Source organism: Patagioenas fasciata, chromosome 3 (assembly GCF_037038585.1).
Source record: "Patagioenas fasciata isolate bPatFas1 chromosome 3, bPatFas1.hap1, whole genome shotgun sequence".
NCBI classification, from domain to species: Eukaryota; Metazoa; Chordata; class Aves; order Columbiformes; family Columbidae; genus Patagioenas; species Patagioenas fasciata.
In genome coordinates, this window is record NC_092522.1 from 17,892,119 (window position 1) to 18,036,297 (window position 144,179).

At 40.1% G+C, this 144,179-nt stretch overlaps 1 protein-coding gene across 2 annotated transcripts; it reads left to right on the forward strand.

Annotated features, from left to right (window-relative positions):
• Positions 1–26,031: 26,031 nt before the first annotated feature.
• Positions 26,032–112,253, forward strand: FSHR (follicle stimulating hormone receptor). Of its 2 annotated transcripts, XM_065834611.2 has the most exons (10): positions 26,032–26,246; positions 57,058–57,129; positions 82,197–82,271; positions 82,663–82,737; positions 91,576–91,647; positions 93,625–93,702; positions 97,087–97,155; positions 97,268–97,342; positions 102,236–102,421; positions 108,382–112,253. In XM_065834611.2, exons 1-10 carry the CDS (start codon positions 26,062–26,064, stop codon positions 109,607–109,609), a joined length of 2,115 nt encoding a protein of 704 aa, XP_065690683.1. In that variant the 5' UTR covers positions 26,032–26,061; the 3' UTR covers positions 109,610–112,253. The 2 variants fall into 2 exon arrangements, with proteins under 2 accessions (XP_065690683.1, XP_071661990.1); XM_071805889.1 differs by lacking the exons at positions 82,197–82,271; positions 82,663–82,737.
• The last annotated feature ends 31,926 nt before the right edge of the window (positions 112,254–144,179 follow it).

Below are 144,179 nucleotides of genomic sequence, written 5' to 3' on the forward strand. Positions count from 1 at the left end.
GGTTTCCAAGATCCAGAGCAAAGTTAGGATGTATTTTCATTTTAATCTGAATCAGTCTGGCCATCTCTGATTCACCTATATGGTATTTCAGTCAGTAGAGACACAGACTATTTAATAAGCAGTCTGCCTGTGGGGAACAAGAGCATCTGTAGAGCATTTTTCAGGATGTGCTGTTCCACACCTTGCTAAAACTGCAAAGCACAGTAAAAAATGGGTGATGCACAGTAGATGAACTTTAAAAATAACATTCTTCAGATAATTCTTTATAGAGTCCTAACTCCATCTGAGGAGTACTGTAATATTTTTTTTTAAGTTAAGCAATCACTTTTTGTACCTTTGGTAGGTAAATTATGAGATTTTTGTACTATAGAAGTACTTATGTACTGTACCTTTGGAAAGCATTCATCACAGCATACTGTGTGTGTCTGAGAACATCTACTTGTAAGGATTGCGTGAATGGGATAGCTAGACAAGTTGTTACAAAAATCGCAATCCTACTCTTCATTGTAAAATTTCTAGAGATCAGATTTCAATATTCCTGTTATCATCATCTTAGTTTAACACCATAACATATTGAGTTAAAATGTGTATTTTTATATAGGTATTAACATTTTAAATGGCTTCAAAGTTCCCTATCAAAATTACTTTCACTATATGTGAGGACATCCTGTTACATGATAGTCTATGGTTCTCTCTGACTCAGAAAAAGTCATCTACAAAATCTCTGCAATTAAATAGTTATGTAAGCTCCATCCAAATCAATATTTATTTTTTAGTAAAACTGGCTCTGCATCTTTGCCATGTCTGTAAACTTTTCTATAGCAACCTTAATAATTGTTTCTGTTTCACTTCAATGCTGCTATAGAATTTTTGAGGGTGTTCTGATTTGTTAGTAGCACAAATATTGCAAGTTGTCCCTAAGTTTGCTTCCTAAAGTCCTTCTGGTCTTCGTCATGGCTGCAGGAAATGAAAAATGAAAGACTTGAGACCCCACAATTCTTGGCAAAGATATAACAAACCATGATTCAGTATTGCTGCATGTGCCTCAGAGAAGACCAGATAGATTTGGCTTATTAGGGCAACTGCAATTTGAAGGCGCGCTCGAAAATGGGGCGGGAGGAGCATGGTGTGGGGGGAGAAATCACCCACAAGCATCATCAGCAGATGGAGAGAGAATTTAAAAAAAAAAAAAAAAAAAAGGCAGTGGTCAGCCTCTGAAATGTAGCTAGAATCAGGTTCTGGTTTACATTTTATCTCCTGACAGGCCACTGCCACCATCTGAGCAGCAGTATGTGGAGTGACTTGTGACACACACGTCAGTCAGTGGTGCCAAAGGGCTCGGGCCAGCAAGAATTCTAGTTACTGAAGCATCCTCTGCTCCTCATAGGAAGGGCGTCTTCACGGACTAGGGCAGTGTCCAGTATAAGGGCAGTGAGGCAGGGAGGGGAAAGAGAGGTGAGACAGTAGGAGTACAAGCACATCCGATTTTTATAATTTTCACAAGTGCTTTTCCTTTGTCTTTGACACCTGCCATAGGGTGCACACAGCACACTGCTAAATAACATCTTGTCACAAAGACGAAAGCAATGATTACATTCTGACTAGATTATAAGGGTAATTGTATTTCACACTTGTCTATTAAGGTGTAGAAGCAAGTGCATAGAAAATATGATCTTCCAGGAAGAGAATGAGTGGTTCTTTCAATTGCCCTGGTTTTTTAATATCTTACCATTGAAACCACCAGAGTGCCACACTGCAGTCATATAATTTAAAAAAAAAAAAAGAACAAAGAAAAGTTATGAATGTGTTCTGTGTCACTGCTCACCAGCAGTTTATCAAACAGATTTTTCTATTTTGTCAGCTCAGCATATGGTGTTCAAAACCTGATTTATTTTTTTTTTAAGGGACAAGGTAGAAGAATATTAAGAGCTATTAAAAGCATTTTTCTCATTGTTTTGTTGTTTTAATTAAAAGGTAGAAGTCAGCCACTTTATTTCTTTGTAAGACCACCCCATTTGCCAATAATCTCAATTTATGGCTATATTTCTCCCATAAAAGGAACGTATTCAAGACTAGGAATTTGGTATATATTGAGAATATATTTGTATTTGAATTTCAAATCTGTAAATTGCAAAGATTTATGGAAAGTATCAGCAAGATTCAGTGCAAATTGATTATCAAGTGAAAATACAAGGATAAGCAAAGTAATATATGTACATACACACCCCATCTTGCAGAATGTCCTATAGAATAGCTTTTATATTAGATCTGTATCAGAATATCCCTGTTAATGGTTGTGAGACATCTCTGTGAAGTTTATTACATCCCATTCTTTGTGATGGTCTTGGCAGCTTGTCACCATTGACTTAGATGGGAAAAGGAGGAAGGAGAAGAGGTTACTTTTGGAATATACGGCAAGTGAGCGCTCTGAAAAGCATCCTCCAGCAAATGTAGCTGTATCTCTGCAAGATGCTCCTGGCATGCCTGAATTTTGTAGCCATGGTGCTAGGGCAGTGTGGCTTAGACATCTCAAAATTGCATTTCTTGCACTACTGGACAGCTTTAAGTTGGGACTTTAAAATCATCAGTAAGTTAATAAATCTGTGCTGCTGTGGTATAGACACACCTTGCTGAGCCATCCCTGCTTCTGGTTGGTCCCTTTTAATTAGGGGGACACTTGTGTGACACCTTGGGTGAGCAAGGTTCATGTATCAGAGCCTGGAGCCTGTCTTCACTCTGATTCAGCCCTAGGGAAAACAATTTCTGTGACAGAGCCTGATGAACAGTTGTTACCAGTGTGGATGCACCATGAGGATCTGCTTACAACCTGTGGTTACAGAAAGCATTTCACTGGTGTTAAAAAAAATCCCAAAATAAATGGACTGAAAAAATAGTTCTATCTTTTTATGTCACCTGGGAGAAAAATTTGATGCAGCAGGATTCCCTAGTGGTGGGGGAGATGATAGTTCAGTGGCTCTGTGTTGCCTTGTTACGTAGCTCTGTGGGAGATGGTGCCCCCTCAGTTGAAAAAGATGTTGCTTTCCACAGCCTAATGAAATAACTCCTCCTTAATGTGCTTACCCAGCACTTTGGGAAAAAGAAACCTCAAATTGAATATATTGTTAGAGTTCTTGAAGTGAAAGGGAATAAAACACTTTGGTTTTGAGATATAGGAGTTTATTTTTTTTATATCCTATTTTGCTGTCCCCAGGAAGGGATCTGATTTCTCTATTCAGAAAAAGGTTGTGATTGGTAGAAGGTTCTGCCAATATAGAGAAATGTATCAGAATATTCTCTGTCTTTGCATTGATCAGAAAACCAAAATATTTGGGTTTTCTTTTTTTTTCCTAACATCTGATTTTTCAGTGTTTTCTCCCTAAATAATCAGCATGAATTAAAGTTATTATTAATATGCCATTCATTGCATAACCTTGTCCAGTTAGAAAATCTACAAATCTTATAAAACACAGTGGACCATATACCAAATATTTATTTATACTAGGAGTCACATTATTTTATTTTTCACACCACACCAACATAGGGAGTAACAAACAGTCAAAGCAAAAGGCCTCAAAGTTTAAGCAGAAGTCCTCTTCTAATATATTTTCTTCCAAAGTACCTGAAAAATATTTGTAAACACATACAAGGACAATCAGACTTGCATCCAGTTGCATCCAGACCCTGACATTACATGGTTGTGGTTTAGGAAAGGCAATACAGATGCAGACCACATATCCGGGAGATTTGTATGAGAATCCAAACCTTTAGTACCTTACCTTTTAGAGATAATGAATTTCAGTAACACAAAGGAAGCCTGATTGTATTCCCTTTCACTCCATCTGATCCTGTTTGTATTTTTGTGATAAAAGACATCTTCAGATAACCACTTAAATGCATTCATGGCAGGAAAGAAATGTAACGGTTGAAAAAAGTCAAAGAGTTGTAGTTTGCTTTTTTTTTTTTTTTTTTTTTAATGGTTAACGTGTATTATTCTTTATCTGCTTTGTTGTGATGGTTAATGAGACATACCGAGTTCCTAGGAACAGTACGAGAGTAAATGCGTATGTCAATGGCATCCTTAGTGTTTATGAACCAGGAGAAGTCCATAGGTCTCCTTGCAGAAAAACCCCATGGATAGTAGGATACCAGTGTATATATATATATATATATATGTATGTTTAGGTTATATTGTTGTTTCATATATATTTGAACTCTACATTATGCTAATGCTCAGTCATTGGAGATCTCTGTGTTCAACTAGGAATGATAGCTCTTGGAAACTGAATTTTAAAGATGTTTCTGTTATAACTACTATAAACAAATTACTGCAGGGTAATGAGAACCACATCTTACACCACAAGGAGGAGTTCAAAGTCACTGCAGAGTGAAATAGATTTCTGTGGGAGTCTTGGTTTCACATGTTCACTGAAATCTCTCCTTTCAAGGAAAAAAGGGTGGCATGACACTTATCCAGCATTGCTTTATTGTGATGATGTAATGATTAAGTACAGGAGCCTGCAATTTAGTATGCAAACATGAAATGCGATGTAAAGCCAAAGTTAAAAGGATTTTAATTCAAACACATTAACAAAGAAAACTCATGAATGTTCTTATATGAAGGTGCTTAACTGGCTATCTTGAAAGATATCTACAAGTTTATGAACTATACTAATAGTGTCACCAGAATGGGTTGCTTCGGGAATTGTGAAGATCCTATAGCAAACTGATATCATCATTTATGCTTGTACTTACTGGACTATTGCCACACAATCAGTGAAGTATTTCACCATCCTCTTTTGATGACTCCATATTAGATCCCACATGCATTTGTGATTTAATTAATGAATCCCTTAATTGAGCTTTCTGTGAAAGTTCTGAAGTTAATTTTTTTTCTAATATATGCAGTCCCTATGGTTATTAAACAACAAAGAAACAAATCTGAAAATAATTAAAACAAAAAACCAAAAATTTCTGCATTTTTAATGCAAAAGTGAGGCAGTAATAGTAGAAGACACTTTGTTATGAATTGTCAATAAATATAACAATAAAACTTTGAAAGCTCTGAGATCATATTAAGATTACATCTTCTTCCATGGTAAGAAGGATTTAGTACCAGTGAAAGATACACTGCAAAATGATGCTGCCTTCATGCACGATGCATGTGCAGTACCAGCAGTGAGCACTCCCACACTATTTAGCTGTCAAATGGTCTGTAGGCTTTTAAAACTAAATGGGTTGTTTGTGAAGAAATCTGTTTGTAAAGGTGCCATAACTGTAGTAAGTCAGCCTTGGAATGGCTCTGATGCCTTTCCTGATGCCTCCAAGAAATTCTTCTGCAGCAAGCAGTTGGAACACTTTCCATTCTATGCTACTTTTTTTTTTTTCCCATAGCAATCTTTCTAAATTTTAGAGGAGTTGTTCCCTGCCTTTTCCTAATCGCTGACATGAAGATTACCGGTTCCTAGGCTACACTATGGACACAGACATTTTGGCACATGACCACATCCCAGTGTCCCTTAAACCAGTAATGGCAGCAGGCACTTCCATACAGTAAGTGGGCAGGGACACTGCTTAGTCCTTTGGCAGTGTCTTGTTGGTCCTCCGGATTGTTCAAATCCTTTTGTAGTAATTCTTCCTTCCAAATTAAAGCTCTTCCATATTTTCTTACCACTGGTGACATTCACTTAAGTATTTGGGTCAGGGATACTGCAGTCCTAAAGCCTCCACTGCTGGTTGGAGTCCGTAGCTGCCTCATATACACCAGTCCCACTGCGATTTCCCTTTTGCCCTTGGTTTGAGCAGCTACTTGGACCAGACCTGACATCTGCACACAGCATCTCCCAGTCATCGACACCTATGTAGCAAGCTGATTGCTCTACACAACACTTCTGTAAGCTAATGTAAACTCTAAACAAGATCATATTTCATTTTGTGCAGCATTTAGCCACATCCTGTTCCCGCCAGCTGGCCTCAGAAGACTTATTTTCCATCACCTGCAGTTGGTCACACTTGCCCAGTCTAAGATTGCAGCTCATCATTGTTTTTTTAATGACATTGCATCTGGCACCACAATCCAACTGGAATGAAAACAGTCATTCACGTAATAGTATAGCTGTAAATATGGCAGATGAATTATAGGTGACTGCCTTTGACTGTGCATACTCTTTGAGAGTCCTTGCTTTCACTGAAATTGCACTGCAGACACCATCCTCTGAACCAAAGCCCTCTGTGCCCTTGGTCTGTGTATGCTCTGCTCACTCCTTTCTTCCTGAAACAGCTGCAGCGCTGGGGATTGCAGATAGCTCCCATTTCACATCCTCCTTTCACCTCTCTCTCACCTCTCTTGTCCATGGTTGTCTTTAGCTTAAACCTATTTCTTTGCATAAGGTTTGGGTTTTGTGTGCTGTTTTGTTTTGTTCTGTTTTGTTTTCCCCTCATACTGTGGGTTTGCTGTTGGTCCAAATGGGATGTCAGTATTTGGAGGAGACTCTTCAAAGGGAAAGCTTTGCTCTCTCCACCAACTCTCCTGTAGCTGGTATTCTAGGTTGGTAACAAGTAATTTCCAAAACTACAGGTAAATGAAAAAGTTTTCACTTCTGAGGTTTAAAATCCCTGCTACTTATTTTTGTGTAAGTACACAGTAGGTCACTTCTGCCTTAGTCTATTGGGTTCACAATGCTTATTCAATGCTTCTATCAGATGTCTGTTGTTCCAGGTATTTTTCTTGGCAATTATGTTTATCTTTTTTTTCCTTCCCAATGTGATGGCTAACACTGCCCCCCCCCCCCCTTCATTCGTTTATCTTTTAGCAACTATCAGTAGTTCTGCACATAGATTTTGTTTTCCCTGAAATTGTGTTCCAGATTATTTGTTAGAAATTCAGCATGGCCAGTCACTTTATGCTAATCACCTTCCCTGCCTTGCTGTGTGTCTCACTAGACTGCCTCCACCACATTTCACATAACACATGTTGACTCATAAAACTGGAGTTTCATGCTGGTAAATCTAAGTTGCTCTTTATTTAACAGCTTACTTCAGACGTGCTGCAAATGCAGCATAGGCTCCACCTAAAATATATGGGTTGATCTTATGGTTCTTCCCTCAAATTCTTCCTTTTTGTGTTTTATTCACCTCGGGTCTTAACAGAGGGAATATCTCTGGATCAGAGACAGTAGTTTATAAGTTCTATTTTCTACAAGGGTTTAGTACTTTTGCAAACAGCATGCTTACACTTTCTAGGAAAGGGTGTTCACTATGCACCAGGAAAGCAGTCCGAGTTGATGCCAGACAGATCCTGATGAATATCACATCTCTGCAAGTGTGCCCCTAGAGTTGTGTGACTGTTATGTGTAATTTTTCTTTTCTGAGAAGATACTTCCTCTCTCTTCATACCCACTGTAAAAATACCCACCTTTTTAACAAGAATAGGATTTTAAAATCTGTTTGGTGAAAGGAAGTCTGGATGCTGGACTGAGCTGCTGTAGAATTTCGGTGACCTAGTCCAAGACATGAATCTCCACCACTCACTAGATCTCCTCTGTAAGGTGATTCCCAGACATTATTGTCCACCTTTTCTATTGTAAGTGGTTTGGATTAGCTGGTTGTAGTCTTTGGCTACAAGAGTAGCTAAGTCTCAATACTGGTCCCTCTGGCATTGTATAAAATGTGCATAGACTGAAAAAAGTCAACCTAGACTGAGGAGGGGCAGGTTTTCCAGATGAGGTTGGAGCTTCATACAATTCAGTGGACCAAGCCTGCTCCACAAGTTTTTCTGTACCCACAAGTTGTTGAAAAAAATTATGACAGCTCATTTGTCCTTGTTTATTTTGTGCATATCAGTACTGCTCTCTTCAACTTCAAAGATGGGAGCTGACTCTAAGACAGTATTTGTAAAATGTACTTTTTATATATTAGAGAATGTAACAAAGTTTGTGAGATCCACAAGCCCAAAAATGTCTGAAGAACTTTGAAGTATTGAGCCTTTAAGCCAGAAACTGTAATGTTCATGTTATGTATGCAATGCAATATTCAGTGATCTCAGGGCCTCAATAAATGAGTGCATACAAACAAACAAACAAACAAAAGGTTTTTGCACCTGTAAAGTAGAAGTACTTTTCTCCCCATCTAAAGGCATGGAAGATGGACATGAAGGTTATGCAGGTCTGTGGTAGATTATTATTCTAAGTCTTACTCAGAAACCTAAGCCAAACAGAAGGGAAAGAGAGAAACTAAAAAACACAATTATGAAGGCTTGAGTACTGTTAATAGAAACCAAATAATTAAGAATTTCAAACTTTTTTAAAAAAGAAATGGTGAATTTGGTTATACTGCACATGTACTTTTTAAATTATGAATGTAGATTTTATGTATGTTTTAAAATAAGAACTTTTTAAAAGGCTCAACAAAAAATGTCAGAGTTCAAGTTGACATTTTGACTACACTTGTATACATTTTGTGATCAATTAGGTTGCCTGTGCTTAGTTATTTGCAACTATTTGGTTGCCTGAAGAATTCTTGTGTCTTATTCAATCTTTTACTCCTTGGGTTTTATTTGTTGTTGTTCTGACTCTTAAAAACTTTTGATACTGTTATCACAGAAATAGATGTAATAGAGAAATTTAGAAAAATGTAAGTTGTTGTGCCAAAGTGACACAAACTGTCAGACCTGTTCCCAGGTCTGACAAAAAGCAGGAGGGTGGGTGTAGCCACATGTAGAGAGATGCTTGGGATTAATAATTTTCTAAAATTCTAATCATTATTCCTCATTGTGGATAATCAACAGGGAAAAAAATTAAATATGCAGTTTTATTTAACAGAAATGTTTTGAAGATATATGGAATTCTTTGTGAATAATTCATGCTCTTTAAGATGAGAAGTGTTGAAAGAAAAAAAGGTGGGGAATTCTGTTGGGATGTGCCAGTTTAGAAACAAAGCAGCACTCTTGCTACATGTAAATGCAGCTGAAACAGAATGGTCGTAACATCAGGGAAAAAAAATCTTCACTAAAAAGTCTGTACCAATATAGTTGATCTCTTCTTCAGATAGTAAATTATTCATTTTGTCCTTGATCAATTCCAGTTAACATGTATTTGTAGCTCACAACTGTTTCTCTAAAACATAAAAGTGACTCACTGGGGAAAAGAGAAGTCAGGCTTGGGAAAAAGATCGTCAAGAAAACCCTGCCACAATGTAGCCTTCTCTATCTCATTCCCCCAACAGGCATCTCTGATTGAATAACCCTTTCAATAAATTTGGCACTGACAAGTTATTTAAATTTTCCTTCCCTCTCTCAGTACATTGCTCTACTTATGTTTCTACCAGATTAGACACAAAACTGAAATGATAAAGGAACAAAAACAGGGAATGCAGCTTCAACTTGGGGCAGCTGATGAGCAGTGGGTGTAGCTGTGCACTGTAGGGTGAAGCCTGGGAGGGATGGGTCACCTCATGAAAACTTCCATATGCTCCTTTCTGTGAGCCTGCACCAGCAGAGTTATGTAGGTATTAATAGTTTTTGCCTCTCTCTGCAAATTGAGTCCATAGTGTTGCAGTCCAAACTGAAGTTGATGGGGATCTGTTGTTGATCAAAAATTGATTCTTCTTATTTGAACTGTGACCTTGTGGCACACACGGATTGTCTCCCAGTTGCTTACTGTAGAGTATGCTGAGAACCTTGTCACCACTGTGGAGCCCCCATCTATGGACAGAATTACAGTTTTCTTCCATCTGTCATGGTCTAGCAATACTTTATGTTCTCTTCATTACAGTGAATGCATGAAGCAAAGCATGCTCCAGAATGATATTTTTCTCTGGTTTACATTGTGCTTTGGTGGTTTCTGGGTCATCTGCAGATGCCTTTCAACTAACGTTTTTACCTTCTCTGAAAACTGGATGCAAACTCTTTATGTTCCACATACAGAAGCTGAAATACTTCTGTAAATGTTCCTATAAAAAGCAGAATAATTCTTCCTTTATGTTAGCTGGCTATTAGCATATGTCCTCTCATTTTCAAGGATGAACACCTTTGAACACCCAGGACAAGGGACCTTTGGCTACATAGGTGACTCATAGACATGGGGTACTAGAATGATGTGTCTAATTACATCCTAATGCCAGGACATTTGCACTGCCTAGGTTATAAAAAGATACTTGGCTGAGAAGCCAAATGGAACAGAAATGCATCAGTCTTTTAAAATATTGCATTACCAACTGTTTGTTGCTTTTTTCTAAACATATATAAATAAAAATATAGTTTGATGGTGAAGTTCATCCAAATCAAAGTGTCTGAACACTAAGCCATTTTTGGAACTGCTGCAGTGTGCAGCCATTTCTTTTCCATTTTACATGCATGTAGAGAAGGTCAAGCAATGAATTAGCAGACAACTTTGATGGTGCCAGAGACAACAACATTTCCCCTCCTAAATAGGATCACTAAATTCATTAGAAGCTGCTAACCCTGATGATGTATTTATTTTGAGGAGTCTGAACAATAACTTTTGCCACCATCATTCCTCTTCTTTCTGCCTATCAAATGTGTTCATTTGTTGATCACGTTCCTTCATTATGTGATTGTCCATCAAGCCCTGCATCCAGCATGCAGAAACTGTTTTGATTCATGCTCCATAATTGGACAGATGTCTAAGGCATCTCTGGGAGGGCATCCTATAAGAGCAAAAATGTTGTGTATGCAGAACTCAGAAGTAAAATGCCCCGAAAATGAACCTGCAAACACAGAGCTTTGATCTTATTTGTGCTGCTTGGATACAGACCTTCCATAAGCAGGTGACAGAGAGCTGACAAAGCCAGAGGCTGTGCACACATCTGTGTATTACCTCCTGAAACAGATAACCTGCAGCCTCTGGGCAATGGAAAACCCAGCTGGCCAGGGCTTTGAGCATCTGTAGTAGTGAGGATGTCTCAAAGGAGATGGAAACAACAATCAAAAAAATACGTAAAAGGCAGATTTTATTAGAAATTAAAGTATATTTAATAGAGAAACACCAAAGTAAATAGGACAGACAGAAAAGATGAAGTTTTATACATAGTTCTTCCATGTCCAATGCCCTTACACACTGATCTGTTTTTCTAGGCTTGGTTTCTGTTACTTTATAAATGACAGCAAGCTCTGCCCAGCCCCTGTGTGTGCTGCAGGCTTCTGACCTGAAGCTGTGCTGCTTTCCTGCAGCTGCTTCTGCCAGACCATGCATCGTTGCAGCTTTCACTCCTGGAACGTACCCAGGTCATCCCCAGGGAAGACATCATCTCTCCTCCCTCCAGAGGTCTCTTCAAGTCCTGTCTCCTTACAGGGTCATAAAACATAGTTGAAAATGACAAGACATGTTCACCAAAGGATGTACTATGTGGCATGCACCAGCTTTTTGCTGATGTCTCCCACCAGCAGTGACACTGCTTATGGTGTGTAGCATGCTTTAATGTGAGCCAGCTTGTGGCAGTGGGCATTACAGCCCTAGGAAAAATAAGTGTAGGCCTATGCAAAATAATTTAATGTTGTACACTTAGGAGGTTGTACAGCTGCATTGAACTGAAACTTTTTATTTCCAGTGGCAAGATTTGAGTACCTTGGCCTTACGGAGTAAAACCACCTAATTGGTAAGAGCTTGATATATCCAAGTTAAGAGAGTCTTCTAGAAGCTGCAGCACCCCTAGAAAGGGTAGGATTTTACAAGCACACTTGCTTTTACAGAGTTTCCCAGAGACTGCGGACAGATAGTGTTTTGCTCATGCAGTTGTTAGACACACAATGGCAAGGAGTGCCACATATGAAAAATACCATCAGCATTTATTTACAAAATAAATTAGGCTACAACAAAACAAAAGGAAACAAAAAAAAACAGGGTAAATATTAATGAAAAAATTCTATAGTCTAGCACAGTAGTTGGTCCCTGATTAGGCTTGGCAAATGGTATAAACATCAGGTACATAACAGGACTGAGTCAGATGCAGAGCTCTGTAGGAAAATGTAGAAGTTCACATAGTGTTTCTATACAGATTGCTATCAGTTCATTATCTTACAGAACTACTAAAATTCAGTGAATCATTATCAAATAAAAAGCATGAAGCAGAAGTACTGAATTGAGGCATTTGCCTCTAGTCATTCTACTTGCTATGCCTTTTTCTTTCAGGAAACTCTACAGTTCCTAAAAATATATCTCTCTTTTTCATGACCACATCCTGCTTTTAAGACAAACTAGTTCTGAAAAAAAAAAAAAAAAGCATATCTTTTTTGCATTTTATCTCAATATTTCACTGAACAGAAATGTGAAATTCATTTCTATACCAGTCTGAAAAGAGAAACCATCAAAAGACCATGACATGTCCTATGGCATTGTGTTTCTGTAAAAGAACCTAGAGCAGTGGACATATATAAAGATATGTTTCATAGATGAAGTTTGCTCTGATGATTTCTATGCTGGTGATAATTTGCTAGTAATAATGCTTAAGGCAGGGTTGTGGTTGTTCCACATCTTAATTCAGGCAGTCTAGCTTCCTTTTTCTACAAGCAAACTTGAAGTGAACAATCAGACAAACAACTTCCTTTTATTGTTTACCCTGTGCACCAAGAGACCAGAAGTGGTCCTTCAGTTTTAGGTGCTCAGAAGTAGATGAGCTTAACAAAGGAGAAGGAAAAAAACCACTTTGATTCATTTCTTCAAAACAGAGGAAGCTCTCCCTTGCCAGCGGAAGCCCCGAACTAAGGAATGTTGTCGAGCAAGTATCCAAGTTTAAGAATGAGTTGTCATTTCAATACACATAAAATTAGATATGTACTTGACAGGTAGTGATTTCACCTCTTAGTAATGAACCACTGTGTTTATGTGAATCTGGAGACAGTAGGCATCTATGACTCAAGAGATAACTACTAGAAAGTTTTTCCCATTCCTAGAGTTATCAGTACCAAAATATTTCAGTGTTATGACTTCTCTATAGGATAGTGAGTACGTCAGGGAGAAAACTTAGGAGATTAGCGTAAAGTATTCCAATTTACATGGTAGAAGGTCCTTGGCTATTGTAGAAAGCTAATTCTTTTTAAGTCAGGATTGGCCATTGTAGGGTTTCCCGTGTCTGAAATGGTCACAATGATCACACCAAAGATTTGCTATTCTGTCTCCAGAAGCGATCATAAACGCACACTTAAGAATTGGAAGAGTAGACAAACTTATGTCATACTTTCCCCCAATATTCTCTCAGCCTCCAACTTTACAGAGCTCTGGGGTTTCCCTAAGTCTCCTGTCGCTTGTCTGTTTAGCAACCATAAATCATCTCTCTTCCAAACAGTCATCCAGTCTTTCCGTGAATCAGTGTCCACTCTTGCACCTATAATATGCTTTAAGAAGGAATTACACAGGTCTGCTATCTGTTGGTCTTCTGGTTTAGCTTCTCTGGCTTCATTTGCTGACCCGTAGTTCTTGGAACAAAACATATGGTAAAAATTTGATTACCATCCATCACCTTCATGCCACTCCTTATTTTGTAGATTTGTAGATTTCTTTTAAATCCACTTGTTGTTTGTTTGTTTGCTTGTTTGTTTGCTTTTACCAGCCTCTTCACTTTGGTTCCTGTGTCCTAGCTAGTTTTTTGTCCAGGTCAGGATTGTCCCATTTCTCCCACAGCAATTTGGTTTCCTTTTATCCTTTGATGAAGGACTTTATCAAAAGCCTTTTGGAAACATAAATAGATTATATCAACTAGATCTTTCCTTGCTGTGAGGATCCATAAGGCAGGATTTCCCTTTGCAGTTCCTTACAAGCCTAACATTTTCCCATATTTTGTAGCTGCCTCTGATTCTGTATGTTAGTTTGCTCAGTGTTGCCATCATGATTACAGGCCTCTGATTCCCCAGGTCTCCCTGGGACCTTTTTTTAAGGCCTGATATGACACCCATTCTTTAGATTGGAGGATGTTTTAAGTGGCTAATATGGTTATGCATTAGTAACTGAACTACTTGACTTAGGAGTTCTCATAGACTTCCTGGGTGACCTTTTAGCTTTTGCAAGAGGCTACCACTCATCAGGAGCTCAGGTTAACTGGTGCACTCATATTTTCTGCCCTCACTGTGTCTCTGATTCCTCTGAGCACAGAGCAGTCACTCTCACTAGCCTCGTAGGGCAGTCAGTGACAGATATGCTTCCTAAGGGATATCCTTACCAAAAAGGGTCCATGGATGTGACCCAGTGTGATGATTTCATTCTCTGCCTTTTCTAACGATGTTTCTGGAGCTAATCATCCTCTAAAAGCCTCTCCCCATCCTCTTCCTGGGAAGAAGTATTTAAAACTAGATAGAAGAAAAGCTGAATGCTGAACCTTTCTCGATATCTGGCCTACCCCTATCCCACGCTGTGCCAGAGACGGTTCCCTTTAAAGGTTGCTTCTGGTTTCAGAATTAGGCTGAGCTGAGTAGTCAAGTACAGTTGGGACTGGGGGATCTATTGATTCAAGATTTTTGACAAATGGCATGGATTCAGAGTTTTGTATCTGATAAATGTTTGTGGTTTTTTAATGATTCTGACACTCTAGTCTCATCATGGGATCGGAAGACTAAGAAGGAGCAAACAGTGGTGTTGTCCTTCTGGTAGAAAGCTACCACATTGCCCTCTGACAGACCAGTTGGAAAAAAATAAGAAAAAAGATGAAACAGATGCAATGCTTAAATTTGGTGCTGTCACCTTCATACATGGCAGAAACGTCACCTTCTCCTACGCATGTTGGAGAATGCTCCCTGTGACAGCTGTGGACTGTCAGTGATGAAAGCCAGAGTTTGTAGTAGGATGTGAACGTGTGAATATTGGCCACAATCAGCCTTGAGAACTTTTTCCTGCTGGAGCTGGCATGCTTTTTTGCCCAGAAGCTGGATGACTTTTTGTTGCTTTGTCAGCTGGTGCTAGCTTTAGAAATGGCCAAGTATCCTGTCTGAAGGATACATTTTGGCTGGGTTTCTGTTTCCCCCCCAAAATTTGTACACCTTTATAGTCCCTCAGGTACTCAGGTTGTTATTGTTCCTTTTTCTTTAGGCATAGGCTTTTCCTCCTGTTGTAGCAGTATGGCAGGGTTGCATCACAACCATGTAGAGGCTAAAGATTTTCATTTCTTAAAGAGTTCTTTTCCCCAAGAGAAACTTTTTTAGTCATTTTTTTCTTTATTCAAAATTCAATCCTCTTCCCACAGTTCAGTGTCACTGCTAGCATTTGGTAAAATCACTCCTATAATGAATTTGAATTGAGATATATTAGGGTGACCAGTGGCTTAATGGCTCAACTGTAACTACTCCTTGAATCAGCTCCTGGGTAATAAGTGAGGTAAGAATAACTCCTCATCTTATGTGCTACACTGTCTGAGGTTCTTGCAGGCAATCATTATTATATGCTACTTCCATCCACTGTTTGGCCAGATAATGCCTTGCAATTAGGCCATAAGAGCAAGCAACAGAAAGCTCTCCATAAAAGCTGATTATATTAGAGCCAAGCAGCATATCCATATCACCATTCTCTAAGATTTGTTGCCTATTCGATGTCTGATCCAGAGGCTTAGCTGTTTATCCAGACTGTTGCAGGCCAAATCTGCAGCAGCAGTGCTCTGGCATAGCTGTACTGAAGTCAAGGGAAATATGGCCTGGCTCCTTATCACTTATATTCCTTCATATTCCACAATATTAGCTGTGCCTTATTGGTACTTCTCCATTTCTTTCATTGTCACATTCATCATCAACTGGAATAAATAATGTGTCTATATTAACTCAATGGATCCATTGATGGAATCAAGTTTGTTTCGTGGTTTCTGCATAGACAATGAAACATTTAAAGGGGTTGTGAGAGACAGCACAAAAATAGAAAACCTGGAGAGTTTGGTGAATGTCAGCACAGTTCGGGAATAAATCTTCACTGACCCTTATGGATATACTGTCATGGATGGAAGGGACGGATGGCTTAAACTGCTCCCAACAGTAACCCTACATTTTGAGCAGACAGAAACTGCTTTACTCATGCGAGTGGCGAACATAACTGGCTCCTTAGGACAGCACTGAAAGCCCAGGTTTAACAGATTATGCTGAGGTGGTGAATCTATGAGGAAATTTTCAGCCTTCCTGCATTCTGTAAGAGGACATCCATATGCGGTTCAGAGCCTTCTTTCTACTTCATAAAGCTGCTGTGGTTTGGGAGGGTGCAATTTAATTTTCTTTTACTTTGTATTAAAGCAAGCAACAGTGATCTCCCTGAGGGCTGGCAACCCGCCTCTCTTTCTCCAAGGGAACAACACACATCATTTTGTGAGGAGGGGCAATGTCACACTACACACATGCCAGGCAAATCACGAGTTATGTGAGTAAGACTGGTTAGCACTGAGCGTGAATTAATGAGTCCTAATGAGATAACTGCTCAGCTTGGAGCAGGCTTGTAAAATACCATGTAGATACTTTTTAAGAGACAGAGTACAAAACCTCACCTGTGAGAACTTTGGTCTCCAGACACTTTGAACTTCACCTGGCCTAGCAATAATCAGCCAAGGTTTGGTCTTCATCACTTGATTCGGCAGCATTTAACAGATTGTGCTTTGCCTTTGTGGTCCATCCTAAAAAAAGGCAAAGAAATGTGATTATGAAAGGTAAAATAGTCTTGCAGCCTCCCACAGGCAGTTTGGGTTGTTGTGCCTGTATTGTTGTCAGCTTAGCCCAAAAAGTACTTTTTTTTTTCATCTCAGACAGATGTAATACAATAGGATGTGTCATTTGTTGATAAATTGTATCATGCTAAACCATGTCATGTGAGTCAAAAGGAAAATTGTAGCAGAGGTAAGAAAAATGAAATATGTTGGTGGAATACGGCTTTTCTTTCTGCTTTGAGTTTACAGTGTTCAATAGATTTAATTCTCTTTTGGATATCTAACACTTTTCTTCCCTTACCCATCAGTGAACCATATCCCAGTACCATCGTAAGGGTGGCAGCAACAGAAGAGCCTTTCTGAGTGGAAGACATGTAATCAATCTGTCAGGGTGTGCAGGCAGGCAGGCTAACCCAAATCTGTTAGCACTTTTTTTTCATACACAGGTCAGGATTTTCTGGTACACTTGTCAGGTTTCAATTTGGGTAGATATACATCTGTTGTGTGGCTGTGAAGTTTGTTTGAATCCTTTGAATAGCAAGTAAATCCAATGTAAATGTCAGCTGTGATGACGTTTTAGAGACAAAGGGAAACTGAGGTGTTGTCTGGGATGCGAGGGGGAAACTTGGTGCATCTCTGTCCTTCCTCGGGCATCCCCCGAAGGCTGACAGTGAGTTGCCCAGGGTACAGGCAGCAGCATTGCTTCTCCATTGCCCTGTAAGAGTTGGATGTGCAGAGCAGCACAGTGCAGGTGCCAGAAGTGGCTGCAGGCGGGCCAGGCAGAGGTCAGGAGTCCTGTGTTTGGGTTTACAGTGCGAGGGCCCAAAGCACAGCTTCCTGGCTTGGGCACATCACAGTGGGGACATGCTTGTATTACGCACAACTGAACCTCCCCGGGACCTGCCTCTGGGGATCTCTGCTCTGCACCTTGGTGGATGCACACATTACCAATCTGTGGGTGTATCAGTATTTTTCCTGATGCTTAACCAACAGCATCTGTAAAATGATGCTAGGGGTCTTTCTGTGCTATGTAAGTGGGGACAAAAATGGCTATTAGACTTGGAAGGCGCTTTGACAACACAGTACTGAGGACTATGAAGTACCTGAGAGAGGTGGAGAACCTTCTTTTTCATCATCTGCAGAATTTCATTACTCTTCCTGCCTTTTCTTTATTTGCTTTAAGAGCAATGGCAGGACTTCTCCTTTTGCAGAGAGCTGTGGCTTACCTGATCCCTGCGTGCTGGGAACACTTGCAGGCAGGCCGAAAATCAGAGACTTCTCTTTGTCACTTTCCATGCAAAATAACCTGCTTCCTGGCAGAAAAAGTGTCAAAAAATAACTATTCCAAAGAGTAATATATCACTGGACAGTTCTATAGCACCAAATCAAGATTGCTGAAGCAACTGGCATCAGATCCTTTTTTATTTTGCCAGGACTCCAGCTACATAAACACTTAGACATGCCCAACCTTCATTTCAATGCTCATTTGATCACATTTAAGTCTATGTGCCATTCTTCATCATTTTTATATGCTAAGGGATAGATTCTGAATTTTTAGTCAGTTTTGACAAAACCTTGTTCCACAAATAATCTTATTAACTTTAGTGGATCTGTTTGTGGCAAACAGTACTGTTCCACAGCAGCAGTGATGTCCCAGCAGGAGAAGCAGGGAAGAGCAGGAGAGGAAAACGGATGTCAGATACGGCATCAATACTCAGGTTTTAATGCAGCTCCATATCAGTCACTAAATGCGGTAAAATATTTTTTTTTAATTTGCTGCAAAAGCTTCATCAAGAGTAGGAAAACCCTGGAATACCCTTGTAAGGATACTTCAAAACAAAGGTGAAATATTCATTCTCAATGTATAGTGTTAAAAAAAGACTCAGTGACTCTGGTTCCTAATTATCACCTCAGGCAGCTTATTTAGCCTACCTGTCATGAAGGTAAGAAGTACACAACACACTGTAACTCTTGCAAAGTAATTGAGCAACTTTTTTAGCCTTCTTCTATCAGTATTAATGACCTACACTACTTACATGATACTTTCTTTTTTTTCCTCCTTTTTCTTCAATCTGCTACAGGGACTAGTTAGTCATTTGCATCTTCTTTAGAGGTCTTAACAAAAATTAATTTGTAATTCTTACCTCTCCATTTTTTTTTTTTTTCATTAAATGTCAGAACAAAATTAATTTCCCGGAAGGATATTTAGTACCTTTCATGCATCAATCAGGGCTGAGCTCTTCCTTCTCTTATGTAGGGATGGTTTCTCCTCAGCTATATGAGGTCCAGAAAATAGAAGGTGTAGTTTTACGCATTGCAGAGTACCTTGAAAATAAAGACACAGAAGTAGAAAGTTAGGTGATCTGTGGTATGCTGTCAAGATATTTCCATTTCACATCTCCTTAATGCATTTCGGTGCCTGAAATGCTCTCCAATCTGAATGGATTTCAGCAAACTTAGTTGCTCTGGCCACAGAACAGGTCGTTATCTCTCTCTATGGGTAGGTTGTAAGTAAAAGAGGGGTTAAGCAAGTTTTTGCTTTACAGACATCTCTGTATTTCAGTCCTTGAAACTCCTCATGTATTCTCTACCAGACTGCTCTCTTTCTTTCATTGGAGACCAATGATGTGACATGTTGTGGAGGCATCACTAAAGTTTCTTTTATTCATGTTATTTCAAGATAAATTCGTAGTCTCCTGAATTTCAACGAATAAGAGGTAGAGCTTCCTGAATGGTGGACTCACGAATTTGGAACAGGAAGCATTGGACAGGAAGCACTGCCGATCTGTTTTTTCATGCTGACAATAATTTCTTCTTTATTTATGGATTAAAGACTAATATCTGAGTAATATATTGCAACCATGCTCAAAAGCAGCTGACGACAGTGTAGGTTTGGGAAAAGTGTGAATACTCAGTTTCTATTTTAAAAATTCTAGGGAGCTGTTGGGGTTTTTTTGTTGTTTTGTTTTGTTTTCTGAGCCATAAGTAGGATCACAGAATTCAGGTGGAAAGGGGACCTTGGGAGGTATCTGGTTGCCTCTCCTGCTCAAAGTGAGGTCGGCTGTGAGGTCAGATCTGGTTGCTCAGGGGTTTATTCAACCTGGTCTTTTGAACCTCTATGGAAGGAAACAGCATAACCTCTTTAAGCAACCTGTGCCACTTCTTGACTGTCCTCAAGGTGAAAATTATCTCTTTGTAGCCAGTCTGAATGTCAGCTTGTTTCGACCTGTTTCCTCTTGTTCTCCCATCCCACACCTCTGCAAGAAGACTGGGTCTACCTTTTGATTACCTCCTCAAAGGTGCTGTTGGGTCCCTCCAGGCCATGCCTTCCCCAGGCTGAAAAAGCCATGGTCTCACAGCTTCATCTCACAGGGCAAGAGGTCCTGCCCTGACCACCTTGGTGGCCTTCCCTGAACTTCCTCCAGCTACACAACGTCCCCCTTCTGTTGGGGCTCCCATACTGGGTGCAGTACTGTCGATGTAGTCGAACAAGTGCTGAGTAAAGGGAAATAATCACTTCTTTCAGTTCATTGGCAGGGCTGCTCCCTGGCCTGGCAGTGCACATCCTGTATCACTGCAGGGGGTTCCTCCTCCTTTGAGGGGGGCTTTGTATTTGTCACTGTTGGATTTCATGAGGCTCTCATCAGACTGTTCTTCCAGCGTGTCTAGGCTCCCTGGAAACTGGAAATCAGATTCTTAATTCTTGTGGGTTTTTAATGTGATTTGCATACACGAGTGTTCTGATGTCTTCCCATTTAACTATTGCTCTACTGGTGTTAAAATGACTAATGGATGGTTCTTGTTGTCCATAGGCAGGGGTCTACTTAACACTACAGTGAGGCAAGGCTTCTCTTGCCTTACATCTCTGGCCTTCAGATATGCTTTGCTGTCTGGGCAAAGCACTAGGGAAGAATGTATGAAGCAAAATGAGATTCTAGGTAGGCTTCAGTGTCTCTTGTGCATTATTTTGGTCTAGTCAAGCCCACTCACGGACAGTGCAAAGAAAAAGTACTTCTATAACTGTGCTTTTACAGACATGTGATAGAAACCTAGCAGATGGGCTGCGTCTTTTATTATCAACAGGGGATGAACAGACCTGAACCTGAGGAGCAGAACTAGATGGGGCGGCAAGGACTGTTCTCAGTGTTGCCTCTTGCATACATCTGTGGTCCTAAAATACGTGAGGTGCTTGTATCCTCAGACTGCCTCTGAAAAATCGTGTAGATAAAGGCCTGAGTGGGAGCTTGTCAGCCATCAAAGCCACAAAAGCACCGGGGCAGAGTGAAATAAAGAAAGTCATAACTCCCCTGCTCCTCCAGATCGTAACACAAGCAGATGCTCACAGCTGAGAAGAGTCAGCAAAAAATTTAGAAGGGTCCGAGGCCCTTCCGTGCTGTGCAGTGTCCTTCCCTAGTCAAACAAACAGGCAGACGCTAATAAGGTTTTAAGGGGAGGGGGATGGATAACAGGAGGGAAGCGGGAGACACTGGTCAGCTATTGCTGCATTCAACACAATACCGTGCGGCGTGCTGCTCTGCGGTCTGTAGAGGTGCTATTTAATACAGGGACTAATCACAGTCAAATTTTGAAGTCAAAAATCATTCACAGGAAATCTGCATGAGTGTAATTCCACACAATGTTTAAACCTTTCCTTATAGAACAGTGTGTTTTCTCGAGTGAGTGCACTCCCTCTGGTGGCTAATATACTCTCGCCATTTCACTTTTTTAGAGTTAAGGTTTCATGGGAGCAGCTGGCTAAAAGAACTGAGATAGCAATACGCCACTGCTTTTATTAGGCTGGTTTAATGTTTTCTGTTCTCAACAGTGAAGGCACACATAAAATCTGGCCATTCAATTGTATTTAAAAATAATCCCTGTTCATGGAAAATGATGAAGGTGGGGAAAAAAAAAATCTGTTCAGAAATAAAGACTATTTCTGGAAAGAAGCCTAAAACGCTGTATTTTCGTCAGGTAGATGCTCTGTTGGCATTAGTTCTGTGGCGTTTTAAAACCCAAGTTGGTCATTCATAAACGGTGAATAAATGATGTGTCAAACTCCCTAATTAATTTCCTCTTAGGCATCTGTCTGTTATGTCTCACACTGCATGCTTTTCTGGAAAAGAAAACACCTTTTTCTGATCGTAGCATGGTAGGACAATAGATACTATTGCTGCCTGTAAAGTCCTAGGAGAAACCTATGTGCTGGATATCACCAACAGAGAGAGAAAGGTCCACTCTTAGAAGGATGAATATTTTGGATGTGGTTTGTATGTCATCTGTGGATAAAGTCAATTTATTTGTCTACACATTTTTATAGAACCCTTTTGGTTAAGCAAAGCCAGTTTTACAGTGACATTCAGTAATTAAACATTAATTCTGAGCCTGAAAAACATCAGCAGAAACAATATTTACTTAATTAGCTGTCATGTTTTCTTCAAAAGAGACAAACACAAGCAGAAACTGCTGCAAACTTGTTTGTCCGTGGGTTGATACACTCCAACACCTGGTAAGTTTCCTATCTTACAGAAAAGAGCTGTTCCCACAGCTCCAACAGCCCAATTTAGATTCTGAGTCAACCAGATCTGCACCATGGTGGAAGGATTAGAGTCATTACAATATATTTGGAGCAAGTTTAATGGGGCAAGAGGCAGAGAGCTGGGGTGGTTCATTCCCCCTGTTCCCCAGAAATTGAAATGACAGTGTGGCCCATGACAGGCACTGCTGCTTGGTCAGAGAATGGGATCTGCAGAACACTTCAGTTCCTCTGGCTCAATACTTGCAGAATTAGACCACTGCTAATTTAAGAGGCCAGTTCTATCAACCAGACTCCTTTACTACTATCTTAAAATAGATCCCTCGGTGAACACATAACCTTGAATTAATTGTCTATCCCAGAAACCACTGAGTTACATAATCTATAATATCACTGTTGAGTTTCTGTCATAATTCACTTAATTGCATGTCTGCTGCTGCAGCGCTTCAATTTGGGGAAATTTCTGTTTCCTTACTCAGGAAAACAGTTAACACTCTCAAGACCAATTTGCCAGCTGGAAAATAGTGCTTTTGCAAAGGGATGCAAAGATAAGGTTCTTATAAATATCTGAAAGCACCATTATCTTTGCATTTATACTTTCAACAGTATGCATGTCCATGACAGTGCATCACAGTCAGCCATCTCCACAAGATAGGTCCTTACTCCTAGCACATGATGCTCTGAAGGTGGCAGAGCATGTAGCTGGTGGAGGTCTATGGAGGCATAAGTTTACCTCCTGTGTTGCTTTGAACAAGCTACTGAGGAAAAGTATGAAACCCTGTGATGGCAGGGGCAATCTGTGGGGCAGATTTATGACTAACTTTAAGTAGGTCTCATAGATCCCCTGCAACAGGTCCTCTGGGTTTTCAAACATGATAGTAGCTCTCCGACCTGGTTCTCAAGAAGGGCATGAGTGCAATCTCCCAGAAAGAGACCAGGAGACATCTTGGCATTTTTTCCCTTCCTTTACATGGATTTTCTTCCTGAGAGGAGACTCTTGTGTTCCTGAACTTATAACACAGTTGTTAAGACAAGATCATCAGTCGATTAATCCATCCAGGGGACTGTGGTGATGTGGCTGTGTCACTTGCCAGTCGTTAACAGAAATCAGGAGAAAGATTCACATTTCACAAAATTAATAGACACCAGAGTCTATTCCTCAAGACCTTAGATCACTTCCGCACAAGAACTTGAAAATCCTTTTGAATCTCCATTTATCCTGAGATAGTTTCAGCGTGGTCTTGAATTAGTGTTTGCTCTATTATTAATGAAATGCCAGTTCCATTTGAAATGCTATTCTGATTTTTTGAATTTAGCAGATTTAGCTGGATATTTCCTAGAAATATTATCTCTACAGTATTTCAAGAGAATCTTGGGATTTGATTTTTAAAAATTATTTGTTGTTTTTTTACTACTACTCAATAATCAGTATCTCACTAGTAATTATTGTAAATGAAAGCAGAAAAATGTGTACTGTACTGCTAAAATGGCCTCACCAAACAAAACCAGGAAGGAGTTAACCTCCCTTCAGTCTTTTTTCATTATGCTCATGATTTGCTCATTAGTCTGACCTGATGTTTTGAAAGATCTGTTTTACTAGTTGTAGTAAAATAAAGCATACTTGGCATAGGCTTGAAAGCCACTAATAATTGGAAAGACCTCTGGTAGCCCTACTGATATCTTTTAACCTCCAGACTTTTGCATGTAGGAAAACTGTTAGTACTACTGTTTGTAGTTTGATATATGGAACTCAAAGTTAATAAAGTTGAAATGTCTTCATATTAGAGAAAATTATCTTGACATTCAGAAAATGTTACCACTTTTTAAACTATGTCATAATTATTAATATCCATTTGATCAATATAACATGACAATTCACATTGATGTATTTCAGGATGAAGAGATATGGATTACGAGCATTTGTAATCAAATGTTATAGTGCCCTGCATATCCCTCAGGCTTCACCTTATGCTTTGGGAGGGTTTTCAGCGTACTTCAGTTACAGTTGTAGAAAGTAGAGACTTGCTATTGAAAAGACAAAATGGGAAAAGCCTCGAATGAGTTGTCTTCCCAACATTTGTTTAAATCCTGAAGTATATAGTTAGTCCAACATGCAGTAGACTATAGCAATTTTTTACTATGTGGGAATTTCTTTGACCATAGGACTTCTGCAGTTTTTGTCCTATTGAGTATGAAGAAAAGCAAAGGTGGAATTCAGAAGATTTTGTAGGTCTAAGGTATTTCAAAGGAAATAGGATATATAAAAAAGAAGAAAATATTAATATTCTAGAAAATCTTTTTTTTTGCAGTCACTGTCATTCTTATAAAACTCATTCAACACCTTAGCAAAACAGACTCTGTTTTATACATATAGCTAAAAAAATGCTCTTAAGATTCATTATAAGTCTGTCTTTGTTAGGAAGAGATTGTCATGATTTCTCTTTACCTTTTTAACATAAATAAGCATCACTGTTCTCATCTTGAGCAGGTTTATGTGAGTGGGGAAAAATAACAAATATTTGGTGAGATTGTTAAAATTAGGGTAACTCTTCAGGAAACTTAAAGAATCATTTGACTTAGTTTTGCAAATCCTAATTAGTTCTTTTCAGAAACGTCACCATTTTCGTGCTTATTTTAAAGGTGAGAATGGTAGAATCTTTCAGCCAGCAAACTTCAGAGAAAAGATGCTGTTATGTGTCTCATTACGTTCTCATATGCTTCTTGATTATGGCAGAATAAAAAATAAATAAATAAATAAATAAATAAATAAAACCAACCTAACAACTCCTTTTAACAAAATTAAAACCCTTCTGAGCAATGTGAAGGATTGAATGTGAGTTAAGTTCAGCAAAAGTACCCATGGCAATCCAGCTCCAATACTCACTTAAAATACATGTGACTTAAAAGCTTTATGTATCTGAAACACCTATTTACAGTTTAAAAGGAGAAAGAAAAAATAATCACTTTGTATCTCAAAATTCTCATTTTACCTGTCTTGTGGACAAGCCCTGGTTCCAGATAAGAACCTGTTGCAGCATGACTAAGAGTCCCTTCCACAAGAGTCCCATTCCCAAGAATTAATATTTGTAAAAAGAAAGATATTTTAGCAGAGTCAAAAAGTAAACAAAACAAATAAGATTCAATGTCCAGGCCTTATGATGATATTCTTGATGCTGTTTTCCTCCCATTGTGCCACAAATAGCCATTCTGTTTATTTCTGGGTTTTTTTCTAGACGACAAAATTATCTTACAAGTCCCTAGGGATCAGGGAACATTGGATTTGTGGCATTTTCTCCTGTTTGGATTCCTACAAAGGTGCCAAGGAAAAGAGATGAATCATGAAGTCCACGAAGAATAATTACATTTGAAAATAAAGGTGTGTTATTTAGCCCTGGCTTTAGGAGTTTATAGCTTTTAACCTATCAAATAGATTACATACCCTATAAAAAATAATACATTTCCTTTGCCTACAAGCAACACAAAAGCAAGGGTTCCTGGATCCATGAAGGGAAGCATAAATGGTGTTTCTCCTTCAGGGACAAAAGTGCCTGGGCTGTAGAATCTAAAAATGCTTTGCTGTCCCTTGGTCTTACCAAGCAAAGCATACAAAATAACACAGCTGAGAACAAAGGAACTTTTTCTGGTGCAGAAACCCAGTGTGTCAAAAGTGCCCTGATTAGTTCAGCTGAGGCCAGTGATTTCAACACCACTTTAAATATAAAATATTTATGTCGTGGAAACTCAGCACTGCTCATCTCCATCCCTACTCTAAGGTCATAAAGGAACTTGGGGCCATGAACTGCATCTTGCTGAGAATTCATCCTCCAAAAAGCCACGTGGTTCATCCCAGCCCATGGGGCGGATCTTCCATTCAGGGAGTTTGGCTAGGAGGTCTCTGCATTTCTCCCTTGGACATGAAGGAGACAGGCACAGATGTGAAGACAGAGATGTCTCTGTTCCTTGCATGTTTACTGGTGTTCCTGTCAGGAAGCTCGGGATGCCTGCACCACAGCTGCCACTGCATGGGCAGGGTCTTCATTTGTCAGGAGAGCAAGGTGGTCCAGGTTCCCCGGGACATCCCCACTAACACCACCGAACTGTAAGTAGGGAGAGGGGATGGTTGCGAGCAGCAGCCCTGTTGCTGGCTCTCAAAACAAACTGCTGCCTGGCAAGGCAAGGGTCGGGTTTGGAGCAAGTCGCTCAGGAGGCTTACGCCAGCTGTTTGGAAAGCACAGCCCTTCCTCTGACACTCGCTTAATTACTTCTTGAAGCTCCTCTCCATTACTCCGATCATGCTCATTTTAAGATCTCTGTTAAGAAAAGATATGTACATTATAATGCAAAGCGCAGACTAAATTTTAAACAAGCCTCCTTGATGCTGTGACAGTAATTTGAAGCATAAAGTCTAAGCTTCCTTTACAGCTTGCCTCAGCGCTGTCGAAACACGTAGCGCAACTTGTCTGCCCCAAACAACTTGATGATGGGCGTTTGTGTTTGTACTGCGGGAGATTTCTAAAGGTTTGTGTTTGTTTGCCAAGAAGAAACTTAATGTTTTCTTGCTGAAATCATGAAGGCTTTACAGAAAGGTCTCTGATAAACATTCAGACAGTGATCCTCCTTTATCAGAGGAGCAGCATAACTTCAGTTGGAGAGTGATCCATGTAAAGATACCAAACTGTCTTACTCCAGGAAGAGTTTTATCTATCTTAAAGCTTCTCTTGTTTTCCATAAAGCGATCTTAGCAATACCGAATGACAGCTGGTTTTTGTGTCAGTACCACAGGCAAGCAGAAGAGCTTACACATCGACGAGTATGTAACAATGCAAGTGGTTGTTACCATTTTAATTTTTTTTTTTTAAGAAAGTTATATCACCCCTTGCCCTTACGCACAGCTGTCTGACATTGTTATGAACTAAAGCAAAAATGAAAGGAGTAGTCCTGGATAAACCCTTTGATTAATAGCTGGAGTGGCAAGTTTGGAGGGAGGATACAAAGAAGAATAATTTATCACTAGTTGGGTAAATAGGTCCCTATCTTAATTTTACACATCACAATATATCTGTGGTTACAATCCTACAGTTTTCCTAGGGCAGAAGTTTTGTTTCATTCAGAAAGAGGAGTTATTATGCTCACTGAGCTAGAGGACTGTGGTGAAAACTTGACAAAAATGTCTGAATTAACCACAGAAGGTCAGCAAAAGTTTAAATCATTCTCACAACTAGAAGAAAAAATAATCCATCTGTGATTTAGGTCATCTAAATCCTGAGTGAACTGTGCCCCAGGCATCTAGTCCTAATTTTGTGTAATTTTGCTTTGATTGTTTCTTTAGATTACACAGTTAAGGTCTGCCTTCTAGGGATTAAGCAAAAGAAGTTTATAATTATTTCTGCAAAGAAATAGAGTTTTATATTGCCAAAAAACACCTGTTTGCAAAATTGTTTGCAGTAAATCCTTGTTAACTTCTCAAGGGTTTGTTGGCAATGCTAATTTGTGGGTTCCTCAGCATGAGTGTGTATTCCCTGAAAAAGGCTGACTGCAATGTTGATGTGATCAAAACGAGCAAGTGAATCCTTTCTTCTGGTGGCATCATACAAATACAGGTGTTAGAATCTTTCGACTTGAGTCTCCTCTCAGTTATGCCAGCTTTTGGTTCCTTGGAGGTAATTCTGGTCCTGTTAAATCAGTATAGACCTGGGACTGACTTCAGCACAGCTTGAGAATTTGTCCATGAAAACTCGGTAGAGTTGCTTTGAGCATACAGAATGTTAAAGTTACTAAAGCCAGATACATTAGCTGGAGAGCTCTTAAGTGATAGATAAACTTTAAGGTCAAAGCAGGCGGACTCTAGAAAGGTGTCTTCCTATGCATCACTCTGCTGAGTGCCTAGTGGGGTGATTCAGATGACTGCAATAGACTTTGCTGCTCCAGGTAACCAAATAAGCTTGCTTTATGTTTCTTAAAAAAGCCTCAATGAGTCAAAAGGGTTTTAAAATTGGTGTAGCAACTTGAACATAGATGGCCACCGTGTCTAAGGACCCTGTATAGGACATAAGCACAGCTCCTGCAAGGTACTTTTTTCATTTAAAAGCTCATTCCGGGAGTGCAGGATGTTGTCTCATTTTGTTTGACATAAAGGAGGGGGTTTTCTTCAGTACATTTGGAACTCTTCACCTCTCTTATGTGGCCTTGATAGGTCTCCTAAGCTATCCTAGTGTCCTTTCCTAGGGCCTTTTACATGTTGAATAACAGGCTAGTGAAAGCTTTGGAGGGAGAACAAAAGCCTCAAACACTTCTCCTGTTGCTGTGTTTCTGTTCCACTACAGCTGTTTCTTAAGTTGTGACACTGGCATGCGGCAGCCTGCTCTGTTACTTGGTAAAAAAATTCAGGATAAAGGTAAAAATATTGCCCTCAAGAACCATTATCTCTACTTTTGCCGTGGCTGATTTTGTAAATTATTGTTATTATCTTTTGTTTTTCAAGGGCTGACTGCTGACACTGCTGCCAATGATGGGTTTCTTTGTGGTTGGTTTCCCGACAGTGAGAGCTTATGCTCCACAGTGAACATGAGCTCTGTGGCACGGTACAAGAGCCAGGGTTTTGCTCCTGGTTGGATTCTCATCTGCTTTAGCAAGGGTGTTGCAAATGGGAGGGCTGACAGCCACTTATGGTGAAGGATCTCAGTTTATACTTGCCATGTAGAAACAGAGCGGGGATTAGAAACCATGGGTTTTCATTACTCTTTTTGCTACCACATCTACTTTCTCACTTACAGGCCAAAATCTTACAAGAGGACACTTACAGCTTGGTTTGTATGTTGCTTTCTGCAGATTTACAAGCGCTCTGCAGCTGGCATGTCTTGAGTGTTTGCTAACAAAACTGTGTTTATTAGCTGTTTCACATTATAATCTTTGCCTGGAAGAGGAGTTGGATAGAAGAATTATTGGCATTTTTTTTATAGATACCAAAATGCCTTTGAGAAATGTAGATGGCTCTAACTTAGAACTCTGGAGGTAATCCATGAGAAAGCAGAGGCCAGAATTTCAGATGGGAAACATACGATCATTTGTGTCAAAGTATTAACTATTAATTGCCTCACAGAGTATAAGAGCGGAGGCAACTCGGTAGTCCCTGAGTTGCAGTATACTTCTTGCAGATTTAAAATAGTTTTAAAATTCAGTGGTAAGTTTTGTGATCCATCCTTAATATTCACCAAGATTTAATTTAATCAGACACCTTGCTTTAAGAAAGTAATGCAAACAGAAATAACTTGCTCTCAGAATAGAAGGGATCCCTCTTAAGTTTTAGCAAACTGCTTTAAGCAGAAATGTATTAATATCAACTGGGAATACAGCTAGAAATGCCATTCACTTACAGCACCCTTCCTTGCTTTTGGGTTTCTTTTCTCGACAGTGCTTGAAATCACTCTTACAGTATCCCAGGGAAATAGAGAGCTCTACCCCTGCAGCGAGGCACAACCATTTGGGCAGTGGACTACACCTCTGATTTGACAAAGTAAAGCAAGAGTAAAAGGCAGCTTAAAAAGGGGGGTGGAAAAGGCTGTTTGATCCAATTCTGCTTGCAAATCTGCAGAATTATGTGAGAGAAATGTTAATATCAGTATTTTACCTACATACTGTAGCTAATACTGTGATAAAAAAGGTATCAGGAAATCAGATTGGGTCATATTGTATTTGTTATGAAGAGGAACTGCCTTCAACTCAGTTACTTTCCTGATTTTCTCCTCCTCCTAAACCTTCCCCCCTTACTGTTTAGCCCTCCGTATCTGGCATACACGCTGAAGCATGTTGACCGGTTGGTTCATTTTGCCTGACTGTTTCTACATCATGAAGACAATATAAGAAACATTTCCTGAGAATGGAAATTGCAAACTTGGATCTGTGACTCAGATAATTAAAAGGAATTATTTAATGTGTTAGCGTGCCAGAGGCTTCAGTGGGAGAGTGGTGCCGGTTTTAGAAAGGAGCAACTGAGATGACTGAAATAATTGACAACAGAGACGGTCCATTGTTTCCACCCATCTGTCAAGGTGTTATCTAAGAGAAAATTGCAGATAAAATAAATAAGGCCTAGAGCTGATCATGCAGTATTTTGTATGTTAAAAAACATTCTCTCACTTCATTAGCCAGTTTAGCCATTGTCAGAGCAGTTCAAAGGTACATTATATAGAGCGTTTTCTCCCAAGCATCTGCAAACTATAAACAGTGGGGGGTTTTCACTTGCTCTCTGCATAGGTGTTTTTGTACAATCGCTCAAGGTTATTTATTTTAGATTATCAAGTCAAGGTTGAGTAGATATCTAACCACTAAAACAGTTGCTGCCTTGAAATAGCAAGTCCTGTGTTAAGTACTGAGTGAGTCAGACGTGCTTCCCTGTGACAGAAGCTGCAAATGATGTGAACAGTAGCTGCAACACTGTTATTGACAGCTGCAATTAGGATTTTTTTATGCTTTCACACTTAAAGTTGAAACTACAGTGAAACCTGCAAACAATCACAGTTCTTGCTCAGGTGTTTGTACTGGTGGACTGACCTTCATCTAAGACAGACAACATGAAAAGGATAAAGGATAAAGTAGGCTAACAAAATGAAGACCCATGAAACTTTCAAGTCCATTTTTTACTGTCATTAATCATACAGTTAATCAATAAGCCCACATATTATCAGAAAGGGATGAGAATATTTGCGTAGCAGAGCATATTGAGAACCTATTACATGCTATCTAAAACATTTACTTTTTTAAACATTTTTTCTGCTATGGTAGAAAAAAGTCTGCAGTTAATGTTACATTCTTCTCTTCCTAGATTTATTATCAGTTCATACTTTGAAGCAGAAAGCTATAGAACCTGCTGTACAACCACTGTCTGGATTCTGCATTTGACATTTTCATTGGTAGGATGAAAAGAAATAGGCAGAGCATAAGACGGAAAAAAAGAAAAGGAAGAAGGTGGCAATAAAAGATAATAAACTCTGCAGAGTAGATACTCAGCTAGTATAAACTACCAAGTATATATCTCTATAGAAACACGCAGTTTCCAAAGCTTCAGGAGCTTTTCAACACAAGGAGGTCTGCTGCACACAATAGGACTTACTTTGCAGGACAGTACTCTCTGCTGACTTTCTCATGATACTGTGGCAATAAATATATAAGCATGACTTTCACTTGACTTATAATGACTACAGCTTGATGCATCTATGACAGATGTATCATCGAGTCTGAAGATGTATAAATGTGCCTATATATATCTAATGTATCTTTCAAATGAATGTGTATTCTCTTAAAATGTAATGGCAAATATATGACTTGTTAAATCACTAAGATTTCCAGGGAAACACAGTGAAAGGCAAGACTTGATTTTGTTTGCTGGTGGCATTGAGAAGGTATCAAGGTCCATGCTGGCTGATGGCCTTCACTGGAGTCAGCTGCAGAGAGATTCTCCGCATGTACAGGGTTTGGATTTTCTGGCAGCCTCTATCTCACAGACACACACACCATAAAAGCCCTGAGAGAACCTGGGTCATGTCCCCACACACCTGATACCAGGTGAAATGTGTTCCTGGGCCTGATCAGCTCTAGATCACAAAATAAAGCCTCTCTGTTAGACATTATAGGTACATCTTGCTTCACCTCCTACAGAAAATCAAAATTGCCTGTTGAATGAGATTATCATCAATGTTTTTCTAAAGTGTTTGGAAGATTAAACTAGTCATTTGTAGGTGTTACATTTTCTTATCTTGAATATTTTGCCTTCATCTTGGGTGCCTCTCCATTCAAATATTTTTTTCATATAAATATAACCTAGGAGAGTTTGACAGTAATGTTATTCATGGGATGCAAACTAGAAAATACCAAGGTTTTGTGTAGAGGGACAGCAAGAGAGAAAATCTCTGGTAAGGTCAAAAATAAGTAGTTCTAAACTAAAATGTGTTTAAAATGGAGAAGTTGGTAAGTCTAGGGGACATTAAATGTAGGATGAAGGTCTAGCTTTTACTTCTCCAACAAGAACATGTATCACAAAACAGATTTGAGGAATGATGAATTCACCAGTGTCATGCAGCAGTTAATTTCCTTTCCTCTGAATGGTATGTCACACTAAACCCTTCAACAGTGTGGATGATTTCCTAGCTTCATTTACTCGCCTTACTACAGCTTCTCACAACTCACCATTTTTCACCACACAGAACTAAAATTCTGGTTGTTTTCTCTTTTCTAATATTAAAATGTATTGACTTTATCCCTCATCTCACCCACTTTGGCCCAGGGAATCCCCTTGATACTCAGATGTGACTGTCGCTAGCTGGGAGAACAGAGCAGTCAGAGCTCTAGGAAGAACTTCTGAAGAGTGCTTTTATGAGTTTGAAAGACATTAAAGTGCTTACCTGTTTCTGTTATAGTTGTTCAACTTCACTGAGTTGGTCTCCCAGCCCTTCTAAAGGGAGCTCAGGGTATTTATGCATGAGGGGGATGCAGAAGTGTCTGTGTGTGCCCCTTATGCTTTGACCCAGCAGGGTACAAGCTGCTATACTGTAAGAGCCACAAAGCCAGGACAAGTCATCCATTATCCTTGTATCTGCATTTGTCCATGCCATATGCCTTCAGCTCCTCATTTCGGTTTATAAATGGTGGCTCAGGAATTTGAGTTAGTTGTTTTCTGCATCTGGCCCTTAGCAAAGTCATATTAGCATGGCAGTCCTGAAGAATAAAACTCATTATCTCCCACAAAATGCAGGCCATTCCTCTTAAATTTAAAATAATAATAATAATAATAATAATAATAATAATAATAATAATAATAATAATAATAATAATAATAATAATAGTTGCTGTTCCCAGCAGCATTTCTGAGATGTAATGGAGAAGAGACCTCCAGCAGAAGATGTTTTTAAAAGCTCCAAATTGAATTCTTCTAGAAGAATATCGCACACAAAATGTGTCGCCTGATAAGCCAGCAGAAGAAAGTCTGCTGTGCAGCTCAAAGGTTTCCTTCACAGGTGCCAGGGGTTCTCACAGGGCTGGTGTATCACTGCAAATACTGGGTGTGTGGAGACCTTAACAAGAATGAAAATGGAAGGTGGATGAGAAATGCCAGAAGAACAGAGAGAACAGTTGCACAGAAGAGTGATGCCAAGTGAATATACATCCCAAAGGGGACAGCTGCTCTAAGCGCCAGCAGTTTGTGTGCAGGAAGGGGTCCTGCAAAGCCAAACCAAATTATCCAGGTTAGAAAATAAAAATAAACAAACCTTTTAGACACTCAACTGAGGAGCAAAATAAATCCATGCAAAGTTCAACATGCCTCACTGTCTTCTAACTTAGTGGCTTTTTAGTTAGTTCTGCTTAACTTTACTGAGTGTCCTTGTGCAGGCAAGCTAAAAGATAATTGGAGTAGGTTCACAGCTAATTTAAATTGTCATAGCTTCATTAACTTCAGTGGAAAGAACCAGGTTCATTTTCACTGTCTGGCAATTGGGACCTCTGTCAGCCATGTGTTGTTCATTTTGTCAGCAGCTGATTGGTAATTAATATGTATGTGTGTTTGGTAAACAAGATAGTTTCAGCATAGACGACAGGTATTCTTTTTTAGAGTGGTCTGTTAGTTTTACACAGCAAGAGGTGAACACTTTTTGTAGGAAAAGCCACTTTTCTTTGTTTAAGACCTTGACCTTTTCAGACAAAACCTGTAAATTATTTCACACACTTTGCCTGTAGTTTGATTGGACTGATCTTATTAGCAGTGAAATTTAACTCATTAAAATGAAGCTTATTTCAAATTATAGGTCAGAGTCAAGTCTGGATTTCATGTAAGAGTACAGAAAATTATTTCTTCTAATTGTCTTGCATACAGTGCAATAATGAGCCCTATTTCTGGCTTTACTTATTTACAGCTTCCTTGATTTTGGGGGTCCAGGGTCAAGAAAGCTTGTGATTTTTTTGCTTTTGCTTAAGTTTTCCTTAGGTGTTCTGGAAGCTCAGCCTTGAAGCTATGGATGTTTCTTATCTCCCATTACCTTATCAAGCCACTCAGATGTATTTGCTCCTGGTTAGCTAAAGAATTTAGAGACTGCTATATGCAGAGCAATGTATATTTTGGAGTGAAATTAAAACAGCATTCAGCCAAATTCAGTGTGAAAGTCTTTGTTTTTCATAATTATATTTAGCTTCCTGACCCTCTGTCTTTGCTTGGATTAGCTAAATAATGCTATATCCTTGAACATAACATATTCAGCACTTGCTATAGACAGGGCAGCCTCAACTTTAAGCACGTACTAGCTGTTTGAGGCATGGACTGAAGCTTTAACCTCTGCCTGCTCCCTTCTCTACACCAGAATGCAGTTACTAGTCAGCATTTTAGTATATTCCTGGAAATCCCGTTTTCTGAACACTTGTGGAACATTGTTCTTGTAATGGTCATACTGACAGAAAGTTTCCCCATAGTACATAAGAGGATGTACTTTCCGATACGAATCCTTGTCCAAATACAGTCAGTTAATTGGAATTAATTTGTAAATATTTATTTGTAATAAATCTATGAATCTGTAGTCGTTTTCCAAAAAAACTATGTGTATAAACATTCAGTGGGGAAAACTTCCAAGTTTTCAATGTTTGTTTGATTCATCTTTTGTTTGAGATTGGAACAAGGAGGGAATACGCTTTCAAATGACAGTCAGCAAATTTTTTTGTTTTTTTCATTTGAAATAGTAGTGTGTAAAGAAGAACTGGATTGACTGCCTGAAGATTGGAAGAGAAAGTGGTGCTCGTTTTCTCAGGAGCCCTTCTGGTGTCCTAAATTTGTGATCTGAACATAGAACAGCGAGATGCACTGGGATGCCCATAAAGCAGCCTCCTCTCACCCTTACTCCAAAAAAGTGAAGGGAACAGCATGTGTGCACACACCTGCACATGTGCTTGGGTTGTCTGTGTGTTTAACCTCTTCCTCCACTGGTTCAGCTCCAGGCAACGAAGATGAGAATAAAAAGCAGAAACATGTATATGTAGCTGTGACTGATAAGAAGGACAAGGCTCAGATGGGAGAGAGTAGCAATGGAAGGAGGGACTGTCTGCCTGTCTCTTCCAAAGTCAGGAGCATGGGATAGGAAGTAGTTATTTGAGTTTGGTTTTCTTCACTGCAAGTGATTGTCATGTGGGCAGTCTGGGGATTATTATGGTTTTCTTTACAGACCTTCTGAAAGACTTTTAATGGCTTTTGTTTGTCCATTTGGGATTTTTTGGAGTTCTTTTTTTTATTCTGTGCCATGCTTTGTGCTTAGAAATGATCCCTGGTATAACATTCTTTCTACCCTTGGCTTTGAAAGGTTTGTATTTTAGTGCAAACATCAGGGTTAAGTTTTGATTTCTTTATTCACTTGTACCATCACTTGATACAAATATATTAGGCTATGGCCTTCAGTAGGCCAGTAAAGGTGTTCAAGGACTGTCAAAGGGCACCCTGTTCAATGGGAAGCACTTGTGTCTGTGACAGCCACGGACACTCACCGAGATCAGAAAGTAAATCTGACTCCAGCAGTGGAAATGCTGCTTTCTCTGGAGTTTGCAATCTCTTCACTCCGGAAAAAAAAAAAAAAAAAAAAAAAAACAGGAGCTCAGGGAAGTCAAATCCATTTTTTAATTCTTATTAACTACTGAGTATTTCCTCAGAGTCCAGTATCTCAGTAGAAATGGTTATAGACACAGAGGAATTTCTGTACAAGTAAGGTCTAAGATGAGAGGCTATAAACCACCCTGCTATGGGAAAGCAGTGGATTGATGCTAAAAAACCTGCCATATCCCCAAAGTTTTCTTTGGCCAACAGAGCTGCTATGGAAATTTTGGGGGTTTGTAGTTTTGGTTTTTTTTTTGGCAAGTGGAGAGTCACAAAAGAAGTACAGACTGTGTCAGAAAATGGTAACAAAACAAGAAATGCCTCAACTGAACAACTCTCTCTATGAGGAATTAGAGAGGTTTGAGGAAATGGTCAGTAGGAGCACTCATTGGAAGGTTTCACCCGTTTATAGGTTTAGCTACTATCTGTATATGTGTCCTTAGCTAAAGCCTTTCATAAGTATAAGAATGATGCGCCTATAGGATCTTTTTTTTATATATCCAGTATTCATGTAGCAAACAATATAACTCTGGATTCCTTCATTTCCTTATGTGTTATTGCTATGTTACACTGGTGCAGCTCAGCATGGGCCTACATCCCAGAAATCAGATTGTTTTTTTGAACACTTTACCCTAAAAGTTGGAGCCGTCCATCCAGGGTTTTACAGCAGCACTGCAAGGGCTGGACACGAAAATATGAATTTCCACAAAGCATCTGCCCAGTAGTGATTGCCCTTGGACCTACTGGTGTCCTGGTCCAGCGAGGACAGCCTTGTAGCTTCAGGGCTGTGAACCAGCAGCAGCTAGGGCTTGCCATTTTTCTGACTGTCAAAGGTGCAAATGCTGTCTGGAAGAAACGCTCCAGTGGTGCTAGGGAATGGGGACACTGGCTCTTTGTTCAAGGCCTTGAAAGACTTTTTTTTGCCCTCAGGCTGCCAAGAGGCGGCCTTGGTTCTGGGTATAGATTCATCTGTTTAATGTCCTCCAGGCTGAGCACGCATAGGGTTGGTTATCAGCTAAAATGGGGAATGAGGCAGTCAGTGCTTCAGAAGTTCCTGCTTGCGTCTCCTTGAAGATTTTCTGCATTCCACAGAAAGCTCATTAACGTCTGCTTTGGAGGGACGGCAGGTTGCTGTTTTGATTAGTGGTGCCAGATTTGTCGGCTAGAATACATCTTTACGATGTTCATCATATAAAGGAGGTCATACATTTCTGTAAAGCACCTTATGCTAGTATCCTAATTTATGAACAACAGCTTTGGGCATCAGCCTCTGTTGCATAGAAATACTTGTAGTTCTGTTAGTCTGAGCTCAACTGATTCACGTTGGCTCTCTATCCTAGAAGCCCACAAGTCCCAGAAGCCTTAATTTTGAATATGACGTCAACTGCGTTTCTTAAAACCTTCCAAAGAAGGAAGAAGGTGCACCTAGGCTACATGGAGGTCTAAATTTTGCCTTCACTTTCAAGCATAGTGTCACTGTAGGTGTTTCCATAATGTTGAGTTTCACCAGTTGGAAAGTCCTTTGCCAGCATCAGTATTGGTATTTCAGTAGCTTCTGTAACAGAACCCAACAGCCATGCTTCCTCTGCTAGCCTGCCTTACGGCGTGCTTCCAAGTCATACTTGGTTTGCAGGGTTATCCAAATGTTCTTCCCTTTTGTTGACCTTATTGAAGAGGTGACGATGGAAAATACTTTCTGGGGGAAAAAAAAAAAAAAAAGGTGTCAAACTGATCGCTAACCATTCCCTGCTATCTCAATGCTGAAATAGCAGTGCTCAGTATGTTAGAGGCTACTTCTGCCAAATTAAGGGATAATCAGCTGGAACATCTGTGTGTTTCATAGTTACCCTTGAAAGAAGGAGGCAGGAAAACCAAAAAGCATACACAAAGGCAGACAGTAAGTTGGTCGTGTCTTTCTATACTTTGCTTGCATATTATTTGCTTTTTTGCAACTCAATGCATGTGTCCTAAATATTGTTTTGGTGAACAATAATAACAGTAGTACTGTGATTTTTGCTAGAAGCAGCATAAAATAATCCCTTAAACACTGCAGTCTTATAAACAAAGCCCTAGGAAATAAACATCTTTTACAACTGTCAAACTTGGAGCAAGAGTTCATTTTCTCATTGCCAAAAGTGTGCCTTTATCTGAGAAAGTAAGACAGAATGGCCGGTATCGTGCCTCCTGTTTGAACAATCCATTTGCAAGAATAGATACAGATGTTATATTTACAAAGAGAAAGGAAAGAAAAAAAGTGGCTGCGTAGTGAGATGAAAAAATCAAAAGCGCTGAAATACCAAGCACTACATCTACCCTGTCCGCTCAAGGAACATGAAGTAGGGGCGCATTTTCTTGACCAGGTAATCAGCCACGAAATTCATTCATTCTCTCATTTTTTGGAAGGCATATTCATTTTTAAAACTTAAGAGACTTTTAACCATGTAAAACAGAGTAAAGAGTAGGAGATCTTGCAAGGAAGTTGCAATTAGAGGAGATCCTAAAGTAATGATGCAGACCTGTGAAATGAATCTGAAGAAAAACTAAATGATTCTGGAAGGATATGTGTGAAACTTCGCAATGATATTTCAGGTTCAGTGGTGACATGGACTGTCATTTTTACTGGCCCTAAAGCAAAACCAAACACGGTTAACCAAGCCTCTTGCAGCAAATTCTATCAGCTAGATAAGACGTGCAGCAGCTAATGTACAGTACTTTGGCTGATTGTGGATGTCGCCAGAAAAGAATGTGAGGCCAAATTTTTTTTTGTTGCAAATTGTGATTCAGATGATTCCATCTCCATATAAAGTGATTATCATTACGTCGCTGATTGGTTAACCTCTGTTCCCATTATTTAGGCCTACGCATGTGATAAAAGCTACATCCAATGTATGCTGAAAAGTCAGTGGAAGAATTCCTGTTGATTTTCTTTAGATTGTGCCATAATATTTGGCCCAGTCTTTTACTGCATTGCTTTAGCACTTGGTCATCCATACTGAAGTGTCAGCTATTAAAAGCCATGGAGCTGATGCAAAATTTATCTCGTATAACTCTTGAATAAATGTGTATATAAAATAAGAGCATTGGACAAAGATGAATTCTTATACAATTTATACCCCTTTAATTACCTTCTGTCACAGGAAGTTATCATTGTTTTTAATTAAGCAAATGTCCTTAGACTGGCAAGGTGTGCTGCTTCATACTTTACCCCTGCTAGAAATACTTATTTCTGTTTCAAAATTTTAATATGAAATATCAGGGAGGTGGAAGAACAGCAGAGTTTTCAACACCCTGACAACCGGTACTGTATATTATGTTTCCCTAACTCTGTCCTCAAGGTGAGCAGTCAAGATAAGCCAATGATCTGCAGCCCATCTAATTTGTTTTTGCATCATTTTCTTAAGTTGTCTTACGTGCAATAATCATTGCAGTGTAAGTGACACTGCTGGGAAAATCAATTCTTCCTCACTGAATAAAAAATAACTTACATTACACTTGAATCATAATTGGTATTTTGTTTCTTTTGTTGGACTTGCAGCTAACTGCTGACTTCTTCAGCCAAGATAGTTCTGAGTCTTCTGGCAAAGGCACTACTTGCTATAAAACATTGTGAAATCTAATTCCGATTGAAAAGTAATAAAAACCGCTTAGGGATCTATACTGAATTTTCTGTCAGATGTTCGATATTATGTCCTTGAAGATTAAAAAGTCTTTGTATATTTATTAGCGAGATGAAAGGCTATTCCGGATAGGTTGTGAACTATGCTCATCACTGGAGCGTGTGAATGACTTTCAGTAGTACATCTGCCATATATTCTGTTATTATGAGATTATTATTCCTCTTTTGCTGTTTATCTATAATTCAACCACAACAATGGAAAAGACTCTTATATGTGCTACATGTGGGCACAAAGCCCATATAACTGATGCCAGCTTTTCAACCTGAAAATGAATGGGAGTTAGCAGAGGTTATCAGCACTGTGCATTGTTCTCACACCTCTGGGGTGTTATGCGGTATGCCAAAAACCTCTTCAGTTCCACTGTATTTGATGAAATATATTCAGGGCTGGTAGTTTGTACTTGGCTTAATATTATAGAAGAAAGTTATATTGGAGGGGAGCGGGGGTAAAAGAGTTTTTCAGTGATTTATTTTCCTTTGCAGCAATTGTGCTCCAGAGCTCATGCTTGGGGTGTTTGGGATAAAACCCCTGGGATGAAAGAGGAGCTCATGGTGATGTCCTGGTGAAATGTTCAAGCATTCCACATACAGACCAGGGGCTAGTCACCTGGGGTCCAACTGAGACTTGAAAAGCTGTTTGGAGCTGCAATATGATTTTCCAGGGTTTCATTAATGGGGGAAGAGGACACTATTAATTGAAATGAGTAGGGTCATCCCCCTAATATCCCAAGTAAGAAGGCAGCTGGGCTTCTCCTTTTTCTCCTACCCTTGTAGGTGGTACGTAGATGAAGAGCCTGTGTTCTGTCCCTTACATTGCCATGACAGATCTGGAAACCATTTCTTGCTGTGAGTGCCCGTGCAGCTGTGTGCCCAGGGAAGGCACCTCATGCAGAGCAGGTATCCGCTCCTGGCCTCCTCTTAGAGCAGCCAGCCCTGCACTGAGACACTTCAGCTTTGCCAGAGCAAAGTCCTCCTGGAGAATAAATAAATAAATAAATAAATACATACATAAATAGATAAATAGGTAAGTAGACAAACAAATAAATAAATTGAACAAAAATAAGGAGGAAAACAAGATGCCTGTGTGCAAATGTCCCCTCCCATTGCCAAAAACCTGGTTGCAGTTAACACTGTTCCCCTTGCTGCCCTCCAGTGGATAATCCTTGGTTGACTGTTTCGAGTAGAGAGGACTCCTGAATGCTCTCCAACACCTCTTCCTAACCTAGTAAGTGGAAAGACACTTTTCAAGTGATTTGAACAAGAATCTCTTCACCTGAGCATTAAATCCCTTGTGTAACACATACTTTGTGCTTGTTTGTCTATTTTGTTCCATCATAGAATCATTGAATCCTCCCTGTAAATTCTTGCATCTTCAGGAAAAAAAAGGATAAATTTACGGATTTATTTTTATATATAGGTGGTTTTGGTTGTGTGGTTTGGTTGGTTGGTTGGTTGGTTGATTGGTTGGTTTTGTGTGTGTATGTGTGTGTTTTGTTTGTTTTTTCCCTCTGGGAAAAGGAAAAAAGAAAGAGGGAGACTGGATAACCAGAAGCGTTTACAGGCTCTGCATCCAACTCCACATACAGCTGTTCTGGGAGAGATACTTAAAAGCTTGCAAGTGGATTCTTGTGCCACCTTATCTTTTTCAGACAAGAGAAGACACCCCTTGGCTGATAATGATAAGCTACAGCCTTGATCGATGTGATCTGTGCTTTTGTCCTTCTCCATAATTTGAGCTATTGATTCTATTTATTAAAACTAATTTAAAAAACACAAGCCCTGAGTCCTCTGCTGTTCCAGATCAGGCTGCTCCAGGCAGTCTGATCTGAAGCTAATCCATTCACCACTGATTTATTTTCACTCTGTTTTCAAGCAGAGTTCTGTTCTGTGTTTCATTATTTTTTTTTTTTTTGTTCTCTGCTGCTCTCTGAGGAAAAAAAAAAAAAAAAAAGACATTTAATTTCTCACCTGCAGTGAGAGCGGGGGGGGTCTAGATTCATTTTTCTGATATATGAAGTCAGCTCAGGAAGGTTTACCTGGCTCATATTCATGCAGGTTTTTCCTTAGATGGTGGCCCGCTGTGTATTGTTCTCTATTGTCTTAAATCAAAGCACTACCTTTATGCTAGAAAACAAATCTGAGTATTTGCTTAAATGCACTTATCTTGCCATACTGAAGTTAACAGGACTTACCCTGTTCCCGAATTAAGGCCCAGCAGAGGAAATCCTTTCACCACTTCTTCCTGGGAAGCACAGGTTTGTCTAAGGGCTGGGGGATAGTTCTCAAAAAATAAATACCTTTTTTTTTTTTTCAGACTTAGAGAAATCAAATAAATCCCTTACTATTAAAAACAGATAAAAAATAATGCTTTAAAGAGCTAGGCACCTTTTAGCACCAAGCTGGATTTGAGTCTGACCTAGGATCAGCATTTAATGATTTAGTGGTATTTATTTAGTGTTCATGCATTTTGCTGGTGATCTCATGGTAGTCTTTTTTCCCTTAGTTTAACACAATTGTTTAAATCTTCAACCTTCAAATTTTTCAGCTGGTTAAAAGCTCTCTGTGTGTCTCGGTTACACAGGGACTGCATATTGTGTCTACTGCATCGCTCTGTGTTTGCCACTGTAATATATACTTTCCACAGTAAAAAAAAATTCGTCCGTTCCTAATTTATCCTGAGGTCTGCTTGGTCTTGCTGACAATCTAAAGTCTATGATTTCTTCTGCAATATGTCATAACTATCAGCTGGAATCAATCAGACAAAACATGAGGCTTGATATCATCATAAAGAAAACAGGTACAGGGTGAAAGCCTCCAAAGCCCTGGTCTGTTTTTAAAAGTGTTACGCTTTACTTCACAAACCATATGGACACTGAAAGATGGAGTCAGTATTACTGAATATTTATTTGTAGGTTAGAAATGCCTTCTGTAGTACAGTAGAAAGCTGTCTTTGTTTTGACTTGAGAACCACAGGTAGTGTATTGATTGGATACTTGCTACAAGCAACATTTAAGCAGAGCCTCCAGCTGTCCAAACACTGTAAGAAAGTGAAGCCTTTCAGCTTGCTTATAGTGTATCCTGCCCTGAGGCTTCACAGAGATGTTGTGTAGCCCAGCAAGGATCTTTTGTAAGTGGTCATCGGCTCAAATTTGGCCCACCAGTACCAACAAGGGCATGCTAGATCCTCTTTACATAATCCCCTGTCTTGCCCCCAGACCTTCAGGCAGGAGTATAGCTCAGCAGAGGCAGATGACGATCAGTTATCCCTCTCTAGGAAGGGAGCTGCTCCCTTGCCTTCTCTCTCCCTGCAATATAAGCCATGGCTATGGTAAGGCGGACCAAGTATCATGCATACAACAGGGATTCTTAAGAGCGGCTAAGGGTAGAGTAAGAATAGAGCAAACATTCACAATTTATTACCACAATACTCCTTCAGCTTCCAACTAATTCCAGCCCAGGGTTCTGCCTGAAATTCTTGTTGTGTGTTTAGTAACCCTAATTGATCTCTCCTCAAAGTAGTTGTGCGTTCTACCCATGAGCTCACATCAGCTTCTTGCACTCAGGCAGGCTGCATGAAGGAGTTCTGGTAGCCCATGTGCACCGTGTGAAGAGCCAGGTCCTCTTGTTTGCTTCGAAGCCTCTGTCTTCACCTTTAAGATTTGGTAATGGAAGAGCTGATAAAACGTCAGTCCTTGCCCACCTTCTCTGAGACATATTGTGGACCTCTAGCATCCCCTTAAGCTTTCCACAATGAAAGTCACAGACAAATTGGCTATTTCTCTTATGGAAGCCATATTGTGACTTTGATCAGCCTTATTGACCTCCCTTTTACCTTTCCCAATACTCATTTAGCTTTTTTGAGATGAAACGGATCAGAACTGCACTCGCTATTCAAAGGCTATGGGAACCACTGTGGTTTTTGTGCCATAGAGAGGGGGGAGTAAGGTTTTATAAAAAGAGGGCAGCGAACAAGTGACACAAAACCGTTAAGCATTTAGAGTATTATGAGCCTGAGTCTGCTTTGTAGTCCACATTCCAAAGTGGGGGTAGGGCAGACAGTAAGGGACAACTTGAGATTTTGCAGTGGCAGCACATTTCTCCTTATTTTACAAAGATTATCAAAATGACCTAGCAAAAGAATTTGTGAAGAGCCAAAACATTATGTTAATATTTTTATTGTTAAATAGGCCTGGAGACTTCTTGTCACATTTATGTTTGGAAATGTCTAGCAGAGCCAATTCTGTGCAGCGAAATAGGAGTCTGAATTCATCACTGAAAACATTATCCCTGTTTCAGTTTTACTCTTTCATTTTCTGGCAAAGGGAGGGGACTAATCTTTGAATTGTTTCAACCAAAGGAGCAGCCCCTTCTTCCACAATGTACAAAACCTTACACTAGCTGTAAATGTTGAGCGCTTCAACATTTCAATCAAGACAGAGATCAGTTGTTTCAAAGAGTGCCAAAATTGTTGGTGTTTGCTTGTGCTGATCTGAGTTTGTCTCCTCATTTTGGCAGAACGGTCGCAGGTTGGCTGCAGTGCAGGATCTTTGCTGCTCTGATGTCAGTCTCATCAGAGACCTGTACCTCTCCAGCTCTGTCTGGCTCAGGCACATCTTAAGTAATATCTCAGTAGTCAATCCTCTTCACATATTTTGCTTTCATGTGTTTGTCCATTCCTTCTAGAACGTCTACCATCCACAATGTCCTGTAGCAAGGAGTTGTGTTGTTGAACTACACGCTGCATGAAGACTGAACTCCTTCTGCTTTGCAAATCTTCTCATACAGCTCTTGTCTTACTAGCCTGTTCATGGTACATGTTTGTCACCTTATTCCTCACTCACCTTCCAGATTGCATAAGACTATGGTATGCAGGCCCTGTGCAGGTCTCTGTGGGATGCTGTTCATGACCTTTCTTCACTCAAAAGACTGGTATATCTATTCTTGTTTCTTCCTGTCACCTTTTATCCAATTTTGCACAAGAAGATGCCTATCATCACAGTAATTTAGACAGCTGATGACACAGTCAGCTCAAGGGAGCTGATGGAAGGGTGTGTAGGAAGGGGGTAGAAGTCCAAGGTTTCGTCCACTGAGGCTGGAGGTTGCAAAAGGTTTATTTGCCCAGGTGTAACCGCTGAGCTCTTTCATGACCTACAGTTGTGCCATGAGTAGGTCAAGTTTCTCCAGTCTCTCTTTCACTGTTCGGTCACCCTTTTTAAGAGGACTATGTGTATTATTTTTAAGTGGTCCATAGGGGGTTCACTTTTGAGAAGCACTCTGAAGGTTAAGGCATTAAGCACATCTTTATTCTGAACATAAGCTAGTGTTTCAGTTGTCACTGTGATCAAGCTAGCATCTTTCTGAAACAATAATATTCACTTTCAAATGCGTTAAGGATCCTTGCTTGACACGAGTGCAAGCTTTGTCCTGTGTGTTACTGGGAAGAGACCTGTTAATCTTAGAGGACAGTCAGGACAGTCAGTATTTTTAAGAATACTTGGTGCACTAGCTGTCTTGCTTTATTTATTCAGGAACATCACTGTAACACATGAAAGTAAATCCATGGTTAGTGGAAGGTAGACAGATAAACTAAGCATTTGGGGTGGCAAGCTAATTCTTGATAAAATACTAGGGATTTTTTTTTTTTTCTTTAGTGCAAGGATAAGTAATAAGGATTCCTTGCTTTGTCTTTTCCTTTCTGTCAAATTGGTTTTGTCTGTGGGGAAGAGATCTCAACAACAGAGAAATACTGTGAGGGAGAAGAGATGCTCTCAGGAGAGCACAGGATGAAATTGAGAGAGTCCATCCTCCTGAAATTCATATACCTGTGAATGTTTCCCTCAGCAATCACTAATAGATGAGCTGAGAAAATTCTTTATATGAAACTGTGTGGCTAGGAAGAGCATCAGTAACACAGAGATGCGTGGTAAGCAATGGCAGTAAACAGCAATGTTTACAGGACTTCAATACGATGCACAAGGTGCATTATATTGTGAGCCCTCTTACACACGTGGGAGCCTGTTGCTCACATTAATCTCATGGGTACTCCCATTCTCAGTGTGCTCTGTGATTCATTCTCTTGCACAGGCAGCATCAATTTCAGCAGCCAGCTCCTGTCCCCTTGGGAACCGTCAGTGGAGATATTCAGATTAGAGGAAGGTGTGACCAGAAGGGATAAACAGGACATTTTGCTTCTTTGCATGATTCTAGAGTAACAAAAAGTGGGGATTTTTCACCTTTGTCACTTTTACTGTTATTTCACAACATAAATATTTAAAATTTAAATGTGCACTTCAGTATGCAAAAGCAAGGAAATACTCCACTCACCACAATGAGAAAGTGGGACCATATGGCATAAGCCCAGCATTTTTCTGTATTTCAGCATAGTTATGTCAGCACTAGTCTAGCTGGTGCCTTCAGAACAGTGGGGTACATGATATTTGCATCCAAGACCCCCACTTTGGGAGATGCTGCTTTGCCTAGACTGCCAGCTGAGTTAGCTGCGTTTGGCACTCATGCTGCTCTTTGGAAAATACAGCAGGTATCAGATAGTGAAGATAATATTTAGTTTTACAAAGCACATACTCGGAGCTGGAGGGAAAAAAAATAGTATGATCAAGTCTCCAAGTGCTATTTCTTAAATGATTTCTGACCACTCTGGCATCAAGGAGCATAAGAGATCTCATTACAACTTCAAACAAGCCCTTGGATGTATCCAGATTAATCCAAATATTTAATGGGGACCCTGTTACTTATTAGTCTGTGTGCTAATTAGGGAATTAGTGAGTATCTTTTATTAATATTTTGTGATGTTTCAGTTGTGTCCCATTAAGCAATGTAGGTATAGTGCCTATGAGGATATGGATGAGAAAGGAGGTAAAAAGCATACTAGCTCTTTCTAATGAATTTGTCAAGCAAGTTAAAGTGACAGAGGGAAGTTATTTGGTGTTTCTGTTATTTCAACTATCAGTAGTGATGGTTCAGCAAGACATTTTGCAGGAAAGCTTTGACTTTCTCTTTTACCTTCACCAAGGCATCCAGCATAGAAATTAAGGAATTTTGTCCCTAGACAATTTGTCAGAGTCACTAAAAAAAGCACAAAGTATGGGGGGCCTGCCAACATGGAAAGTCCTGAGGTCCTAGGGGTAGAAACACTACACACAAAGAACACTTGTCACCTTTCTGATATGACCTCAGGCAGTGAAGAAACCACTGTTCTCTCCCTGCTGTGGAATAAGATCTTTTTTGATACATTCTTGAGACAGGAGAAGAATTGAAGTCACTGGCTGTGTGTGAGCAGGATGGCTATTCTTGCTCTGAATCAAAAGAGGGGAAGAAAGTTTTGAAGACAATATCTAAAAAGCCCCCTGTATGGTTGGACTGTGACCATTTTCCATAACGCTGTTTGTCTTGACAAGATGCCCATGGGAAAGAACACAAAGTAAAACGCTCTTTGTGCAAGAACAAAATACTTGTACAATACTCCTTTTGTTAGGAAAGTATGCAGAGATATTAATAAAAATAGATGCAATGCTGAGAGTGTGGTTGGAGCGAATGAACTTTTAATGGCTCCTGACCATAAAGATGGCTGCAGATATCAAGGTCAGATTTTAAGGAACCTGCACATTTGTCACATACTGTGCATTTCTCAATGGCCCGTCTGAGTAGCTGTGAGGAATGAGGATGTGCTCTTCTAAATGTAAGGTAGTGTCTTGCAGGATAATCTATACTAACAAAGAATAGCTACTTGTAAAAATAAAGCCATCACTATTTTCTAGCTTTCTGTAACCAAGACAGGATAACTTTGTTCACTTCTGTTATTTATCTTACACAAGACACTTTTCACAGCATGCCTTTGACATTAATAGAAGCAATTTTAACCATGCTTTCAAGCCTACCGCTGACCTTTTTTGGTAGGTAACTCATTCCTGGCAGTTAAACTCTTCCTGGATGTGAACATGATAACTATGATTCTGCTCATTGGGCTAAAGAGGACTTGTTTGTCATTGCAATTTGTGTTCAGCGGCAAACCTTTCTTTTCTGTGTACATGTGCTGCAGAGGAATCCAGAGCTCCAGCTTTGCTTGGCTTTGCTCAAGCTCTGGGCAAGCTTAAACAAAGGAGATCCTTCCTACATTGCTTTGCTGTCTGCTGCAAGGATACAGGATGCAAACTTTGCCCTTTGACTTGCAGCCACCTGGATCCACTGGAGGAACCAATATCCTTATGTCACAGGGTGCTTTGCAGCAGGTCTACTCAGGGCAGGTGTCTTTTGTATTTGTTACATATCTTGTGTGTTACTGCTACTTGCACCTAAATCTTCAACAAAATTGTTTGTCAGACACATTGCAAAATGAGTTAACACACACAGACAACTGGTCTGAATAGTCACAACTCCATTTGTCTGCAGTTTTATCTCAGCGTAGAGCAACCCAGACTAAGTACAGTGAAATAATTGCACTAAGTGTAGATCATTAAACACCTCAGGTAGAGTAAAAGTCCTGGTGTTTCATCTCTTTTTCTGACTGGGAATTTTGCAGTCTTATCTTTTTTTTCCCCCCCATCTTGGTGGTTTGTTGGGTTTTTTGTTGTCGTTTTTTTCTTTCTTTCCTTTTTACTCCCCTATCTCCAGATTCATCCCACCTTATTCAAGCCTCTGCTTGAAAAAAAGCATCTTGGACCTTTATTTTTAACTGCCTGCACATGACCTTGGAAAGAAGCAATCTGCAGCATCGTGGGGGGCGTGCAGTGTTACTGAGGACAGTATATGCTTTGTCCAGAAATGAAAATGTATCAATGCTGAGACTAAACATACTATCATTTTGGCAAACTAAGGCAGAGGGGAGGGAGAATAAGCTTTACAAGACTGTTGCTTGACCACTTTCGCAGTCTTTTAGATGCTTTTTTTTCCCCTCACAACACTTTTCTGTCCTTCCTTATCTCTCCTTATCAGCTGTTAGCTGCTGAGAGGTACTGTGTGCAACTTATTAGTTGACATAAGCAAGGTCCTGGGGGAAAAACAAACCCCACAGCAACTTTGCTGTGTGCCTGTATGAGCAACTTCACAGCTCTGCTGGGGAAATGGGCATTTTGTTATCCATGTTACGGTATTGCAAGCACTTTACAAGTGAAATGCCAGCAGGACATCAGCTGTGTGATCTTAAAATGCTTCCCTTCAGCTTTTCGTGGCTGGATGGCATTATTAAGCTGAGCAAGTATTCACTAAATTTAGAATAGGAATGCCATCAGTATTGTTCATTACCCTTTTAATCTAATTCAAATAAGAAAAGGAAATTAATTTTTAAGGGAGGCCACTGGTAAAGATTAAGGAGTGATTCTTCATGAGCTCCTGCGCATATTGCCTTCTAGATTCAGACCTGCAAAGAGGATGGGCATCGCTAATAACTTTATCATCACGGTTTTTATTGTATTTATTTTGTCTGTGAACTGCTTTTTTTTTTTTTTTAACAAGACACAAGCCAAAATATTTTCTTTCTCAGAGAAGTTGCTTACATCACTCCCAGACCTGAAGAAATCCCCAAGTAGCATACCTGAAAGAAGGACACTCTCCGTCCCAGAGTTATCCTGCATTTTTTAGTCAGATGGAATGGATTTTCCTTGTATTGCTGGGCATGACATTATATGGTATGGAATAATCTCCCTGGTTAGTTCAGGTCACCAGCCCAGTTGTGTCCCCACAGCCTATAGCCCACTCCTCAGTCTATTTGCCACTCAAAGTGAGAGATAGAGGTGGTCTTGATGCTGTACAAACACTGTTCAGTGAAAACTAGAAGACTGGAGTGTTACCATTATGGGTTTGGTCAAAAACTAAAACCACAGCACCATAGGAGCTGCCAAGAAGAAAATTAACACTCTCCTAGCCAGGCTCAGTATAGGAGGGGATCTTTGTTTTCTGTCTTACCCATAAAAAGTATATTGCCTAATTTTTCCTCAGAATACTCACCTTTACCTGCTTTTATTATCCCACAAAAAGAATAAACCAGCTGCGTAGCCTGGATAACATGTAATTTCACAAACATTTGAGGGGGATGAGCAGCTAATTTAAACATATTAGGTGAATACAGTGATTAGATGCTTCAAGCCAGATTGTGCATATTAGTAAGTGATTACGGACTCTCTAAGTCCATTTACACGCATGTAAAGTAGAGGCTCTCATACTGTCAAATGCACGGATCATATCTTGGTTGAAAAAATGAATTGCAAAGCTCTTCTTCTGTTATGCAAGCATGCCTGTGTCATCAGAGTACCCTTTTTGAAATGGATCTGTAGTTACAGAAATAGTTACTTTTGGAGAAATATTCTGCTTGGCTTTGGTTTACACTTAAGGTTTTGGCATAGATCTCTGAAAAGACAAGCCAGGAGGATGGTGGGAGTGGTGTTTCGGCGCTGCCAGTGCGATTCCTCATGATCCTGTCAGCCTTATGAAGTCCCAGCCTCAGCACCTCCTGGAATTGAGGCAATTAATATAAATCATTCTCTGTTTTTAAGTTAAAGCCTTTTGAGTGTTGAAAAATAGCTTTGCAGCATATGAATTCACTCTAAAGACTTTAAAACCAAAAAGCAAATAAATGCATTCTTTTTGCATTTATCTGGATGATTTTTGAAGCCTTATGCTTTAGCATCTGATTTATGAGTTTTGGACTCCTTTCCACCTGATGTTAGGAAAGGGAAACCATAGCTACGTCTGAAAGCAGCTACAAACTGCTTAATAGATTACAGAGATCTTCCACGTAGGCAGCTGATTAGGAAAAGTATTTTCATGTTCATGTATATCTGCATATGTCCCTTCCTAGTGAGATGTTTCCTAGAACAAGATTCTAGTCTATGGATGTCAAAGTCATTTTCACCTGAGGCCACATCAGCCTTGCGGTTGCCTTCAAAGGGCTGAATGGCGTTTTATCACTGTATAAATGTAACTACTCCTACGTTTATACAGTCATATAATGCCATATGACTGTTTGAAGGCAACCGCAAGGCTGATATGGCGTCAGGTTAAAATGACTTTGACACCCCAGCACTAGTCATAGTGAAGTCATGTGGCAATGTGAACCCGTTTCAATGACCTCAAGGCTTGCAAATGTCCTTCATAAATTTAAAATAAATTGCATTTAGCTCAAAGAAATCTCATGATTCATTCATTCCAGTGAGAATTAGGACAAAAGTTTAGGGCCAAAATGACACAGTTTGATTGAATTATACCAGCTAGGACACGCCTGCAATATCTTTTTGTCTCCTATTACAGCATGAAAAGCAAAATAGTCCTTCACTGTTGCATCAAAAAAAGTAAAAACAAAACAAAACAAAACAAACAGGGAGCAGGTTTGCATTTAATCAAGAGCACACTAAATAGGTCATGGCATCGCCTTGTGTTCTCCTGATGTAAAGCAAAGACTCATTTGTTTCTTGTTCTGGAACATCTAGCATACCTCCAAAGCAAGAAGCAAAAACAAAGAAACAACCAAAAAAATTACAAAGAGTAAATTAAATTTCACTGTAAATCTTTGATTGACAAAATACACTATACTACAGAGGATTAGAAGGTGATAGCATCAGTCTGTTAACTCTGAGATGAAAGTAAAATGTTCTTCAAAATCCTATCACATTTATGTCTTTGGAACTGAGTTTGGTTGATTTAGCATTACAGTTACCAAATCTTTTTTCCTTTTTTATTTTATTTTCTTTTGGTCCTTAAGTTATAAAGTTTATAGTATCTGCCTCATATAGTTCATTTTAACATCAAGAATTTGCAATTTACATGAGACTGGGAAGATAATTGTACAATGCACACACTTTCTGATTAACTGTGTGTGACTTAAGTAGATCTGAGAAATGAGCTTTAAAGACTGTTTTGAAAGATATAAATTCAGCCGTGCTTTATGAAGCAAAAATTACTTCTTTTCTCAACTAGTCTAATTTCTGATAGTCAGTGTAGTCCTTTATTGTGTAAGGTTATTGCTGGTGGCGGTGGGCATTTGCCAAAGAAGCGGTCTGGAAGGAGGGGGCATAGTGCAGGACTAAGTTCTGGTGAAGAATTTATGCCAAAGAGCATCTTCATAATTGTACATGAAAAAGCTTGTGGGACCAGGGTCTGAGAACTCATTTAATGAATATTCAAAATACATCATCTCACACATAAATGGCTAACCTCACAAACATGGTGTATTTACATTGGTTTTCTCAATGCGCACACTTCACGTGTTTCCTATGCACATTTCTTGAGAGATATTTAGCAGAAATTACCTGTGTGGGTCTACTCTTTTTTAATCTTGTAACTTACCAAGTCTTTTTAATCACCTGTACCTTGGGCACCAGATACCTGAATAACCCCATCCAGTCCTCCACCCCTTAGTGATCAAGTCTGTCTGATTTCTGTCACAGGATTCACATGGGGCTAGATGGAAGAATATTAATTTTTCTGGAGGGTTTTTCTTCCGTTCGTGTCTTATACTCTGTCTGTCTGAATTACAAAAAATAGCTGCAGAAGACTCAATTTTAGGAAAAGTTCAATAAATCTCTTCATAACTGGAAATGTTAGAGGTTTATTTAGGAACATTTTACCAGTAAATACTGATTTCTGTTGTTTGCTTCCTGTAATCTACAGGCTTTGAGATTAATTTGGCATTATGATATTTCTATTAGACACAGCCATACAGAAATAAGATGTATGGGGGTTGTTTGCTCTTCGTGGTGATAAAAAGTGGCTTCATATTAACTGAGACTGCACCATATTAAAGAACCAGGTTTAGATATATCTGTATAGACAACCAAATTAGTAGGAGACAGTTCTGCCCTAGTCCTGAGAGGTCTAAGCTTAACTAGCAACAGTTTTTTAGTAGTTTTGTAACAGAAGAGTTTATGCACACTCAAACATAAAACAAGCTAAAATAATATAATAAAAAGGCATAAAAATCACTTAAAATTGAAAAATAGAAATACCTATGGGAATTGTGCATGTTCAATCCAGTGAAATATAGTCTGAATGTAAGCTTACATGTACTTACAGACGTAAAGAGGTTTTATTGCACAGCAGAAAACAATTACTCTTACTGATCAGAAAAACAAAACTAGGTAAAAATGAGTTAAATATTAAGAAATAGTATGTATTTAAGTAAATATTTGTGTTATAATTCATAACACACACACATATAAATATATAAAGTATAAGTGTGATTGTACAATTCTATGAGACACCTTCAGTCCATAGCAATACACTCCCCAGGAATCACTTTCAACAGATGTGTTTAAATCAGGATTTAGAAACCATTCCTGGATATCAGAGTGTGTATAAGAGCAATGGGCCAGACTTAAATCTAGCTTACACTTCTGTACATATGATAGTAAATATTGCCATTCTTCTATTTCTAGCCATGTGTATTGCCTTCTCATGATGCAGTATAACCATGTCACTATGTGGGGCTTGTTTTCTTTCCTGTGCTTGTTTCTGCACCCCAACTTGTTCAGTTTTTCATTACGCCAACACTGGAGTACTTGTTAAGACTTCTGGGACCTACTGTAAACCAAATAACATCACTGTCACTCAACTTTGGACTTTAAAAAGTGTAATTATTTTTTTTTAATCTGTCCCACGAAAATCAGCTCTAACTGTAATGCCTCTAGAGAGGATAGTAGGGTTAAGGTCCCCCTTGTCCTCTTTGGTGGCACAAGGGGTCTAGCCCTGGCTGCGTGATGCTCGAGCCTGGACGGGGAGAGGTCCCTCGGCTGCTGAGCTTCCTCCTGGGGCATGAAATACGGGAGTTTGTACCACTCAGGGTGAGGGGCGAATTGAATCCAGGAGTCTTTTCCCTGTGTCTGTGCTTTGGCTGCCAGGGCTGCGTTGAAGAATCACAGAATCACAGAATATTAGGGCTTGGAAGGGACCTCAAGAGATCATCCAGTCCAATCCCTCTGCCGGAGCAGGAACACCTAGTTGAGGTCGCACAGGAACATGTTCAGACGGGTTTTGAATGTCTCCAGAGAAGGAGACTCCACAATGTCCCTGGGCAGCCTGTTCCAGTGTTCTGTTACCCTCACTGAGAAGAAGTTTTTTCTCAAATTCAAGTGGAACCTCTTGTGTTCCAGTTTGAACCCATTACCCCTTGTCCTAACATTGGTTGTCACTGAGAAGAGCCTGGCTCCATCCTCCTGACACTCACCCTTTACATATTTGTAAACATTAATAAGGTCACCCCTCTCAATCTTCTCTTCTCCAGGCTAAAGAGATCCAGCTCCCTCAGCCTGTCCTCATAAGGGAGATGCTCCACTCCGTTAATCATCTTCATTGTCCTCCACTGGACTCTCTCCAGCAGTTCCTTGTCCTTCTTGAACTGAGGGGCCCAGAACTGGACACAATATTCCAGATGTGGTCTCACCAGGTCAGAGTAGAGGGGAAGGAGGACCTCTCTCGACTTGCTGACCACCCCCCTTCTAATATACCCCAGGATGCCATTGGCCTTCCTGGCCACAAGGGCACAGTGTTGGCTCATGATCATCCTGCTGTCCACCAGGACCCTCAGGTCCCTTTCCCCTATGCTGCACTGTAATAGGTCATTCCCCAATTTATACTGGAACCTGGGGTTGTTCCTGCCCAGATGCAAGACTCTACACTTGCCCTTGTTGTATTTCATTAAATTTTTCCCCATCCAACTCTCCAGCCTGTCCAGGTCTCTGGATGGCAGCACAGCCTTCTGGTGTGTCAGCCACTCCTCCCAGCTTGAATGACAGTGGGCTGTATTCATCTCTTTGACTCTAAACTAGTGCCAGCAACAAAACAAAATAAATACTTTCCAATTATTTCTCCATGTGTCTCAGAAAGAATTGGTACTGAACAGCCAGTATCTCAGGTTAAGTACAGATTGGTTCTTGGAGCCTAATTGGTAAGATTTATTGACAATACAGCATTTGCCTAGTTATAATAGACTCCTATTCAATATGCAGTTGATAATTCAACAAGTAGCTGATTCTAATTTTCAGTGTTCGTTATACCATTAAAGCCGATTTTATTAGCCTACTCAGGGATGTTTAAAAACAGTTAACCTTAATTTTTTTAAAGTGAAATGTGAGATTTCAGCTATTAAACTTCAATTCTGCTTTAACTGCTCCTGGGCATTAGACATGTGGCTTCTGAATTCTGGTACCTAATTAGTGCAGGATAGCAAGATATTCAATAAAGGTTTGATTTTTACTTCCATGTACTTGTGGCTTTCCTCATACATGTAACATTAATTTTGAATGAGACTCCCTTCTTGTAATTAAGGATCAGGCTGTAAATACTTGTTGTGGTGAAGTGTGGCATAGGCCAGTGTTTAATTAAAGAATTGCAAACCTCTTCATGATCTTCACCTGCAGAGAGAGAATTCATTTTAGAACATTGCCGTAAAAAAAAATAATAAATTGTAGGTGGATTTTCAGACAGAGCCTGCTTTCTAGGGCTCCAAAATTAGGTTTGCATTTCTACAAAGGAGAGTTTAGGAAATGTTTCAAAGCAGATCAAAGTTAAAGGGTTTCCTGATGGTTCAGCTTTGTCATACTAAGCCTGCTGGGTGTTCTGCAAGGATTCATTGTACCTGTCTGCGTTCTGAAAGCACAGCCATGGTTTTGCATGCGTTACTCTGGCTGTGTTTTCAGTAGGATTTTACAAATCACCTAATCCAGGTTCAGCCTCTTCTGGAAGCTCTTTAATCCTTCTAACATTTGCATAATGATCTGAATACTGTAATTCTTGTATGACAGTGTGTTGAAGCTCTTTCTGGCTTACATTAATGACAGTCTAAGAATAATGAAATATCAAATTGACTTTATCATCTTTCAGGACTGATAATATCATAATTTTCAATGTTTAAAGAAGCATGGGGCCAAATTCAATGCGGGTGTAATCAGTGGTTTTATCTGTAGAGCTAGGTGAGGCACGCATTGACTATTTCCCACTTAAGTAAATATTAACTCATATTTGAGAATCTCAATGAGGTGGTATTTCTCCTAAAGACCTACAGTTAAAAAATAGGAACTTTTCACAGTCTTATTCTATCAGAATAATACTTTTTTCCCTATGACTTGAATTAGAACATGATAAACTCATGAAAATTCTAAACTGGTCAGCTATAATAAAAAATAGGTGAGGATTGTATGAACATTTCACGTGAATGGTAAGAAAGTAAGTCTCTAGTTTTGGGATAGTCACAGCAGGTAAAACCAGGCTGACTTACCATTTCTGTCTTCCTGCAGACCTTACAATAAGGCAGCACAGACATGAGTTGAAAGGCAACCACAAGCAACCATGCAACACCTTTTATGAGTGATAAAAATGAGGGATGCCCTAGCAGGCATGCTCACTTAAAAAAAAAAAAAAAAAAGACTTCCATAGTAATTCAGAAAACAATTCATTTTCATTGCCATGGGAAAATAGACTAAGAAACTGAACCACAGGGTGATATTCATGTATGTAACACAGGTGTTGTTTTTTTATAAAAAACAAACAAACTTTTATTTATAAGCTATTGTTCAATACAACCAGTATTATCTGATGTCTTGCTTATTTTATCTGCTTCATGTTTAATACTGAGGAGTTTAAATATTACCTTTATTCTCAGCCACAAATATAAAAATACAGTATCTCTCCCCACAAAATCTCCATGGGCTTTCTCATGTCTCAGTTCCACTTTCTTGACCTGGCATCTAATGATATCATATGAAGCATGTATCATGATCAGCAGGTCACATTAATACATGAAATTGTTTGTGCTCACTGCCTATGAATGATTAAATTTGTGAAAGAAAGTGATTACCCAGATAACACTTTATTTCTCCAAGGAGTAGTAGATATCCTCCCTTTGATCTTCTGAGTGCCATCAGTTGTTCTCTCATCCTCTTTGTTTATTGTAATAAAAGAAGATGAATCCAGGTTAACAAAAATATTTATATGATATTTTAAACATTTTTTTTTTCATAAAGCATATTCTGTGACCTTTAAAAATGATTACAATGTTGTCTTGTTGCGTGATCGAGTTGTGTATTCTGAAGTCCTAATTTATGGCACATTATGAAATAATTTGAAGAGAGACCGAGAAGCAATAAAAGGTATTAAAGTTGCACTGATGGGAGATAGTAACTGACTCCTTAAATTATCTGTGCAGCAGGTTAAGCCTTATCTCGCATGGGCATGCATGTGCCAGCTTACAGCCTTGTGTAAGCAGCTCACCCCAGTCTGGCTCCACAGGGCTGCTTCACCCTGTGCTTGAACATCTCTTAAAAGAGAGGTCGAGATGAGAAAGATGCTGTCTCCTCCCAGCATGCAGCAAAGCTGTGGTAACCGGGTCTGGATTTCTTATTGAAGCAAACAGGGAAATTGCAACTACTGACAGATGCTTTTTTCCCCTGAGCAGCTGCAGATGCTGAGCAGCCCAATGCTGTGCTGTAATTTCGGTCTGGGCAGGCAGTTGGAGTCCCATGAAGCCTTTGAACTTGACAGCTGTATTGAGATGCCAAAGCCTTCAGGCTGGAGACTATCCTTGTACCAGTGATAATGGCTTCTGTGCTGAAAAAGCTGCCACACAGTCCAGTGTTGTAAATAGTGAATAATCACCCCATTTTCTCTTTTTTTCAGGAGATTTGTCCTCACCAAGATAAGAGTCATTCCAAAAGGAGCCTTCACAGGACTGGGTGACCTAGAGAAAATGTACGTATTGTGTCAATATTTACTAGGAAGCAACTATTATATTTTACTCAAAACAGCAGTTTCTTATTGTAGCTCCTTTTACTGCCTGTGAGCAAGCCCCTATTTCTGAGCTTCGGCATATTTCTGTTTGAAAAACCATTTTTTAAGAACATGTTCCAAACCACTTTTGTCATAAACATATTTTTATATCTGCAAGCGGACAGTCCTTGATCAAAGGATGGAGTTCAGCATGGAGTCTTGTTGCAATTAATAAATAAAGTGCCATAACAAAAGATCACGGAAAAATAATTATTTTGAGAACTTCATAATAGATCTTAATAAGCCAGTGGAAGATCAGGGAGGAAAATGCTCCTGTTGGTAAAAGGGCAGCTAAATCTTTTTTCACTAATGAAGAAATAAGATTGTTTTTTGCATGTTCAGAGTCAGCTAGTGTGATGTACGACAGAAGTTTCTTAAGGGTGATAGGCCTGAAAATCTTAGCACATAAAGGGTGTAAGCATTTAATATCTGTGAATTTTAGCAATAAGCCCAGAGATGTAATTATGAGCACCTTTGATGAACAGATGTATCATGCATTCATTAGTACACTATTGTGAATGTATTGCAGCCCTCCATCACTAGAAGGAAAAATCCTTAGTAAAGTGTTTCCTACTATTCTTTAGTGACATAAAATTCATCGGTTAACTGGTGCTAGCACCAGAAATGATAAATGTCACTGTCCAACCTGAACTATTCAGGAGCATGTGCACTTCTTCTGAATTATTTTGTGTATAAGGAAATCACAGTATTTTGTTCAGAAGCACATCCAGGACTTGCACCGTGACAGGAGAGGGTCACTAACAGGCTGTTCATCCAAGACAATTCTGAGTGGGAAAAAATGTATTTTAACATCAGTGCCTTTTTTAGTGCTCTGAGTATAATGGCAAAACTAAAAAGGAATTGATTGCTGACATTTCTCTACATCATTTCTATCCTTTTCCTTCATACTCTTGCATAAGTAAAGAATTTAGCAATAAGGTGAATACACCAGAAGGTATGGTGAGGAAAGGACAAGGACTTTGAACCCAGAGAAGTACGAACGGATGAAGAACAAGCAGTGAACGTGCAAGAAGGATTGAAGAGCTGCTGATCAGCAGCAAGCAGTAAAGCTCCCATGGCACCTGACTTTTTCTGAAGCCTGAGATCCATTTCAGCACATCGGCGTAGGCTCAAGAGTCTTCTATTGGCACATCATACACACTAAAAAGCCTCTAGTTGCTGCATCCCCCTCATGGATCTGGACCCTCATAACCCCACCAAGTATCATTGTAAACAGTCATTTTTCTTGAGAAAACAAAGTTTGTTGGTTTTGTTTCGGTTTGGTTTGAATTTGGTTTTGTAGAGTTTTGGTTGGTTGGTTGGTTGGTTGGTTTGGGTTTTTGTTGTTATTGTTGGTTTGGTTCTTTTGGTTTGGTTTTGTTTGGTTTGGTTTTTTTGTGGCCAAGAGTTACCAGTGAGGAATAAGATCAGCAATTTGTCCACAAGTTTTGTTGACACTTGTTTCTCCCCAGTCCCATGGGTTTTCTTGTAGCCTAGTTCTTGTGGAAAATCATTGAGCTCTGTGGACTATGAAGTGGGTTGCAAAAGTGTGTTGTAAACTGCTCCCATTACCTTTAATTACTCAGAAACCATATGTCAGATACATATGAAGGTAGCAGTTGCAGTGAATAGGATGTCTCTAAGTGGTGATCTATTGTTAATCAAAAAAGTATTTATGGAAATTAGCTTGGTTTGAAAATGTATCTATGTACTATTAGTACATGGAGGAGAAATGGGGACATAGTTTATAGCAGAACATCCTTGAAAATACAAGTGTAATAAATATGTAAATGAGACCAATAAACATCAACAAAGTTTTGGTATTTGCAGATGACATGGCAAACAGATAAAATTTGAAATAGCTCACAAATCCTAAACCTAACCCATAAAACATTCATCAGAAATATTCATGATAATGTAGGGACAAAAATGTGTAATCAAATGATAGATTTGCATATAAAAACACAGCCTTTGTATTAAAGCCTTTTTACACTTGCAAGATCATGCTCAGAAAGAAGATTAAAGCAAACTGTAGTCTATTTAAGGAAAACATCTAATAATAATGTGATACCTCCATATGGTAAAATGTGGATAGCCTGAAGTATACAAATGAGACACTTCAATTTAAGTATACATATGTGCTCACCTAGAGCTAAATAGACTAAAGATTAAGAGAGTGACAAAATTTCCCAAGTGTATTACTGAAGAAAACCAGTACCTTATATAGTCCAACATATCTGTACACATTATTTTTATCATTACTAGATCATTTCTAACTGTGTTTCTGAGGAAGTGGTAGGTTTTAAAGCACAAAAGTTTCAGGGAATCATGGTCTTTGGCATCATCCATTTAGGATGAACTGTTTCAATATAAGTTAAACCAGAGATGAGTCCTCCATGAGAATCTCAGTTGTCTTGTATTTACATTAAAAGTGAAGGAAGACTTTTGAATACAGTGACCAAAAATTTCTAGTTTTGAAAGAAAAATAATTCAATAACATTTTTCAGTGTTTCTGCTTTCTGGATGCATTTTAGTTTCTTCTTAAGCACCTGAATAATCGAGAGCTTTGAACAAGTGTCCTTTGCCACAAAATGTCAAATACTTCTAGTCTGATACTTCCAGTCAAACTCAGTCATGGTAGTCAGGAAGGATCCTGTTTGTTTTCCACTTGGACTGTCAAAGCATTTTCCAAAATGCACAGTAGTGACCATGACTCATAATGGAAAACTGTAGTGTGACCTGGAAATGTCATCATGGACTACCTGATCTGTCCTCCCTTGTGAATGTCCAGTTTTAGGTATCAAGCCAAAATCTTTTGGTTTTCATCGATTTTGGCCAAATACACACATGGGGAGAAGAATAAAATTGTCACTGGAATACTTTAGCCATTCTGAATTTTTGAAAGAATGAGAGCCCATCTCTAGCTAGTCACCCATCTAAATTCTTTAAGTTACTGGGAAAACCATGGAATGTTCATTCTGCAGACTTTCATGTAGACAAACAACTTTCCTCACATATGTTCTAGTAGAAAGAACTTCTTTGCTTCTTAGATGGAATGTTTAAAGTTACAGTATAAACTGACAGGCTCTAGTCATCTGAGCTTTCTCTTACTAAAGGTGCAACTTGAATATTCTTATAGAAAACTACTTCAGAAACTCTGAGGAACAGCCTAACCAGCTTATTACTAGTTGGTCTCCAACTTTTTAACAGCTCTGACTTCATGTTAATTTAGCAAATAGTTATTCAGCAGATTAGTTATTCTGAAAACATGGTTAGCCTGCTTCTAAGTCTTATACAACTGGACCATGGCAGCTCATCTGGACTTCTGTTTAACCAACCTGTTTACATTCCCAGAACTAATTAATGCTTCAGTTAGCAAAGTAAAAAGCAGTGCCATGTGGGCACATACCAGGCAAAATTCAATTAAACATGCTCTACAGCTGCTCTGTCATCTTCACCCTGCACTAAAAGTGCTTAATTTGGAGGAGAGACAGTTTGAAGCAATATTATGCCTCTCTTTTTCTCTTGTTAAGTTTCCTCTTGTTACTACAAGGTAGTAAACTAGATCTGCAAATGTTGGTCTAATAAGACCTGATCAGGGGTCTGTATTTACAGGCAGTTTGGTCTGATTGTTTTACCCGATGCAAGCCAAAGAGGCTTCACATTTGTATCCTGAGGCACAGTCCCCTTGAAAATTCATCATCAGTTATTTATTCTCTTCAAGAGTTTAAACTAAATCATAATGCTTTGTTTCATCATTCACTCTCTAATCTGTGTGCGGCCCAAGGAAATTCAGCCATGTGGATGAAGCATTTCTTGAACTAGTAGATATCACGACAAAAAAATCCCACCATTATTGTCCTTGTTTTGTAATTTGGAGTAATAGGAGAAGGACATTTCTTTAACATATTTTGGCAAAGATACATTCTAAAAACATGAACCAGGCTGTGGTTAACAGAGCTTGGTGAGCTAAATCCTTGATAAGCTCTGAAAATCCTGGAAAGTTAGAACTTTTTGGGTTGAGGGAATCTGACAGAGTTGACACTCCTGGAAACTGAAGTCTTCTGTCTGTGGAAGACAGAAGGAATACACACACCAGCTGTCTACAGTTACCTCATGAATTTCTAGAGAAAATAGCTTTGAATCATGTATTTACTTAATCACTCAGTTCATTCAAGCTTTTATGTTTTTCTTGCTGAAAGTGTTGATCGAGTGATAGTTCACATGAAGAAAAGCTGCTGATCTGTGACCTAGATACATGAGCACCAACTTATTTCATATACAAGAGTCAACCTGATATATGATGCTAAAATCTATCCTGTTTGCCCCTGTATGTTAAAAATCAGGTCGCACTTTACTTTGACTTAGTTAGATCAGACTGACTTACATTTTATGTTTCATCTAGATTGAGTTGTGGTACTTTAAGGACATTGGAGAATGATCAATAGAATATTTTGAGGCATGTGCTAAAATACATTGCTAATTCAAGGCACATCTCTCTTCCTGTGAGTGGGGAAGGAGCAAGGTTCTTGGTTTGACTGTAAAAATCTTATCAGGAGAATTTGGCATAGTGGGAAGTCTCCACTTTATTTAGCAAGTTTTAGCAACCTGGCAAATTGGTAGATTCACCATCCAGACCTCTTCAGCAGTAGCCATCAAAGCTGCCTGGGCTAGCAAATGGCTAAGGGATGTCCATCATCCCATGTGCTCCAGAAAGCAGTTTCTTTCAGCCCCAGCATGTGATTCTTTAACACGTGGCAGCATACAGCCCAAAAATATGGGAAGAAATAGGGAGAAGTAGAAATCCTGTAATCATCTAAGGATGAGCAGTCTATGCCTTCTACTACCAAGAAAGCTGGTCAGAATTTTGCAGTTTCTCCAATTTTTCTTGCACATTGTATCATGTGATGCCTCATTTAGTATGAAAAGGATGTGATTAAATAAGATAATGAAAGTTATTTTGAGAAAATGGTTAGGATTCAGCGTAACCAAGACATTTGGAAAATGGTTCTAGGCAGGAGATACTTTCTATCTTTGGCTGTATCATTTGGATAAGTCTGCTATTTTTTTTTTTTTTTTTTTCAAGAAGCAAAATATGGATTTGCAGGATCTGCTGTCATAGATAAGTTAAATAATGCAGGTTTACAAAAATATTTATTTACATCCCTAAGGTGAAAGGGGGGCATGGTGCATTCTGTGTACAAAAATACATACTCTATCAGGTAAAAATCATACTTCGGTAATAAATACTCCAGGGCCTATTCTCAAGGTGCAACTCCATGGATATTAAATTCTAATTTACATTATAGGAAGTTATGTGTAACATTCTGCATCTTAAGGGCAGGACATGAAAATAAGTATGCTACTTAATGCATTTAAATTAGTCTAAGTATGCATTTTCTCTCAGGGAATAGAGGACTACAGTTCAAAAACATTCAGGCAAGTAACCAGCACTAGCAAAGAAATTCAAAGTTCAGGCTGACATAACAAAGAATAAATGTTTTAATGGAGCCACTGTTACAATACAGGACTTTCCTCACTCTCTGTCTGCCTGGTCTAACCCTATGCAAGCCAGCAGGCGCTAAAGGCTGCCCAGGCACTGCGGGCTGGTTGTTGGACACTGAGCAACCACAGGAGGCTTCTGGTTCCTTTGGGTGGACTCACCAGGTCCAAAATGCCCCTGTCCCACCTGACTGTCCACGTTTGATAGAGGTCAGTGAAAGTTCATCCTCTGCTATATGTGCCATACACATTCCTTAGCCCAACAGCATCCAGGGTGCCAGTCTTCATTTGCCCGTTGCTACACTCTGCCCTTTGAAATGGGTTGCCACAAATGGGATTTGAAACGCAAACAGCTATGTGAGCTTCTCCAAGGTGTCCCCTAAGACGCTGTCAGTGGAGGAGTTGGGCAAAGCAGTGCTTTGTGCTGCTGTATGTCCATATGGCCATAAGTAGCTTGGGTACATCTTTTTCTCAAAGGACTGGAATCACTTCAGATGACCCTTCTGCAACCTTTGCAAATATCATCCCTTGGATAGCAAGCTAAAGTGTTTGGTATGAATACATAGGAAGCCTGGTGTGTTCTTAATTCATTTCTTGCAAGTAGAAGCTATGCAGCATGTTCTAAATGTAATAAGTAATGAGCAAAGACTAAGTGGTTTTATTACAATCTATAAATGTTTTCCTGCATCATCATCTGGCATTCTCCTTTTGCCTGCCAAATCTTATCTGTGGAAGAGATCTTCAACTTGCAGTTACTGCTGTCATTCCTTGCACAATTACAACGATGTGAAGTAGACATTTATTATCCACGTCAGCAACTCACTGCTCATTACCTGAATTCATAAAAGATGAAAAGTGGGTAAATGCTTGTGTGAGTTCCCACCCTTCTTTAGGAAGAAACTTTGACCCACTATTCTTCTGCCTTCCTCTACACAAACAAACCAGATAAAATTAAGTGCAGGCTTAAATGAACATAGCGCTTTTGTGTATCTAAATGTGGGTTCTGAATTAGTCCCATTAATTCAAAATGAGATTTGAGGGCCAAATGAACATTTGGGGGAAAAAAAAAAAAAAAAAGGTCTTAACACCGTGATCAAAAAATGTCTCAAAATGGAAATGTTAGGAATTATTTTAAAAAGCATGGGGAAAAAAACAGGAAATATTCATCCAGATGAATACATTCATAGGTGCTTTCCACCAGAGGAATAATGGAGCAGGACAAGACTCCTCCATCTGGATGGAAGACCTTTGACAGGTGATATTGAAGTGGTCCGTACAGTCAGGTTTAGCACAGGGAAGGTGGACAGCAATGATTATTCATGCCCTTCCCAATGCTATTACCGCAGGACAGGATTTCAGATAAAACTAGTAAGTGACAAATCAAAAAAACCTGAAGGAGATATTTCTTCACACAATGCATGGTTCAGCAAGGGAACTCTACTTCAAGACTTTTTTGATATCAAGTGTCTTCCTAGTAAAATCTGGGGAAGAAAATGTGTCTCACCTACTTACATACTAAACACAAAGCTTTGAGTGGTAAATCGCCAAAAGATTGCCTGAGCATTTAGAGGAGCTTTACCAATAGGCCTGCCCTGCTCTTGTACTGGGCCTCCCCTACCACCGTCAGAGCACTTGGGCTGGATGGACTTCAGGTTTGGCATGCTGTGGCCTTTCATGCAGAGGTATTTACTTCCTCCAATTCATTCAGTTTTGGAAGGCAGCCTCACTCCAGGTCCTTGCATCAGAGGCATGAAGCTGATTATTGCAACTGACAAATGTAGCAGGGAGCCTCAGAATTGACAGTCATCCCGTGGTGCAGAATTAATACTATAATCTTTCTTCTTTTCTCCTGCGGGATACGTTTTATGCATACTGAAGAGGCTGATGTGTTTGCTAACTGGCCAAATTTCTGAGATTAATCTCAAGGGCTTTGCAGTGATTTTCTTGTTTCAAGAGGAGCCAGAACTGGTTTTGTAAAATATAAGATGGCTGCTGGCCCAGACAAATTTTTTTCCTTCACTTCTTCAGGTTCCATCTCTTCCTTCCAAAAGCTTCACTCTTGTTAGAAGTAAAGGAAGTTTTAAGTTGTGGTTTATTGTGAGATTCTTGTAATTTCAAAGTAGAATCAGTGACATTCTAAATGACTTTATAAATATAAAAATACACTTTTGCTAAGAAACATAAACCAGTTCTTATGCTGGGTGAACAATACATTTATTAAACTTATATAGGTATATCAGAAAAGGAAATCAGAACTCAGAACTGCTGATTCTAATTATGTTTTACTTTTTTCAAATGTAATTCATAGGTCACACATGGCAAAAGTTGTTTCTTCTCATGTGGTGTTTCAGAATATGACTCTGATTAAAATAATTACCTTTTTCTTATTAAAATAAGGATATTCAGTTCTAATATCCCTAAAAAAATGTAAAAAATAAAAATTGTATATTAATTAGGTATTAACACTGAAATTTCTGGAAAGAATGCAAAATAAAATGTATTGACTTGAAAATTCAGGGAATTGAAAACACAAGATTAAAACAAAATAAATTAAGTAACAGTAAAGTCAACAATTTTTTTTAAGAGTTGTAAGAGGATTATTTTGAAAGAGCTTCTTTCTAAAAAAAAAAAAAAAGTCTGCTTTCTTGTGTAAAATCGAATAACAAAGCAATTCTGAGAGGAAACACGCATTCAGAATTACAGTGGTTGCACTTCACTTGGTTGTTCAGCTCAAATATGTAGCACTTTCACCTCCACCACCTGCCAAGCAGGCTAGTTAGGGGTCTTGTCTCCTGATGCACTGTGGTGCTGTGCTGGTGTGAGTCTGTGGGAATTCAGGTGACAGCATATCCTGAGGGGCATTGGATACATCTATCTTCTGGCTTTGCTTTAATACGGAGGAAATAATAATAATAATTAGAAGGGAAAGGGTTTTTTTCATGAGAAAATGGGGTTTTATAGGATTTTTTTTTCTATTAATCTTCCGAGTATATCTATCTGTACCAGTGATTGAGTGCAAAATGTATGACCTATTTGAAATTGTGCCCGATTTGCTCTAAATGGGATTTTCTTCAATATTTATTGTTGTTGCTACTAAATGTTGTTTGTTAGAAGGAGGAAGGCTGGCAACAGATTGGAAATGGTAATTCAATTTCAGGAAGATTTCAGAAACACCTTCCCATATTAATTTTATTCAGCTTTTCTGTTTATTTTAGAAATAATGTTAGTGGAATTGGCATGTTGCAATGAAGAATTGTTTCTTGTCTCTATACAAATGCTAGTACAAACCTCAGCATTTATGGGAAACTAATGTTGAGATGAAGTCAAGACATTTATTTTCTAAGCAGGAGATGTTGATTCTCTGACATTATTACTGCATGGCCTTTATTTTTATTATGTGAAATGATTGATGTGGATTTAATCATTATTTTGATGGCTGCTTTGCTCAGTGGAGAGGCAGTTGAGCATTTTATCATTATTAGTGAGCTGCATTTTGATTTTTCTATCAAAGACACTGCTGGCCCCAATCCATCCCAGGTGTAAAACTAGAGATTTGTTGTGCCCATTGTTTGTTTTGTGACCAAGCCAAGAACAATTTGGTCACAAAATAATGTGAGTAATTGTTTTGATTTCTCAAGCAGGAACATGTTTTTGATGAAGATCTCTAGATACGTGCTTGATTCTTAGCAAATAAGAGTGGTATACCCTTTGTGAGCAAACTGCTTACTGCATGGTAGAATGTGTATGTGTATATACATACATGCATACATGCATATGTGTATATATACACATAGAGTAGTCTGGAAAAGATTTAAATTGCTTGAATTTAGAATGGAAGACAGATACTAAGCCATAAAACGTTTCAAATGCTTGGGGAGCCAACACCACAGATGGAAATAACAAATGATTGTGAGAGAAATGCAGACTGCTGAAAAACTGTTGGTGTCTGTGCATTTGCTAATGCAGTCAGCAAAGGATTAGAAGCTGAGAAGAGGGACAGGTTGGTGGCTCTCCTGGTCCAGGACCTCATCCATGAGAGCTGCTGATTCCAGTTGCTGAAGGAGGACATTCAAGTGAACATTTCTGGAACAGTTATGGAACAGCTAATCAATATGGAGAATTTATTTTGTCCATCTCATAGGGTGTTCTCCTCTGAGGAGGAGGAATGCACCTAATAAATAAGAGCCTGTTCAACACAAACTCTTAGAATGGTCTCTCCGTGTTGCCTTTGTGCTGTTAAGTTTCTTCACTAAAACAAGGAATAATGCAGAATTTCACTTGTGGACTGAATTAAACTAGTCTTTGTTATTTGGAAGCATCATTTTTTGTCTTGCTTGTCTGCTCAAGAACATAAAGATTTAAATCTTTATCTGGAAATGTTCATCCTTTCTACTGTAATTACAAAGTGAAGGTTCTCACTAGACATGCCTAATCCTTTCATCAATCTTATCTTTTGAATAAGATTTTATGATTAAATGTTTCCCATCTTTATGTTCCATGTTTTCAATACTTATGTGCTGGATTTTTAAGATTTTGGCTTTTCCCATCTGTGCTGTGAGAAGGGCCAAGCACAAAATGGTGAAAAGGATTTGCTTACTTATTACTTCTGTTGGCAATTAGCTAATGCTCTTTAGGAAAACTGGCAGCATTAGAGCTCCCTGGAGGAAGTGGGACTGGGTACTGCCTTTGTGGGCTAATGGGCATGTTCAGAGGGGAGCAACTTTGAGATACTACAAGTGGCAGGAGGTTTGCAGGCCAGAGAAGAATATATGCCACTCTGAGACTGTGTTGGGGAGCAGGCAGCAGCCCTGGAGGTGGTGAATGGGGTTTTGCAGGAGATCTGGTCAGAGCTTACTGAAACTCAAAATAAGTCATTGAGGAACTCCAAACCTTCTCCAAAGGCACTCAGTGTCAGGGAAGAGTGGGTATAAAGTCTTCTTCATTCCCTTCCATCTAACCAATTTCCTTTGCATTTTTTCTGCTTTATTTGTCCTAGTTTATATTCTGATAGAAAATGTCTTTTTTGAGCTTGAAATTAATTTTTTTCTTCTTTGGGGCATTCCGTACAGAGGAAGATCTAGACATATTGCCTGAAACCTCTAGGCTTGAAGTGCCATCGTACGGTACTATCCAGACTGTCTCATCATTACATTTTCCCTGTGTACTGTGTCATGATTCCTCCATTCCCCAAGCCCAGCCTGCTGCTTAGGCACCCGGTGCTGCAAGCTGGGATGAGCTGAGGCTGAAGGCACAGCTCTAGTGGAGACGTAAGCCCCGGCAGGGAACAGAGGAGAGAGACAAGCGGCAGCACATTTTTACAGAGGCAAGGAAATAGAACACAGTTCATCTGTGACACCCACATGCTTGGGCATAATTGACAACACACACTGTTTATTTTAAAATAAGCTTGGTTTTGCCTGAGTTACTTGGTAGCAGACTTAAATGTGCTAGCACGTGGCTTTTCATGAGCTTTCATCTGTCGGTACTGATGAGTACCAGAACCTGTTTTGTATTGCCAGGACCCAGAGTATCTCTGAACAGCACATTATGTCTTCAACCTACTGTGCTGTCATGCACTGTGCTTTCAGGGTAAGAAATAACAGGTTAATGGAACAGGCTGTAAAAATGAGGGCAAATTAGTGCCACCAATGGGCAATTGCTCAGGACTCTGGAGGGAGGACTTCCTAATGGGATCTCAGCTAAGCGCTGCACAGGCTTAAATACCAGGGAGCATCTTCCATGAACTGGCCAGTCTCACCTTATTCGAGGTTTCAGGGATCCTTCCCACACAGCAATATTGATTGTAGATGTAGCTACATTGATAAAAACTATAATATATTTATTCTTGATTGTGATGGTGTGCAGTCAACATCAGTCCCAGAAATGTGGGAGTAAGGTCTCTTTTTATATGCAGATCTAAGGATGCTTCTGTTCTCCACATTTTGTGAATTTGTTAGTAGGTTGAAAGCTTTCTGCAATTTGGGTGAGTGGCAAAGCTCTCATTTGCCATGGCCTCTTTTGTTCATAGAAGAGTGAGTAATTGCAGAACAGTTACCATCCTCTGGGGAAGATTGTCCAGGAGCCTGCTCCTCTTCTTCTTGCCATTATTGACTCTCAGGAGCCTTTTCAAACAAGCTATAGAGTTTACTCCAGCACTGACCTTGTCTGATCGTATTGATTGTTAGTAACTGTAGGCTAATTAGGAAGCAAGTTGCTATGGTAATTCTTGAGTCATACATATAAAGAGAAAACACTGCTAAAACCACTAGTGCACGGTGACTATTAGCATAGTTAAACAAATTAAAAAATATAATTCATTCAGATTTATTCTGGAATTCAAATGAAGATACAATATGTAGCAAAGGAGTTTTACCCTTGCTACCACATTTTCCTCTTTCATAGTCATTTTGTTCTTTTATTTCTCTGTTGGGTGAATTATGCATAATTTTAGGACTAAATGACAAAGTAGACTTTGGGTTGTTCTCCACATCCCCCACCACACAGCCCACACAAAATATGTCACAACAAGCTTCATGTGGCAGAAGAATGACTGAGGAGGAGGGTTGAAACCCCCCAAATTTCTAGGTCACTTGTTCATACTCCGTCCACACGTGTGTGTTGAAAGGTTTATTTTCACACGGGTAGGTTGATGGCTTGCATATCATGAGACTGTGATCTCAGCCTGTGTCCTCAGGAGATGGTGATTCATTGCAAGCTAGAGCTACTACAGCTGGCTTTTGGCAGCAGCCTCTTTTCGCCAGACTTTAAAATGGCTCTGCAATGGAGTCGATGTCTAAGTAGGTGACCATGCTCAATTGTGGGGCACTATAGGAAGGCTGGATGGCTTTGGCTTTGTTGTGCCTCACAGAATTACAGAATCACAGGATGGTTTGGGTTGGAAGAACCTCTTGTGATCATCTAGTACAACCCCACTGCTAAAGCAGGTTCACCTAGATCACACAGGAACACATCCAGGAGGGTTTTGAATGTCTCCAGAGAAGGAGACTCCACATCTCTGGGCAGCCTGTTCCAGTGTTCTGGAACCCTCAAAATAAATAATTTTCTCTTCATATTCAGATGGAACCTCTTATGCTTCAGTCTGTACCTGTTGCCTCTCATCTTATCGTTGAGCACCACTAAAAAGAGTTTGGTCCCATCCTCTTGCCACCTGCCCTTGAGACATTTGTAAGCATAAACAAGATCCCCTCTCAGCCCTCTCTTCTCAGACTCAGCTCTCTCAGTCTTTCCTCATAAGAAAGATACGCCAGACCCCTAATCATCCTCATAGCTCTCCACTGGACTCTCTCCAGTAATTCCTTGTCCTCGTTAAACTGGGAAGCCCAGAACTAGACACAGTACTCCACATGTGGCCTCACCAGAGCAGAGTAGAGTCCCTTGACCTGCTGGTCACATTTTTCCTGATGCACCCCAGGATACCATTGACCCTCTTGGTCACAACGGCACATTGTTGACTCATGGTCAACCTGTTGTAAACCAGAACTCCCAAGTCCCTCTCTGCAGTGCTGTTTTCCAGCAGGACTACCCCTAAACTGTACTGGTGCCCGAGGTTATTCCTAAGTTTGCCCTTGCTGAATTTCATCAGGTTCTTCTCTGCCCAGTCCTCCAGCCTGTCGAGGTCTCACTGAATGGCAGCTCAGCCCTCTGGTGTGTCAGCCCTTCCTCCCACTCTGGTACTGTCAGCAAACTTGCTGAGGGTGCACTTAGTCTCTTCATCTGGGTCATTGATGAACAGGCTGAACAAGACTGGAGCCAGTACTGACCCCTGGTGAACCCCACTAACTACAGGCCTCCAACTAGACTCTGCACAATCCTCTGAGCTCTACCATCCAGACAGATCATGATCCATCTCATTGTGCACTCATCCAACCCACATTTTCTAAGCTTACTTATGAAGATGTTGCAAGAGATGATGTCAAAAGCCTTACTGAAGTCAAGGTAGACAACACTCATTGGTCTCGCCTCATCTACCCAGCCAATCATACCATCGTAGAAGGCTATCAGGTTGGTCAAACATGATTTCCCCTTGGTGAACCCATGCTGTCTACTCCTGATAACCTTCTTTTCCTCCACATGCTTGGAGTTGACATCCAAAATGAGCTGTTCCATGACCTTTCCAGGGTTGGAGGTGAAGCTGACTGGTCTGTAGTTTCCTGGGTTGTCCTTCTTGCCCTTTTTGAAGACTGGAGTGATGTTGTCTTTCTTCTAGTCCTCAGGCACCTCTCCTGTTCTCCACAACCTTTCAAAGATGATGGAGAGTAGCTTAGCAATAACATCTGCCAGCTCTCTCAGCACCCATGGGTGCATCCCATCAAGGCCCATGGAGTTGTGGATATCCAGTTTGCCTAAATGATCTCTAATCTGATCCTCCTCAACCAAGGGAAAGTCTTCCTTTTGCCAGACTTTCTCTCTTACCTCCAGGGTCTGAGATACCTGAGGACCACTCTTAGTGGTAAAGATGGAAGCGAAGAAGGCATTCAGTAACTCTGCCTTCTCTGTATCATCCGTCAGCAGGGCACCCACCTCATTGAGTAGTGGACCTACATTTTCCCTAACCTTCCTTTTCCTGCTGATGTATTTGAAGAAGCCATTCTTGTTGTCCTTGACATCCCTGGACAGATTTAATTCCAAGTGGCACTTAGCCTTCCTCACCACATCCCTGCATATTTTAAGAGTCTCCTTATATTCCTCCCAGATGGTCTTCCCTTTTTCCACACTACATAAAAATCATTCTTCCACCTGAGTTTCAACAGGAGCTCTTTATTCATCCATGCTGGCCTGCTTCTCCCTTTACTTGATTTCTTGCTCATAGGGATGCATCGGTCTTGAGCTTGGAGGAAGTGATGTTTGAATATTAGCCAGCTCTCTTGGACCCTCCTACCTTCTAGAGCCCTATCCCATGGGATTCTTCCAAGTAGGACACCGAAGAGGCCAAAGTTCGCCCTGCTGAAGCCCATGGTTGCAATCCTACTTACTGTCCTGCTTCCTCCACCAGGATTCTGAACTCCACCGTCTCATGGTTGCTGCAACTGAGGCTGCCCCCAGCCTCATCCGTGGATAAATGGATGATCTTGCCAGTCACTTCTAATAGAATTTTTTCACCTTATTTTTAACTAAATGTGACCCTAAGGAAAATGAACGGCTGTTTAATAGGACTCTCCTGCCTCCTCCTTTGGCACCTTACTAACTAGTCGTGTCACGCAAAAATCTCAGCTCTCCTAATTATTCTCTATCTGCACGTCTTTAAGGAGGAGGAAGAGGATAGAAGAGTATGCATCCTGTTGCTGCCTTTCTGCACGGTTGAATGATGAGGCAAAATGTATCTCGGAGAGTCACAGGACTGGATGAGAGATAGGAGTGTGTTGAATTCAGGTCATACCCATGTGAACGGGAGTTTCTCTGCTCCTCTCAGTCTTCACTGGAAGAACGTCCTTAAATTGCATTTAGCAGCATACAAAGAAAAAAGAGAGCAGAAATGCAGCCACTGTGTTGCATGAATCTCTTTTAACAGGTCTCATAAATAAATGGAGTATCCTCCCTATGGCTGCTTGGGACTTGTATGCTTACAAAGATGTGTTAGTTTAACTGAAAAAAAAGATTAAATTGATTAGAAATTATGAAGTACCATTTAAAAGGAAAAAAAAAAAAAAGTGTTTAAATGGATTAGGATTAACTAAATCAAAATAAAGTTACTCCAGCAATAACACCAAAGCATCTGGTTTGGGGCTTTGTGTTACTCCTGTAGAGACAAGTCCTGAGCCTGCTATTTTGCAGCACTCACTTAATGCTACTAGTAATTCATCCCCCAGGAGAAACACAAATTAAAAGCACTTCTACCTAGCTGCTGCTTAATCTGTCCTCACCAAAGGCTCCCACGAGGCACAAGAGATTCACCTGGGGAATTTCTTAACCAGAGCTGTCCTGCAGAGCCTGCAGAGGTAATAGTAAGAATATACTGAAACCTTGTTACCTTTGTGTAGAAGAATGAGCTGTGTGCTAGCACTGCTGGTTGCTTTCTCTATGGTGTACCTTTCTGTATGTAAGAAAAACACACTCCTGTCCAGTCCTCCAGACCAAAACCTTAGGGGTTTCAGAAAGTTCAAGATAGAACATCTTTCAGAGGGAGCTCTGATCTTGTTCCACACTATGCGTTATTTTTGTGTCTTCGTTTTCCCATTAAAATAATCCAAAACCACATGTTTTGTTTTCAATCTGATGGAAGAGAAAGTATAGCAGTTGTCTTTTAATTTTGAATTCAGTGTTTAACATATACACAAAACTGTAAATCTGAAAACTAAATTGCTCTTGTGGGACTGCCTTCAAGTTTGTGTGCTTCTGTGTCCTTTTGTGTATTGAGCTGTGTGCTTTCTAGTGACAATACTTATTTAAAATTACAAGATAATACACTCTCCTCTAAAATGTAGAATGTTAATGAAATTGAAGATCTAATATATGAAATAAAACCAATGGATTTCCATGCTTTCTGTTGCAAAGTCTGAAATCTCTTTCAGTCTGAACTCACGTAATGGTAGTAATGAGAAATGATGGATTTAATTTTATTTTTAAAAAATTTTTAGGAGTATTTCAGCAACATGACTTTTCCAAATTATAATTTTTGTGGTTTGGGATCTCTTCAGGATTTTTTACCCCCCTTATCAGTAATATTTTTCCAAGTGTTTTACTGGAAACAAAAAAGGTTTTGCTAGCCTTGTGTGCTGTAAAAACACTGTCAGTTCCAGTTTATTTACATCAATAGAGGAAGCCAGACAGAAGAATATCGTAAGTATATGCAATGCAGTACAGCAAAGGAATAGACAGAGCAACTTCTAAATAAAACATCATGGTTTTTTATTCAAACCACGTTTCTTGTTCAGCCTCCTTCTTCAAGTGGTGTGGCTGGGGATGAAGATTCATTCCTCTTTTCCCTTGATGAAGAAGGAAGAACTACTTCAGATAATGATTTTTGCACCATGTCTAGCTCCAGCTTCTTCCTATGTCCCCACTTGGATATGACCCAGGATAGCATGGAGGAAACAGGCTCCCAGGGAGATCAAAGTGCTCTTATATGGGAGAAACAGGTTGTTCCCATGTGGCCAGGAATTGCCTTCGGGTTCTCAAGGGCTTTGCCTCATTCCTACGGAGACTCCTCTGGGGGAATCAGTACTGAAGTCTCCCCTTCAAAGGGCTGGCTCCAGCCTGAGGTCTTTCATATAAAAGCACTGTGACAGCAGATGATAGTGGGAAGCCTGGGTTTGTGTAGTGTTTCTACAAGCCTGAGTCACACAGCACAGTTCTGGCAGAAGCCCTTCTTGGAGTACTTGAGCAATTTCCTTGTAAATGGAGTTGACGTGCAGAAAGGCTGCTGTTTGTTGATGTTAGTGACTAAGCACCATCATGTGGCCATGGGCCTATTATTTTCATTGCTTTTATTACAATACTGTGTGCATGCACACACAAACATAGAAACATATTAATGGATTAGATTTTGGTCCAAGTATTCGGACATGTTCCATTCACCCCATTAAGACTTTCTTATCTGTGTGCAGTCTTGCAGATTTTGTAGGTCGAGAGGGTTATTTTTCTCAGGGAAACTCAGGTAGAAGCATGTGATTTTCCAGGGTTTCATAGTGGAGATCTGTTCAGTTATTTGTCAAATAAGATTCTAGATATGTAGAATCAAACTCCTCATTGCTGCCATTAGCCCCTTGGCAAAAGGATTAGGGATTGTATGTAATTCCCATGTTTCTATAATACGTCATCTATGCATCCTCCAATACAGAACCTGCAGATTTGGGTTATGTGGTAAGTTTTTCTGCTTATAATAGCATAGCGTTGCAACCATATAAATATCTCTCGTTGCACGCTTGTTTTATAAGGCTCTTGGCTCAGTATCTTCCTGCTAGTGCTCGTGTTTTCTCTAGCAGTCTGCTACAAGGCAGAGGTTTGGTTTGAACTTCAAAGCATAAAAGAAGATCCCTTTCCCAGATAGGTTATATCTGAGGACCTCAATCACCCAAATATTTATGCAGTAGGGTCTTGGCTGAGAAAAGAGCCAAAGCTCAAGTATGAGAATTTGTAGGGTCAAGGCCTCAATTATACACAAACCACAAGAACAGTAAGTAGTTGTTATGGAAGGGAAGAATGAATGCAAACAGAAAAGAAGACAGAAGGAAATCTTTGTGCTGGAAAAAGATATTTCACACAAAGAAGGTAACATTCAATAAGAGAAGCTTAAACCCCTTCAGGAGGACATTAGCTGGAAGATGGTGTCTTTATTCGTAATTGTGTTTAACATTAGGCCATGTTAATTTTTTTCTCATGATGGGTCAAATCACAGAGATTTGTTTTCACTGAAGTGCATGTAACATATGGCATTATTTGCTCTGGTGAATTCTCAGAGTCCTCTCATAAACTTGGGAACATTTTTAATGCAAGAACTGAGGAGTGAGAGGGGTTTTTTTCACAATTTTCCTTCTTAGCTAAATAGTTCTTAAAGCATTCCATAACTGTCTGTTGAAGTGTCTGGAAGCATCTGGACTAGATGATCTTTCGAGGTCCCTTCCAATCCCTAGCATTCATTGTATCTGCTTCAGGATGGTCTTTCTGCAAAGTCTGTCACTAGACTTTGGGCCCTGGAAGCCATACATTCTCCCACTCCAAGACAGTTCGCCTATTAATTTTCCCCAGAAATTTGTTTGAATCACATTTTGCCCCAGGAAGAGTATCCAGGTCAGGCAGGAGTCAGTCTGCTCTGAACTGAGGGTTCCCATTTACTCCTTCAGTCTGAGTGATTATCCCAAATGTAATCTCATCTCCCTAGTTCATATGAATAAAACTATTCATCATTAGATGGCTATCAAAGCCAAGAGAATACTAATAAAAGATAAGTGGAAATAAATGCTTCTAGCCCATTTCTATGGAAGGAGTTACAAGGTGGGCATGAAGCTTATGTCAGCATCTTTGAACCAGGAGGTCCCTCCCTTGGCTGAACAACCATCTTTGTCTGCCAGCATGATCTCAAGATTTTCTGGAACCCACCATGTCTGAGAAAGAAATGACATTGCTAGGCTGTGTGTCTTTATTTTAGAGACATTTTTCTGCCTTCCCTAGAAGCTTTCATAGTCAAAGGTAAAATGTCACGATGCCTGAATGCAGAGGGCAGAGGGTACATCTGCCCCAGTGACTGGAAGGCACTGAATTAAAAACCCATCTCTCTAGGTTGCCTGCGTGGAGCCAGCACTTCTGCAGAAAGCTGCCATTTCCTCTAAACATTCAGTCCTTGCTTGTTTGGCTCTACAAAGCTTCCCACATTTTCAAGTTTGCTGGCAATAAACTAAAACTAGTATGATACATCCCTTAGTGCCAGAGTATGAGAAGATACCTATCCCCCCAAACTGTACTTATTATAAAATCAATTCTTATAATGATGTAGCTTCTGCTATTGGATCCAGTTTTTATAATATTGCAATTCTGCAAACGAATAGCACACTTTTTATGATTAGAGAGACCAGTTTAAAACTGTTAGATGGACAAGTAATTTGATGCAACCAAACTCTCAACAGATTTTCATCTGGATTTCTGGCATAGTGCTAAAGCACCAATAGAAGTAAAGTCTCCTTTTCTTCTGTCTGCTATGTGAAAAATTGCATTTTATTTTTCCATGCCTGCACTGATTTATTTGAGAATATGGTGTCATGCCCTTTGGAGAACACAGGAAAAAACAGTATTGGTGCCTCCTGATAATCTCCTTCAAAGACTTACATATACATTATTTTTCTCTAAGTGTGAAATCACCGTTAATACTCAGTTGGTTAAATGACTATCCCACTTATTTAGTCAGGTCAGTACAACGTGTGTATATATCTTCAGCAAAGTAAAGAGATGATGAGAAGAGGCAGTGCTTGAATTCATCTTTGAAATGTCAATAACTGCTAAGATATATTAGCCTGTAACTCCCTAGTGTTCAATAAATCATGGCAGGGAGACATGTTTTTCATGTTCACAAGGGAAGTGGCAGGAGAAAGTGTCAAATATCTATCTTTAAAAAGGTCAGAAGTCTCTAATACTTTTAAGAAAAATAGCTTTTCTTTTGTAACCTGCTTAAATCAATGTAGTAGCATTTCGCTGTCACTTTAGAGGGAAGTTTTCAAAACGTGATTTCAAACTGGCTTGTTTCTGATCAGATTGCAAGAAATAAGAGCTCCTCCATCTATAACGTGGAGACTGAGGTAGCCAGGTGTTTAATTTTTCAGTTCAGACACATCACAGGCTGTTCCCAGGGATGCTCACCCAATGAATGCTGGGCAGGATTACCTGTGTGACACCACACCACTGTTAATTCCTTCTTAAGCTTGACATAAATTGTGGCATCAGTCAAACTATCAAGTAAAACTGACCTGGCAAATTTTTCTAAAGAGCATTTATAGTTAAAGAAAGAGGCAGGAAGATAAAAATTTTTGATCTTTTTTTTTTTTTTTCCCTCTTATTTTTTCCCTTAGATCAATGCAAAGCAATGCAAATGATTTGTTGCACTGCAGAGAGCCCAATGGGGCCAACTGCTCTGGGAATCAGTACCTGACACCTCCAGTATCACTGCTAATTGTAGGTACCTATAGAGTGAAAATAGTTCACAGGAATCCACAGGATACTTATGCCACAAAAAAATTGTCCCAAAGGCCAAAAAGCCCAATTATGATGTATCAAGTGCATAGCTTATGTACGTACTTACTCTGGAGGGGAATCTAAGGAAAGAAGCAGGAGTTTGCAGGGAGGGTTCACACCCAGTACTACAGAGGAGGGCAATGAAATTCCCCCTTTACACCAGGTGCTATGTCTGTGGGCAAGGTGCATGCACCAAAAAAGTGCCTGAGAAACCTCAACAAGCCAGGCAGCCCCCTCTGCTAGTCTGCCATAGGCAGGTAAAATCCAGAAAACCATAAATCCCATATTTACTGTAGTTTCCATAGAGCCAAGCTCACCAGTTGGGCACCACTTACTCTGTGCCACTCCTGTTGCTAGTATTACAATTAGTGATCTGCCTCTAAGGTCGTCTTCTGTCATGAGTATACTTTGCTCTTCTTTGACACAAGTTTCCACTTACTCTTCTATATTAAACTTCTATATCTGTAGATATTCGCACATACATAGACACATATTTGTTTTAAAAAGGTACATTTTGTAGCAATCCCTAACATTCTGTGATTCTGTGATTCTGTGACCCTGTCCCTGTCTGTGTGCTCTCCTTTGATCCTGAAAGGAATTCTTATCATAAAAGGCATATAAATGTCCAGTCTTTTATTCTTTCATTATTTTGAAATGTGAGACCACTTAGTTGCAAGACCATTAGTTTGTGAGTTTAATACAGTCTTGCTTTTGCTGTGAGACTTTGATTAGTCTAAGAGACTTTTTCTTTAGAGGACTTCAAAGAAACTGCCATGAACTATAAATTCCTTGCTAATAGAATTGTTTAAAAGGCCATTTCAATGTATCTTGATTTTTATGGGTCAAGCTTTGAGTGCAGCTGGTTTGAAGAGGAATACTTCCTACATTTCACGCTGGACTCTGTCACAGATGTCATGAAGATGTAGCCCCAGCCCTGCCTAAGGGCAGCTTTGCAGGCAGCTTGAACTGAGCTGAGACTGTACTGCCACTAGGCAGCACCTTCCTTCTCCTCTTTGTTTTCTGTCTCTCACTACTGTTACTGGCTCTGGTTCTTGCACGTGGAAATGCTGCACTGTAGTGAGATGCTTGGGATTAAGTAATAATGATTAGTTTGTTAAGTTAGTGGCAAATTAGGGGAATTTCCTTAGTGGTGTGATGTCACACCTTGAAGTCTCACATTATCTTTGAAGAAAAATAAAAACAATCATCCTTTATGCATTTATAAAACATTTTTACTGAGTAGATTTTCCTCTTTTAGTTTGCATTTGAGTAAACAATTAACACTTTTGAGGATCACTGTTCACTTCAATAGAGCTGTGCAGGGAGTGGAAACTAAGTTTAGCGGACACCCAAGCACTTTGCAATCACTGGGTGGTTTGGGGTTTTGGAGGTTTGGTTTTTTTTAAGAAATTGTCCCTGATTGTTTTGCATATCATCTATTCAAAGGCTTACATGCATCAGAAATGATGCCTAAATTGTGATCTGTGTTTGCTGTGAAAGCTAGCAGTAAAGCTAATAATATCATTCATTGCAAACAAACAATGTAATAACAGTCCCATCTTGTCTCGTGATGACATATAATAAGATATGCATTATGAGCAATCATCTGTCTGTGTGTATTTATACTGCAAGACAAATCACTTGCACAAATACTAGCCAGCAATCCCCTTTTTTCTGTTTGTACCTGCTGCTGCATGTATTATTTGTTGTCCTCTACAGAGGATCTGAGTCTGACGAGTTGGTTGTTTGATGTGGTTGGTACTTTTAACATCAGAGACAGCTGTATCCAAGCTCATGTTCTTTTGGTTTCCCATGAGCAGGGTGTGCATTTTTTGCCAGGTATGAATAAATTGTTCGTGCAAACTATGCAACCAAAATGTCGACTAGTGCTCGCCCACTGTTCACAGTTTGTGACTGATCTGAACTGAACCTTTTTTTTTTTTTTTTAATTTATCCTTCTTACCTGAATGACAGCCTGTAGCAGGTATGTGTACACCCCAAAGGACAAGAATAGCGATGGCCTTCTGTCAGAAAACAACACTTTAGTGCTGTAAACTGGGATTCATTTGTGAAGAACAGTGATAAGTAAGGTCATCACTAACAGGATTTCCTGGAGAGTGTGGCAGAGGATGCACAATTCGTTGCTGGGGAGAGAGGGTCTTGTCCTTTTCCCTCATCCCCCGCTGTCCCCTGAACACAGAACAAAAAGCCCAACACCAGCAGGGTTCCTGCCTTCTGCCATTGATGAGTTTCCCTTTTGTTCCCTTCACTTGTCTTGAGTGGCCCATAACCACAATGGCTGCAGTAGTTGTTTGCCTGAGCTGGAAGACTGCAAAAATCATTTGAAATAGACAGAAAAAAGAATACTGTAGCTTTTGTACCTGTGAATAGGAATATTAGAATGAAAGCCAAGCATTTCCCCAAATGGCAGAAACACTCCCCTCCTACAAGTGTCAGTTAATTCTTTTAAAAACCATTTAGAGATTCCTATCTTCCTACTTCTCTTTCATTCCTTTCTTAACCATGCGTTCTTCAAGCCTTCCAAAGTGCCACAACCAGCTTGTGCCTTACTTTAATCGGATCAGTGTCTTCCATTTTCCAAACCAAAACAAAGCCCATAACCCGTCCCAATCTTAGGAAGCCAAAACGCTTTCCTGATGCAGAAACACTCATTTTTAAGCATTCCATTAAAAGAGATGTATCATCTAAGTTGAGTCGAAGTCAGATAGCAGATTGGATCATAAAAAATGATTACCCTGTTTGTCAGGTGAGGTCATTACTGTATTATGGTTTCTTAATCAATTTTTTTTAACCTATATAAGGCCAACAAATCTGCAACATTTTCCTCTGAGCTGCTCAGTGGTATGAAATCTCTTCTAGCTAAATGGATTTGTTGGTATTAAAAGTTTTGCTTTTCCTGTGATTTTTTTTTTTTCCTAGACAGGTGCTTTTTAAATTGTGGGGAATGGCAAATATACTGCTGATCATCCAAAAAGAGCACAAGCAAAACTAATCTGAATTTTAAAAGTCTGAGATGCCTCCCATTTCTAGACTTTGGTGAAGCAAATTAATTGTACTGTCATGTAAATACAATGTAGGGGGTGGTTGCTTCTACCGTGTATCTGATAATGCATTATTTTTAACAGGAAGATCATAAAAAGTCTTTGAAAGATCCCTTGCAACAGTCATGTACCTTGCATGGCACGAAGGAATCCCAGTCTCAGTCAAAGTATTTTGTTGCTGGGGAAACCTAAATAATGAAGAGGAACATGTCCACTTGTGAGCTGGTGCTTCAGCACTGCTAAACACACCCAGATCTCATTGCACCCTACCTACTTATTGTCAAACCTCAGGTACTTTTATTTTCTTTTTTTTTCAGTGAGTGTAGAGCTCCCAGACCAAAGGAGAGCTGAGTTTCTTCTGTAAAAAACTTTGAGGAAACAGGAGGGAGAGCTTCTTCTTAAAATAAAAAAAAAAAAAAAATCAAACCACTGAGGCATTTTTTAAAGCAGAAAAGGTCAGACGAGTAACTTAACTTCTTTTGCAAGGCTCTTGTGTATCTTAAATGGACAGCTAATTTGTCAGGTATAATTCAGTTGTGAGAAGGAAGTAGAAGACATTTTATACTGCTATTATTTTACCTCAGGCCTGTTAGAATCTATTTGAAATCAATATAATTTCAAAAGAACAAGATACCAGCAACACGTGCTGGCCAGTTTGTAATCTGACTATTTATCCAAGGTTTCATTTCAAAGATGTGCAGAATTACTTTGCCAGTAAAATCTACTAGACCATTACATTATCACTGAGTTATATCTATATTATAAATTTTATTTCCTGCAGCTGACCTTAGCCTGGGAATAGTATTTTTGCACAATTTCTAAGTCTTCTGGCACAGCTGTCTTTACCTCAACTTTCCTGGACACTGCCAGCATAAGGGATATAATCAGGACAGGTTGCACTGCAGTAATTACCCTCTGATTCACCAAGAGAACTCCTGAGTTCCGCATTACACAAGAGCCTGAGCCATCTCTTTGCCATCTCGCAGATTAAGGGAGGAAAAAAATATGTATTCTGGACCAGCAGGAGATGCATTCTGTTGATAACAGAAAAATGGTCATTTTTATTCTGCAGTTTTATGGCTGGAAGTGGACATTAGTTGTATACAAAAGAGATTAAATAAGGTTTTCTCCAAGGTATGGTAGACTTCTTCATACCTGTGGTCTCCAACTCCTGCTAATAAGGATGTGTCTGCTGGTGACTTAATTTTAATTTCTGTAATTTATGTCAGGTCAAGACAACATAATGTCCTACTGCCGAAGTTGTGTCATGTTTCTCGGGAATTTTTTAGCTCTCTTCTCTATTTCAGTCACTTTCACTTCCTTTTTTCTTCACTGAATTAAAAGCTTTCATTTAACTGTCAGTAATTAGTGAAGTCAGAGATCCAATAGCCAATGATGGATGGGTGCTGCCTTCTAATACACAGGGAATGGTGAGAGCAGGACGTGCAGGACTGCACCTCTGTTCTCTTCTCTGACATCCACCTTGTTTTTAAAACTCATCAGTAATCTAGGAAGAAGATCCTTGTGAATTTTTCACTTGTCCATTCTGTGCTTCACCGTGTCTTGAAATATCTTGACTTGGTGATGAGGCACTGGAAAAGGTTTCCCGGAGGCGCTGTCCATGCTCCATCCCTGGAAGTGTTGAAGGCCAGGTCAATGGCGGGGAGGGTTGGAACTAGATGATCTTTAAGGTTCCTTCCAACCCAAACCATTCTATGATTCTATCACTTTTAAACTATTTTTCAGAGAGATCTCACAGAATGATGCCTTGGAGGTCATAGAAGCAAATGTGTTTTCCAGCCTTCCCAAACTACATGAAATGTAAGTAATGAGCAATCTAAATTTGAAGGAGACAATTACAAAGATTCATTATAGGCAAGTATCAGAGGTTTTACTGTTTGGTTCAGGTATGCTCTGAAGAATTCATGGTGATAAGGAAACATTTGAAATCTCCCTTTGTCTTTTTCTTCTTCTTACCTAACTGTCCCTTTCTTTCCCTGCTCAGCCTTAAACTTATCTTCAAACCATTGCTGATATCAAAAGGTGGTGGTGTCTGCTGGTCAGTGGTAGACCGCTATTTGAAATAATGCAGATCTTCTGCTGTCAAAAAGAAAATATCAGCATATAGTACCACTGTATCATGGGGCAACCACAGATACTTTAAGATCAATATATTGATATACTTTGCTGATGTTTCCTTTTTTCTTTACAGAAGAATTGAGAAGGCCAACAACCTTGTGTACATTGATCAAGATGCCTTCCAACACCTTCCGAGCCTCAGATATTTGTGAGATCTTTTGTTCTTTGCAAGTACTACAGTAATTTTAAATGATGCAGGCATATTTCTGTTCAACCTGTACTGACCACTTTTGGTCATAAAACAGGATAATGCCCTCTCTTCCCCTGCTAGTTGTACATTGTGAATCTGTATTTTCATCCCCAGAACAGCACACAGACCTCAGGAAAGCTGAAGATAATACCCTACATGGAGTATTCGCACACACATAAGATCCTCAAGCCTTTCTAAGCAAAAGGTTGAAACCGAGTGTTGAGAAATGGAGCTGGAGGCCTTTTTTTTCTGACTTTAAAAACAACTTTAGGTTGCAATTCCTCCTGAAAGCTTTGGAACAAAATCTCTCTTTGTTGTGGCTCTGCTTTCTGTTCTACTTCATACACATGATATTAAGCCCTCAAATACTCTTTTCTTTAGCAACAACAGTGCTATAGCAATGATTTTCATTAACACTTGTTGTGAGATGATTAAAACCTTAGAATACCAGCATTTGGGTGTATAGTATGATTCTATTTCATTAGCCAGCCTCATCAAAAATGCCACTTGCACAACTGTGGTTGCCACATCTGCTCCCATGGTGTTGTCATCACAATTCAGTGATAATTGAATCCATCCTTGAAATAAACTGTTACCCAAAAATATTTTCACAGCTTTTAGTGCCTGCCTGATCTTAACATGACTAATAATCTCTCCTCTGCATAATACACCAATGAAGTCCAATGAACTCTGTTGAACAGTAATCGTTCTTAATGGCCATAACTTAAATAAGCTCCTACAGTGTTCTTTGCTGAACAATGACATCTACACCCAGCAGCATATTAGCTTAACTTTTGTGTGTCCATTCACCTGAGCACATATACCTAACCTTGTTTTCCTTACTTAGACAAGAAGCCTTACTCATCCAAGAATCATGATCATAATTTCTACATTTGAGTACATAAGAGTAAGTGCTTAATTGTCTGGTTAGATATTTCTTAAAGATGGGGTGAAATCAGGTCAGTGATCTAATAAGCATAGCTCCCAGTAAGCTAATGAGCATTTAAGATCTCTGAAAATTACTAGCATCTGGCAGGTTCTGAGCTCAAAAAATGCCAAGAAGTGTCGGTTTTAATTTGAACGTTAAGATTTGAGATTTAAGGTTTGGACTTTAAAAGATAAGTTGTATTTAGCACTACACAAACCATTGTAATTTAAACCCTCAGTGAACTGGAATAAGTGGCCAGAGTTGCAGTAGGATTATCGTTCTTTCCAGTATTTTTACCAGTGTCTACTTTATCAAATTCACCAGGCACCTTGATTAATTTTTTATGTCCATAACTGAAACATAGACTTTTCTCTTGGCAGAAGGGAAGTAAAGTTTTAAATTTGCATTGTCATTAGAAGATACCATATGCCTTTTTCCTTTGGTTTCAAGCCTGAGTCATTCAGTGGCGACTGCTGTCTTTGAGTAATTCTGGCTACCTATGAACAAAAACACAGCATTTGTTTGTTCCATGTAAAATCCCCAGAATAAGCTGTTATGGGTAGTACAGTTGTCAGGTGTACAGATGGTTAGAAAGAATGAGGGCACGTTTATCTCATACAAAATTGAAGAACAGCAAGAAGAATTGTGAACACATGATAAGCAAACTAATTTCAGTGATTTTTTTTAAATGTGGGACACACAAACTATAGGTTGCAAGGAAAGGGTAAATCCCCACTTTAAATATCTGAAATAGTGGAGTTTTTTCTCATTACTTTAGTGGATGCTCCCTCTTTTGAACATTTGCCTTTACATGCTCCCATACATGTTGGCTCACATATTCAGACATGCTACCTGTATAAAAATTCAGCTGCAGCAGCTCTACATATAGAAGCAACAGAATAAATATATGGAGGATTACTTGTCAAACTAACCATTCCCCTCTCCTCTTTAGCTCTTTCTACTCACTGATTGAAATCAGAGGAGGTGTGGTCTAGACAATAGAGTAGTGAGGTGGGTTGCAAACTGGCTTAAGGAGAGAAGCCAGAGAGTGGTAGTCAATGATGCGGAGTCCAGTTGGAGGCCAGTATCTAGTGGAGTGCCTCAGGGGTCAGTACTGGGACCAATATTATTCAATATATTCATTAACAATTTAGACGAGGGAATTGAGTGTACTATCAGCAAGTTTGCTGATGACACTAAGCTGGGAGGAGTGGCTGACACGCCAGAGGGTTGTGCTGCCGTCCAGTGGGACCTGGACAGGCTGGAGAGTTGGGCAGGGAAAAAGTTAATGAAATATAACAAGGGCAAGTGTAGAGTCTTGCATCTGGGCAGGAACAACCCCAGGTTCCAGTATAAGTTGGGTAACGACCTGTTAGAGAGCCCACCTGGGGTCCTGGTGGACAACAGGATGACCATGAGCCAGCACTATGCTTTTGTGGCCAGGAAAGCCAATGGCATCCTCGGGTGTATTACAAGGGGGGTGGTTAGTAGATCGAGAGAGGTTCTCCTTCCCCTCTATTCCACCCTGGTGAGACCCCATCTGGAATATTGTGTCCAGTTCTGGGCCCCTCAGTTTAAGAAGGACGGGGAACTGCTGGAGAGGGTCCAGCGTAGAGCAACCAAGATGATTAAGGGAGTGGAGCACCTCCCTTATGAAGAAAGGCTGAGGGAGCTGGGTCTCTTTAGTTTGGAGAAGAGGAGACTGAGGGGTGACCTTATTAATGTTTATAAATATATAAAGGGTGAGTGCCACGAGAATGGAGCCAGGCTCTTCTCGGTGGCAAACAATGATAGGACAAGGAGTAATGGGATCAAGCTGGAACACAAGAGGTTCCACTTAAATTTGAGAAAAAACTTCTTCTCAGTGAGGGTGACAGAACACTGGAACAGGCTGCCCAGGGAGGTTGTGGAGTCTCCTTCCCTGGAGACATTCAAAACCCACCTGGACACCTTCCTGTGTAACCTCATCTGGGTGTTCCTGCTCCAGCAGGGGCATTGGACTGGATGATCTTTTGAGGTTCCTCCAATCCCAAACATACTGTGATATTTTGAGTACTTTTTAAGGTATTCTATCTTGTGGGCACACAGGACAGGAGGAGACTCCCCAGACTACTGTATCCCATTTCTTACTGGCTCCTCTCCATGAATCCCAATAATTAAGTGCTTTATTGAAATTTTTTATGCTCTCCGCTGTTTCCTGCTTTCTCTCTTTTTTCCAGGGGAGGTTTTTCCAGAAACTCAATAATTTGGTGGCTAGGAAATGTTCTCAAATTTTATTTGTGGCCACTTCCGTCAGATCCATTCTCGTGATAAAGCTTTTCTCTAATTTAAACTGATAATGTCCATCTTTGGTCTTTACTCTACTAATGGATTTATGCTGCATATTTTCTGTGCTGTTGTTTTTTGAAAAACAAAACAAAACCAACCAACAAACAAACAAAAAACTTGCTTGACTGTAAGTAGTACAACAGGTGCAAGCTTCATGACTCTGAGCATCTGAACAGATGAATGTGTCTTTCATGCTAATGACAGGGTTCGAGGTAGCTATGCTTGGGGTATAAATCAGTGCGACACCTTTGGCTTCAGTTGAGCTACATCAATTCACACCACAGGGATCAGGAGCCGGGGCTCCCTGTAGGATACTTCCAAGTAGCAGTGAGCTGGGTGTGATGCCAAATGACATTGTGCTCAGGTCACTCAGTTGTAGCTTCATGCTCCCTCTTGGCACATTTTTGTAGAAAAGATTGCCACTTTCTTCATCCCCTTGTTTCACTCACTGGTGCTTCCTCTTTTAGAAATCCCCCCTTTAAAAGGCAGAGAGTTATGCTGTTTGAAAGAATACGAATTAATTTAATGAGAAAGCAGAAACTTTGATGGAAGGCTGCAAAATGGGAGCTGGTAAAAATAACCCAGTCCTGGTATTCACCTTCGTGTGACATATGAGGAAGGGTCAGTAAGTGAAAATATAAGGCAAGATACCGAAGGAAGTTAACAGATTGATGGGGTTTGTGTTTGGTTTTTGGTTGTTGTTGCATTTTGGGGGTCTTTTTTGCTTGTTTTTTACACAATATAGAAGTAAAATATTGTAAACATGTGGGACTAGAGTTTAAAATAATTTAGAAAAGAGGTTAAGTGTTTCTGTGAATAGAAACGCTATTAACAGCTATTTGAGAAATGATAAAAATTTTAAAGCTGTGAAGGGAAATTAACTAACATCACAGCCTAATTCTCCCATTACCTGCTGGAAGTTAGAAAGGAATAGCAAGTGATTTCATAAATAGCTTGTAACACAACAGATTAGGAGATTCTGTCCAACCATACACAGGGTCGCGTGTGAGTGGAAAAGCAAACCTGATTCTGGCCCCACTGGGATATATTTCTGTTGCCCATGTAGTGTACCTTCTCCCCAGCTGGGGTCCATGCCAGCTTCCCAAATAGTCCACATGAAGACAGCAGAGCTGGAGATGGAGGCCTGTACTCAGGTCCTTAGCCCAATCTTCTGCTGCAGACCCTGCCATAGACCTCTGTAGCTCTTCCTAGTCTGAACTACCAGGCAGAACAGCTGGCACAGGCGCACCAGTATCTCGGTGTAAAGAGGTATCATGTCGCCCAGCTGCAATCAGCATGCCAAAGCAAGGGGACTCAAGAACCTGCCCATTGCTGGGCTCATTTAGTTCTCCTGAAGTTTCAAGATGTAGTAGAAGTCTGCCAGCACATCAGATGCACCATTTGCAGTGTCATGGCTGTGACAGAACTGTTGGAGTTCAGAAAGTCTCACAGCAAAATATATATTTACCGGCAGTTTAAAAAAAAAAAGGAAAAAAAAAAAAAAGAGGGAAAACTGAATCGATGTTAATGCCTGAGATTGAGGCCAGACACCACAGCCCATCAGTTTAATGAACTTTGCAACATGTTGCTTGCAAGGATTTCTCTGTGCTGCTTCAAAAATAGTTGCATAGCCACTAGGTCTCATTTATAGTCAGGCAAGAGGCTCTGGCTAGCCTTGTCAGTCCTCTCATCAACTTCAAAGGCTCATTACAGCCACTAGCTGTCGAACATTAATAGGCTTTTATCTCTGCCAGCTTGAGTACAGATTCCACACTTACCCTTACTCCTTTTGTCTCCTGCATTATCGTTACTAGCATGGCAAAAACACTGAGAGAAAAATGCTAAAAAATGCAATGCTGAAATACTCTAAATCTTCTAGAAGAACACAACCTTAAATTTCGTACCAGTCTTTTAGAAGCAGTGAAGAGAATTGTTAATTGGTCTTCCTGGATATATGCCAAAGACACCGACTGCTTCGAAATGGTAACTTATTGACCTTTTCATGGGTACAAGATTATTTATCTGGTTCTCATTAAGAAGAGCTGTGGCATTGTCTGTTTAATAATGTCATAATGGCTTTTCAAACCTATTTTCTTTCCAGAAGGAGTTTTCATGTGTAATCTGTGTCCTTTGGTTCTTTTTTACAGCGGATGTGTCGACATCTTGCATTAAGCAATCTCAGCTTAAAATAGAAAGATTTAAATTTAGCACTCTTTTCAGATCAATTTTGAGGACATACAGTTGGATTGTTGGAGGAGAGGGGAAATTTAGGTCACAAAAGCATGTATTTTACCTGCAAAATAGTTTGCATTGTGGAGCACAGAGCCGAACTCCAGAGTCTTGCAGATGCTTGCACCTACCTGGTCTTATTTTGTGGAGGACCTGACACACGTGTTCCTGGTATGCTTTCTAAACCCAAACCTGTATTTGCGGCAAATGCACTGAAGTCCACAAAGTACCTATCTGACCCTTTGCATGCAGTTACCTCTTCAATAAAAAGAAGCAATGTTCTTTTCCTTCCTTTCGCATGGCAGCCTCACAGTTAAAGACTTTGCCCCCCGAAGTTAGCACTGTGGATTGTAGTCTCAGTTTAGCCTGCAAGGCTGGTACACGTGAGTCAGAGGAATCTATGGGTGAAGTCAGGCTCACATGCAGTATAAAGTAACTAGCATGATTAAGGGATACAAAAATAATGCTTCCTGAGTTATGTTGTATTATCTCTGCCCACTTTGGGTTTGCAATTTAGCAAATCCCACAATAAGTTGATGAGGTCAACTGTGTTCCCAGTTTTGTCAGAGTAGTTCCAACCAATTTGGCATTAAAAAGAGCAGGCTTGTTGCTATATCTGGAGATAAGCAGCCAGAATCTTCTAGGAATTAGTTCCTGAAAGATTTTTTTTTTCTCTGCTGATCAGGGTGCTATGGTTTCTTAAGTGCTGACTGCAGTAAGCCTCTTCAGAAAGACAATGCTTTGGAAAGCAGCCATCAGCCGTCTGAAAAACAGGTTCTTACTGAGCTGTTTATGCATGGCAAGGGGGGACTCAGTTATAACACAGATTAAAGAGGACACTTGTTTAAACTGGGACTACTAAGGATGTATACGTTATATGGTAAATATATTGACATAACTGTCCTGCAGGAAAGATATTCAGTAAATTGGATTATCTACATCCTAACAAGATTATCCACTTAAAGTCCTCTGGAGATTTGCTGGTTGAATAAAAAGAGAGGGAGGATCTAGGCTGCAGTCTAACTAAATATCTTTTTAGTTCTTTTTCTGCAATTAATTAAAAGAACATCCTCTCCTGCTCCTAATCACAGTGTTGTATCTCTGTGCAATCAGTGCTTTGTGCCACCTGTAGATTCACTTCAAAATGTAATAATTTGTCAAAGATGCTTTGCTCTTCATCTCATACTGCTCAGTTGACACCAGTACAAATTGAGCACTGAACACTTGGATTACTGGAAAGATAAGGACTATGGCATCAACCAAAGATCTTGAATATGTTTCTTCATACATGTATGGTAAAAGCCCTGCTAATCAGTGTATTATTTTGATACATTGGGAGTAAGTTGCATTGGAGGCAGTATTTGAATAGCATATATTAGAGTATCGTCATCTTTCATTACTGCAGCATGACGCTGGAGATTTTCTTGGGAAAGTACTGTAGAAAGAAAAGCTTCTCATGTCTTCTCCTCTGTCCTGCAGTAGCCACAGAGGACATGGCGGCAGTTCGCTTCTACTAAGGCAAAAGCATAGCATAACTTCTGTTTAACAAGTGGCTTGTATAAAGAATTGCATAAATTTTTAGCATATGACTCATTTAAAATTAAAGGCAGCTTTCAACTAAATTCCTGTACATCTCCAGTAATTTAGAGAGTGTACTTTAAAATACTGTAAGGATGGAGTTACAGGTTCTTCATTTGTTGCTTCTAATTCTCCTTTCATGAAATACAAGTGCAGAAGTACTTTAAATAATAAGGGTCTTGTGAAATCCACCTACTTCATTAATCATTTTTTCTATTTAACTATACATAATATTTTACAAATGTGTTTTTGTAGAGCTTTCTTGGTCATATGTGACAGCTGTTATTTTTAAACTAATGCAATGTCGGACTACTCTGACTCCTGAGATGAAATAGCCATGACATTTCAGCAACTTTCCCAAATTGGCTTCTCGAATGTTCACTGTATATTTTTTTTGTGTGCGCATAAGAAAGATGACAAGTTGGCTTTGCAATGTGTACATCTGAGGATATCCAGATACCACCTCAGGGAGATCAGAGCAATACCTATGCAAGTGAATGACTTGTGTGTCACCCTCAGTGCCCAAATTTAGGATCTGGTTGTCATGTATAGGTGTTTAGCTTCAGTTCAGTTTGTGAAACTTGAAAGGTTACAACTCTCCTGAAATAATCTGGGCTCATAATAAACATCAAATGAATCCTGTTCTTTTTTCCAGTCTCAGACAGTGCTTTTCTTCATCATTCAATTATTCAGGAATTAGTATTGAAAAAAAAAAAAAATCACATCCAGTAGTGAAAGAACATTGTTCTGTTCAAGTGTCAGGATAAAAAATATTTTCCATGTACTACTGAGGCTTTTCCAACATTCTCAATGAAATGTTACCTTCTCTACCATCTGACATATTAAAAATATGAAGAGATAGTTATCCTTTCAAGAACCCAAATTTTACCTTTGTTTGGTAGCATCAGCCTGATCCAACTCTGCCTGCCTCCTGCACTCAGCCCTCCCAGACGTCAGCAGCCACCAGCTGCCTCCTGCTGCATGGCAGCATCACGCTTGTCCTGCCTTTGTTACTGCCATTTGCTAAAATTGGACACAATGCGGGTCTGTGGATACCTGTGGCCCTGTTTCCCCACTGGTTGTAGGCACAGAGTTGTCTTTCAGAGTTATCATTCCGGGGATGGTGTTTCATGGACAGGAACTGCAATGCAGAAGCCAGTGATGTTCAACATGGTGAGAGGCTGGAAGTAGTTAAACATGGAGACTTAGGCCCATTTCTAGTCATGCAAGATGCTGAAATGTTTCCATGTATCTGCTTCCTCGCTATGGGAGGTGCTGGGGAATAAAGCGTCCTAATTCTCCCTTATTTTCATGAAATAACGTTATTTCCAGTGAAATTAATGTATCCTTTATTACAGTAGAAAGTTTAAATAGTGGTGAGTTGATACTTCTGTCTTAAAAGAGCTACTATGAAAATAATTATTCTGTGTCTGTGCAGTTGATTTCTTAGGATATGGTTGGTAAATTAATATTGACAGCTTCCTGAGATCATCAGGAGGGACTGTGTAATTATCCAGGTCAGGATTTCTCCCTTGATTTCAGTGGGGCTCATGCTTTGCCAAAAACCCTTTTTACATTACAATGCCAAGTTTCCCATGGGCAAAACCCCTGTATGTGGCTAAACTCTGCCTTTTGTGGCTACCATTTTAAGTCCAATGTTCTTTCCTCTTTATTAATTATTGCTTTGTTCCTGGAGAAGAGTGAATAATGTTCATCTGTTCTCTCCACCTCAGGTTAATATCAAACACTGGCCTTCGGTTTTTACCTGCTGTTCATAAGGTGCACTCTTTCCAGAAAGTTTTACTGTAAGTTTTAATGTCCACTTTTCACTTTTTAAAAGATCCCTTTGAATGTTCTCCAGCTCCAACAAAACCTTTCAAGATTTTATTCCCCTTGTGTTCACTTATTAGCTTCACGGTAGCATTTTGGGTTGTAATTTTGTAGGTATCCATTATAATGTGGCCTGAAAGATCTCAGTTCTCCCCGGGTCTTATTTCTACAAAGTGTTATAGCTTGCACTTTACAGACCACTCTTCCTCTAAGTGTGTGCCTGGATGGCCCAGGAGCTGGATAAACAGGATTTTACTCCTCTCTCACCAGTTGAAATCCAAACCAAGCTGGTGGTAGTGAAAATTTGTTGCCACCTGGTGACAGTTCTCTGGCTTGCATGGCAAGAATTGCTGATCTCGGAGCTGTGGAAATATCTCTACCATGCCTATAAGAAACTGTCCAGAGAACAAGATATGTTTTTCTGTGGAAAATTCAAATTGTAATAGGAAAAAAAAAAAAAGGTAAAATCTTGTGGGAAAACAGGCACTTTTTTCCTGTAAAATTTCAATTTTTCTTTAAAAAATGCATGTCAGCAAAAGTTTGGGTTTTCTTTTCTGAAAGAAATCTGAACAGAAATTTTTCCATCAGTTCTTAGGACAAGCAGAAAACTCAGGAGATAAGCAACTATTTCTTTCCTGCCATTGGACAAGAGAATTTGTTAATGCACAGGCAAAGTTCTGCATGTTCAAATTTTGATTAGAAGATTTCAAGGTGCAGAAACTTTAATCCTGCAATTGTCTTAGTAATGGCCATTGATATGAATAAAAATGCATAGAAAACATAGAGAGAGAAGACTGAATATAGCATGCAAACATATAACATAAGAAATACATTGCTGTAATAGATTTAACAACTGTAATTTTGAGGACTGCATTTCAGGGCTCCCTGAAACTACCAAGCAAATGCAACAGATACAGAGCTACAGAGCCTTCCCCCTGTATACTTGTAAGTTCATCATCAGTCTTAACTAGATTTGAATTACCGTGTCCTGATGAGCAAGAGGTTTGGGTTTTTTCAGGTGAAATGCCTCACTTTTCTGTAAGAATAACTAGCCCTTTATACTGCTTAAGTCCAAAACTAGACCTTGTTTCAAACCCTGACCCCACCGAGGTCAATAAGAAAATTCTTGTTGTGCCAATACTTAAGTCTCAAAGATTGGTCTTGATGGGCCTTGTGCAGAACGAGACCTCTGTGTGTCAGTTAATACAGAGTTGTGGCCATATTCAACTCTCAGCATGAGATAATTTTGGAACCAAGCCTAATTTCAAGCTTTGCAGATAATTGATTTTGTTCTGTGCTTTCCAACAGAAACAGCATGAAAGCAACCATATCCTGAGTCTAAATTATGAGTAATACTGTTTAACTTCTTTGAGGTCTATTTTGAGCAAGCAACAGAATGTATATCTGCCGTTCCTTTTCTCGTATCAGTCAAAACTGCTGAAAGACTGAACTTGTCACTTCAACAAACTGCATTGACAAGGGTCCCGTGTCTTAAGTTCTTAAGCACATACAAAGCTTATAAGCAACCCCATTGACATCAGCAGGGGAATTATTCATGGGCTGGTAGGTACCCTGCTGAATCAGGCCAAAAAGGTTAATGGATTTTCCTTCTTCTGGTTGGGATGGCCTCGAAGCTCCTCAGTTTGCATTTTCTGGGTAGTATGTTTGCTGGAGGAACTATTTAATCTACCTCAGGTTTATAAGATCTGTGCTTTTATGCGTTTTAATAGCTTTGGCTTATTTGGGAGGGAAGTATGGGGATGGTCCCGCCTTTATTATAACATTTGTGCTCTGCAGACAAAATGTCTTAAAAACTTAAGTAGTCAACTTCTACATACAATACTTCCTTGGACTGTCTATTAGGAAAAATATTGTATTTGAAATAACATATTGAATTGAAAGGATCACAGATGTACAAAAAGGTGTCATTTCTGTCATATTCTATTTTTCAGAGATATTCAAGACAACATCAATATACGTACGATTGAAAGAAATTCATTCACAGGCCTGAGTTCTGAAAGTGTGATTCTGTGAGTAAGACATGGCAAATACATTATTTTCCTCGTTAGGTCATTTCTTCTCCAGATTAGGGTCAAGGAAACCAGGAGATGGGGACTATTTTATACACTTACAAATTCAGTTTGAGATTTTAGACTTCTCCTGAAATCTCTGTATTTTGTTTTCTGAAAAAATAAATGCTTTTGTGGGCTTTTTTGTTGCTGTATTCAGATCCTGATCTTTATTTTAGAAGCACAGCATAGAGAAAATTTAGTAATTACTGATGCCAAGGTTAAACATATTCCACCTACAACAACAGTTCCATGCGATAGAAATTGTATTCAAAAGGATGGCATGACTCATAAATATTTACAGTCAGACACATGATTCAAAGATGTTTATTACTCAGGCAAAATATATGTAGATCTTGTGGAAATGCGGTATATTTGTATACAATGTTAATGCATTGATACAGGCCAGTTCACAATGCAGTTTCAAGCTGTGTGGTTAGATGACTACATTTGACTTGAACAGTCATGTTTTTTAATAAACTATCTGGCTTTTTTGATCCTTTCTGTTGCTGTATCAAAACGTCCTGTTTGCTTGCTAACAAGCTGCCTTCATTTCATCTAGCCAGTGCCCAGACTGGAAAAATTTCCCAGAGAGTGTGTGCAGTTTACCTCACATGCTGAAGCAGTCAAACGAGATCTGATTGACTGATTGGGCTCACATTATTTTCGTGGTAGCAAGGTCAGACCATCATTGTTTGAAAAGAGGCCAGTAACAAGTCATTTAGCTGTTATCTCGCCTTTGTCTCCATCAGTTATGCATAACCTCTGTGTATGTCAAGTTCCCTGAAGTTTTAAACACACGCACAGTTTTCTCTATTATATGTTCAAGTCAAGATACCCTAAATGTACTAGTTTACCTTTTCTCCTGTGATCATAGTATTTGCTGCTCAGGTGGGACTTTGTATTTTCAGAGCTTGTTTCCGTAATACCACTGAGGGGTGAGATAAATATCTGATTTTTTACTGCGATTTGACCTCTCTGTGCTACTTGAGCAGCATGAAATTGGCTCCCCCCTCTCCCTAGGATGTGCCATTGCTTGTATGATTACTGCTTGGATGTTGAAGGGTAGTCTTCTCTGAGGACATAAGGCTGCTGGTTTGCTAGTAAAATTGGCCTGTGAGAGGATTGTGTCCTCTTCCATCTGCTTTGTCCTGCAACAGCCCCATGGCTGTGGGCTCTGTGTGCCCACCTGTGTGTGCAGGAGCAAGCAGACCTGGCCACCACTCGCCTGGTCAGGCAATGCCCTGCCTCTGCTGCAGTTCTCCCTTGGGAAAAGGGCCCTGCTTGTGCTCTTTGAGAGCCCCTGATGAGGCTTTCCTTGTGCTGTGACGACCTTGCCTCATTTTAGACCAAAATTTTCTGCCTTCCTATAAAAAACTGAAGTCACTATGCAAAGCAATGTAAGTCACTGTTACAGCAACATCATTTTATGAAATCCAGCATGTTAAGATGGCATTAAAAACACCTAAGACCCACTGAACCTCTACATTCTGGGGACTTCTAATTTTAGCAGGTTTCACTGTGGCAGGCTCCAAGAACGTTTAAGTCAGTAATTTGCATTGGATCTGATCTTACACTATGCATGGGATCTGCTCAAGACTGTGGATACATTTGGTAAAGACGTGCTAGAAATTTATAGAAGAAATTCTCCTTTCTTCCAGGTCCACACGCCACTTAGAGCCTAAGATGGAGCTTTTCTGCCCTGAAAGAGGGTGTAAATAGTACTTCAGGGGCAGTGGCGTCCTGCACCACATGAATTTTAAAGTGTGTTTTAAAAATACCACTACAGCCACCAAATAGGGAGTAAAAACCCCATATGTCCAAGCTCTGGATCTCTGCCTCCATTGTCAGTAAGGATGCTGGTTGAAGTGAGGGGACAATTTGTCTCAATAGAAACTTGTCTATATAAAATATAATTAGGTCTTGAGATTTAGGTAGAATTTTGTTTGCTCTTCTTACTACTTGAATGTGATTAGCCAGGTGTCAGGAGTGTAAAGTCTACCCTGTATGGCTCTGAAAATCAGTGACTGATTTTACAACCTTAGTATCTCATTGCATTAGCATCATGTTCATTGAGAGAATGCAGTAAGTGCTAATACTGCGATTAAAAGCATATGTATCAGCCTGGCAGGTATGGATGGATAAGATCAATGTAAGATAATAACTGTTTTAAATGCAGCAAGCAGGGACATGTCTCTCTGTGCCTGCTCACTCCTGTCTAATAGTGCTTGCAAGTGAAAGGGACAGTGACAGTTCTCCTGATTCAACCTGACAGACATTATAGACACAGAGCTATGTACATCTGCCTATATTGGTCAAAAGCATACTCATTTCAACCAGACCCATAGCTGATTTCCATTCTGACCTTATCTCACCACCTCAGACCTTAGATAAGTGGGTCACTTGCATGCTCAGTTTTCAGTGTGAATTAGAAACAAAACATTCAGTTTTGCTGACAGTTTAATTAAATCATGCCATTTTTGCCATCAATCAGACCTGCCATTGCCTGTTGGAGAGGGCATGAGTTGCAAAATGACACCTAAAGCAAGATGAAAGATTGCACCATAAAGATGATAAATATAACTGACCCAAATGTAAATTTTTAGGACTGTGAAAGGAAGAGAGAGAAGGATGTTAAACATTAATTAGTTAATGCACCAGCATAAAAACTTGGCAGAAAGCCTCAGGAGCTTCAATTCCCAGGTTCACTACCTGTGTCTCCTCTCAGGGAACAGATCCCAGGGGCAGGGGCAGCAGGGCAGACAGGGACTAGAATTTGTCGAGGTAGCAGATGTAGGAGGAATCAGCTGCTTCCTGGACAGTTTGGCATCACTGCCACCCCCTTCCTGCCCAACTTGAGGACAGTCACCCTCCCTCCTCCGCCTGCCCCGACAAGGACGTGACACCACCACAGGCAGCGAGAGGTCTTTTTCTCTAATAACTGACAAAGGTTAAGCATCTTGAAAAAAGTAAACCTAATCAGCACTGACAGCACCAGCAGAAAGATTCTGGTCTCACCCCTCCTGGGATTAACCTGGAAAAACCTCACTGACTCTGCTGTAGCCTTCCCAGGGGAGACATGAACAGTGCCAGTGTCTGCATCAGCTCTGCCCTTGCTTCAGAAATTTACTCTAGCTCTCATCTCTGATGGTAGCGCTCATCTGCTCTATTCACATCTGTATTCTCCAAAGCCTTCCTCCAGCTATTGGGATCTTACCAGATGGTATTCATAGAAATTTCACCATTTTAATACCCATTTAATAATTATACTCGTTGAATTACATACATTTTAGTCATGAAGCATGAATAAGAACAACGTTCTTTTCCTTTTTTTCTGTATTGCAGATGGCTAAATAAAAATGGGATTCGGGAAATTGAAAATCATGCATTTAATGGAACCTACCTGGATGAGCTGTAACTATTTCTGTTTACTATTCTGAAAAGCAATTATTACAAGGTAGTGATGGTTGCAAGCTATTTTTTTAATCTCATGTTGTTTTAACATTGATATTATTGTGTCTTTCAGAAATCTAAGTGATAATCACAACCTCGAAAAATTACCAAATGAAGTCTTCCAAGGAGCCAATGGGCCTGTTGTTTTGTAAGTAATATTCAGATATTATTTTATCATTAATAATCCCCTTGAAAAGAACAAAGAGGAACATGTGAATGCCAGTCTGGATTTCAACATCTCACAAATCTTGGAGTTTGAAACTGGAGGCGTATTTCTGAACATTAAGAAAACCTGGAAGCTATATCTGAAATTATGGTCTAGATTCACATTTTCACTTTTTCCTCAAATTTTGGGGAGTATTTTTGTCCAGGGATTTAGATCTAGATTCCTCTCTGCAGTTAAGCTCTTTAAGAGAGTAATTCTGCTTCATATTTTCCAGAGAAAAATGCTGTTAGTTTTTTGTTTGAACAAAATCAAGAGAAGCTGAGTGGATCCTCAGTGCTTAAATCTGAGTTGCTTACTACTGTAGATCTGCTCCTGCATCTCTAGAGTATAATTCTAAAGATAAAAAATCCCTGCCCTACAGGAACAGGGATTGGGATGTCCCATACCCTGTAGAGAAAAGTGTGAGATGTATCATGCAGCTACAGCAGGATGTCTTTGGTGGGTGATAAGCTGGAAAGCGAGAACTCAGCAGTAGATAATTCAGCAGTAGGATGCTCATGAATCTCAGTCACCACTACCTCAAAGCATGGTTTGCCACGAAGTCTGGAAACGTCTGTGGAGTGCACACAACTGCTTGTGTTTCTGAACACAAGCCACAACACATAAGAGCTGCAACAGAGACACAGGAATAATTTTTTGTCTCACCAATTCTATATAGCCTTTTTCTCTTCCTATCTACTCTGGATGTCCAGAGAGGGCTAGGAGTTACCCACAAAGGGTGAAAACAGGTCATTGGAGATGCAGGAACATTTCACACAGAGGTTGGTTAGAAATCTGAAGAAGAGGGAGAAAAATGACTTGAGTTAACCTTGAGTTCAGATGAGAGCTCTTCCGAAGGCCTTTTTCCCACATTGTGATGAACAGTGCACTTGTGATATGAAGAGCTATGGTACAGGTTACTGCATTCTGCTGCTCTTCCATCACTCCTTTGAAGTGTCTTCCTTCTTCAGAAAAGACTGCCAGTGGAGCATCTTTTCAGCAGTAATATCATTGATGTTTCTTTGGAAAAGCATTGTTTCCTGCAGCAAAAAGTAAATTCATTTTCTCTGCAACTTGTAGCTGGTACAATAATATTCTGGAGGTTTATCAAATTGCTTTGGCTGTAGTTCAGGTTCATTTGATAGTTTATTTGTGTGAGAAGTTCTCTGTTCCATTACCAATACATCCATTATTCTATGGATGGGAAATTACCTTTTTATGCTGACTGAGATCAAGAAAGAAGAGCTTTCTCACTCATCCATCACTGTAGTTTACACCAGGAATGCACTTTCACTTCTGGAAATGATTGACCCATAACCACATCTTTGTTGGGACAAATAGGGTTGTTGCAATATAATCTGTGTTGCAGACTTCAATATTTTATTAGAATGAATGTCAGGATGTTTTAATTCTTGGTCTTCCTGAACCAATGTTCTAGAGTCAATTAATACAACTTCTATTTTATAACTCAGCATATTACAATAATGTGAAAGAAACACAAACACAAATTATAATGTCAGAAAGCAGCAATCTTAGCCCCTGTACAGGCTACAGTTTCACAAATCATTTCCTCTCTGAGGCTTACAACTCTTGGCAGAATTAAAATATTTTGGAAAGACTTCAAGTTTTGAGTTAAAGGACTTCAGTGCTGACAGTAGGCAACTAAATCAAATGGCTAATTACTCCCACACTTATAAACATCCCTTCTATACAGAAACGCACTGTATTTCCAACCTGGAGGTTCATAGCTTCAGTTTTCAGCCATATTGTTTCATTTAATCATTTTCTGGTGCTGGCAGATCTGCAGTGGCTTGCACCAGCTTTTACTGAAGTCCTTAGGCGTTCTCTGGCTATGTCCTGACTTGGATGCAGGGTGAGGTATGGCTCTGGTCCATCCTAGCCTTGCAATTTGGCTTCAACAGGAAACCCACACATAGGGGCCACAGGAGAGCTCCTGTAGATCCCCAGCTTGACAGTTGAGTCCCTGAAGCACAGTCAGAGGCCCGTTTAGATAAAAGGAGAAAATTGTTCTCACCAGTCAGCCTGCCCCTCTCTGATTGCTGCTCCTCCAGCCATTTCTTGCCATTTCTGTGTGTACCTTTCAAACTCCATCAGCTGATCAGCATTTTTACTAATCCAACAGAGCCTCCCAGTGGGAAAGGGAAGTGACTGGAAGAGAAGTCAGGTTCCTTTTTTCTATTCCTGCACTGGCTGCTGTCAAGGCTGATGACTAGCATCCAAGCAATAATAGTACGAGACCATGTATTCCAGTCACCAATGCTTTCTGGTTTGATTTTCTAGTGCCACTTTATCATCTTGTTCATCGTGCTTATTTAATTTATCAAGCCTCTAACTTGAGAGCAATGGCCCAAAGAACCTCTGCGCTGATGTCTGCATGCGGCGACTCAGTGGAGTAAGTTACTAAACCACCTGCACAATGTCTGTGTTTGCTGTTCAGGACCTTGTCAGTGGTGTATTGATAACTATCCCTACCAGACATAGCAAAAAACCCTGCAGAAAAATTCAAAGCACTTTCCCTAATTTGCTTCTGTTATGTGCAATAAAGAGCACAAAAAGAAAAAAAAAAAAAAAAAGAAAATATTTTCATGGAAAAATATTTAATATTAATGACATTGTTTGGAGATTCCCAGAGATCCAGTAAGATTTTAGCAATTTTTCAGTGATGTTCCTATTCCTGTTTAGTTGTTATTTTCACTGAATGTAATAACGGTTAACACTTGGTAAATATTTTATCTAACGAGCCAAATAAAACATTTTCCATACTTTTGTTCAGAATTATGAGCTCTTGTGAAGTTTCACAGGGTCTTAATGATGCCGTGAGTGATGCTTTCTGTGGATTTAGGTCGAAAACTGCTCTTTAGTTGTTCAGTCATGAGTAGATACTCTAGGTGACAGTTTTCATTAGGCAGTATGCTAAGGTCAATAGTCAGTCCATGGAACAATCAAGTTTACTCACTGAAACCTAATTACCTCTTCAAGTGTCTAAGTCAGAAAATGATAGCCTAAAATTTTTCATTGGCTGCTTTTTTTAGCTCCTGCAACAGGTGAGGCCCAGAACCTCAGGACCACAGCACGGCTTCTCTCAGCCTGACCTGCAGATGGTCAAAACATTACTGACTCTATCAGTCTGTCTTGCCCTTCCAGTAGAAGTCCTGGCCCCAGGTCAGGGTAGCAGAGTGGGGTCTGTGTTTGCTCCTCTGCTGCCACAGTTCATGGTCCAGTTTTTGAAGGCGGTACATTCCTTCAGAGGCTGGATGCAAAGCCTCAGCTGTGGGCACAGGATGGGCACAGAATGGACATGAAGGTCATCTTTACCCACTACCAACTGCTTTATTAGCTGTCTATGAACTTGTTTGATTGGGCCACTCTAAGCTAAAGGCTATGAGTTCAAACAGAGCCATTTCCTGGTATTAATTTTGTTTCTTAGAACAGAAAACAGAGGTGTAAATATGCATATGATATGCAGCAACTGTCTGAACTTTATTGCGTATGGCTAAAACCTGGTCTCCCCTTCACATAGTATCACTATACTGTATTAATATAATAATGAAAACAATTTGTGTATGTTGGGTAATAGACATCAAATAACATGTTGTCCTGACATCATACTGTTATAGATGAATTGGAAACTGTACCTTGTAGAGAGCATGGAGAAAATGACAAATATTGTCAGTCCTGTTCCTTGATTAGGGAAAATTCCTTTATTTTGTCAGAGAATAAAGAGCAGAGCAGCCTCAGCAAACACTGCATCCTGTATAAACCTCAGGCCATAAAAGCACAGGGACTAAGGGAGGACAGGATGATTTTGTGCAGTTCATTTTTACTATTGCTCTTAAGAGAAAGGAGTGAGCACTCCTGCTGTCACAGGCTGAAGGACACAGTTTGTGCCCCAGTGAGGGAAATGCGGGCACATTTTGCCCCAGCTGTTATATCCTGGAGCCATGGGGATGGGTTCCTATGTATCTCTTAGCCTTGTGATGGAACACATTTGATTCCTCTTCCCTTTCCCAGCCTGCATGACACAAGCCAAGATTTAGTGTTTGCACAATGTGTTTCCTTTTAAAAGCCCCATAGACGCTCTCTTTAATACATTAGTAGCTGCTGCTCCCATCGTTGCTTTTGATAGCCTGTCCCACACAGTAATTGCCTTCTACAGAAATACTTTTCTCCTAACCTTCTGTAATCTTGCCCCTTTCTTCACTTCAGTCTGTGCTCTCTTTGTTTTTTTTTACCCCTGGAAATGTTTTGTTATTTTTGTTCCTCACAGTTTGAACCATGCCACCCCTGTCTCTCTTTAATATTTTTCTTCCTAATGAGGACAAAACCTGATATCCCAAACCTCTCCTCACATCTGTACCCGCCCTATGATCTTCTCTCTGCCTTTTCCACAGCAGCCTTTCTGTGATGTGATGTTCACATAGCAAATTTCTGTTGTGATTTCATCAGCCTTTTTAGCCTGTAACAGTATTCTGGGATGACTGTTGCATTACTGGGTATTTATAATACTAAACCCAGAATCATATGGCACTAATGGTTGATGTCCCTGTTAATTCTTACCCAGAGAATTATGGGATTTTTTTTCTTTTTTTCTCTGACCAAACTAACATCACTTGATTGTTGTTTGTAATTAATATTACATCAGGTTTCCTGGAGGAACACATAATTTATCTCTGAAACCTCTTTTCAGCATAGATTTCCAGCTGATCTCTGTCCGGTCATGACTCTGAAAAGGAGTAGGACAGTCTAAAACACATGTCCAGCATCCAGCAGCAGTAAAGTTTCTTTTAACTGAGATTTTCATATGTTCTCTTAAAGGGATATTTCAAGGACGAGAATCAGTTTCTTGCCAAGTCATGGATTAGAACTCATTAAGAAGCTAAGAGCAAGGTCTACATACAATTTAAAAAAGCTTCCTGATTTAAGCAAATTTAGATCTCTGATTGAGGCAAACTTCACCTATCCTAGCCACTGTTGTGCATTTACAAACTGGAGAAGACAAAAGTAAGTGATTTCATTTGTTTTTCTTTTTGCTACTTCTCAACAGTTGATAGTGAATTAAAGTTACTCAAAATCTGCATAGAAAAAGGTCTCTTCAGTACAGGTAAGTAAATGGATATAAACAAATAAATATACAACACATACAGGTTTATGCATGCCATACAGGAGTAATACATTTTGATAACTGTGTTAGCATCAGCAATTTTCCCAGCTGCAGCTCTAGACCCTACCTGTCATAGGTCTGTCTTTCATTTGGACCTGCCATGCTGGATCATCCTGAAGCCACACTGAAGACTTTCAACAGGAAAAGTCTGATAACTTTCAGGAGGTAGCTGGAGAGAAAGCTGTGTTTGCAGAGAAGCTGGTTAATACTTGGCTGTCAATTCAGGAGGGTAACAGGACCGCTGAGTGATCTTAAACTCTTTTCTCACAAAGCCACACTGATGTTGGAACACTGTCCAACCAAGCACTACAGACACATTGTCTGTGCAGTCTACATACACAAAAGTTTTTGGACATGATTTCTAAAATGGTTAACCCTTTTACTCAAATAAAAAGCAGGAGGTGGGAGGGTGGAGTGTCTTTTTAGACTCCCAAAATAAATTTTCATGCTTGTATTAATTTTTCATTAGCAAGTTGCTGTGAGATTTCAGGTATCAGTGATTCTCATTGGGTATTTTGAGCTGCTCAGATAGACTTCAAATGTACATGTGAACTAGCTAATGAACCTCCTGAATTTGTGCCACTGGAAAACATGAGGAACTGGTACCTGCAGAAACCCCGGTTATTGTTTGAAGTTCTTCGTTTCCTGGATGTCCTCAAAGACTTGGAATTTGCCATGTCAGAAAAAAAAAAAAAATGCAGATCATTGTTATAATTCAAGACGTTGTCTTCAGAAGTTGTCTAAAACTTCAAAGAAAAGTAAAACTATGCAGAGAAAGCATAAACTACTTCTATTTGAATGGTTATAATAGCCATTTATGTTACTTTCAGCATTGTATTGTTACCAGGTAATGAAAGATAATCAATCTTTCTTGTGCTGATAGCTAATAAATAGCACCTACATGCGTTTGCAAAATTCGCTGTAGAAAGAGTGCAAGTCTGATGGTGGAGAGTGCAGGAAAGTATCTGACAAAACACATTCCCCATTGCCCATTTTTGATCCAAAATGCTAAAAGTTTTGCTAGAACAGTTTATCAACCAGACACATTTTCACATACTTCTGCAGGCTTCTGCAGGTGCAGTGCTTGGTAGCTTTCCAAGTAGAAATGGATCCAGTTCTTCCAGCACTGGTGGAAAAGTGGTGTCTGCTTAAGAGTCCAATGGGATGATGCTTAGCCCTGAATCTGCAAAGGGACCATGATATCACTATGGTTTGTATTTTTGAAGGTACTTGGCTTCTGAGCTGCTTGGGCCAAATCAAGACCCAAATCCCAGAAATTAGGCAACTGGACTTTTCAAAAACAGGGAAGGAGTTGCTATTGAAGGAAAGCTAAAAGAGGAAATGGTCCTGACCGTTGTGTAAGCTCTGAGTATCTAGTCACTTCATTTGGACTTTAAATAACTTTCACATCACACTTGGCTCAGGGAACCAAAGCCCACAGGACTCACCTGCCCCTTAGTGTAGCCCTACTTTTGGATGCCTCTGCTCTAGCAGGTAAGAACCCAAGGAGGACACTGATAGCTCTTTCCACTGCCTGGACAAGTGCAAATTTGAAAAGAAATGCCAATTAACTGTGTAGAGCTCACATAACCCAAGTACCAATGGCCAGCGAGCTGGGTTGGAGCATCACACGGCAGTGGGGCTGCTTCTGGAGCAAGTCTGGTCACAATTTCACAGTCTCCTATAGTACCAGGTGTATGCAAGGCTAAGAAATAGAATGCAAGTTGGAGATGCTCTTCTTTATGATACATGATGTATGACTACTGAAATACATGTGCACATGAACTGTATCATCCTGGTCAACAGAACAAATTTGGATGTATTTATAATTTCTTTAATACTTACCAGACACATCTTTAAAAAATATTAAGCATAAATGCAAAATTATTAGAATCTATTATCTATATCAACTCTACCTGTTAACTGCTTTAAAACATAATTAAAAATGGCAATTTCTTTCATACAGTCCTGTGTCTTGTACTACAATTAGTGGAAGAGTAATGTCCTCCTTCTAGCTTAAAGCAAGAAAATGGATGCATTTTAGTTTAGTTTGAATATCAAATGCATTACCATATACTTCAGCAGAGATTAGTCAGACATACAGTAGCTACACCCACTTTCATTTCAAAGCAGTTTTCTTGACAGCTGGCACAAGCTGTATGTTCATTGAAGACTTCTCGGGTTGTTTAAGAGTTATTAATACTTCGCCGTGCTTGATCACACAACGTGCATTATCTCATTGGTGAGAGCTGTGCTCGGCTCAGAGCAGCACGCATTACTTGTGGTGGTAAGCCTGATGTGACCTCACCTGCCGTGCACGTCCACAGGAAAGGGCCATTCTCCCATGCCTGTTTGGGTCTCAGAATACTTCCAGGTAATCCAGGGACGATAAAAAGTATGTCTTGTCACTCCCAGAATTGCATTTCTAAGTATCACAGCAGCAGTTTACGTTCATGTGGGAAATTTGGGAAGGAATTAATTGAAAGATGTGTGGCCCCTATCTGGCTGCCCTGTTTATGTAAGATTTCCCCTCTTGGAGACTTTTGCAGCACTTGAGAACCTTAGGTGAAATAACTTGACACAGTGGATCGTGCTCAATAAACTCTCCCAAATCCATCTGCATCAGCAAACAGTCTCTGTTGTAATAACAGGAAGCTTAAACTTGTTACAGCAACAGTGCTTCCTAAATTTTGGAGGATGTTGCATCAACCACAGCTCTGCCAGACTGAGACACAAACTGAAGCTTAGACAATGTTTGGTTTCCCATTCCAAGAAGGATTATATGATAAATATTGATCTGTAGTTTTATTACACTGGAATATTGTGGTGCTGGCCTTACAGATGATAAACTTATTTCTTAGGACAAGCCCAACGCAGTATATTGAACTTCCCTCACATTTTTCTGTGACTGGAAAATAATATCCTTGAAGTGTGGGTAGGGCAGAGGCTAGATGTTAAAACCTTCACCTTGACAGAGACCATTATGAACTTCAGCAAGCTTTTGGCTTTCTTTGACATAAAGATCACTTTCTGCCTAAAAGAATGACATTGATATGACTCTGTCCTTCCAGTCGATCATTATTCTTTGGAGGAGCTGCCACTTGAAATCCTATTTTTTTTTTTAAAAAGTGGCATCAGCAGGAGTTGTGTTTGGGCCCCGTCTCATGAGAACATAATATGAGTTGCTCACAACTCACTTGAAGTCACTTTTCAGTGAGGATGATTGGTTTGAGATAGGGCTCAATACAGAACCTAGGTCAGGAATGTTTGTCCTGCTGAGCCTGTTTCTCTTGCTGTCACCAGATCCAGACAAAGAACATAAAATAACATCTTGTATGAAGGTAGTAACTAACCATTCTTCAAACTGTCCCTTCCCTGGTTTGTTTTTTAGAGGATTTACTTCAGCAAAGCAATTTTAAACAGTAACAGGGTTACAAACACACTGAATAAATGAACTGTGCTACATTACCTACTGTCTCAAGAGGAAGCAAGCATCCCTTGCCAAAAATATTTTAACTTGTTGTTCTGAATGCACTATACAACCTTAAGGGCAAATATCCCAAGGCAAAGAACTGGTAAGCAGTCAGTACCAAAGGATGGGTTTTCTTTCCCTCTGGAGTTTGCAACTGTCCATCTTATCTGCTCGTGGTACAGGTAACCAGGCGGAAGACTCGTCGTCACCCATCCTCAGAGCAAACGGATCAGCTGACTCTGTGGGAACCTGAATTTATTTGGGACCACTGGCTGTAAAATAATTTAGAAGGAATAAATTGTAATAATCAGAAACATCTAATTTGCCTTACATAGCAGTCTTATCAGGGGACAGATTTAGCTCCAGGCAGCGCATCCGTAATTTGGAAAAAAGTTTATTTTTAACTTATGGCTGAGAAATGACCAGATAAAAATATTTCTCTCAGTTCATTAAAGAAGAATCACCAATTGCAATAGTTTTCAGTGCCTTCAAATATCTGTTGCACTCAAAATTAAGGGACTTACTCTCCGATTATTGCTCCTTAGAAGTATATATTCCCTTTCAGTTAGAAAGTGTTGATATATTGATCAATACACTGGACCCCTCACTCATCCTTATGCGAGCAGAACACAGGGGAGTAAAATGTAATGCCTTGTTATTGCTATTGTGACCTCCATAGAGCATATATGACCTCACAGAAAATCAGTTTTCTGCCTCAGTTGACAGGCAAGATAAAAAATATTGATAATAGCAGAGGATGCTCAGAATCTCATAGGAAATGTTCCTCACCTTCTGGTGCTGGGCCTTCATTAGTTTTCCTTTCCTGCAGACCTTTTAAACTCGATTTTTGGAAGATGTAGTGAGTGCACAAAGTCAAAGGGTAAAATTAGGTTACAAGAAAGAATTTTCACTTTTAAGCTGCTGCCAATTGTTTAACAATTTCAGCCTAACTTGCCTAGAAAGCTCTTCTCTCAACTGTACTACAAGTCAGGGTGGAAGATAAGCTGGGCTCTCGTCCTAGAAGTTATACAACTAAATTCCTGTCTAGGCTGCAGATGAAAGTAGACAGAGCTGAACCATTCTGGTTTTGCAACACATTGTCAACTGTTTCATTCCCTAATTCGGACCAGGTTTGGATCCATTTTATGTAAAGCTATAGACACAAGTTTCTGAGACACCAGTTTTCAAAGGAGACCACGGAGAAGCAGTTCATAAAGTCTGATCGTTTATATTTTGTTAACACACCTTGATATCTATTCGTTTGATGGAACTGATCACTTTTCTGTCATCTCAGCCAAAACATCTGTTTCTTCCTTTGGTGTATGCATGAAAAAGGGCATAGAGTTAATCCTCTAGGAAATAAACACAAAACTGGCAAAAAATACTAATTTCACTTTCAAAGACATTTTTTCTTTAAACTCTTTTCATTTATTTCCTTTATCTACCTTTTCTAAAATACGCAAAATGTTTAAAAAATACTTTCTGACAGAAACAAAAGCAACTACTGATTTTACAGAAATATTGGGTTGGTTCGGTGTTGTGTGATTTCATTTGTTTTGTCTTTGCTTCACTTTGCTTGGTTTCAAATCTATTTTCTTTGAAAAACAGCTTTTAAGCAAAATGTTCTACCATGTCTTGTGTTTGTGTCTGTGTTGGCATCTGGCTTCTAGAAATTAACTGGAAGACTGCATGAACTTGTTTATGCTGTTTATTTGTGTTAATGGCTAGTTAGCAATATGATACGAGATACTCAAAATGGATGGCACAAACTGGAGCTGTTCTGTGCCCTGAAGGAGTTACAAGATTGAATATGGCACACTGACTGCCAAAAACTTTAGGAAAAAGGGAATTTGAGAGTAATACTAAGGGACAGTTGCATTACTATGATTATACAGACTCCTTACGGGCACAGCTGAATTGACTCATTCTTCAAAGTTCAGTCTTATGTAGGAATTCATCATCACATGTTTCTTCCATGCAAGAATCAGCTTATCACTGACAGGTTATGTGAGAAATTTTGTTGAAGTAAGGACAGATTCTTACCAACTGCACATGTCCAGGTGGATGACTGTGTCATTGTTACTAATGAAGTAAACATCAGGTTTTCCTTTCCATCACATTTTATGATGTTTCCAAATCATTTACACCTTCATGTAAAATTTTATAAATAGGGACCAGCCAGACTATTAATTTCAAGCTGCAAGGCAGTCCATGTAGTAACGTAAACAGAAAAACTGAGCTGTTAATGGAAACTGAACGATTTTGTGTTTGTTGTATGCCTTGTGCCATGTCTCTTAGTTTCCAATGCTATTCTTTTTACTATTTCAGCACTGAATTACATCCAATATGTAGCATATCTCAGGCCAAGCAAGACCTTGATAAGCAGCCTGGCAACAAGATACACAGACGATCTGCAGCCGAAGATTATACTTCCAACTACGGCATAGGATTTGACCCAGCAGACAGTGAATTTGACTATGGTTTATGTAATGAAATAGTTAACGTAGCTTGTTCACCTAAACCCGATGCTTTCAATCCATGTGAAGATATCATGGGATACAACATTCTGAGAGTCCTGATATGGTTTATCAGCATTTTAGCTATCACTGGGAACATTGTTGTCTTAATTATTTTAATAAGTAGTCAATACAAACTCACCGTACCTCGTTTTCTAATGTGCAATCTTGCATTTGCAGACCTCTGCATAGGTATATATCTCATGTTTATTGCATCTGTAGATATCCAGACCAAAAGCCAGTATTACAACTATGCCATAGACTGGCAAACTGGGGCAGGATGCAATGCTGCAGGATTTTTTACAGTGTTTGCAAGTGAACTCTCAGTCTACACGTTGACTGTGATAACTCTGGAAAGGTGGCACACCATCACCTACGCCATGCAACTGGACCGCAAGGTTCGATTTCGTCATGCTGTGATTATAATGATTTTTGGTTGGATGTTTGCTTTCACAGTGGCACTTCTTCCTATAGTTGGTGTCAGTAGCTACATGAAGGTCAGCATCTGTTTGCCCATGGATATAGAAACACCATTTTCTCAGGCTTATGTTATATTTCTTTTAGTGTTGAATGTACTCGCATTTGTGGTCATATGTGGCTGCTACATCTGCATCTACTTTACTGTAAGAAACCCTAATGTCATCTCTTCAAACAGTGACACCAAGATTGCCAAGCGCATGGCCATACTGATCTTTACGGACTTCCTCTGCATGGCACCAATATCTTTTTTTGCAATATCAGCCTCACTCAGGGTTCCTCTCATCACAGTGTCCAAATCCAAGATCCTTCTGGTTTTGTTTTACCCCATCAATTCCTGTGCTAACCCTTTCCTCTATGCCATTTTCACCAAGACCTTCCGCAGGGATTTCTTCATTCTGTTGAGCAAGTTTGGTTGCTGTGAAATGCAAGCCCAGATTTACAGAACAGAGACGTCCTCATCGGCTCATAATTTCCACACAAGAAATGGCCATTGCCCTCCTGCATCAAAAAACAGTGATGGGACTATTTATTCATCTGTTCCTCTGAATCACTTGAACTGAAATTCTTGCATGAATTTGTGTCTGAGGCAATGTGATAATCACTTTCAACTGTGAATTTGAATAATGACTTTAGCATAATATGTAAACTTGGTTTTATGAGAAAAAAATATTTCTGCTTTGCTATTTTTATTCAATGAACAGCCATCAGAGATGACACATCTTCTTCACCAGTTCTTGAAGGACAAAGAACAAAACTTCAGTATGTGCCAAAGTGTCCTTGTCTAATTGTCTCAAGAAATGAATAAGATCATAAACTGGTAACTCCCACCATACAGACAGAGATTCCCTTCATTCTAGGAAGATGTTAGCTGCTTATTGAGAACTAAGTAGTGTTTATATGCAGTTAAAAACAAAAATAAGTAGAATTATTTTTTTTTTTTTGTCTGTGAAGCATGTTATAGCAATGACAGATAATCAGCTCTTTTCATTAATCATATCCTCTGGGATTACAGGAGACAGAAGGCCAACTTAAAGTCCTCCTTCAGCACAGACGTACCAGGAACGAGAATATCTTGTGTTGTTTCCATTTTTGTTGACCACAGCAGAGGGACAGGAGGCAACTCCAGCTATGCTGATATTTGCTGTTCCACACTGCACGGACCTGTCTTACAATGCACAAAAGTGTCATTTTTCATAGGATTTGTGTTCATCTAGATTGGCAGGCTCAGAGAACCAGATTTAATCTGGGTTTGGAACAAGGAGTTGGGTTTGGGGTCTGTTTTCAAGGTGAGAAATAGCACGACCAAGAGCAAGAGAAACCCTTAAAAACAATAGGGGTGTTTTCTCAAGTCAGTCTCACAAAGATGAGTCAAAATCGCTCTTGCGTGGCTGGGTCCCTTGGGTATGGGAAGATGGGCCAATGGGCAGCCCTAGCGTGATACATGAGGCAGGTTTGCTATACAGCAGTAATAGTGCATTGCTCTGTCTGGGCTATGTAAGGAACAATGGATCCAGATATGGCTTTTGAAAACATGAACAAAAGGTTTTCCAAAATCCCAAAAATTGTCTTTCTCCTTCCCTTCTGAAAAAAAAAAAACAAAAAAAACAAACACCTTCATGTGCACATTATCAGAAGATGGTCTAGATTGAAAGACTTGAAAAAAAGCACACACTGCATATGCTGAAATAACAAAAAAGGAAAAAAAATCCTTATGTGGGCATAAAGAAAACAGCAAGACAGGAGTCTGGGCTTCATTCCCACCTCACAAACAATTCACAGGTTTGCCCCATGAGATTTTATAAATCTTTGAAGTCTTCACATTTAATTGTGATGCGCTTTGAATATTTCCTGCCTGCAACTCCTAAAACTTCAGTAACAATTCTTGAAGCTTCTACCCATAATTTCTCCTGCCATCAGCTTCACATTTCAACATCTGAATCTAATGTGAATAACCACAGGAGATGATTATTTGTTATGTCCTAACCAGGAAAGGAAGTACCAGCTCCCTACTGCATAAAACAGGGGTTTGGGGGGGGAAATTTCATCACTCAATACAAGTAACACTCCCTCCAAGACCCAGAAGAAGGAATAATGAAACAGCAAAACAGGAGACACAGTTCATCTCTGGGAAGCTGTTCTGACTGCTCAGAGGAATCACTTCTTCACAAATGTTTTATGTCATATACAGTGTACTGATGTACAGCCATTAAAACACATCCTGATGGAAGTGTCTGAAAGACGATGTTCCAAAATGACAAATATTCTAGTTGCATTTTAAAAGGCTCGATTCTCTTCTTGATCCAAAAATGAGGGGCATTCTGTGGCAAATACTAGCCCATTTTGGTTGATAAATAGGCCAAATCCCCTTTTTTGCCTGGGTCCTGACCATTTGCAAAGGCAATAGGATGAGACCTGACAGTTCAGAAAAGTTCAGGCATAGTCTAGAAGCCAGTCTTGTAAATCCTCTCACACCTAAGTCAGGGACATGAGTTTGGTCCAGCCCATCTATGTCATGCTAAATCGTTGCCCAGACATTCACGGAATCAGGACCCAGTTAAATATGCTTGACAAATAAACACCCATTAAAGGAGCTCTTGCAGGGTTGTGTCTTGTAGCCAGAGTCAGACCAGGGTCCAGGGAATGAAGCCATCTAGCCCATGGCTGCTCCTCCAGAGGAGACAAGGAGTGATAATTGAAAAGCAAGTACAGCTTACACTTCACCTCATCCCTAGCAGGAGAACAGCACAGAAATGCATGAGGCACACATCACCCTGCCCACACATGCTGCACAGGAGCTTCGGTGGCAGCAGCTCCAAAGCTGGGGGGCTGACCATGTGGATGCCAAACAAAACTCCTTCTTGTAGTCCTCAGATCTCCTTGGCTTTCACTATTCTTTGGATTTTAATTTCAAGCATTTTCCAAGTTGTGAGGGGCATTGTAGGACCTGAATCTTTCCCTGTGTGGGACATCAGTTTGTTTTTAGTAATTTTTTAAAGCAGTGTTTTTTCTTTGAAGAAAACAGTATAAGACAAAAAAAAAAAAAAATCAGGATACATTTTGTTTGTGCTTGTAGTGTAACAAAGGCCACCTGTGTCTGGTGTGGATTTTCTCAACACCGAACAACATGTTTGTGTGTGTAATCTTTAAACTATTTTACATTATCCTTTCTGAAATCCATTCTAATAAAGCCAATATCAAAACAAAGTGCCTTGAGAACAAGTGTATGGCCAGAGATATGCTGACAAAGTATGCAATAAATGTTACTGCTTATCTGGAGAGCTCCATTTATGCAGCACAGCCTCCACAGTCAGGTCACTGTGACCTACAGATGAAACTCGACTGATGAGAGACTCTGCAAAGAAAAACCTCCAGTAGCCTCCTGGAGAGTTAACAAAGAACAGAACCGTATGTTTGAAACCTCTTAAACAGGTAATGTAGCAGCACTGACCTGTCTTTGTTTTAACCAAGCTGTTCTATCAATTCACATTTCTAATTAAATAACATATAAACCACTGACAGAACTTTGATAGTTTTTTCTCCTTTTTAATATATATATAAATGGCTCTTCTTATGTGATGCACCCTAATTGTCTTCTTTTTATAGTAGGCCTTGGAAGCTCTCTTTTGTTGAGTTTTCTGTTCAGACAAAGAAGTGTGTTTCTGTGTGTGCATATGTGTAGGGGAGAGAAAGGCCACAGGTAACAAGGAAACCAAGTCAAAGCACAGCCCTGACTCACAGGAAAAACCCTGGAGTTATTCTAACTTGGAGCCAGCCTATTACTCGCTCACTCCAGAGAGGATCTGACACTCAACAATATTGTAATGCATTCTGGTTTCCCTCCCTACCTTTACATGGCCCTTGCATTTTGATCTCTACCAAGCCCCAAAAATGCCCAGTTAAAGAGTTACAGTTGTCTTCGCCCTTACAGTGACACCATCAGAGTGACATAAAGAGACTGTGCTGGCAGAATTTGCTGCCTCTGCAGACATGATAACAACTTCATCTGCATCATTCCTTCAGGCGTGTACCTGTGGGGAACCCATACCTGACCTCCCCGAGAAACACCTATCTGGTGTTGTGATGGCAAATGAGAAATGGGGCCGCTTCAGCTTGGTGGAACAAAGGCCACTTCATGAGAATTGCCACCACAGGTAAAAGTAATGGGAGCAGCTTGTCACAAATATCAACACAAGCAAAAACCTGACTCAGAAGAGAAAATTAACCCCAAGTCGTGTTCTTTATAACATTGCTCTGGGGTTGCACAGACATGCCAAGCAGGTTTTGCTCATTAGAAGGCAGACCTACATTTGAGCTTGTTAAGAATGCAAGATGAGGCTTTGCATCTCATTTAGCAAGTCTTCAAATCATTTGACCACATTTCTTTCCTGTTGATTCCATCCTAATCATTCCACTGAGGACACAGTAGATAATCTTACATTTAATTTATGCAGCTTTGTTGTTAAGAAGAGTTAATAATGCAAAATGATTTATCCTCAAGGAATAATTTAACCATCCCTCCCCCTCTCCGAATGAAAAAAATAAAAGAAAGGTGGGTCTGGTTCAAATGGTCAATTAAGCACATAGAAACTTCCTCACAGATTTACATCTTTAATATGAGTATGTGTAATCTCCCATTGTGCATGCAAATGTGAATCACACATACACATTCTTCTTCAGAGTGAGTTTTTGGTCTAAGTATTGGTTGCAAGCACATATTTGAAAATCTGGGCCTTGTTACTTTAAAATATTCAAGCACAGGAGCAAGATTTTATAGCTGTCATCTGGATAATTAAACTCTTCATTAACAGTTGTTCTTGAGCCAGTAGGTGACCTGCAATTAGGGACGAAAGTACTCAGGAATGGATTTCAATCATTAAGAAACTGCAGAGGACCCTTTGCCCCCCATACTCACCCTCCCCCCAAACCCATCAAAAACCTGTTGTAAAGCATTGGTTTTTCAAGAGAAATGATGCTGGGCAAGGCAAAAATATGTTTCCAGGTCCAACACATCAGATGAATGCTTCACTTAACCTTGTTGTAACTAAAATATTGTATTTTCTTTTTTCTGTCTCATACAGGCTTTGCCATGTGTTACCTGGATCTCTGTTGCCCCAGCCAGGACACCTGCAGCAAATTTTACCCACACCAAAAAAGAACAGGAAAAATTAGCAAGATCACAACGAGACCAGAGCACAGATGGGCATACGCTGTATTTATAAGTGGGTGGAAGTTTGCAGGGCAGGATGGAGCAATATGGGCCTTTTTGTTGAGTCATTGAAATATCCAGAGAAAAAATTCTGCATTAAAAGGGCCATTTTTGCTGAAGTATGGTTCCCAGGTAACAAGCAATGGAAATTTCCATGGCAAAATCCTGTAGCAAGAGAAACTCAAAAGGAAGTTCAAGTCACAGGTTCTTATTTCATCGTTAAAGAACTATGTTAAAGCAAAAAAGCAGAAGACTGATAGAAATAGCGTGCATGTGCTGTCTCCAGAACAAGGGACAGCAGCTTCGTCAGGGGACATCCAAGGTCCACACTGCACCATCACCAGTCACCTTTGCATTGCAATTCTGTGTGTCGGTTGCGAGCTACAAATGCCTAATTACCTTTATATGCTCCCAGTTTCTTCCTCTTTTCTTGCCTATGCTGCACAGACAGGCATGTGCCTGTTGGACATATATACTCTTGTTTCTTCATGGCCTCAGCTTTGCACCATCTCGGTCCTTTCCCTGATGATGGTTCATGCTGCCTGTGCTTAGAAATGCTCTGCTTTTACCTGCAGTCCTACATGAACAGATTTCCCATCCCTTAGAAATATTTCTTGATGAACCAGCAGTTGAAAGATCAGAAGTCTGCTTGTTGCTCTCTGTGTACTAGGCTGTCCATGTCTTCTTACGCTGCCTTACAGCTTCTATCTCCTATTTTAGTTATTTGTTTGAGTGACTGCTGCGAGGATAACTGGCCCTTCCCCAAGCTCAGAACATTCTGTTTTGAAACAGTCACTGTTTGAGCCAGACGACTTCAATAAATCAGAACGAAATGCACAGATCCCTCTCCATGACTTCTGCATCTTCCCTGGACTTTTTTTGGAAAAAAAAAAAATCTAATTTTTACATTAAAAAAAAAAAAAATTAGTTGAAGTAGACTTTCTTCTAGAAGCGGCATATCCATGGCACTGCATTTGCACTACGTTGATTTCACCCAGGTTAGGCATTTTTTTCCAGTGACTTCAGCATCTCCTGCTACCCAACATTACCTTTCTCCTGCATTACTTGTTCTGTCCTCCTTCAACAACTGCCACCGCCCATACCACCACTTTTAGTATCAGTTTTCCTTCTTCCTGTGGACAGTGTCATCTTTTTGCATGACTCCACAACTGAAACCCTCATTAGTCACTGGAAAAGCTTTCAGCAAGTCAGTATTCTATTTTTTCACATTAAAGGTGTTGTTTGTCTCATGGTATCGTTCTGCCTATAGAATTTTTCCATCCATTTGACACTGTCATAACTAATGCTCAGCTTCAGTGCCTGTCCTACAGCACACTGCTAATGAAGGTACTAGCTTGGCAGTGTCTTTAGTCTTAGTTCTGCTGTCCCTTGTGCAACTGTGTTGTGCACACAAGCATTGTCCTTCTCAGCCCCTCCAAAGTGACTTCTCATTTTGACTGCCCTGATTGTAGATGCTAGTCCTGTTTTGATGTTCACTAGTGCCAGCAGGAGATCTGCTTTTGTCCGTGAAGAGAGTCATCTGTAAAGTCTTGTGAAACTGGGGAGGAAAGAAGCAACCTGTGTTCAGAACAGCTTCATCATTGCTCAGAGACCTCAAAGGGGCCTTGAAGGGCAGCCAAATCACAACATATGCACTTACAATTTGGCCTCTTTCCTTCTTGCTTCAAGAAAACCTCCGTGTACCACGTAGCATCACCATTGCTAAGCTGTGTCCCAGAATTTGCCACATCAGAGCTACAGTCAGTAAAGCACTGGAACCTCTCCTGTGAGGCATGCATGCGTTGGTCACCACAAGTTTAAAAAAGTCAATAACAGTTAACTAGTTAAGTAATCAGGCAACTGACTATGCAACTAATTAGGTTTGACCTAATTTCTGGAAAATACAGGAATGTTTTAGTTTGTTTCCTGTTCAGGAATAATTCATTAACAAATGTATTTATTTTATTTCTGTGAGGAGTCCCATGCAAGTCGTAGCCCAGGTGGCTTCTGGTTACTTCTTTCATAATTAAAGATTCTGTGTCACTTTTCCAATAGGTGAGAGACAAAGCCAGTGCTCTGTCTGGCGTCCTCTTGCCTAGCAGACACAGATGGTGATGCTTAAGGCTGTGAGCGAGCTGAGGCTGTGCGCACAAAGCATGTTTCCTTCCTCATCGAGTTTTTGGACTTTCCTCACTCTTGCAAAGTTCCAATTAACAGTTGCATGTTTACAAGAGTGAAGAATGTAAAGAGAGATCTTCCTAAGGAATTAGGTAGCCAGGATTCATGGACATTCGCAGGGAGACTTCCTTTGAAGGCCTGAGTTTTAGCATTGCTTTAGTATCAGAAAACTCTTTCAGAGAAGGGGTTTGGTTTTGCACAAGACAACATGATCCTCTGCCCTGATTTAATTACTAATAATGTTTACTTACACAAAGATTAGGTCCCAGAAGTGCCCTTCTTACCCTCATGGTTTTCCACCCTCCTCCCCTGCCAAAGACCAGATGAATAAAAAGGCTTTTGAAGGGAAGCCTGGAGAAGCACTCACTGTTAGCAGAGTGCGGAGAATCACTAATGAAAGCAAAGTGGGGGGGAAGGAGGGAGGAAAAGAGGAAGGGGGAGATGGAGAGACAAATGGATGGATGGAGCCCAGGAAAACAAGATGGAGCACTTAACAAGAACTTTTGCTGTATGTCAGAAATAGAGCAATTTTCTTAAGGCTGCACCCAGAAACCGGGTGGTATTGGAGCATAATGTTCCATGTCCTGTGCTCTTCATGCAGCAAAGAGAAGATGGCTGTCTGAGACAGTCCTAGCAAAGCTTTCAAAGGCTTTATCCATTTTTTGATGTTGGCAAACTCAGAAGAAACGGTGTCGAGGAAGGAGGGGGAAGACAGGAAGAATGAGATTTGTCTTACTTATAATAAGACTATACAAATTATTCTTATGAGGAGACTGAAAAGAATTGCACTGAGGAGCCTCATAAAAAAACATTATTGAATTTTTCTAAGCTGGGTCTTCTGCAAGCAACGCTCTGCACCAAGGCTAATATTCATCCCTTTTCAGAGAACCACCACAAGGACTATTTCCACAATAAATGACCTTTAGAGCGGGGCTGACATGATGTGTAAGTATTGTGCTGGCCCTCTGCACTGCAGCGAATTGCATGTTGAGGAGGGAATGCTTGCCTTTCGCCTGTGAAAAATCGCCCACACCTGCCCCATCACCCCCAGTCATTCCTAACACACATATGTTTATATGCCCTTTTGGCTCTGAGGGTCTGCATCACAAAATAGCACCAGAACTACATTCTATTAAAAAAAAAAAAAAAAGGTATCGTAAAATTCTTCCCCAGAAGACAGAAGACTCCTGCTTATTACCTGAGATTGCGACATTCTTTTTTGAGTTCAAAGTCCCAAAAAGGAGACAAACAGGCTACAGGAGCACCTGAGATTCTGTCTCCTCTAGCAGTACGGAAAAAATCAGAGGAAAGAAAGCCTGAGCAAAGGGAAGATGCATTCAAGCTGGGGCTGTCCCAGCTCCCAGCCTCTCCAAGCAAGCACCCTCCCCTCTGCAGAGAGTAGTTTAAGGGCTGAAAGGCAGCGAGAGGGAAGGAGAGACCCCACAAAATCTCTGTCCTCCCAAAAGCCAAGGACCTGGGCTGGCCATCACTTCTGGTAGGGATTTATCTGTATTCTTACCTAGAAACAAACCGAATGAGACCTCTGCTGAATTATAGCCAAATTTATACACATACACAAAGAAAACTTGTTTCGTCACCAACACCACTTGCACCACGGTTCAATGCAAATCTCCAACTGCCTCATCACCTCCAGGATTTATCTCCATCTTTGCCTTCAGTTCTCATGAAACTGATCCATTTCTAACCAAGCCCTTCCTACTGCCAGAAAGCGCGTCTGCAACGAGCATTCCATTTGCCAGCTCTCATGGTGTTCCTGTGCCTACAAAGGGTACAAATGTCTCTACTAACAACAGAGTAAACTCTTTTCTAACCTCATGTCTGCAGCAACAGGCGTGCTGGGACTCCATTCCTCGCTACTTCCTGGGCAATAGTATCAAAATCAACAATGACAGCAGTGTCTGTGGAGTGTCTCGAGCCTCTTCTTAACTCCTTGGAGGTCATTGGAGCTGCACAGCGTGACAAACTTACACATGTATATGCAAGGCATGCTTTCCCTAGGCAGCACGTTAGGAGCTGCAAAACGAGAGCAAGCCCTCAGCGCTTTTGCAGAATTGCTTCTGATCATGTGCCAGACGAGAGTAAATTGCAGAGAAAAGCATGTGAAATAATTGAACGCATATTGTCCCACCTACTGCGGGGATGTAAAAGCAGAGCAGACAGTGGGGGCTGCATGGGGGAGAGCGGGCAGCCAGCTGGCATTTCACAGAGCTCCTTCATCCTGGTGCAAAATCTCCCAGCAGGTTTGATGTAAATATGTATGATGAGCAAGGGAGCAAGAATGGAGCTGGGGAAATAAACTTATGTTGTGCTTTGCTACTGCATTGTTCTTGCTACTTGTTAAGAGCCAGGACACAAAAATAAGATGCTTGAACACCAGTAACTACCCAACGGTGTGACCTGTGGGCTCTGCAGGAGCAAGTTTAAGCTCACAGCTCCTTGAGGCTGGCCCTGGCTTTTTGGGGGGAGGGGAATAGCACCTCAACTTCCATCCCAAGCCTACATATTGTCTATGTGTAGCATTTTAAAAGTTAAAGTATGCACTTGCTCAGAGCAGGAGAAAGCAGCCAGTTACAAGGAGCAGGCAGCACCTGTGTGCCTACAGCTCTGCCATCATTAGAGATCTGTTTTGTTGTGCCTCTTTCGTCATTCCCCAAGCTGCACCACATTTCTCTTCTGTAATCAAGTTATCTGTTTTCCTCCACCACCTCTCAAGGCATACATGTCCCCTTATCTGCTTTTCTGCTCTTTCCCTCCCTGTTAAACCTCTTCGAACCAATGCTTTCCATCTCACTCTTGCCTCAGCACTTGCCTTGCCTGTAAGGGATACCTGTTAGGCAGTTACAAAGTAATGTCTGAAACAGAAAAATATTGCAATCAATAAAATTCTCTTTAAAAACAAGAGGCACTGTGAAAGAGATACTGACAATTTTCATTTACTTCAGAGATGACTTTTCATCAGAGGAAGAATTTCAACATTGTCCTCCTCCCTTCTACACATGCATTTCCCTCCCCTCTTCCCCTGCACACACAAACACACTCTGGTTTTCTTTCCCTTTCTAAGAGCGCAGCTCTAGGGCAGATGTTTCACTTCTAATAGGGACAGCCTGCACTCCTCAAGCACATCAACAACTCAGCGGGAAGATTTGAGGGACTCAGTACAGGAAGCCTGAGCTTGGTCAGCATTCTTGAGGGTGTGCAAGAGGCTGATGGATGGGACAATTTGTTTGAGAGAATCAAATGAAGAAATGGAAAAAGCAGCCTTAGCCAAACCTAAAGGATCCCTGAAAGCATTTGTGTCCTGATTTGGGGTGGACTTTCGCAAAAACAGACTAAAACCCGCAGAAGAGCTAGGTTTAGAGGTAGAAATGCTAGCAACTATGAAAACTGATTGTCACATTATTTACAGTATATTGGCTGACATTTACCAGCTAATAAGAGCAATACCAGCATAAAGAAAGCTTCTGTGCTTTAAAAGCCCTATCAGAAAAAATCAAGCTGGCCGAATGGGCTGGATGTGTGTGCCCTGTGCTCCACAGGTGGCCCAGCCAAGCTCCTAGCACCAAGCAGCTGCTCCAGAAAGCAGAAATGCCAATTGTTGGGCAATTGCTGTGAACATGCATTTTTTCCCTTTGCACATTCCCCAGCTATTTGCATATTTTCTCTCTACCAGGAAAGCCCTGCAGGCAGAGATGCGGATCTGGCACTGGTTTGTCCCTGCTGCTCAATGGCTCTTGCCAGCTGGCCTTGGTGGTGACACAGGACAGGGTGAGCTTGTGCAATGCACTTGCGCTAGCCCAGCACCATGGTTTTGTGACTATGTGCTATTTTTGCACTTGTGATGTTTTATCACAGTTTCTTAGCCATTCCCTTTAATGTGATTAACTTGCAGTTGCATAGAATATCCAGTCTCAACCCATCCATATTAATAATTCAGAAGCTTCCCTTTTCTCTGAAAGTAGAAAGCAGCTGTCCTGGATTTCTACAGCATCCAGTGCTTAGCATATGAATGGGATGACATTAGCTACCATGGCTGCTTGATATCTGTTTCTGTTGTACCTTTCAGCGTTATTTATAACATCACCATTCTGCTTGCTAGACTTGACCCATGCATCTGCCAGGAATGGAATTCAGGCTTTCTTCTTGGAGCAGTGAGTATTGCTTTCTGCTCTCTCCTTTCTCACACCTGCAGCTTCACCAAGCTTTTCTGGACTGCTTGGTTAACCCCTTCTATTGCCATGACTGAGGGTGAAGAAACCGTTATCCTCTTCCTCCAAGCTTCCTTCCTTAGAGTAATTTGACCAAAATTGTTCTGCTCTTAGCTTTTTCTGGATTATCTAGTAGAAGAATGTGAGATTTTCCTGTAGCCTAATGAAAATGTACACGTGATACTTTAAAAAAAAAAAAAAAAATACACCTGACTTATTGCTTTCAGTTTCGAGGGCAATAGTCTTCACATTGCAACATATATTCCATAAGTTCAGTCGAGCTTCTCTTGACCACTGAACCGTTTTGGACAAACAGAATAAATTTTTCTGAGGAGGCTTAAGGTCCTGACACATTAGAGATGGTTGTGAAGTAAGACCTAGTGGGTTATGCAGCTGCTCAGGCCAGGGATGCCTTTTGAGCTCTGTCTTGTTTTCCTTCTTGGCAAGTAAGGTACCATGAACCTGGAGGGAATTCTTTGGTTGCTAACCAGTTCACATGGAAAAACCACTATGGATTAGGAGATCTCATGCTTTCACACCTCAGAAAAATGTGCTCATTATGCTGAAGAACTTCTGACCTTACAAAGCTTTTAGGTATGGCATTTAAAAAAGAAAAAAAAAAAAAAAAAAACACAATCACTTTTCCATAGCAACGCTCACATGCTGGCTGCCGTCAGGACACTGCTGGTCACCTCTTGTTCTCCTCCACTTCAGTCCTCAGGGACGGCAGCACTCCTGGCATACGTGTACATCACTCTGCTTCACTAACGTCTTTGATCAGATTCAGGCCGTCACATCCCAGAGGAATTTATTGTGATGGGCTTTCACAACAGTCATTTCATGCTAGTAAACTATAAAAATACTAATAAATTCTGGTCTTGCTTTGTGGCAATACAATGGGCTTTTATGCTGGAGGCTTGGGCTCAGAGAAGGACGTGAAAACCAGGGCTGAGCAGCATGAGCTGACAGAAGTTTCTGAGTGACTGAAAACTTCTGAACAATCTCAAAATCAGACATTTTGCCTATGGGAATACAGCAGAGCTTGCAGCCAGGAACACTGGCATACAAATGATGGGCCTGCCCTGTGGCAACGTCAGACTCGTGGTGCAATCCATACATAAACAGCAGAGGTGCATAGTCCCAAAGAGGTGCACGAGCAGCACCCCAAAGGGCATGTCCAGCGTGCTTGGAAATATCAGGGTGCATGGGCAGCTCATCCATGCCCTGCTCCACAGAAAACATGCCACTTATGCCAATGAGAATGTTTCAAGCTGCTGAACATCAAGGTAAATTTTACCTCATCAGTGATGCCCATTGCCCAGCGAGATGCTGACGTTTCCAGCCCATGTTTCATGTACCTCAGTCTCGCAAGGTGGTGAGAAGGGCACCCTCCACCATTTTGCAACCCGCTTCATCCTCGGGAAATGTCTGAAATGCCCCGCAGAGGGCACAAGCTGCCAGGGACAGCAGCTCCCTCCTGCTGCAGCTTCTGGTTCAGGAGAGAACCGCAGAGCCCAAGGCAGGAGGAATGAGCCTCACGAGACCAGTCCAGCACAAGGACCCACAGGGCCATGGCGTGTGGTTCTGCCTCAGTTGACAGTACGCTTTGGGGGGAGGTTTTGCCTGGGTCAGCCACCGCTCCCAGATGGCAAACAGCAGGCAAAGCAGCCTGAGGCACGGCGCTGTCTCCTGGTTGCTCCCCCCATCCAAGGTCAACCCTCTGCCAGGGAGTCTCCTCCTCAGCACTGCTGCACCTGAAAAATGAGTTACTCTGAGACTGGCACTGCAGCATGCTCCCACACACAGCTGCAGAATGAGCTATTTAACTGCACAGATATTATTGAAGTACAAACTGTAATGTCTGTTTTCTCTCTGAGGTGAAAAAGGAGCATTAAATCATGCCTATACTGAGAAATACTCCTTCCTTAAGGACAACAGCAGAAAGCTTATCTCAAAAAGCATGATAAAAATGCAGGTAGGGATAGGAGAGACCAGCTCCTTCCACCCTGGTGCCTGTGATGTTCTCCATGTTGCTCCTGTGCTCCTCACTCATGGGACATAACTCATTAGAGAGAGGATGTGGTATGCAAGGGAAGTTCTGTGGTCCCACCTGCATGAAAGCACTGAGGTGCTCAGTATCTACAGTGTACATTCAATTTTGATACGGAAGGCTGAGAGGGGACTGCAGGTGATGCTCATGGGGTTGGCCCTGACTCATGGCCAGCCCTGCTAGCCCATCAGAGGACCTTGGCACAAGCAGGTGATACTGAATTTATCCCATCTACCAGCACAGTGCTCAGCACTTGCTGCTCTCTGTATGTCAACAACATCTGAAAGATGCATAGGAAAAAAAAAAAAGCAAGCCATAAACAGGCAGACCCAGATCACTGACCATAACTGGGGCTGTAGTTTCTCCAGTGCTATGCAAAAGACCCCCAGATTTCTTTTCTACTGTCCATGCTGTTGAGGCTGACAGGAGTGAGGATGCATTTAACACCAGGTGAGAAGCTGGAGACAGTGCTGCACACGAGTGAACCTTTATAGGAGTCTTACAGAACAGATTTGCTTGCAGCAAAAAAGCAGACATTTGTCTTGATATATCATCTGTCACCTGCCGCTGCAAATATGTGATTTTGTGCTCTTTCTCCTCCCTCTCAAATAAGAATTTCACGAAGAAGGAAATTCAGAAAAATAGATTAGTTTATTTCCAGCCCTGTAATAGATGTGCTTTCACTTTTCTCTGTGTGCACTGGTAAATATTTACAGTATGTTTTCAAGGATTTTTTAATGTATTTCCAGATTTTTCTATTTAGCAACAAGAAAATACTTATATCAATAAAAAGACAATGATGTGCATAGAGGGATCAAGTGTAATATACTGGGACAATGACTCCTGTCTAGATGCCAGCTCCCCGAGGTTCTCAGTGTCTCCTACAAAATGCTCTATAGCTTAAGTTCCTCCTCTGGAGGAAGAAGATCCTCAGAGTTGCCTTCAGAAGACCAAGGAAATACATATTTTTTCATATGTCCTTGGACAAAAGTGGATGCCCAGGTTACGAGTTTTGTAAACAGTTCAAAAGGGCTGCAGTAATGATGCTCACTGGAGATTTACTCTTAACTGATTTAATGATATCAGGTATAGTGATTATGCTGAGAAATTGGTATCATATCTTCTTTAATAAGAAAACAAGTTTATATTTTGAAAAAGTAATAATCAAAGAAATAACATTTCTGAATTGCTAGCTGTACCACTGTTATCTAGTAAAATACCAAGAATTTTAGTGTCATATATTGCCCTGGCATGTTCACACTTTATTTATGAATTATAATGATATAAAGAGATGCTTTCTTTGAAAAACTTGAAAAAAAATCTGAAAACTAAACCACCATCAGCAAAACTCCCACAAAATGAAACTTTAAACACCACCATGTTCCCCGAGCTATTCTTGGAAAGGTTGACATATTTGTGTGAAATCTCAGGGAGAGCATGTATGCAAGCATTCTGCTCAGCATGAACCCCAAACACCCACCACACTGCTAGATTAAAAGTAATAATATGTTCCAAAAGGGAGATACACTGCAAAACAAATTACACAACCCTTCAGTGCATTTTGACACCCAGAAGGGAAAGGTGCCAGGAGAACATTTCTTTTGCACCAAACATACCAGATCCACAACAATGAACCATCAGGCTCCAAGAAAAATGTGCAGCCAGGTTGCCTGCAGCAGCAAAATATGACCACAGAAGGAAAAGTCAGTCCCTGAGGAAGAGGGGCCTCTCCATGGACTCGTTTCTCCCATCAGAGCTGTAGCTCTCATCTCCAGAACTGTAAGCAGAGGCTCTGCCCTGGGAAATACTTCTTTCTTCTCAGAAGCAGTGTTACAGAGCATACAAGGTTTTTGAGGAATGAACTTACTTTTTTTGTGTAATAGGAAAATCTGGGTGCAAAACGGAATGACTGTATTTTGTTGCCCTTCCTACAATAGACTAATGATTCATTCCAATAGCAGTGGCCGTATTTCACTAAATAATGAGAGAAGGAATACCTGCAACATAAAGTGTGCTTTGTTCCTGTACTTTTAGCATATGTGGGTTTATCCCTTAATATTTCCTTCCTCTGACACTGATCTTGTAAGAGCAATGAAGACATCCTACCTCACATCCTGCATCACTGAAGCTTTCATGATACACAGGGTTTATCATATGAACATACAGAGTATCACACTGGCAACATGATCAGTGTAGGGGGTTAATCTTAACCCTGCAAAGGAATAAAACTATGCAACTCATTGCCTAAATCCTGGTGTAAATCAGGACAAAACAATCCAGTTGTCCGTTAGGTATGCACATAATGCTTTCCAGTTTACTAAAGGGTTATATTCTTCTCAGGGCTACCTTAAGGCTCCTCAGCTGTTTTGCTGCCTCAAGGACAAGCACAAAAATAACTGATGCTGGCACAAAGCAGTATAGCAGTGAGAGCCATCCAGCTCCACCCAGCACTGTCCCCCCTGGCTAAACCGAGCGCAAGCAATTTTGAAAAAAAGCTCTCTCTTCTTTATGATCCGTTTGATTGGAGGGTCACAGGAAAAAAATAGTCTTATTTTGAAAATATTGCTACACATTATATTATTGTATTTCTTCTAGAATCTGAAGTGACTGGCCTGTCCTTATTGGAATAGATGCTCTATGGCATCAAATCTTGTATTAAGTAATTGTCTCCCTACGATTAATCAGTGTGTCCATTCCTGTAGGCAGGTTGGGGAATTGTGGTTTCCAGATCTGGGCAGCCTTTTACATTCAGGTCACTTGGAGCCTAAAACCTGCAAGGAAATAAAGAATCCGGTACATAAAAAAATATCTAACAGGGACTGGCATCAAGACTATTTCCACCAACTCCTGCATGCAAGCTCAGACAAATGCAAGCCTAGAATACTTTCCATGTGACTTTTATTAATGATCTTGAAACAAATCAATGAGATTCTGACACCAGAAATTTGTGCTGCTCTGGAGGCAGCTAAATTATTCTGTTTTCAATTTCTGCTGAAGATTTGCAATCTCTAATAGATCTCAAAGACAGTCCTACTGGAACTAGTCAGGAATCAGAAACCAGTTGATTTTCACATGACTTTTGAGTTTGATGGAAAGTCTTTCTCACTGCTGGGTAGAAAGGAGTTACTGAATTTAATTATTTCAAGTTGCAAACATAAGAATAAAAAAAAATCAGGCATAGTCTTTGCTTCATAACACCAGGAGACAGAAAGGGGAGGAAAAAAAAAAAGGCCTAATTTGGAACTATTGTCAAATTGTGCTAAGAGAGTTCATTAAAGTTGTTAACTAAGTCTAAGTCAGTGCAAACAGGAATGCTTTAAAAGTGTGAATGTATTCAGCACATCTGCATCTGAGACCCGGTTGTTTACGGTGACTGCTGGGGAAGGACAGATACTCACCCAAGCCAGGGCTGCATTAAGCTGCAAACCCTCTTCCCCGAGTGGGCACACCTCATGGTCTCAAGCAGAGATGCTCTGCCAGCTCAGAGGCAAAAGCAGACACATTAATGATGTATTAGTGCACCAAGGACTGTTGTTCTAGGATGCAAAGCTGCACTCCAGTGACATAGTGTAACCACGGGAGACTTACACAGAATACTGAGGTTATGTGGGGATTTTTTCTGTTTAAAGCAATCTCACTCTTTGCTTATTTGGCTGGTTTTCAGTGTTTTGTTGGATAGCTTGGGAAATAGATTTTTTTTTTCTTCTTGACTTCCTGATTGATCTGAAAACTTTTAAGAAATTTGTTTCAGGTCAGAATTTACACTTGTATCTGAAAAACAATAAAGAAAAACTCTAGAAAATATACATACCAGCTGAAGTAAAAAAGAAAGTATATATATATATATGTATATGTGTATATGTGTATGTGTATGTGTATGTGTATGTATATGTGTATGTATATGTATATGTATATGTATGTGTATGTGTATGTGTATGTGTATGTGTATGTGACCTAAAAACAAATGCTCTGGATATACACTTCTGTTATACAATGAGGTTTGCATTTAAAAACAAAAATTGTATTAATTTCATATGAAAAATAGCATGCCTTGTGGAAATTTTTACAAGTAATATAAAATATTGAAACAAACCCTTTCATTTAAAAAATAGTTAATAAAGTCAAACCAAGCATTTAATTGGTTTTAATTCTTAAAAATCATGGTTTTGTCAGTAAATTAATTGTCAGCAATTTTCTTCCTTCCTCTGCTCAGCTGGTTGCTAATTAACAGCAATGGCAAATTTCTGCTGTCACAAAAAGGAAGAGGATATAAGAATTTCTATGATCACTGTTGTAAGTGTGAAGCAGAAGTCACTGATAATTCTAACAACCTCAAGAGAAAACACAAGTTAGCCCTGTCTTACAGGCGGCAAGGGTGAGGCACAGATCCTTGAAACCCCTTGCTGGGGTCATGCAGGACACCTCAGGCTTATCGGGTAGCACAGCGCAGGAGGAGTGGAACTGAAAGTAGGAATATTTAAAGACCAGAGGTCCATGATATTTGCACGCAGTTCACAACACTCAGATGGATAGTCTTTGCTATTATTTGTTCCTAGCCTGGTCCCATGGAAGTCCACCCATATTAGAAGAGGGCATTAGGTGCATGTCTCTAATTTGCTCTTAAAAGTCCATGTGGCCCAAGACTACTCCACAGTGGCAACCAAAAGTGGAGTGAGGATTGATGGTCAGGAAATAAACTTCAGAACACATTCTGGCTCTGCTCTAAAACGCTAATGCAGATATTATGCACGTAGTCCAGGTCTCCAAAACGCTAATCCTGGTCCTATTTATATCATCTTCTCACCTCTAACTTGCAGGAGGTTTGTGTTGAGATGGTTTGAGTGTTTCAGCAGTACTAGCCAAAAAATCTAAGTTCCAGAAGTAGTCACAGCCAGTCAACAGTTACTACTCATTGCCAAAAGATGTGGGCTGTCCCAATTCCGTTCTTCGACAGTGGAGTTTTCATGGTGACATCACCATTATCATGACTATTTATAAATGGATTTGAAACTACATACCAAGGAAAGAATAATTAATACTGATATGAAATCAAATGGATATGAGTGAATTAAGAACAAATTTAGAATGGAAATTGGAGAACTCGTTCTGATTAACCAAAAAATGAAACTGAAGCAGTCTATATACAAGATAGGGGGAGCTTTGACCTCCAATTGTTTTAAAATAAGGATGATAAATTTATGGAAGGGATTGTACAAAGAAGGGATTAAAACACAGGATTGCTGTATCAATCCTGAGACCTCCAGTTTCCCAGTATCTGCAGGGCTGGGAGCTGCTTGTTAACAGTGCTTGTTCATGCTTCATTTGTCCTGCACTTACACATGCCACAACTCTGAGAGTACTAGGACACGGGATGTGGGAGTCTTTTGCTGGGCTTTTTCCACCTTCTTCTGAAGCACAAGAGCTTGTCCACTGTAGATGGTGTAGCATGTGCTCAGTGATATTAAAATCCCCCAGGTGTCCAGCTGGTGCATTTCCCTCATCCATTCAGGTTTAAATTCATGTCAAGGAGGCACCACAAAAGTCAATTTAGGCAACAAGTTCCAAATAGACTTGATTCTAACTAGAACTGTTTAGCAGAAAATCAACTACAAATGTGGTTTATCCAAAATTATTCAGCACTTTGGTAACACTTCACAACACCGGCTTGGATACTGGCTAGCACTTCACAGCTGACTCAGACTCAAGGGGATCAAATCCCAGAACTCTAGAGTGATGATTCAAAATGCACATCTTTCCACTCTGTTTCAAAGTGAGAACTCTTGAGGGTACCCAGATGATTGCTTACCTGATCAGCATGCTGTCTCAGCCCCCAGGGAATGTTCCTTAGATGGTCAGACTAAGGAGGAGAGTCTCCCAACTGCAGACCCCCTGTTCCAAGGAAGACAAAATCAATAGGAGTGTCTGGTGGTTCCATTTATACCATAATTGAGTCTGAGCTGTGGTCATTTACGGTAGTAGTCCATACCAAAGCGTCTCACTGGTCACAGCCTCTGTCTGTCAACCAAGGGGTGTGTGCGGGACCATAGTGGTCCATTAGCCTATAAGTTTCTTTTGCTTTCAGGGCAGGGGGGAAGTTTCTCCAGATCAGTTTGTGATGACCATTGTTTCCCAGCTAACTGCTTTTAGCTTCCTTGTTTTACATCTTTTTCTTGGTATGGGCTACTTCATGACAATCTGGGAGTTTTCCAACTAAAACTTCACTTTTGCAAGACGTGGGACACTGAATGCATCCTCAGCTGTCCTATGGCCCACTGCATTTGGAGATTTTAATCTCTTACCACATTTCTGCAGTTAGTTTTGTAGCTGGTGAGAAAAGGAATGGTACATGCAAAAGGTGTTCAGTATTTCTTTATAATAAAGTGCCTAAAATATGGTTGACTGCATTGGTGAAGGACCAGTTGTAAAGACACAGCTGGTTCCTTGCAGTCCCACCTTCCTGCATGGTAACATTGACTCACTCCAGGTTATTTCAGGCTAAGTAAGCATTAAATGTAAGAGCTGAAGGAGATGTAAGTGCTGAAGGAGATGCTGGGACAACCACTCATAGTTTAGACCTTGACTTTACATCTGTCATGAATTGAGGTAAAACCCAAGATCCAAACAGTACTGAACTCTGGCTCAAACTGGTGTCTGATAGCAGATCTGTGATAAAGTACAGGGGTTTTTAAATTTCTAGTTACACCTGTACTTTTGTCTTTGTGCACCACTGTATGGCATGTTTCTCCTGAAAGATACTTACACAATTTGAAGGCAAAGTCAATGAGAAGTACTGACTAGGACTAATGTTATGCGGTTATGCTACCCAAAAGAAAGGGACCTTCTCTTTATATTTCTTGCAGATTCTGCTAGTGTTGGATAATGTCAAAGCATCACTGAGGGCTTTGTGCACATGCATTATTCAAAACCTGCACTTTTTGTGATAACTTTTACATGGAGGAAGCAGAGACTGGTAAGATGCACTATGTAAAAAAAATATATAGAGAAATTATCTGTATGTATACAGTGATAATGCTAGGCAATAAAGGTGCTACCAAAATTGATTGATAGGCCCTAATAATGCCTTTTCACTTTCCTAAGGGAGGAAGAACAAAATGGAACTGAGATTGTCCTGTGTTGGAGATGATATTTTGTAAGTTCATCTATCTTTTCAATCACTTTCTAGGAAAGGATTTTGCACCAAGAGTGTAATCTTCTCTTAAAAAGCCCTCCTAGTGTGCTTCCCTTTATGAACTGACATTAACTGTTATTAAAATACATATTTATTTACATGGAATTGAAAACATTCTCGTTTCATTTGGCTTCTATGAGTAAATGGTAATAGTAAATGTATCGGGTCACTGAACTCTTTGCATGATATTATCTCCTTTTAGATTCTACTTGCAAAAATAGGAATAGATTAGAGGAAAATATATATTCTAATGCATAGCAAACCAGAAAGTACTTCAAAATAAAATCATGCCTTTCCAACTGCTTTTTTTAATGAGTTTTGCCTAAGGGTTTGATTTCATAAAATCTAGATGGGCGCTCTGCAGTTCTGCCATCCAGAGACTTTTATTGCAGGGATGGAGATTGTAAAGGTGGTTTGAGATTTCCAAGTTGAGCACTTATGTTCATAAGAAAGAACCACTTTCCCATAATGGCAAAGTCAAATCCGTGCAGTATCTTTAGAATTCTGGAGGAAAAAAAACAAACAATTGAATTGATTCTGTCATTGCAAACAGCAGTACAAACTGCTTCTTCAGAAGAGCCCAACCCTTCAATGTACAGACACCCTTAAACGCAAACCTTCCAGCAGATTCCCACTATTTTGGCAGCTGAGCTTGCTCATCTCTTCAGGCTGAAGCCCCAGCTCATTCAAACCAGTGAGACATCCCTCACTTCTGAGATTTTAAGGCCAGGAAAGGCAATTCTGACAGGGGTGTCTGCATGGCACAGCCTCACTCAGCATCATCTGCAGCAAACTTACAGTTCTGTTGCACTCGCGCTGAGTCCACTGGAAAGGTAACTGAGTGTGGTTAGAAGTCTAAGCAGTGTAATGACCCCAACATAAGATGCCTACATGGGTTCTTATTTATATATTTATGTCCATCCTTAGTACCTCTCCCATCTGTACTCTTGTTCTTTTTTCCTGCTGCATTACAAAGCTGGCTTTTCCAGCATGATCTTCTCCTCTGGGTAGACCTATGCAACGAACAGTTCATATCACAGTATCACAGTATCACAGTATGTTTGGGATTGGAAGGGACCTCAAAAGATCATCTAGTCCAATCCACCTGCTGGAGCAGGAACGCCTAGGTGAGGTCGCACAGGAAGGTGTCCAGGTGGGCTTTGAATGTCTCCAGGGAAGGAGACTCCACAACCTCCCTGGGTAGCCTGTTCCAGTGCTCTGTTACCCTCACTGAGAAGAAGTTCTTTCTCAAATTTAAGTGGAACCTCTCGTGTTCCAGCTTGATCCCATTGCCCCTTGTCCTATCATTGTTTGCCACTGAGAAGAGCCTGACTCCATCCTCGTGGCACTCACCCTTTATATATTTATAAACATTAATAAGGTCACCCCTCAGTCTCCTCTTCTCCAAACTAAAGAGCCCCAGCTCCCTCAGCCTTTCTTCATAAGGGAGATGCTCCACTCCCTTAATCATCTTTGTTGCCCTACGCTGGACCCTCTCCAGCTTAGACAAAGTAGACACACCCTAATAAAAAGAAAAATTAAAAATAAATAAATTTTAAACCCCACACTTTAATCCCTCTTTTTTAAAAGAAGTTTAATGGCAGTTGATTGGGCCCTTCTGATTAGAAACTCACTTGCACTGCAGGTTTACTACCTTCAGGGCATGTTTTCAGACTTGCATGTGATCTAGTTGTTGTTTTCTGAACCCTCTCCAATATCTCAGTGCTTTGCAGTCAGGATATCAGGACAGGGTGTAGTGCAGTGCAGTGTTAACCACATTGCTGCGGCTCCACAGAGAACTGCTGCCGCATCCCCATCCACACGTAACAGCCTCTCCTCTCTGCACATAAGCACTGCATCCACCTGCTCTGTCCCAACAGCCTGGCTGGCACACGTGTTCAACGCACCTTCCACCACAAGTCCTGAAGAGATCTTGGTGTTATTTAATTGGAAGATGCAATGCTGTTAATGAGATGCCCATCATACTTCCTCCCTAGCATGGAATGATTAGCGAGGGGGCAAATTATTGAAACTAATTACCAAGGATACGCTTCCATCTGGCCCGGATGGTAGAGCATGGGGGGAGCCCAGTGTGCTGGCACTGAGTACAGGGGAATGGAGCAGTGTGGAGATACCATGGCCAGGCCCTGTGTACAAAGCAGAGAGAGGAACTGGATGGTATAGCTGCTGTCAATCAAAAAATATAAACGTTCAATTCCATCCAAAATGTTAGTTTTGAGCCAGAATATGCATCAAAATTTGCCCTGTAGATGAACTTTGCTCATTCTGATATTATTATAATACCAAATCACACCTCCATCTCAAAAGCTATACACCTCCAGCACACCCCTATTTACTCGTGAGCAAGCGCAGAGAAGTTTTTACCTTAAAAATTGAAGCAAGAGTTTTTACACGAATCAGCAACAAAGGTATGTATGACTAGAGTCAGTCAAACTCCACCGAAACGTAGAAAATAGTATAAAATACCCTAACAATAGGGAAAAGTGGGGGAAGACACCATCACTAAGGAGTCAAGGGAACTGCATAACAGACTTCGAGGATCAGGACACTTTCGGGTAAGATTTGCACACTTAGTTATACCAAGTGTTTCCCCAGGACACTTAGATTTCAAGCTTGTATTTGTAATTACAGTAGTAGCACTATATACTCATCTTACAATTTAGACCAATTTGTATTTCTTGCAACTAAAATGTTTTTTTGCAAATAGAGTGTATTTCTGCAGACAGTGTATTTTATCAATGCCAATCTAAAAGAACGTGTACCTATTACTTTAATAAGCCTCTTTATTTGTGGATCTAGTTGTGAGAATTTCTCATTGGATATGCTCAGATTTAAAGCATATATTATATTATTCATCAATCTGTGGAAGCACATAAATTCAATGGCCACAACTATCCTGCACTGTTAGTGAACCTGTAAATCATGTGAATTCAACATAACACTGGACTGGCTGTTGAGCATGATCGGATTTGTAGTGGTGGCTTGAGGTCGTTTGATGTAATTTGGCATCCCTCAGGTGTTCAGCTCAACTGTACCCAGCATCACAGTGAGATACTGAAGACAAGCTGGGATGCAAGGGAGCTTAACTTCTGCTGAATTAACCCTCTTAACACAACATATAGACACATGATCTGGCATGCCTGCTAGTCTTTCCTCCAACGTTATTGACCATTCCACTCATTTCCCACTACTGCAAGCTCTGCAAATGATGATTATCCCAAATCATTCATAAAATTGCTGAATAGTACTAGATTGGTAGTTGCTAAAGTGTTAAACCAGTACTGGAGTGAGTTCTTGTGGACACCCCTCCTTTGGATACCAGTTTGCCATTCACTGTTATATTTTGCAAGTTAGTGGATTAATTGGCATATGATCCACCTAGTAAGGGCCCACCATGATATATGCAGACTGCTAATGTTTCCATCATGATGGCAGATTTCAACTGTTTTGCAGAAATCAAAATATATTGTGTAGGCTGAGTATACTAATTTTTCATAAACCTATAGTAACACTTCTGCTGTTATTTTTAATTCATTACTTATGGATCCTCTTCTGGTTTTACATGATGTCTCCTCCAGAGAGTTGCTAAATTAATTGGTCTATAATTGGGTGGGTCATTCAGTTTACCCTTTTAAATTGTGGCATAATATTAGCTCTGGCATTTCTCAGCCCTTGTGCCCCAAGACTTGCTAGAAATCAGTGCAAGCAGTTCATAAATATCCTCAGGCAATCCTTTCAATGCTTCTGGATACAAGTACTATGGTCCTGAGATTTTCAAATGTTTAAATTCAATAGTTGCTGTTTAACATCCTCCCTAATTAAGAACAGAAGAGAAAGTGTTCATTACCACGCTTAGACATGAAACGATCATTCTGCTTCTTTCTGACCACAGAACAAACAATTATTGAACCAACCTGAGGCAAAGCTTTCAGGGAGACATAATATCTTTATTAAGCTAATGGATAGTTTTGATCATACTGACAGCAAGTTTGATAAAAGATTTTATCACTCCCTGTAAAATTTACCTTACCTAAATCTTTAAAATATCATGGCTTCAACAGTGTAACTATGACAAAAATTCCAGGTTTTTTAGTATCAAGGTTGGTAATTTTACCATCCTTGTCTATGACTCTCCATGTACCAATGCTAAGGTTTCATCTGTTCCTCATACATTTAAAGAATCCCTTTAAAACAAAGAGGTTTAGGCTATTCAGCACTGTCTTCAGCCTATTTTATAAATTTTCTGAGTTTTCTGATAAGTTTAGGAGCCTTACATTCCAATTTGCTATATGGGGATGTGCATGAACATTTATACATTTTTCACATATAATCGCTGCTCTCGCTTCTAATCTGCAGCAGGTTGTAACCTGTTTTTTCCCAATTGCTGAATTGCAGGGGCTTAAAATTTAATAAACCTTTCTCGAAGAGTTTTCTATTACTGTTTGTACTCTGGTGTTTCAGTTTTTCTCATTATAATTTTGTCTTTGGAGAATTATCCTTTTTTAGAGCAGAGAGGAAGCAAGAGAGATTGCTGGATATATCGCTCTTCCAGTTAGGATCAGCAAATGCAATTGAGTTTGACCACTCACATTTCAACAACACTTTTTACTTTCTTCTACAGAAACCAAGTAACCCCATCCAACAGAGTAATATCTAATACAGGGTTTTCTTAATGATACATGGAACACTTCTTTCTTTTGTTCTTAGAAAACTACCTTCCATTTTCAGAAACTCTAAGATTAAAGTATGGGTGGAAGAATGTACATGTGCTCCAAAAATCTGACCTCCTCTGTTAATTCCCTCTGCTTACCTCACCTAGATTATAAGGCAATGTTCTTGGTGACCAACAAAGGTCTTTCTCCTTCACTTTTTCTCTTCCATTCAGCTACCACCTCCCAGTCCTTCTGTAGGTAGTCCTGTGACCATCAGCATATAAGAGCTCTTAGCCTTTCAGAAATAAATCACTGTGGGGTGCAAATTAAACCTTTGATGCAGAGAGTTCCTCCCAGCCTACCACAGCACCCAAAATACACACATCCCAGCTTCCCAATTTAAATTCCTGCAGAGACTATGGCCAGTGATTTGGACTCTCCAGCTATCTTGGTCTTCCAACCAGCTCTCACTACGCCTGATGATATCCAATTTCTTTTCACAAATGGGTGTGTGCAATTCCTCTTATTTATTGCCTGAGCTTCTGATGTTGGTAAAAAAGCTAAATAAATAAATAAAATGTTAAATAATTGTTTTTCTTTAAATGCCTCAGTGCTTTGGTTCTTTACATTGCTGTAACCTTGAGTTTGAGTAGTATGACTTGAGAAGACGTACAATGTTGGTGGTCCTTAATTAACTCTCATTTGCATGCTGGTTTAAAATCTTTGGGGTCACTTTAGTCAGGTACCTCCCCAGAAGATGGGCAGCCGTCTTAAACCCAACCCAACTCACATGCCTTCCAGCCCTCCCACTGCATACACTCCCTTGTCACCTCCTCTGGTGTGCTGTCACCCACAGCTCTGCAGGGTCAACACACACAAGTAAAACACTCCCTCTCTCACTGAACAGACACTTAAAAGTAATGGTGGAGAGAATCATGCTGAAAATCCTTCTTAAATGTACTTCCTCCTGCATGTTCTTTTCTCTGGTCTACATCCTATGATTCTTAAGCCCAGAGGTCCTCTTCTCCTTTGGACTATATTTACCACAGAAAGTTCTTCTGTATCTCCATATAGCATGGTGACATGAACTTATTACAATGAAATTACTAACCGTGCTAGTTTTGCTGAATACTATTTGTGCAATTCACTGCTGCAGCACATATGAGTTGCCTCCAGCCCTGTTAAACACATCATTTCCCTAGGATGTTAGACATTACGACCTCCAGGATACAACCTGCTACTCCTCTGATATCTGTAGGTTATGGGCAAGCCACCTTATCACAATGCAAACTTGCAGTATCAACAGAGGCCTGAAAGACTAAATATCCATTCTTTAATATATGAACCCCCACGGAGAGCTCCACCTTCCCCCAACCACTGTTCCTCCAGGTCTCGCTGCTGTTATAAATAAACTGCATGGTGACTATTCTGCTTTCACAAACTGGTGTTCCTCCGGCGGTTCTGCAGAGCCTTGGGATGAGCTGCAGAGATTAGCTCTGGGCATGCAGCCCTCAGGGATGTATTGTTGTTAACTTTTCTCATTTTTTTCTGCAAGAGAGAGGAAATTTGACAAGTGCACCTAGTCCTGATAACAAAGCCATTGTGGGAAATCAAGTGAGAGCGGTGCCGGTTGCTGTGTTATGTCTTTTTCTGTTCCCTTGGCGCATATGAGTCTATTTAAATTCTTTCTTGTGTCCACAGACTAAGTGTGGGATGCGTCATACTTGCAAAAAACAGCCTCCTTGTCTTCACATGCTAAAACATAAGCAAGTCACTGCAGAATATTAGCCGGGCCAGATAGCCTGGCTCCCTGACTGAGAGGAATGGCATCTTGCATGCTTTTGCACAGCCACCTATAGAAAGTACTTGCATTTTAAGGCAGCAGTGGTTTAAATCCTACCCTGGATCTCTACAGTAAACAAATATTATCTTCAGCAGGACAGATTTGCAGATAATCAGTGCAGTGTGAGTTCTTAGCACAGCACAGTGAGCCTGGACAAATGTAGTCATTAGGTGCATAATTAAAGAGTATTGATAAAAGTAGGGAGCTTAGATTTTTTCTGCATATGAAACTCACCCATCTGTGGTGGAAATTCTGCATCTGTCACTCAAAAAAAACGCACACTTAGAAAAAATTCCAATAAATTTCCTGAGAATGACTGGGGGATTTGAAAGCACATTTCAAAACAACTAATTCCAGGGGCTCAAGCTATTTATCCCATCAGGTCTGAGAGGCTACTTGGATATGTCCTAAAATTCCTACCTGGTGAAAAAGAATTTGAGCAGGTCTCAGTCTATTACCTAGCAGTCAAATGCATCAAAGATCAAATGGCTAGAACTTGAAGCTAGAAAAAAATGAGATTCGAAACCTAGTGTAGTTTTTAAACAATGTTTTTGCACTTAATCACTGGACCAATTTACGAAGGGTAAATTGGGTTCTCCATCACATGGAAGTGTTGCATTAAAAGGGGAGGGTTTAGGCTTGTTTCACTAATAATTCAAATAAGAATTAACTCAGGGCCATCTTGTGACCTTGATGGCTGCTTTTAACTTCAGCCTGTTGCTTTCCTGTTCCTGACCTGCAGAAGAGGCAGAGACCTGTCCTGCCTTCTGCCCCTCAGCCCTGCTGCCATGGCCAGTGCGGGTCCCTCTGTGGAAACCAGAGCAGGCACCAAAGGGGACCGCAACCACAGCATCCCCTCCTCTGGCACTGCAGGCAGGGGAGCCACTGAGATCACCAAATACAAGCATATGCATGCCCTCATTCCCTTTTGTTTTCTTCAATACACAGTGTTCAGCCACTTCTGAATTTACATCCCTATGGGGTTCTGCTCCTTCTACACCTGTCTCACGCTGGCATATTTTTTTCTCGAAGTGGGTATTATAGACCTTTTATCAATCAGCATCCCTGCCTATAGTAACAGTCTCAAGCTTATGTCTTCAGTAAGAAAACCAGGAAATTTAATCAGGCAAACAGCAAAAGTGCCTTCGAATTCCCACTCAACTATTCCTGGGGTAACCCTAGGTGGGCAGGAATGCTCAGCCATCCTCCCTCTCTTGTTCACCTCATTAGGGCAGAAACCCCTTTTCAGGGGTCTATTTAACCAGAAACATACTCAGGAATGTCAAGGCAAACGTGTTGCAGGCAGGAGGTGATGCACATAATTCAAAGAACATTCAGACTGCAAGAAGCTGCTAAGATGGCTTCAGGGTCCTAACACATAGACTCCGAAAGATTTAGCTGGTGTGACAGAGGGCACTGCCTTTTCCACCTGCCTGTCCTCCCCGCTTATTCCTGTCACCAAAGCAAGAGTGCAGAAGACCAGGAAGGTCTAATTCCTAGTGCCACAGTTCATTGACTTGAGAGGTAATCCAAACTGCAATTGATTGCACAGGCAATTAATAAGACAGAGTGATAACTGCGGCACTGTGGAGAGGCTGAAGGCAGGCCAAGTTATGACCCTGCTGGAAGAAGTCTCCAGCTAGAGGAGGGAACAGACTGCTAATCAGTTAAAATGTCCCAACATGAATCACTTGGGTTTGCGCAGCAGAGTCTTTAATTCACTACACTTTAATTCTCCAAGGCATAAACTACAGAGATCTAAAGCCACTTAAAACTCCAGAGTGAGAGCATCCAGGCACACAGTGAATTTTCTTCAGTGTCTTCACAAATTCAGTTCAGTTTCTACCTCTCGTACAGACGTGGACCAAGAGCCATATTCAGCCTCATGTAAACTCCCAAGAAGATGTCTTATCGCACAATGTCTCAACACTTTGACCAGAAACAGGGTTTTTGAAAAGCTATATATGTGATTCGTGCCCTACTTTGCTGGTTACCTCTTCCACCAGATCTGCAGGGAGAGGGGCATTTCCCACTAGACACTGTTTCTGTGATTAGGTGTGAAGTGTTTACTGGTGTCATTTGTACTTGATACCGTCTTCTGCAGACATTTTTGTACCTGGTGTCAATATATAGCAGAGTTCTAGCTGACAGAAAAACTCCAGCTCTTTGCATCTGGGAAGTGTATAAATTTTGAACACATAAGGTCTTAAAAATTGAGTGTCCTTAATGCAGTATGGGTCATAAGCACTTCTGCTATTTTTTTATATCATTAAAAACTACTGTGAAGATTAAGGCAGCAAGGTTCAGAAATGTATTTTAATTATTTTAGGTCCATGCTGCAGAATACATACCTAAAGTCTAGCTAGGTTTTAAGAATTGCATGTCTTTTGATTTGTGTTTTATTCAAAGCCAATTAATATTGATATTTTTAGAAAAAGCTAAAACTAGATTTTAAGATTAATGAAATCTTTTATATTTAAAACTATAACTGCTAAAATCATCCTTATCTTGTCCCAGAATGTTGTTTTTTTTAAACTGTGAGGATGGTGTTTTCCTATACACTCATTTATAGGGAGATGGTAAAGAAATGTTTAACTTCAGTAGAATTTAATCATGCTCACAAACGTTGCTATGCTTTTATATTTACTTCAGAGATTTGGGTGGGGCATTGGGCTGTTTAAGAAATTTTCCTTTTCATACATCACCAGTATACTACTCTGAGTTTGCAGAAATTACCACAGTTGAAATTACCACCAAAAAGCAGCTGATCTGTACCAGTCAGGAATTTACTCTCATATGTGTAAATCACCTCATGCATTAACACAATGAGCAATTCTGTCTGTTCTTATTTGTTCCTTAACAGAAGAGGAAACGTCGAAAGTGAACCAAGAATACTACATTAGAAATGTCAGGTGCAATTGTAGGCAATCAACAGGCCAGATTAATCAACTGTTTCCAAATTCCCTCAGCTGACACCTGTTCTGCAAAATTTTTGTGGTGGTCTCCAAGAAGAGGGAAAACAGTTTGGCCCATAACCCCCACAGCAGCTGATGAGCCTAGATGTTCCAACACTTTGTAGTAGCTTTGCTGGCCCATCAGCTTCCACCTCTTCTGTAGTGAACCTGCAACACAGCTGTGCAAGCCGCTGGTAGAGAGCTAGGCAGAGGTTCCGTACCGCATCAGCACTTTACCACTCGCCTCTCTGTAGCTGAGAACCCACTACCCAACATTTTCTGTATGGTGGGAGCACAGGTGCAGCAGTAACCAGGGCTAGAGCAGTATGGGCTTGCCCTCCCTCTTCCTTCATTTACTAGTCCTGCTGTTAACAAGCATTCGTAGCTCAAGAAATGAACATCTTTGGAAACAGACACTTAGACTTTGTCCTGATTTCACTCCAGTTCCCCGCTGACAGATACTGTGAACAAGCTCTTACAACTTGTCTCACTTTTCTGATTAAAAGCATTATCTTTATGTGAGGCTAGAATTTAAGGCCTCAGATTGGACTCCAGCCGTAGCTAAGTGACAGTGTTTGCTAGATAAGTATCCTGAAAGCTTTGCAGAGGGTTTGCTCTTCTGAAACAAACTGTAATGATACCATAAATAAAGAGTGGCACACAGGAGGGCTCAAATTGGATTTCAGCTTTAGTCGAGTGATAAAAGGGCAGCACCTTTTAACTAGGATACGAAAAACCTTTCTGTAAGGGGTCCTCCTGAAATGAAATTCAACAAAAACACACAGTTAGAGAGAAAAAAGCAAAGCTCCATGCAAGAACAGTTTTCCCTGGTAAACTGGAGGCCATAAGAGAATATGCAAAGTATCCAGTCATAAGAAAACACGTATGAGCACACTGATCACTTTAAACCATAATCCTCAAGCAAATACTAGTCTTTTTCTTACTTTTGAAAATAGAATTGGATCTTTAACCATGTCAGAGGAGTAGATAATAACCATCAGGATCCCGCAGAGACTTGACTACCAGCATGAAGACTTTTTCTCTGTATGAGAAACAGCACAATTTTAGCTTTCCAAAAATAAATGGGAAATGGCATAGGGGAAATCATAGTCTACTGAGGGGAATATTTTTTCTGGGCAGGATAATAGTAATTTTTTCAGCCTGTGTCACACACATAATTGGTTCTCTTTTTTCATTAACGAATTTCTATCCCTGGCTTTACACTGAACTAGACCTCATGAACAAAGGTGATCTGACAAAAAATAATATACTTCACATTAGTAAAATCATCTATTTGAATGGATGTGTGGGAGACGAGAAGCAGACCTGTGGAAGAAAGATCTCCTCTCTCATATATCCACATAAATGAATGATTTCACTAATGTAAAGAGAGGTCTACCACTGTTAAGCCTTGTCAATGAGATCAGAGACAAGGCTCTGCTGTCTGCTCCTTAAAGTATATTATTTTTTGTTAGATCACCTTTGTTCATAACATGGCCATTGAAAATTTAATGTCCTTACATATATCACTGTCAGACTTTATTGCACATTCACGAAGGAAAGTAATTTCATCAAGTGATAAACTATGAAGGCTACTAAATATAGATTTATTGGAAATTTCTGTTGAAAGTAAGTGAATCCTTTTTGCCAGCTGGAACAGAAAGCTACAGTCAAGCTATTTTCTTACCTGTCTATCATTCTCAGTATAGTGACTCCTGAGTTCTAAAATCAGATTATCACTGCAGTGCCTGTAAGCTTATTTTTAAGTACCCAATGTTTGTCTTACCTCTGGACGAAAGCAGTTTTAGTCTCTAGACTAAACATTTGCAAGAACCTCCTGATTAAAATAAATCATTAGGAAAAAAAATAAAATAAAATAATCCCCTTTTCAACAAAAGTCCAGTTCCTATCTCCTATATTCAGCACATATTTCTCAAGCCTGAACTCAGGTGCTGGCAGTCAGCAAGGTGATGAAGGGCATGTGAAGATGAACGTAGCTCTGCACCATTAGAGGACAGGCCAGCAAACCCCCTGCCAGCAGAGGAACCTCAAAATGCAGCCCAGGCAGCTGTGGGAACAACGGGGTAGTCCATGGGCACATGGTACTGTTCCTTGAAAGGAAGACATGCACCAACTGACCAGAATAAGAGCATTCATAAGCCAACTGGGATGTCACAAGTTGCTTTTGTGTCCATTTCTCACTGAGAACCACAAAGTCTGGAGGGGATACATGGAGGCTGCAGTGGGCAGTGGCCAACCAGACCTGCCAGAGGAAGGGTTGCTGTTCACAGCCTGATCACTGTGTTCATCCTGGTGCCTGATTTTTGGCAAAGATGTCTGGGTCTATACCAATCAAGGTGCTGGGGACAAAGGCGCCTGCTGTTGGCTGTGTAGCTGATGGTTGCCTTTTCCAAATAGCTCGGCACTCACTGATGGTTGCTTTAGGCAGCATTTAAAATGGAGCCAGTATGGGCTTTAGTAGGTTAGAACCAAGATTTGGTAAATCTAATATTTCCTTTCTAATATACCATGGATTTCCTTTAAAATAGTAACTAGCATATTCTGCTTCCTAATTTTTCTGCTGCTGTTTTTTATTACATGAACTGGGTCATCAGCTGATGCCATACAGCCTCACATGTCTGCATCCATGACCTGCAGGTTTACTCACCATGGGCTGCTCCTGTAACAAGACTCAGTTACAGATGCTGCACTCCCAGGGCCAGCAGAAGAAAGCATGAGTAAAGAAGCCAAGTGTCTCATAGTGCTCTGATAAAGAGTTAAGTAAACCAAAAGTGCAGTATCATGTGCATCTTCCTCTCTATCTGTTTGCAGGTAGCTGCTGGGGCTGGACCTGATCAGCCCTGGGCAGGGGGAATGGACACATCCAAGCCCAGGACTAGAGTCGCTGATGGGGGAAGGCTGATTTGCAAGTGATCAGCAAGAGCAAGCAGAGGGAGATTGAGTTTAGATGATTGGAATCTGATTAGAGGATTGTGCTATTCATTTTTCATTTTCCTTTTCCATTATTTCATTGTAGACAGGCAGAATTGTCCCTCTAGTCTGAAAAGAGATGCAAGATTCACCCACCTACGTGAAATTTTGCCTGTATGTTTGTGGCTGACAATGCTTGTTCAAATCTCCAGGAGGTCAGAACTTGAGGGTCCCTTTCTGCCACTGAGGAAGAAGTAAGGTGATTCATTGAGAGCTCGGGACCCCACCAGTGGAGAGGATGCCCTTGCCTGAGCACTCTCACCATCACAGCTCTGCCGCCCATTCACAGGCAGCCCCGAGTCTGGTCGTGCTGGGACCAACCAAAAGGCCATCCAGCTCATTACCTCTGACAGTGGCCAAGAGCACATGCTTACAGGAGAATACAGAAACAGAGAGAAGCAGACAGCACTGCTTCCCAGTCTCCAGGGATGTCCCGAGGAGGGTTTTCTAAGCTGGTTTCCTCCCAGTCACTCTGCCTGCACATCTCCATCCCACCAGAATAGGTGGTTAACTGACCAGAAAGCAAAGGAGGAACCTGTGGTCCTCTATATGCTCCGTTTCTTCTAATATGTTTTCTGGAGACCTTCATGAAGAGGTAGATGGTGGCTGATGTCCATTAATATCCCATGGACAAAAAGGAGAAGGTGGAGACACAAAGGAACAGATATGCAGTGGAAAGGAGTAGTTAACCTAGAAATAAGCTGTAGGGGACAAAGGTAGTGAATTAGTACATGTGATAACCAAAGAAGACCTGTAAATCAAGACTGAGAAGAGTGAAAGAAAACAATAAAGAACAAGAAATGAGACATAAGGGGAGAAGGGAGATAAAGAGGAGAAAAATGTTAGGAAAGCAAAAGAACAGGATAAAATAATAAAAACTTAAGCCACAGGTGGAGAGGGAAGACAGTGAAAGAAGAACTGGGAACAGCTTTATCTTAAGTGACAAAATTACTCTCTTTAAACTATCCGATGAAGTGATGCACCCAAGCAATTCCATTCATTGCATGCTCATTGCATGCCGGTTTTAATTTCAGTGTCTTTCAGTATGTGTTGCAAACACAAAATAATGGAGAGCAGCTTCTCTTCCTCAGGACTAAACTTGCCAATGCAACAACATGGTGACATTGCTTAATCAGGAGTTGATGCTCCAGCCAGCTGTAGAAGAAAGAATACCTCACTGTCAGCAATATAACACTCACAGATTTTGTTCTCAAAGTCATGTTCAGTCATCCACTCTTCTGTTGATAAATACTCAGATCAAGATCATGAAACTGAGGTTACAAACTGATACAAGTAAATCGGAAATTCATTTTAGAGGAATTTAAATTTGCTCGGGAGTATGATTCTTTGTCTCCCCTATCTTGCACCTCAGTTGTGCACAGCCCTTGCATAGTAATAGGCTTGGTAAAGAAACTTGCTACTTTTGACATGCAGAGAAGGAGGTTTGGGCCTGCTATTTTGGGTTTTATTGCTGACAATCACTATCAAGTCTGCTGTCCCATAGCTCTTATTATCTGTTATTATCTAGCTTGAAAAAGCTGTTAAGTAGGATTTATTTTGCCTAACTTCTAAAAGCTAAAATAATTAAATTTTTATTTCACTCCATTTTCATCGACAGTCAGGAATATTGTCTGAATGTAACTACCTCAGATTTTATTGCTTGAGTTAATTGGTTTAATTTGAACTAATTTAACACATTGGTAAAGGGCTGGATGTAGTTTCTAAATACTCTTTCCACACCAGTAAAGCTAGTGGTTTATAGTAAGGCTCCACCTTGGGCAACAGATAGCCCCGCACCATTTAAAGAACAAACTCTATTG

Coding starts and splice junctions, on each gene's coding strand:
- FSHR (XM_065834611.2), top strand. CDS start 26,062: ATGAAGGAGACAGGCACAGATGTGAAGACAGAGATGTCTCTGTTCCTT. Junction 26,247..57,057: donor CCCACTAACACCACCGAACT/GTAAGTAGGGAG, acceptor TCTTTTTTTCAG/GAGATTTGTCCTCACCAAGA. Junction 82,738..91,575: donor CTTCCGAGCCTCAGATATTT/GTGAGATCTTTT, acceptor TCTCCACCTCAG/GTTAATATCAAACACTGGCC.